This window comes from Buteo buteo, chromosome 18 (assembly GCF_964188355.1).
Source record: "Buteo buteo chromosome 18, bButBut1.hap1.1, whole genome shotgun sequence".
Lineage (NCBI taxonomy): Eukaryota > Metazoa > Chordata > Aves > Accipitriformes > Accipitridae > Buteo > Buteo buteo.
In genome coordinates, this window is record NC_134188.1 from 3,907,118 (window position 1) to 4,051,296 (window position 144,179).

At 39.9% G+C, this 144,179-nt stretch overlaps 2 protein-coding genes across 4 annotated transcripts; one reads left to right on the forward strand and one right to left on the reverse strand.

Moving 5' to 3' along the window:
• Positions 1-6,924: 6,924 nt before the first annotated feature.
• On the reverse strand, positions 6,925-83,906 carry B3GLCT (beta 3-glucosyltransferase). Of its 2 annotated transcripts, XM_075050640.1 has the most exons (16): positions 83,679-83,906; positions 75,183-75,244; positions 72,402-72,441; positions 64,559-64,668; positions 48,644-48,720; positions 44,501-44,612; positions 39,211-39,347; positions 37,966-38,029; positions 33,330-33,461; positions 32,289-32,358; positions 26,821-26,934; positions 24,701-24,800; positions 23,614-23,733; positions 21,223-21,367; positions 17,696-17,876; positions 6,925-7,158 (listed from the first exon to the last, which is right to left on the reverse strand). In XM_075050640.1, exons 1-15 carry the CDS (start codon positions 83,764-83,766, stop codon positions 17,709-17,711), a joined length of 1,539 nt encoding a protein of 512 aa, XP_074906741.1. In that variant the 5' UTR covers positions 83,767-83,906; the 3' UTR covers positions 6,925-7,158; positions 17,696-17,708. The 2 variants fall into 2 exon arrangements, with proteins under 2 accessions (XP_074906741.1, XP_074906740.1); XM_075050639.1 differs by lacking the exon at positions 6,925-7,158 and having other exon boundaries at positions 9,593-17,876.
• A 19,733-nt stretch (positions 83,907-103,639) lies between these two features.
• On the forward strand, positions 103,640-126,272 carry HSPH1 (heat shock protein family H (Hsp110) member 1). Of its 2 annotated transcripts, XM_075050637.1 has the most exons (18): positions 103,642-103,920; positions 104,765-104,822; positions 108,153-108,293; positions 109,159-109,281; positions 110,454-110,553; positions 113,401-113,534; positions 114,033-114,277; positions 115,200-115,428; positions 116,359-116,465; positions 117,801-117,934; positions 120,148-120,353; positions 121,141-121,272; positions 122,020-122,157; positions 122,577-122,702; positions 123,246-123,353; positions 123,458-123,577; positions 124,759-124,920; positions 125,401-126,272. In XM_075050637.1, exons 1-18 carry the CDS (start codon positions 103,814-103,816, stop codon positions 125,599-125,601), a joined length of 2,571 nt encoding a protein of 856 aa, XP_074906738.1. In that variant the 5' UTR covers positions 103,642-103,813; the 3' UTR covers positions 125,602-126,272. The 2 variants fall into 2 exon arrangements, with proteins under 2 accessions (XP_074906739.1, XP_074906738.1); XM_075050638.1 differs by lacking the exon at positions 121,141-121,272 and having other exon boundaries at positions 103,640-103,920.
• The last annotated feature ends 17,907 nt before the right edge of the window (positions 126,273-144,179 follow it).

Consider the following 144,179-nt stretch of genomic DNA (forward strand, 5'->3'; position numbering starts at 1 on the left):
CTGTGCCGATGTCGAGGGCACACCAGCCTAGTTGGGATGGGGGGATGACTAAGGTCCCCTCAGCCTCCCCGCTAAATCTCTGTTTGGATGGTAGGTTCGTTAGGCAAAAAAACCCCCAAGCTGTGGGGGGAAGAAAAGCATTGAGAAAGAAAGGAAGAAATAGAGAAGAGCAGGAAAGTCAAATTTAAGGCTTCATGAAAAGGATTTGCTAAGAATCTTACATGCCATGGGATTTGTTAAGCAATACCAGTTCTGAGAGCCAAGTGGAGTGAAAGTTTAAAGTGTTTTAGGAGGAACCGACAGACTTGCAATCATCCCTGCAGGACTGATGAAATGTCTAGAGCTTTGCAGCACACCTGTGAAGAAGACCCACCAGGTTAATCCACCTCGGTTGTTTTTACAGAGCGTTTTCCCATGCCTGTCTGACAGGGCTGATCTACAACCCTTGACAAATAATTAGAGAAATAAAAAATTGTCGTGTTCTTCAGCCTGCGAGGAAATCTCCTTTTTTATCTCCCTTATTCATAAAAAAAACTGATTTGAGACACTTGCCCAGCAAAGATGATGTTTGTTATTCAACAGCTTATTGCTTAAAATTCCTGCTGCTAGGAAAACCAAACTGTCCTAATTTTCTGTGCAATAACCTCTTCGAGTGAGGGATCTAAACTTAGGCTTTACCCTGGTTTTGTTTGAAATCAGACCACGGTTTTAGATGAGCTGCGGGCTAGCGCTGCCCGGGAAGGATGCTGCTGGTCGGAGGCGGTGCGGAGGGTCTGCGGCACCAGGCTTGCTCTGGGGCGTACCAGGGAGACAAGATGTCTTGCTCTGACTTTTGGTGATCTCAGGGGCAGTTCTGCTCCCAGAGATGTCAACAACGTGAGCTCACTGGTTGCTGCGAGGGCAGCGATATAGTGTTGAATAATAAAGGATTCAGGGACTGTGGTATGATTTTGTCCAGGGAGCTCTACATGCCTATGAGCACACAGCTTGTAGCGGTATGCTGAGTTCCGCGTGGGTGTTTTATACCGGCTTTGAACCTATCTTGAAAATAATTAGAAGTTCACAAAGGTATTCGAAGCTATTTGTCTCCTCCTCAATAAATTTTTAAACATATTTGATAATTTCAGTAGGAAGAGAGCTCTTATGCAACATTTGGATACGTACTTCTTGAATAATTAATTGTACCCTGAAGGGGATGACTCAGTCAACTCAAACGTGGTTTGTATTTGTCTAATGTGGGCTATTTCTGTTTGTGTAATAGTTATTCCATGACATATATTACAAAGAGCGCATTTAAAAATAAATTCTAAAAAGACAGAATTAGGATAGTCTTGCAACATTACTCACAGCGCCTGAGATATAAAAGCCCAATATCCACTAATGAACATCGCATTTATTTCTTTACTTTGGTCTCAGTTCTTGCGAGAGGGGATGTAAATGACTCTCTGCTGCAGAGAGATGCTCTACGTCCACAGCGATACGGCCAGAACTTTGCTGAACATTTCTCAGTAGGAAAGATGGGCAACTGCAGCCTTGTCGCCTGCGTGTGGACCTCATACCTTTCTTCACCTCAACAGGTCCAACCGGTAGAGAGGGAGACCTGGGATCTATACACTGCTCCTCTGGTGACAGTGACAGTGAGATGTAAACATGGGATCTTAATGGTGGTGACCGTGTAAAATCACTTCCTCGGAGCTATTAAGACTGAAGTCTGACAGAATCATGGGTCTTTGAAACAGGTCTTACAAATGTACATACGTAATATAGAAGAACATAGATCTCTACATTCTTTTTGGGCACACACTTGACGGAGACTGCTACTGGAATTTGTTTTGGTTTTTTATTTGTGGATGAGAGAGGAGAATATATCATGGTTAACTGGAAATCTGCAATTAATAACTACTTTTTTCACTATTCAGGAGGACATAATGGAGAAAAGAACACTTTTTGGAGGGTCAGGGACATTGCAGAAAACAATATTAGTATCTTACAAATTTAAACAGCTTACAATTGTCTTCTCCAAGCTATCACCCACAGGTCAGCTCCCTGAGAGCTGACTAAAAAACAGTTTTATTGCCTCTTTAAATGATTCCAGTGAAAAAACTTTGCTCTGCTCAGCCCGGCCCTTGCACCCAGCAACCAGTAATTCCCCTGAAAGCTGATACAGAGCCACGGGAAACCAACACCCACGAGCGGCTCCTTGCAAGAGGGCACCAATTCAGAGCTCGCCGGCTGGTCCTGGTGTGCTCTGCACTTAGCGGTGGGGCTGCCGTTGAGCTAATTGGCTGCTCCCGAAGGGCTTTGAAGACACAAACTGGTTCTTCAGTCCTCTTGGGGCATCGCTGAAGAAATATCTTAATTTTTTTCTCACCGTGGAAGCAATTTCTTGTGAACATTAAGGGAGATATTTGCATGCCAATCCCTTAGATGCTTTGAACCCTCTGCTCAGCCTCAGCGCCAAACACTTTTCTCCCATTCTTTGCACCGGTAGAGAGGGTCTGGCACGGAGAAGCCTCCATCTGACCCGCAAATAACCAACACAACGAATTGTGAGCTTTTACGAGCAGATCGCCTGTGTGCTGGCAGAGGGCACTTCCACACCGGCAGGGAGTTGGAAAATCACCAATCCCTTCCCCAGCACCTCCAGCGTTAAACCTCCACCGTTCAAGCAATGCAACCCCCAGGAAGGCTGCGATAAAACCCTTACGCTAGGTACTGGTAATAAGCCCTGCAAGGGGGCAAAGTGTTAATTGAGAACAGACTCTCCTTCACAAGCAGAAGATTTAAACCCAGCAGATCACAGCGGTAAGTGCCCAATTAATCTCCAGCAAGATGAAGGCAGCAGGAGGAACGCGCCACATAACTCGTCGCCGGTACTGGGGGACCGATGTGGAGATCTGGAGAGCTAGGTACAGCGGCAGGGTGGCTGGAGGCAAAACCAAGCAGGAAAGTGAGATAATAGGTGAGACGGGCTGAGCAGCGATGCGAGGTAAGCGATGCAGACAGCCTGAGCATCTTCCTACAGGGGCATGAGCTGTGGATAACCTTTCTACGTACAGGGTACTGAGGCATTGAGGAGCTCGTGTGGGTCTCCAGCTCCCAGCGCTGTGGGCACCAGCCTCGCAGGGAAAAGAAACGGGCCTCTGGGTGGAGAACTTGCTCTGCAGAGCTGTGTAGGTGGGTTGAACCCTGGGGGGGGGGGTGGGGACTCGCAGAGGTTTTGTGCTGCTGCTGACAGGAACTTTAAAATGCGGTAGCATTTAGTATAAATGTTATACTTGAATCTCTTTGACATTTTCCCCTTGGTGCTAATTATTCCCAGCAGCTTCTCACCGCGCAGCAAATGCCTGGCACTGTGACAGTTATTAAAAACGCGTAAACAGGCTCTGGAGGAAAGTGCCTGGAGTCACCTTACCAGGTTAGAGAGAACCTGTCAAAGAAGTAAAAATAAATTAGATCTGAACCCCTGTTAGGCAGCTTCAGAGACTTTTCAGAGGCAGAAACTCAGGGAAGATCTTATCAATAAGTATCTGATGAAAGCATGTAGATTAGACAGAGCCAAAGCCTCCTCAGTGGTGGGCAGTGACAGGACAAGAGGCAATGGGCACAAACCGACACACAGGGAAGTCCAATTAAACCCTTTTATACTGAGAGGACGGACAAACACTGGCACAGGTTGCCTCGAGAGGCGGTGGGGTCTCCATCCTTGGAGATATTCACGAGCCACCTGGACGTGGTCCTGGGGAGGTGGCTTTAGGTGGCCCTGCTTGAGCAGGGGGGCTGGACCAGGCGACCTCCAGAGGCACCCGGGCTATTCTGCGATTCTGAATTCCTGTGCAAAGGTGCTGTTCTCTTGAGAACCTGTGCCATCAGGTTCTGCAGTTCAGTTTTGTGCTATGGGAACACACTTGCCTGTATGTGACAAGTTTGTTGTGTACCTCTCAGTACTCAGGTTATGAGAAAGTGAAAAATCACTCCCTGTTCACCTCTCCCGTACCATTGATTAGATGGATTTCTGCCCCACTCACGCCTTTTCAAATAGATACTTCTAGCCTATTTACTCATCACCAAACAAAAACTGCTACATATTTTTACAGATCCTTATCACCCTTCACATTGTTTGTCACTATCTTTAGAAATAAAACCGAGGAAGTTCTGCAATGTTACTTTTTAATCTGAAAGGAAGATATTTCCTACTTAAACAAGTGCTGACAAGCAAACAACTCCAGGGGCCGTAAGAATCTGACTCATCTCACTGCATTTAATATTTCTGTTCAGTATCTCTTCACATGCAATACAGGCACCGACAATGCAACGAGCCAGGCCACATTATCGCTTCTTGGGATCTATTCAGTCCCGCAGCTGGACTCTTCTGTGGTACCACCTTGCCTTTTTCATCACACGGAGAGTTGTAGTGCTTGAATAGAGCTTTCCAAGAAGAGCAGTGCTTTTATTATGTTTGCCCACGGAGCCATAAGCCACGTTGGCTGTGGTGTTTAAAACTGGCTGTAATTTCAGCTATTTTGGGATCTTGCCTGCGGACAGGTGGATGTAAAGGTGGAAGTTAACCCACCCACTCAGAGTCCCAGCTCTGCAGAGGCTGGAGAACAATCGCAAATTTACACACAAGGAACCAAAGCAATGAATGGCAGCATGAGCTTGTCCATTGTTAAGGTAAATCTACAATCCTTTGTCCTAGCAGCGATGAGTACGATAGAAACTTCTCAGAAAGGTTTGCTAAGACTGACTCCGATATGGAGACCAGTATCTGAATGTATGAGCCTATGGCTGCGTGCACTAATGTGAGGACGTAAAAGCTGCACAGACTTTGGTATGTTTTTACAGCTTAATTTCAGTATCTCTTTCCTTTCCTTTCTGCATTTCTACAATCTCTAGCCTCTTCACTGTAACCCCCCGACCTTCCAGGCTATTCATTCAAGACACCAGAAATATTTTAAGAATGAAGTGGCTGAATTGCTAACAAAGGTCATGAAAACACTCATTATAAACACCACCCACGACTATACTGGGAGGGCAGCAAATATTTTATCAGTTTTTGAAAGACTGGCAGGACAATTACTGGCTTCTAAAGCAAGCATTCGTTGAAGTGTTAATTATACCACTTAGGTGAACAAGTGGCAAGACATGATAGAGGTAAGCCAGCTCTTGTAAAACAAAATCATGTCTTATTCTGATAGGACTTTTAATATTTTTCAGACATTCAAACTGCACTTGACAGAGTTCCTCACCAGAAGATAATCACCTGGTAATTACGGGATGGTTTCCCACATTTTATTTGGTTAAAAAAATGTATTTCACTGTTTATTAAGTGTAAAGTCATTCCAGAACTAGCATTTGTAAGATCAGAAGCATTCTGGTTAACATACAATCCATCAACAGGAAAATTCTCACCTTAACAAACCTTAATGGAAGGAGAAAGAACAAATTAATAACTTGGTTTGTTGGGACAAGAGACAGACCGAGAATTTCCCAGCAGAGCGAGGCGAATGGGCAGAATGAGGCCATGGGACCAGAGTGTAGGCTGAATCAAAGCACTGCGCCTGGAGCAGAGCTCCTGATCTGCTCCATGTGGAGGGCTACCTCAAATAAATATCCCTGACGAACAGAGCCATACTTGTTCCCAAACGCAAGCGAAGGGAGCTTGCAAACAGACCGTTAGATGAGTAGTCTAAGAAGTCTTTGGGAAAAAAAAGGCTGGTGAATTGGCCGACATCGCCCATCAGCACTTGTGATCGACTGTCCTTAATAAGCACAGAGCTACTAACGCCTCCTGAGCTATAACTGAGCTTGACCTGACATGGGCTATTATTTCCCCTATTTCCTTAGTGTTACATTCTGTATCACTTCTGCTACCTCGCTAGCTAGGGAACAGTTAACTTACTTGAAGCAGGACCACTGAGAGCTCTCCTTAAGACAATCAAAGAACTCACTAGGTCTTCAGTCGTACAACTTTCCCTCTTTCCTGAGGGATACATGCTGTATCTCTTGCCATTCTGCCAGGCTTTTGGGGAGCAGGTACCGGACACTATCATGCAGCACCCCTGTGAAGATGGGGTGCAGTGCTTGCCTAGCCTGTAGAACGAGGGCTAACACATGAGTTCCTGCTATGAGGACCTTGATGGGCTTCAGTATGAAGAGAGTGATTAGGCTTTCACCTGGAGGCTGTCCCAACTAGAATCCAATGAAATACCCAAATGATCCAATGTATCGTCCAAAGCTCACATGGCCCATTCCCTTCGTCTTTGACCATGGTCCACAACTGCTACATTTCAAAAGGAATTTCAAGAGTAAATGGCAAGGATGGCTGAGAACTTGAGTTGTAACATTGGCTATGGTTGGTGTTGGCTTCTTACTTCAGCATCTTTTCTTTCCATTATTTCAGTCCTTCTGAGTTAGATCTGAGTATACAGCATAAATATCAGCCCACTTCATTACTACTGTCACACGAAGAGAAGGCACCTTAACACTTTGTCCCATGGTATCAATGAGCAACTTATGTTCCTAGAAAGTCACGGTTGTTTGAAATACATGCAAGAGAAGTGGGCATAAACTAGTTGATGATGCATAATAATTTTCCCAGCTTTATTGGCTTTTTATTATGACAGTTAACAAACTGCTTACGCTCTAGATTTTTTTTTTGGTAAGTCACGTCTGTAAAATATTAACAACCTACTACTTTTTACTTTTTTTGTGCTGTTCTGTGTAATAGCTGGGTTCTTAAAGTCTTCAGACTTACAAAAACATTGCTTTAAAAATTTATTTCTCACAGGAATAGCTTAGCATTAATTTTTTTTTAGCTTGCAAAAGCAGCATGCCTATAGATTTTCCATAAAGAATGTTTCAGGATACTCCCTTGACGTTATTTCCTATCACTCCTCACCATAGCCTGCCTTCCAAACCAGTTCCTCCTTCCTTTTGACTATGAATCTTTTTAGCCTCTGTATGCATTTGCATAATGTCTACTTACCTTTTCATCTTTAAATGTATTGTGTTGCATATTTTCCCCTGGTATCCAGAACTAACCAGTATACAGACACTCCACCAAAGCTGCTTCATTCTTGCCATCCAAGTGCAGGTCCTAGTTAATCTCATGAGATTTCTTCTGCTGATTTCAATGGAGGCACTGCTGCTTCCTGACTAACAGGGCACAAATAAACAAGTATGAGTCAAGGGAATCAGCAAAAGCAGCTAGATGCAAACAGACGGTTCACCTCTCTCTTCTTCCTCTAGTCCCATGGGTCATTAGGCGCACAGGTCTCTTCCTGTAAACCACAGACTGAGATTTGAAAAGCGTGAGGAATTTTCTTCTTGGGACAGAATTTAAATCATCGAGCAGTTAGTTACATGACGGCTACCACTGTAAGACCGTGTATTAACAAAGCTAGTCTTTATACATGCACATAACATGAAACAAATTGATATAGAAAAAATAACTACCTACAAATCAATACTGCATCTCTTTTTTTGCTGAATGAAATGATTACTTAAGGATATCATCCTCAATGTGACTGGGGAGGTGAATTTATTCTATACTGACAAGGTAGGTGTGTGCACCTGGGTCGTGGGGACGGTGAAGCAACCATGCTGCTGTGACTGAGGACCCAAGAGCCAAGCTGCACCAGGCAGCATTAATGGCAGAGATTCAAGTGCTCTTGGTTTCCTCAGTAAATGTATGATGAGGTGGCATCATCAGGGAGCATTTTGCTCATTATTCTAAATTCCTCCTTTAGTTTCATATCAACAATAAGTAGAAGCCATTCCATTAAAGCAAACTCATATATTTATTATCATGGAGTCCAGCGAACAACAGCCTTCAGAGTTTTACGGTGTTGTAAAAAGCAAACCTCTTGCTACTTTTCCATGTTTTTTGGTAATGAAGTGGTATTACTGGCTTTGGAGGAGGCAGTTCACAGAAGCCTGTTATGGTAGTCCTTACCAAGTGCTGATCTCACTTTCTGGGAATCTAATGGCATGGCATCTTGGGTCTCTGGCTGAGACATATTCTAGTTCCAGCCATGATAATTAAAGTCCTAAACCATGAGAAATTAAGAAACTGAAAAGAAAGTCATTTGGACTCCTCCCTCCAGTCAGCAGTCATTAGAGCTGGTGCTAGGGCAAAGTTTTCCTGCACAAAAAGAAAGTTACCCATCTGGCAAGCTGCCTCAGACTCTCGCCCATTTTCCTTCTCACAGAGGAAGAGACAGACAAAGGTCAGGTCTTTTTGGGTCTCTCCATGCCTGGGCCATCTCCAGATGTAGGGAATAGATTCACAGTCCTCATTCGCACTTGTGATCAAATGTGGGACTCAAATACTTTTGTCACTCATCATTTACATACCCTACTATATTAAAGGCACCAGTATTTCAAGATTTTTCTTTGCTCCTGAAAGCAGATTAATCAACCAACCAAATTATCAAGAGAATTCCATGAAAAAAATATCTGAATACATGGTAATTTTTTATGTTATAAACATTAAAAACAAACCATCAGTAACGATCCCCAGATTTTCTTTTTCACACTACAGTTCTGGAATGTCCCAGAAAAAGGAACTTCAAGCAATCAACCAACTTTGCAGTCCCGTTTTAATCTGCCTGTTACAGCAATTGTGAATTCCCATTCTCTTGCTTTGCTTTAATGTTACACCATTTATAATACCCTTGATTTTCCTTAAAAACATTAGTACTGTTCAGGCTCATTAACGCTCAGTTTTGTCTTTAGGTTTCAGATTGTGACAGCCTTGCTGACTCTTCTAAAATTTAACATAGAAGGCTTCACATCTAGTTTTCAGAAACTCTCTGGGATTCTCTGCTTGAAAAAAAAAATCTTAAAATTTTTTACTTCATGGAATAAAAGGTCACTGTTGTCACACTGCTGCTAGGGTTCCACATCATTAGTTATGTCTCAAAAGTCAGTGTTTTGGGGGCAGAATACTTGAGTAAATTACTGCTTCATTGCTTTCAAAACTATGAAGATGGGAATCAGAAGTCTAATGCTTACTAATACCTCCAGAATCCTTGCCGTAAAAACCCAGAGCTAATGGCAAGAGAAAAGGTGAACTTTAAGACAGCTACTATTACATTTGTCAGACCAGAAAAGTCTGAGTAAGCAAGCAATGAATGAGTTGATGGCTCCCAATCTCTAAATTTAAAGACAGAAGCCTACAAGTGCAACACAGCATGGACCCAAAGCTAATTGTCTTTGCCTAACCTATTCTACCTCCACAGGGCCCAAGGAGATGTGAAATATGACCAGTTTGAAGTTGGAAGTGACTGGACTGTGTTGCAAGACCTCTGGACAATTTGATAATGACATTTATTTTGTGATAGTATCAAGATTCCCAAACACGAGGTGTCCATTGCAACAGCATATTTCATTTGCACAAAACTAGAGACTTGAAAATTAATCTAATCTGGGGAAGCGTGTCAGGACAGAATATGAAAAAAAAAAAGTTTAAGCTGCCTTTTGGTACAACTGACCATAGAATACTACTCAGGTGATAAAATTATGACACGGGTGCTTAAATAATCCTCTACTTGGTTTGCAAAGAGGAAGAAGGCACAAAAGGTTAAAGAAGAATGCTTTTATTCAGCTTTCAGCTCTCACAGTTCTAAACAGTAAACATAATTAACAATTCACCCATGGTACCGGAGAAGATAGTCCTGGTATCAGTAAAATGTCTACTGTTTAAGGCACTGATAGTGGGAATTAAAATGAAAAAAGACATAACATGGGTTGCTCCTATTTAATCAGAATTTGAATCTACTACGGATATGTGCTTGCTATTCAAATGCTTAAAATTCCACAAGCTATATTCACAAACAAATTTTTATACAACTTCAGCAATTACTGAAACAGGAATCAATGGCTCCCCTACTTTGACTTAAGAGCAAGTATTGCATTACTTTGGAGTGGAATCAATTTTTAACCTACTAAAGAAAACAAAACACAAATTACTTCAGCAGTATGGCTTTAAGACCCTGTATTTGGTTACAATACAGCAAGCAAAGTTAAGAAACAGCATACAAGTGCCATATACTGTCATCTTAAAAGGAGCAGTTTTACAATATAAAAATTAGTTTAGAACATACTAAAGCCAGTTTTTGTACAAACATTTTTACAAAACTGAATTACTCTGTCCTGGTTTCAGCTGGGATAGAGTTAACTGTCTTCCTAGTAGCTGGTACAGTGCTATGTTTTGAGTTCAGTATGTGAAGAATGTTGATAACACTGATGTTTTCAGTTGTTGCTCAGTAGTGTTTAGACTATAGTCAAGGATTTTTCAGCTTCTCATGCCCAGCCAGGGCACAAGAAGTTGGCACAGGACACAACCAGGGCAGCTGACCCAAATTGGCCAACGGTGTATTCCATACCATGGGACGTCCCATCTAATACAGGAACTGGGAAGTGGGGGCAGGGAATCGCCGCTCGGGGACTAGCTGGGTGTCGGTCGGCGGGTGGTAAGCAATTGCCCTGCGCATCATTTGTACATTCCAATCCTTTTATTACTACTGTTGTCATTTTATTAGTGTCATCATTATCATTATTAGTTTCTTCTTTTCTGTTCTATTAAACCGTTCTTATCTCAATCCACGAGTTTTACTTCTTTTTCCCAATTTTCTCCCCCATCCCACTGGATGGGGGGGAGTGAGTGAGCGGCTGCGTGGTGCTTAGCTGCTGGCTGGGGTTAAACCACGACAGTCCATTTTGGCGCCCAATGTGGGGCACGAAGGGTTGAGATAACGACAAACCTGACCAGAGCTTGTTAAAACAAATTTGTTCTAAGCTTTCATTATGTTGATGTACGTCGAGTTGTTGCTCTGGTTTTTAAAGCTCTGTTATGTATCACCTCGTTTGCTGTATGTAGTTCCTCTTCTGCTGCTTATCATCTGTGGGAGGTGGATTAAGGTTTTCGCTTTGATGTATGGTATAATACTGGTTTATGGTATAATAAAGTCATCGGCTGTGGGATTAATCCGGTATTTGCACTTAGCATTGTCACCTTTATACTGCGGGAGCCATCTGTGGGAAACTATTAATAATTATACCATTTACCTTTCCTCCATGGAAAACCAGTCTATGGGTGGGGTACCCTTCTTCCCCTCTCCTTTCTCCTTCAGTCCAGTTACAATGGTGTTTGAGAATTTTGAAAAATTTGAATACTCCTGGGATGTTGGGACTAGCACGGTCCTAGCCCTACTGCTAGGAATTAGCATACTTCCGAATGTGGTTCAGCTCTCGTTTAAGGTTAAACAGCTATTTAAGAAGATCACCCAGAGATGTGCCCCAAGGCTGGACAATTATGAGTGGCAGGGTGTGTGGGGTAGTATGGGCAAGTACCTAGAAAAGTGGGCACCTCCAATGTTTTGGAAAAGGTATGCTGTCACCCTGGCAGCTCCAGAGAGATACAAATCACTGCAACGTGCTGGGGCCTGTCCCATGCCTATCGAGCCCTGTTCGACACCACTCAGTACCCTCAAGGGGAAGAGAAAGTCTCTGGACCTAACAACAAAACGATGAGCACCGTGGCCACCCAAACCTCGGCAACAGGTGCTGCGGCCCCTCCAGGCCCGGCAACGAGCATTGCAGGCACCCAGACCTTGGCGACAGGCACCGTGACCCCTCCAGCCCCGGCGATGAGAACTCGGGCTACCCAAACCTCAGCAACAGGCACTGCAGCCCCTCCAGCCCCGGCAACGAACACGGCAGCTACCCAAACCTTGGCAATGGGCACTGCGGTCCCTCCAGCCCCAGCGACGAGCACTGCTGCTACCCAAACCTCGGTGACAGACACTGCGGTTATCCAAAACCCGGTGAGCGATACTGCAACTGAACCAGTGGACCAACCTGTGCCAGTATCAGTTGCCCCTGTACAGAAAAAGAAATATACAAAAAAAATCAGTTCGCTTAGCAAAGGATGAAGATGAACCAGGGCCATCATGGGAACTGGAGGAAGAGGCAGAACCAGAGGTAATAACCCGATCCCTATCCTTGAGTGAGCTGCGGGATTTGCAAAAAGACTTTGGCCGCCGTATAGGTGAGCATATTATCACCTGGCTCCTCTGATGCTGGGACAATGGGGCTAATAGCTTGGAATTAGAAGGTAGGGAAGCCAACCAGTTGGGATCGCTTGCCAGGGAAGGTGGCATTGACAAGGCAATTGGATGAGGGTCACAAGCCATCAGCCTCTGGAGGCAACTCCTGTCAAGTGTGAAGGAAAGGTACCCCTTTAAGGAAGATGTTATATGTCAATCAAGCAAGTGGACCACCATGGAAAAAGATATTCAATATCTGAGGGAATTAGCTGTGCTAGAGATGATTCATCATGATCCAGACAACCCACAACTACCCAAAGATCCAGACGAAGTCCAATGCACACGACCCATGTGGCGGAAGTTTGTACGGAGCGCACCATTGTCCTACGCCAACTCACTGGCAATAATGGCCTGGAAAGACGAAGAGGCACCGACAGTGGATGAAGTGGCTCGCCAACTCCATCAATACGAAGAAAATCTCTCCTCCTCCCTACAAGCCTGCGTTTCAGCTGTGGAGAAGCTGTCCGAGGATTTCCAGCAATTCAAAGAGGATATGTCCTACTCCACACATGCAAGGACCAATGTCTCAGCTATTAGGAGTGAGCATTCCTCTGCCCAAGAGAGAGAATATAGAAGGTACACACCGCGAGGTGCCCTGTGGTTTTACCTATGTGATCATGGAGAGGACATGAGGAAATGGGACGGAAAACCTACCTCGGTCCTAAATGCACGGGTACACGAGCTGTGAGGAAAAACCACCACAAAAGGGGATTCTACCAGGAAAAATGCCGCTCCAGTTTCCAAACAGAGTAGAAGGGCTGATTTTATTTCCGATCCTCTTGAAGGGAATTCTGAGCCAATTTACGAGAAGTGAATACTGAATACTCTGACCAGAATTAGAGGGGCCCTGCCTCCAGCCAGGTGGAGGAAAGGGATAACCGGGTCTATTGGACTGTGTGGATTCGATAGCCTGGCACGTCAGACCCACAGGAGTATAAGGCTCTAGTAGACACCGGTGCACAGTGCGCTCTAATACCATCAAGTTATAAAGGGGCAGAACCCATTTGTATTTCTGGTGTGATGGGGATCTCAAGAGTTAACTGTATTGGAAGCTGAAGTAAGCCTAACTGGAAATGAGTGGCAGAAACACCCCATTGTGACTGGTCCAGAGGCTCCGTGTATCCTTGGCATAGACTATCTCAGGAGGGGGTATTTTAAGGACCCGAAGGGGTATCGATGGGCTTTCGACATAGCTGCCTTGGAGACGGAGGGCACTGAACAGCTGTCTACCCTGCCTGGCCTCTCTCAAGACCCTTCGATTGTGGGGTTGCTCAAGGTTGAAGAACAAGTGCCAACTGCTACCACGACAGTGCACCGGCGGCAATATCGCACCAACCAAGCCTCTCTGATTCCCATCCACAAGTTGATTCACCAACTGGAGAGCCAAGGAGTGATCAGCAAAACTCGCTCACCCTTTAATAGTCCCATATGGCCAGTGCGGAAATCTAATGGGGAGTGGAGACTAACAGTTGACTATCGCGGCCTGAATGAAGTTACACCACCGCTGAGTGCTGCCGTTCCAGATATGCTAGAACTTCAATACGAACTAGAGTCAAAGGCAGCCAAGTGGTATGTCACAACTGACATTGCTAATGCATTTTTCTCAATCCCTCTGGCAGCAGAGTGTCGTCCACAATTTGCCTTTACTTGGAGGGGTGTCCAGTACACTTGGAATCGATTGCCCCAGGGGTGGAAACACAGCCCCACCATTTGCCATGGACTAATCCAGACTGCACTGGAAAAAGGTGAAGCTCCGGAACACCTGCAGTACATTGATGACATCATCGTATGGGGCAACATGGCAGAAGAAGTCTTTGAGAAAGGGAAGAAAATAATCCAAATCCTTCTGAAAGCCGGTTTTGCCATAAAAGAAAGTAAGGTCAAGGGCCCTGCACAGGAGATCCAGTTTTTGGGAATAAAATGGCAAGGCGGACGTCGTCAGATCCCAATGGATGTGATTAACAAAATAGCAGCTATGTCTCCCCCAACTAATAAAAAGGACACACAGGCCTTCTTAGGTGTTGTGGGGTTTTGGAGAATGCATATTCCAAATTACAGTTTGATTGTAAGCCCTCTCTATCAAGCGACCAGGAAGAAGAATGATTTTAAATGGAGTCCTGAACAACAAGAAGCCTTTGAACAAATTAAACAGGAGATTGTTCATGCAGTAGCCCTTGGACCAGTCCGGACAGGACAAGATGTTAAAAATGTGCTCTATACTGCAGCTGGGGAGAATGGCCCTACCTGGAGCCTCTGGCAGAAAGCACCTGGGGAGACCCGAGGCCGACCCCTGGGGTTCTGGAGTCGAGGATATCGAGGATCCGAGGCTCGCTATACTCCAACTGAAAAAGAGATATTGGCAGCATATGAAGGAGTTCGAGCCACCTCAGAAGCGCTTGGTACTGAAACACAGCTCTTCTTAGCACCCCGACTGCCAGTGCTGGGCTGGATGTTCAAAGGGAGGGTCTCCTCTACACATCACGCGACTGATGCCACGTGGAGTAAGTGGATTGCACTGATCACACAATGGGCTCGCATAGGAAACCCCAGTCGCCCAGGAATTTTAGAAGTGATCACGGACTGGCCAGAAGGCAAAGATTTTGGAATGTTGCCAGAGGAGGAGGTGGCACGTGCTGAAGAAGCCCCGCTGTATAATAAACTGCCAGAAAATGAGAGGCAATATGCCCTGTTCACTGACGGATCCTGTCGCATTGTGGGAAAGCATCGAAGGTGGAAAGCTGCTGTATGGAGTCCTACACGACAAGTTGCAGAAACTGCTGAAGGAGAAGGTGAATCAAGTCAGTTTACAGAGGTGAAAGCCATCCAGCTAGCGTTAGATATTGCTGAAAGAGAAAAGTGGCCAGTGCTCTATCTCTATACTGACTCATGGATGGTGGCAAATGCCCTGTGGGGGTGGTTACAGCAATGGAAGCAGAGCAACTGGCAGCGCAGAGGTAAACCCATTTGGGCTGCTGCACTGTGGCAAGATATTGCGTCCCGGTTAGAGAATCTGGTTGTAAAAGTACATCATGTAGATGCTCACGTACCCAAGGGTCGGGCCACTGAAGAACATCGGAACAACGAACAGGTGGATCAGGCTGCCAAGATTGAAGTGGCTCAGGTGGACCTGGACTGGCAACATAAGGGTGAGCTATTTCTGGCTCGGTGGGCCCATGATACTTCAGGCCATCAGATGCAACATATAGATGGGCTCGAGATCGAGGGGTGGACCTGACCATGGACACTATCGCACAGGTTATCCATGAATGTGAAACGTGTGCTGCAATTAAGCAAGCCAAGCGGTTAAAGCCCCTGTGGTATGGAGGGGGATGGCTGAAATATAAATTTGGGGAAGCCTGGCAGATTGACTATATCACACTCCCACAAACTCGCCAAGGCAAGCGCTATGTGCTTACAATGGTGGAAGCAACCACCGGATGGCTGGAAACATATTCTGTGCCCCATGCCACTGCCTGGAACACTATCCTGGGCCTTGAGAAGCAGGTCTTGTGGCGACATGGCACCCCAGAAAGAATTGAGTCAGACAACGGGACTCATTTCCGAAACAAACTCATAGACACCTGGGCCAAAGAGCATGGCATTGAGTGGGTGTATCATATCCCCTATCATGCACCAGCCTCTGGGAAAATTGAGTGATACAATGGACTGTTAAAGACTACATTGAAAGCAATAGGGCGTGGAACTTTCAAACATTGGGATACACATTTAGCAAAAGTCACCTGGTTAGTCAACACCAAAGGATCTGCCAATCGGAGTGGCCCTGCCCAAACAGAATTTTTACATACTGTAGAAGGGGATAAAGTCCCTGTAGTGCACATGAAAAATATGTTAGGGAAAACAGTCTGGGTTACTCCTGCCTCAGGCAAAGGTAAACCCATTCGTGGGATTGCTTTTGCTCAAGGGCCTGGGTGCACTTGGTGGGTGATGCGAAAAGATGGAGAAGTCCGATGTGTGCCTCAAGGGGATTTGATTTTAGGTGAAAATAGCCAGAATTAAACTGTATGATATTAGTTGCTATATAACCTTGCTACTGTATGTTATCATTACTATAATTGTTATATGCTATATCCATAGTACTATAGTAAGAATCACTTAGATCAAGCAAGAAAGAACTGTGATAAAACTGAGCAAAGCGCAGTAGTGATGGAACCAGAACTGACTTCAGCATGCAACAATCCAACAGTGCACACCATCCTCCTGCTGCGTCAAATGTCATCTGCTTGTCACACCGCACTGAAGCCCAATTCTGCTCTACCGACTGAGAGGACTTTGCACCATCCCTCCTGCCCAGACAGACTGGTATGACAGATGGAGCCCAGAGTCAGAAACTAAATGAACTCAACAAACATTTTATGAACATAACCCATGAACTAAAGGAATGATATCTCTGTGTGTATACATATATATATATATATATATATCATTGTTCATATGTCTCAAAGGGATGGAAAGGTGATGATGACTGATCAGGATGTAACTAATGTAACTAAAGGTATGGGAACTGAGCATGACATCAGTGGTATAGAATAAGGGGTGGATACTGAAACATCAGTGTTATCAACATTCTTCGCATACTGAACTCAAAACATAGCACTGTACCAGCTACTAGGAAGACAGTTAACTCTATCCCAGCTGAAACCAGGACATACTCAAAGAAAAAAAAAATCAAGAACATTTTAAATATGAATCACTCTTTACATGTTGTGTGCATAAAATTACTTATCTTGATGATATAAATTAGGAATACTACAAACTTTTTAAAGCTGGCATCCATATACTACTGAAATGCACACATCAGAAATACTGAAGTGTTAGTTCTGCAAAAATCCTTAAGTCACATTTATACTTGCCAAATAGATACACAGTGACTTAGGTTTCTAAAGGAGCCACAGTGACCTCCCGTGGCCACCTCAGAAATCCCTGTCCTTAACCTTTTTTTCGATTTTGAACATGATATTCCACATAAATGCTAATAAACTTAAAAGGTGTAACAGTGATTCACGCTTGGTCCCTCTATCCCAGGAAATGACAATACTTCTATTTGAAATGAGTATAAAGGAACATAGCCTTCACACGGTCTAGCTCCTGGTTGCAGAAACAAAGCCATGTCTCCTCTCTGATCTATCAAGAACCTATTCCAGAACAGTTTAGAGAACTGTCTTCTGTGGGTCAATGAGAGATGGTGTTCAACAGATATTCAACACACGTTCAATATTAGGCGCCCAAATATGTAACTTCGGCTTTTGAGAGAACAAAGGAAGGAAATGTAAATTGATGCTGTCTGACTTGAAGTCCAAACCAGAACGCAGATAAAGTGGTATGAGACATTTTAAATGTGTGTCAAGTTCATTGGTATACAAAGCCCCAAGACATCTTAAAAAGAAACCAAGTTTAACAAAAGAATCCAAAAGTCAATTAGGTGCCTTCTTCCATTGCTCTGAAGGAACGTAACGGGAACAAAACATTGTCTTCTATGTCATGAACAGATGAACAATGTGAGAACAACACAAAAATCACAGTAGTAACTGTCTCTCATCTGCAGTACATTACTCAACACTTACATTCTTCTACTGCTTATAAATCCTCTCTGTTATATCCAGCTTTCTTTCCATTAAGTGACTCTTCTGTGTTTGGTGCCAGCCATGTGAAATATACCTTCACCGGATCAATATTCCAATGCTTGTGAAACGATACTGGAATTTGATGAGAAAGGTAGCCTTTTGGGTAGTCCATTGGCCTTGCCTAAGATGGAAGAATAAACCAAACCCAGTAGTACTCAGTGATGAAGCATAATTTTAGAACAAGAAAGTATCACCGTTCAATGGCCTCTGCATGATAACGAAGCAATGTGGCATTGACAAAATATACAAGATGATAACAAAGGGGTTTTTACATCATTCTATTATATCAGTTGATAGGCATTAGTTTAGAACTTCAACTCATGCTGCAGTGATCATGCTATGAAGTACACTGATATTAAACATACCCCATTTCTCAGGATGAAATGGTCACCATCTATGAAAGCAAGTGATAAACAGTGTGGTTTGTATTGCATCTTTTTAAATATACAGTTTCTTTGGTGATGAAAAGATTTTAAGTAATACGTTCTTGCTTCTCCTCTTATTAAGAGTTGCCAGCACTGCCAGTGTGATTGTAGGATCCTTCTAAGGCCATAAGCAGCCAAAATGTATGAAGTTTTATGATGGGGAAAGGTTACCAAATGCAGGAAATACTGTGATGCTGGAAAACTGCATTGTTATTCTTTATCAGATTATATCAAAAGAGACAGAATTACATGATGCAGCTGACTTGTTAACGCACCAAGCATGTTTCATTTCCTCTGACATTTTAATGGCATGTCAGCACATCATTATATAAAAAGGCCCCACCTGTAGTGGTCCCTGGTAAAATAACTAGATTTTGCCACGAGTTTTTGCAAAGAGAAATGCATGAAAGGCACACATTTATTTTTTTTTCTAGATGTAAAACACAAGAAGAAAATTGAGTGATTTGGATACTGAATCACTGATTTGATGCCTAAGCTAGTAACTGATTTAATTGTGCATGCTTCACCCACTTATGGCCATATTAATGAATTCTATATGCTGTGTTCTTCATGCAGTTCCATATACACTCCCGTCATAAAATCAGGCAACAGAATTTGACATTAAGAAATCTGAATATGTGTTGTTGATGTGGGGGTTTTTTTGATATTTAAACCACGGAGTGCTTATTTTTAAAAATTCCACTGGAGAAATCAAGAGGGAGCCTATCTCCCTCAAGACCTTTGAAAAAAACTTTAATGAGCATTTAGGTTTCAAAAACCTGAAGAATTTAATTTGGATAGAGACAGGTTTTAGATCCAAGACTGAAGATTTTTGCTCTTTGAAAATCAATCAGCTTTTTATTGAGCTATAGAAAAAATTTTGGTGTTTTGATAATTCTAAAAAAACGAGATCTGCTCTAATAACTATCATTTTTATTACATTGCTCTCTAAGAATCATTGCTTTATAGGTGGCTGACCTTAAGATATAAATTCCCTGAATTTCTTCTTCCTTACATTTTGTGGAATCAATTATTGTAATCTTTGTGCTTTTTTTGTGCTAGAATTTGTATTTGCTATTCTACAAAAGCCAAATACTTTGCTCTTGCCCAGATTTTATATTTTAAGACCACAATCCTGGCTGCTACTCAACATGGGAAGGTTCCTGTTCTCTTTAAGAGTATCATCACATCAAAAGCCTCTGGTTTTTGAAGGTATCTACCTTAGCATGAAGCAAACAGGAAATCAGTAAGAGTGAGCGAACACTGTTACATCGTAGACACTCTAAGGATGAAGATAACTTTGCTTCTGTTTCATAATATATACTCAGTAAAATTTTGGATTCATGTACTTCAAGAAACATTGTACATCATAATATTTCAGTCAAGTCTTTAAAAAAAAATTTTCTGGTTGACAGAAAATCCAATTTTTTTTTTTTTTCAATTTAAAAATATTTGTTGCATAATAGCGGAATTTGTAGAGAAAGCACACTCAATTTTTGTTCAGTAGTTTTCACCCCGGGGTTACTTTTGGTTCAAGGTATGTTAAATTAGAATTTGTTATAAGCAACAGTAAAGATGAATTACAGTTCAAGTGTAATTTTCTGTGTGGAAAATCAAACTGCTAGGATTTCACTTTCGAAGTTGTTCAGTATATCAAATGCACACCATTAAGGATTACAAGGAGGTGGTTTGTTTTGTTGTATAAGGGCCATTCCTACAAATCTGTAAAATTAGTTCTGCTCTCCTTTAATTAGCTGTTTTGATTTTTCTAAAAAACACCTGTGCAAGCACAAATTATTCAATAACTGTTGATTTTATAAGATGCATTACTTGCTTTCTTTCTATACCGAAAGGAGTAAGCGGTGATAAACAAAACCAGAAAGTAAATAGATACAATTTTTGTATATGGACAAGAAATTGAAATATTGAAGAGTAAGTTCTCAGTCTTCCCATTTCTCTAAATAGTAAATGTAATCAGAAAGAGAATCTTAATGTAAGAAAAACTGGTAATTGAAACAGCAAACTTTTTCCCCCTACTGACAGCTGCTTTGAATTACATGGCAATTTACTAATTTTCAAGTAGCCTACTATCTTAATCTCAGTTCATACTCAGATACACAGATCTTGCCAGTTTTTGAAGCAGATAAACACCTGAAAAACATCAAACACTATACCGATTTAAATGCTGATTTTTAAAAAAGTTGTGCACTGTTTGGTAAAAATCGTAAGTGCTTCTTCTCTTTAATGCCATGGGAGGAAGGCAAAGTGTTTATTTGGTTTACGAGGCAGCCAATCTCTCTGGGACTCAATGCATTGTGTTTTCCACTGTGACACTACAGTTAGATTGTTAAATAGTCTGAAAAATAGAAATAAGATTCAAATCTACTCCAACCCGCTTCTCCGAAACTGGAGAATATACTCACAAGAAAATTATGTTTTGTGACCTCTTTTTCCATTGTGCTAGCATAGGGCAAATTATCATATTAATACCATTCTTCAGAATCCACCACAAAAGCAACAGTTCTGGGAATACTTTTACATTTTATATCTTCACTAATGAGATATTTCAGAATAGTGAACACTGAATCAATAGAAAAATTGGATAAGTAGAAAAGAGAAATTTATGGAAAAATTTCACAGTTCTCCATTACCTGAAGAAAAAAGTACTGTGTGGTGTGGGTTTTTTAAATTTTCTTAGAGGACATATCACAAATATTCAAAGCATATGGCTCCTAATTCTATTTGTTTTTCAAAGTTCCTACCTCTGACTGCATTTTTTATAAAATGCATTTTTTATAAAACATAGTCATAAGGTAACTGAAATATCTTATAAACTATTAAAGCATTGTACTAATCCATGCTTTGAGAATATTCTTATTTGCTTGATCAAACTTGTTCTGGAGAGAAATAAGGTACAGCAGCAGCGTCCTGGTTATCACTATTACACATTGATAGAGTTTGTAATATTTGTAAGTACTGTTTTACGTGTATATGTAAAAGAATGAAATACATTTTAAATACTCGTAAAAATAACTCTCTGACCTGATGGAAAAGTGGACTATGTGTGATAGGGATTCCTAAGCCACTGAAACACATCCCAAGGACCATATCATCAGGTGCGTCCATGCTGTAACACCGGCATTTACTAGCAAGTAGTTTCTGAACAGCTATTCTGCTGAAAACCATCCTGAATGAAAAAAGCAAATGAAACGTATAAGACAATAACTACTAGAGAAGCCAAATGACTGTAATTAATAAATATTGCTTATAATGAAATATATATAAAAATATAACGTGTGTGTATATATATATATAAATATAATGAAAATTAATTATGCCAATTGTTGTTAATCCAACAATTACTTAGCTAGCCACCATTTTTACCACAGCTGATAACTCCTCCTCAATTTGGCCAGGACTTTAAAGGGATATTCTCCTCTATCTTACTCAAATGTATTGTCCAGTTAGTTATCATGTAGCAATTACATGAAAAGAACTCTAAACCTGAACTGTCATTCCTTGCATCCACTGTTATACAGTTTTCTCCATAAATGAAAAATGTTCCTTGAAGCCATTGCAAGGCTCATCTGTTCATCCAAACTTTCTTGCCCATCTAAGTATCAACCGTAGCCTGGAGCTGCTAGATCATTATCACTAAAATAAGCCTTCAATAGACCAGAAACATGATGATGTCTTAAATTCAACAACTGAGGGAATATACTCTTGTTTAGTATTCCATAGCTGCCTTTTCTGAAGTTACATCATCCACCCACTCCAATCAGAATACAGGGTACTCTAGCTAAAAGTTACATAAAAAAGATTCACACTCTGAAATCGCTACATGGCTTCATGGTTCATTCACTATATGACAATCCTTTGCTTGACACTGGTACATGGCAAAACTTCTACAAATACTGAATGCTAAGGCAAAAAGATTGACCTGAGAATACTGTCAGATTAAAGTTGTAAAAGATTCCATCACTATCATTGCACCTTTGAAGACTGCATGTATTATAGAAAAAAATTGGAGAGCGCAATAGGAAGTTGTATCTCAGTGCCCAGATCAAATACAAAAGGAATGATAAGCTAGAGCCTTGGGGGTGTGTGGGGGGGAAGAGTTGGGACTTGTGACCAGCATGTGTTGCTACACAGGTGTGACAAACTGCACACATTTGGGGAATATATGTGCTAGTTCATTATCTGGACTGTGTCCCTTCAGTCATATAGAATTCTTCTCTTACAATGAACCTTCTCAAAATCAGGGTATGGAGCAAGGTGGGTGATCTGTACCTCTATCTGTTCAAACCTGAGAATGAAAATAACCCCCAAATTTTAACATCTAGATGACAGAATAGAAACTAAGAGATAAACACTAAAAAAAGATACAGAAGTATAGGACTGGTAACCAACAAATATACCAGCACCAGTAGGAGGTTTGTTTCTTAACTCGAGCATAAACCCTACTTAAGTTTGACCTTATGCAACTATGCAAAACAATGAGAATGCCAGTCAATTGATTTTTACTTACTCATGGATAGCTACGAATCTAGGAAGTTACTATAGCCACTACTTTTCACAGAGAAAGACACTAAGGACATTCAGACATCCACACTAGTTGCTTTAAACACACAAGATGGACAGATCAGAGTCTTAAGATTGTTCTTACTGCGATATGAGCCAATCTGAAAGTTCATCTACATGTTAATTTAAACCAAATTTTCCACACGATCACAGGGACCCATGTGTCTCATGCATGAGATAACCCACAATGATCTCTTTCTATGAGAAACTATTTTCCAGGACATCAACAACATCAAAATCCTTGTTCAGCCACCTCTCCATAAATCATCACATGAAGTTCAAAAACAGGAGGATCACTATCATTTTTCTCCATGCTTGGACAAAGAAAGACAACAGGAACAAGTATTTTCATTGCGGCAATTTGTATCCCCAGGTGTGCTGCTTTGGGTTCTCCTGCAAACTCCACAACAATTCAGATCACCAGGGTATTTTTTTAAGCAACTATCCCAATCGTCTCTGCTTACTACACTTCGAAGCACACTGTAAGATGGTCTCTGAGTATGCAGAATGAATTCTATCAGATGAAACAAGGCTGCATGATGTATATCAGGTGAAGACGTGGTACAGATAACTGATAACAGGCACTCACTTCACAGGAGCAGTCAAGCCGAAATAACCCCTTCTGAAATATGCGTGGTCCTCAGCACCAAGTGTTTTGCTCTACAAATCTGTTCCCAATGGGCAGCACAACTTCTTACTAGTTAGGACATTTGGGTCTTTGAGCATCGTTACATTCTAATCATATTAGGAAATATCATTGTTTCCACTGAAACTGATTTCTGTTGTAATTCAAAACTTTTGCACTCAAAGCAGGGACTGATATAGATCTCAGTAGCAGTTCAAATAAATTACCCTCCTCCACCAGTGATATAACTATATCCTCCTGTTCCCAAGCCGTAACCATAACGCTCTCCAAGAAATACTGGTTCATTTGGGTCGTAGCAGCTGAGCAATCTTCGGAGTCTGAAGATACTATAACATGAAAATCCATTAAAAAAAAAAAAAAATCATGTAGACATTAATTTTGAAACAGACATTGCTAGCCTAAATGGCATTCTAGTAAATAGCACAAAAAGATAGGAGAAATTCAGAAATTCTACAAAAATCAGAGATACAAACTGTTAAACAGAAATTTATGACAGGTCATTTACTATGAGATATGACTGCTGAATTTGGTCAAATCAATTAGTTTAAAATATTTTTGTGAAGCAGGCAAAGTTTCTCAGCAAAACTGAGCCTCATCTCAGAGAAAACGTGAAATTATTTCTTCCAAACAATGGTAAGATCTTTGCAAATGATCTTTTCTTCCCAGGAATTGAAAAACAAAAAGTTAGATTATATGAATACTGCTTTATCTACAGTTATAGCCTCTTCCAAATTCTTCTGTCACATGATTTAATATAAAGTGTTGTCTTCAACCACTTATTGTCATGTTCATGATGATGTGATCCTGCTGGTTGATCACTGTGCCTTATTTCGCTTATAATGCAGTGTCAGCATTCATGTGAATAGGATCTAATTTTTTAACAAAGGCAAGTCCCTGGACACCGTTCTGGGTGGCTCTGACTCTAGCTTATGGAACCTTTCTTCTGGTACATTTATGTGAGGAATACATCTTAGAAAGTGTATTAGCAAATGACTAAAACCAATCAGCTCAGACATACCTACACTGAAAAATCACAATGTGTAATCATATTCAGACTATATGATTACATAGTAACACTAATATGCCAAGTGTTTATCAAGTTACAAGATTACATTGTTTTTAGTATCAGTCAAGGAATGCTGAAGTAAAGTGACAATTTTTTTCCTTAAAGGAATATAAAGCTACATAACTAATAAACCAGCTGTACCTCTTAAATACAGAAGAAGAGACAAATATTGCTAGAACTCCTACTGACATTAACAGTGGTAATTCCTGAAGTATTGCAATGTATACCTTATCAATGTGTCATCATCCACTATGACTAACCAAGGAGTTCTGGGAGAGCTATGATTCAAAAACCTTTCCAAAATGGCAAAAGTTTTCCCACAGTGACCTAAAGGAAGAGAACATACAGAATATAACAGAATATGCATTTAAATAAAATGACATTTTGTAATCAACAATTATTCATGAATTAAATAAATATTTTACTGCACTATGCAAAACATTTTGGAAATGACTGGCAAAATATTTGAGATCCAAGTTTAAATTACTTCCTTTGTTGAGCTGAATGGTATTTGTACAAATTGTTCCAACGCAACCACTGCTTTCTATGCAGGAACATACTTTTGAAGGTTGTTGAAGTATGGAAATTCTTTGAATTATGGAAACCTGAAAAATAAGCTTTATTCCAGCTATCCTGTTAAGCTGTTGGTCAATACTGGGCAAACTGCTACTCTTAATTTCAAAAGCCGTAAAATGAGGAGACTATGATAGAAACATGTTCTGCAAAATACTCCAAGATATTTTCATAGGATTTAATGATCCATCAGGCAGGTCCATTGCTTTTATATAAATATTTAAATCTACATTAATCTACCATACTCATCACTGTCAACTCAGGTCCTGATAACTTCCTCTGAGGAAAGGTCTTAACATTTATCACAAGACTATAATGAAGCTGAGAGGTAAAACACCCTTTACTAGGAGTTGAGAAGTGAAACACCCTTGTTCAGAATGAGCAGGACAAGAGAAACAAGACATTTCAGACTTCTACTGAATTTTCTTTAGATCTTGGAAAAAATCTCATTGCTAACAGTCCTTATTCATCTAGATTACAGTTGATTGTCTAAAGCAATTATCGCTATCAATATTCCAATTACTGAAAAATAATTAAAAAATAAGGATAGGATACTATATTTGAAGCTTCCAGTTAAGATATTTTTTGAGAAAATGCAGTAACTCTATGCTTAAGAAATGAAGGAAGTCCTGGCTTTGCTGATTTTGTGAAACCATGAACTTAATGCAGACTGATAAATGAATGTTTGCAAAATTAAAACCAAGATTTCTATATTATATTCTGTCATGAAAGATCGACAAAAATGGTGTTAGAGGAAACTCAGCACAGTTTGTTTCGTTTAGAATGCCAGCAGCCCACAGGTCCCACTGCTCCCCACAGCAATGCTCAAAGGCCAGACTTGGAAGGTCCCTTCCCCCTGGTGTGACCAAACTACTGGGCACGGCTTCTATGGATGATCCATGCATGCCCAGCAGGTCTGCTACCTCCTGAAAACACTCACTGCTTGCACATGTCACGCTGCAGCTGTGCAAATGGAAATCCCTGCCTAGTCTCTCTCTGCCTCTAATAGACCCTGTGGGGGACAAAAAAATAGGGCAGCTGGAAAGCTGCAAATGATCCAGAGATCAGAACAACTGACCTAGTGAGCCAGATAAAGCTAATAAGCCATAGCCTGGACAGCTCTAATTCAGAAGGTGAGTAATAGCCTGTAGCAGAGACTATAAGCCTAAGAACAATAGATCAAATGAAAGAAAAAAACCGAAAATTAATAGTGTCATGGAAGCCATCATATCCATAGCCTTTTTTCTATTCAAACACAAAGTAAATTAATTTAAAACCACATTATTTGTCATAAAAAGATCTTCCAATCTTAACATTAAGGTTTTGTGCTTAAATCAAGACATACTAGGCACAAGCATGTAATATTTGAATACCATATGGCAAGTAGTTCATGCTCAGTAACCAGTTGGCACTGTCTGACGTCTTTTGAAATAAATCTATGAATTCTCCTACTGTTGATGATCTTACTCAAAATCATCAATAACTCAGGAGTTATTACTGTTACCCCGAGTAATAACACCAGTTTTTGTCTCTTGGAATATATCAGTGTACCATGTTTTCATAGTCACAGTATTTAGGTTTCTACTAAAAAGAACATTCTACCTACACAGGCGAACTGTATTCTCCATCCATTTCCTGTGCTGCACAAATATGCTACAGAAATACAGAATTTCTAAATTACGTACTACACACAAAATACACATATCATCCATAAACCTTACTGTCTTTACACAGTTATTTGTGCAAAACTTGACAACAACGGTCAATAGCTCACCTCTGTCAGTATTAGGTATGCCTAAATCTATAGTAGGGATGGAGATGTCTGCATAATCACTGTAGTATTCAATAAGGGCAGCTTCTCTTTCCCAAGTCTGCTTTACAACTGGTACTGCAAAACAATCGTTGACATTGAAACACAAGTAACTTGATTAAAATAAGTACTTGATCAAAACATTTATGCACCTTGTTAACTGACATATTCCTTTGCATGGTAATGAAAAAGCTGTTTCAAATACAGCATCATGGTTCTAAACATTCATTCTTTTTTCTTTCCTACAATATTTAGAGAGAAACAATTTTACATTTTTATGAAAGACAGTCAGGGCAGTTTTATTTATATAATAATACATTTTCTTTTAAAATATGACTACAGTTTCATTCATATTACATTGGAAACTGATGTTTACATTTATGCTAACCAAAGTATGGTATTCATTACTTTTACACTTGCTATGGTAGCCTTTATAGCACACATCAGCATGAACACTATCAGAGATCAATCATTCTTCCAGTATTGAAACTCACATTTTAAAAACAGCACATCCAACTGCACAGCGTATAAAATATTCTGAATCAGAAACAGACCAAATGCACCTTTTGAAATACTACACTTGTGTTATATACATCATATCCGACAGTAACATCATGTTAATGCACAAAAGCACCTGTCTCTGGAGACACACTCACAGAAGGACATTTATAAATATCATACAACCAATTTTGATCCCATGGAGATTCTATTCAAAGGAGGACTGCTTAATTCTTCTCTACAAAAGCAATCCTTTTCTTATTAGTTTGCCATTTCACATAAACATTTAAAACTGGTCATACAAAACTCTAATAATGATGCTATGAATGTTTAAATTATATCCAGAAGTAAATAAACTATGGGTAACACAAAAAAAGCCCAATGCCTGCAGGGTGTTTGGAAGAGAACTATCGGATTAAAATAATGATCTTTTTTCCATTTTAAAAATTAAGCAGTCAGGACTTAGATGAGCAATTACTCTGAAACAGTGTGCATTCTGCTGTCATTGTTTGTCTGCTTTATGTTCTTTGACACCATCCAGTAGGTCTCATTGCTAGCAGCTAGTTCTTTAAATGGAAGAAATATTTATATAACTTCCCTTTGCTGCTATATAACTCTGATGCTTGTGAACAACTAACTTTAGCCCCTTGCTGGAATCATCCATCGCCTAATTTGATGTTTGCTGCTGTATTGGGTTTGTGTGGCAAGGTTTTGGTAGCGGGAGGGGGCTACAGGGGTGGCTTCTGTGAGAAGCTGCTGGAAGCTTCCCCCATGTCCGACAGAGCCAATGCCAGCCGGCTCCAAAACGGACCTACCGCTGGCCGAGGCTCAGTCCATCAGTGATGGTGGTAGTGCCTCTGGGACAACAGAGTTAAGAAGGGGGAAAAAACACGCGTAACAGCAGCTGAAGAGAGACGAGAGAGAATATGTGACAGAAACAACCCTGCAGACCCCCAGGTCAGTGCAGAAGGAGGAGGAGGAGATGCTCCAGGTGCCGGAGCAGAGATTCCCCTGCAGCCCTTTGGGAAGACCACGGTGAGGCAGGCTGTCCCCCTGCGGCCCAGGGAGGTCCACGGTGGAGCAGATCTCCACCTGCAGCCCATGGAGGACCCCACGCCGGAGCAGGGGGATGCCCAAAGGAGGCTGTGACCCTGTGGGAAAGCCCATGCTGGAGCAGGCTGTGCCCGAAGGACTGCAGCCCCTGAAAGGGACCCATGCTGGAGCAGTTCGTGAAGAACTGCAGCCTGTGGGAAGGACTCGCGTTGGAGAGGTTTGTGAAGAACTGTCTCCCGTGGGAAGGACCCCATGCTGGAGCAGGGGATGAGTGAGGAGTCCTCCCCCTGAGGAGGAAGGAGCAGCAGAGACAAGGTGTGATGAACTGACCCCATCCCCCATTCCCTGTCCCCCTGCCCTACTGCGGGGAGGAGGAAGACAGAACTGGGAGCGGAGCTGAGCTGGGAAGCAAGGTGGGGTGGGGGGAAGGTGCTTTAAGATTTGGTTTTATTTCTCATTACCATACTCTGATTTGATTGGTAATAAATTAAATTAATTTTCCCTGAGTTGAGCCTGTTTTGCCCATGATGGTAATTGGTGAGTGATCTCTCCCTGCCCTCATCTCAACCCACGAGCTCTCATTATATTTTCTCTCCCCTGTCCAGCTGAGGAGTGATAGAGCGGCTTTGGTGGGCACCTGGCGTCCAGCCAGGATCAACCCACCAGTTCTTTAAATAGAGGAAATATTTTTATAACTTCCCTTTACTGCTAAGTAACTCTGATACTTGTGAACAACTAATTTCAGCCCCTTGCTGGAATCACTCATCACCTTATTTGACGTTTGCTGCCTACCTACTTGCTCACTTTCCTCTACTCTGATCACACAGCGACTTGAAGGATTTATTATTCTTGACTGACCAATAGTCAGTTTGATAACACTGAAATGAATTGCAAGGTAACTGTTAAGATGGAGTAATAAGAACTCAGTAGACTAATGGAAAGGCTTTAATATTTGATATTAATATAATTTCAATTCTGTAGCATTGTGCAATGGCCAATACTGCTTTTAAAAGTTCTTAAAGAAATGTAAAACTGCTCTCAATTTTTGCATTAAAAATCCAAAGGGAATTATGTACAAAAACTGTGATCATACAACGTTACAATAGTTTTGGAATGCAAAGCCAGGAATTTCACAATGCATTAACTCTTCCTCCTCTATGATAAAAAGTCACATTACATCATATAACATTGCACAATCAGGTATTAATTGGCAGAGAATGCCATGTAATTTTTTTTTTTTCCAACTAGAATAAGAAAACAAGTAGTCAGGAAATTATTTTCTTATTTTATGGAAATGTTCTATTTAAAAAACGTTTCTCAGAAGAACAAAACCAGGAAGCTTTCAGTAAACAAGACCCCAGTACAGAAGCATCATAGACATACAAAATGCTTCCAACCTTCACCTGACAGAAGAGACACACCTGTAAAGGCTGGTTTACCTTTCTCCAACCAAGGACCTCAACCTCAGTAGGGTGCTTTAACATACAGAACTATTTGCTATTACAGACTAAGCCTCTCAATTTCTTCGGTGGAGTCCCCTTTCTCTGTATAAATGAAAAAAAGTTCACTGAAGCAAGGACCCAAGTCTCACCTCAGTTGAATGGTTTAACAAGGGGACTACTAGTAAAGTGTCTTTCTCTTTTTCTTGCTTGTTTTGATGAAGTGTCACCATCCTGACTAATGTCTATTGTAAACTGAATTCCCACAATACTTAGTAATTTCTAACAACTCATATGTTTCAAAGAGAGAACTACTATATGAAATTTTGGACTAGCTGTTGATGCAAATACTTATCAATATGTATTAATACTTGTGATCACATGGAAGTTTTAATACTGCACTACAGAGATATTTATAGAAGGTCAGCTCTAAGCTCTTAATTATATTTTATTTGTGCTGCTTCTAGAACCTTGATGCATGTTTGCAGTCTTGAAATTTTCTTATGTGACCATATACAGTATGAGTAAGAAGGAGAGTTGTATCTGAAGTAACTTCTGAAGTAAAATTTAGCTGCTTTTGCACATCGAATTCCAAGCCTTAATGTTGCACTAATGTAGTTTTTGGCATACAATAAAAAATGACTTACCAGGTAAAAAGAGCTCTCTGAAGCTGGCATCCATTAATCTTTCAAAATCTTGAGTAAGATTATCCTCTATTGCATAACACTGGAAGCTGTGAGGAAAGTTCAAGAATTTTCCTCAGTCTTCAACAGGTGTTTCTTGAAGGATGTTTATGCTATCTTTTTGAAGCCTTATGTTCTTTTCTGACTTTCTAGGTTTGGGTTTTTTTTGGTTTTAATTTTGATGTAAGAAAATAAACATGGATCCAGAAAGGAGAACTCTTCAGTGAACTCCAATTACAGGACAGTCAATTTTGTTTTGTCAAAAGCTACTTTAAAGATAGCCTAATGCTTAGGTGATTAAAATACTAGAAATGTGCCTTCATGAAATGCACTAACATTACGAAAAAAATCCATAAATCTTATTTTGAAGAAAAAAACCAGCAACTGGCAAACAGTCTAAATTTAGAAGTGACAGAACCTACAGTTTTGGATGCATTAGCAAAGGGGGACTTAGTTAAGAAAAGACCTTTTATCTTCATCCTGTCCTCTGACAACAGGTGTGGCAACCCCCCCAAAATTTGGTACAACTACTAGCCATTACTTCATTTTCAATTTTTTTGCCAATAATAATCATTTTAAATTACACTCATGAACAAACTAAGCCTAATGGCAAAACTATTATGTACCTGGAGTATTCAAGGGCACAAATAATTCAAGTAAATTCGTGGAAATAAATCCATTCCTGAATTTCCTTATTAACAAAATGTCTACAAGTAAACTAGAATGGATTGGTAGGTGGCATCAAGTAGGTAGACTGTTTTCTATTAAATCAGTGGATTTGGAATTTTTCCTTCCAAGTTTTGTAGACATTGGATCTACCTCAACTTAGCTGAGCCTTACTTACTCTGTCTTAGCTGAAGCTGAGTGTCTCTCTGTGTCTTTATTTTCTGTGCCTCTGAGAAGGAAGTTAATACTCACTCGAGGTATCTTGTTGGGCTGCGCTAGTTTTTTTTGTTTGTTGTTTTTACCATGGATATCATGGTCATATTTTCATAGTGACTATCATTACTTGTATAACACTACAATTTCCAGATGAAACACACTACAGTGTTGCACACTTGGGAGACTCTTGATCTAAGCCATGGCTTGGACAAAGTACTACAGACGACCAGATTTCTACAAGAGACAAAATTTCCCATTCCAAGCATTATAAAACACGTGCACATCAAATTGGGTAAGGTGACAACAGATAGAAGCAATATGACAGCATAAGCTGCTCAATCTTCTACTGGAGGGGAGGGCAGGACAAAAGGAAGGAGGAGGAGAGAGACCTTTCAGCTTGTTCAAATTTCTAAATCAGCCACCATACAGCTGCACAATTGTCACTGCTAGTACAAGGAACAGAAGTGAACCAATTAACTGGGGGAAACACACTGAAGGATATTAATAGGTGCTATATTAATTAATATTGCAACAGCTCCAATTCACAACAATATAAGCTAACTTTATGCATATTTTTAATTTAGATTTTCAATTGCAAGATTTTTGCCAACCAATCACTAATGATGAAACATCATACAACCACAGCTTTTCATCATAAACATTTCACAGCACTCCTTAAGCACTCTGGATAGCAAAAAAAAATTCTACCTAAAGAATAAGCTGTTTATAATTCTGAAGCTTTCATGTTTCCCAGTGGATTTTGCAAACATTTAGCCCCAAAGAGCTACACAGACAGCATATATCAGCTTGTTTTTTAAATACTAATTTCATAAACTATATAGCATAGAGCTACTACCTTGACCAACCAACAACTTACTTCTGTCACCGTGAAATTTCCGACATGTTTTTACAGCAACAAAAACATCTTCCTTTTTCACTGGCTCTCCCTATACGAACAGAACAAAAGTTAACTTTTTAATTGTAGGCTCTGCCTGTAACATTTTATAGGATATGTATATCCATACATATAATAAAACAGAAACTACCTTTTCATTGTATAGCATATCAAGTAGAATAGTGTACCAGTAATACACCAGAAAGTACATTTTTGTCTCTTGAAAAAAGGTCACTAGTGATTTAAAATTCCTGAAATAACATTACTGAAATACTTTTTTCATTGATGTAGTATTCTAACATGAACTAAACCACCTATCATTAGGGAAAGAGAATGAGTAGTACAACTCGTTGAACTAAGAATGATTCATCTGAAAAAGAATATTTTCTTAATTTCTTTGAAATTAATCACTGTGAGAACATGTTGAACTGTATCATACTTGGAAAAAGAAGCTTAAATGCTACACACTAGAAATCTTTGAATTTCCTCAACTGTAATAAAATAATTTAACCACTTTTATTTGTTTTCCTTTTTGGCACCTAGAATTTTGCTCTCCTGGAAGGATGGAACACTTTTTGGCCTCTAGCAACACTTAACCCATAATATCATAAATGTATTCTCCTAGAAGTGGAAGAGATGGGTTTTACTTTAATGCACCAAATACTATATTGCATTTATCTTTAGCCTCAACACGTTTTAGATTCCCATGTGTAAAAAAAGATGATCTATACTTCAGTATCTCACAGAAATGTAAGGAGAACTACTGTATACAGCATGTGCTGACAAAACATTGTGGTAGAAAGACCCATTAAAGCATACACAATATTTGTTTGCCAGGAAACACCCTATGCCACAGAAGGCTGAAAGTATATCCAAAAACAGATAAATGCCAGAACAAATCTTTTTTTTTTAACTTATTGAAAAATATTTTCTTAAGGTTTGAGATTTTTAAAGTCAAATATTATGCATTTTAGTACAAGGTTTACCTTTACTAACCAAAGGTATTTAAAATACGGTACTTACACAAAGTGGCAGAAAATTACTGAATGTTGTTGCACAATGATCAACCTTATACGAGTTCACATCATCTGTGCAGAACTCAGGCACTGGAGTAAGATGTGGTCCTTCCCCCTTCTGCCAAATATACAGGGCAATCTACCAAAATAGAAAACATTTATATCAGTAATGAAACTGGATAAAAATTCTCAGAGTATACAAAGAAATCATATTACAGGGCAAACTTAACAGGAAAACTGAAAAATATGAGATGCTGTAGAAGATTTGTCCCTTAGTTGACAAACTAGCTGCATACCTTACTTCTTGCTTATGTTTCTAGAGCCAACATGTAATTTTTTTGCCATAAAAGAAATTCTAGACAGACAAGTTTTAATATGTGTTTCATAGAATTACAATTAGTTTCATATATTTAAGCATGTCAAAACAACTCAACTTTTATATGAAGTGGCAGAGCGAATATTTACATTTTCTTTTAATGTAAACAAAGATCCTTACTGTGTTGCTCTTTTAAAATTATTTTGATAATTTGGAATAGCTAGGCCTATTTCATCCTATGTGGCAATTTTCAGCTTTTCAAAATAGACCCATTCTCTGGGGACAATTTAAAAAGCTCAAAATCATAATGAATCTCTGAGAAGCTGTAAAATACAATGAAGGATCATGTAATAGATATGTTATCCTATAGTAGACTCTTGCCCATTTTAAATGCAACAACAAAACATATAAAACCGTTCAGAAACTTGTAAGAACAAAATCAAGTTCTTAAAAATCTAAAAGGCAGAAAATAGTATCTCAGTCAGTATGTGGATTCAGAGCTTCCCAGCTGCCTTGCCATACACTCTCAATTCTGAATGCTTAGTCTCTCTTGAGGATAGGCCAAAGATGTGAAAGCATCTTTGCACAAGAGCTGGTTGAGCGTATACTCAAGATGTAGGACATCTGGGTTCTAGGCTTGCTTCTGCCTGACTCGGTCAGAAGTTACAGCTTCTAGTTTTCAAAAGGGTGCCTATACCAACAAACCATAGATATTCTGGGGCAAAGATTCTCCATGCTACCTCATGAAACTGAATTACTGTGCAAAAAGTAAGATTCATGGAACCAACAGGACAGTGTAGTGAAGGGGAGCCTGAATCTGCTGCATAGGGGGAATGGGACTCCTCCAAGACAGGAAAATCCGTCTTGGGTTCTAGTTCCTGTTTCCTGTGTTATTTACACATATTCCCAATGACTCCTGCATGGAAAACAAGTTAAGTGCTTCAATGGAATAGGGGACCAGACCCAGAACACACCAAAGGCAATGAAAATGAGTCTCCTTTTCAGTGTTTTATGCTTACTTAGGAACTGTTAGCTTTGAACCCCTCCTGGCCCAGAATTCAGCTCCTCTTTTAGCAAATGTGATCATTAAGCTATTATTAAGAGGACATAATATTTCCTTCTCCGCAGTGTTCAGGAAGAACTTGGTGCAAACCAAGAGCATTAAGTATGGTCTGGACAAGCCCAAGTCACCAAACCAGTTACAGACTTATAAGTTATAAAAGATTATTTTCCTGCCCTTCTCATCTAGGTCTCAACATCCTCAGAAAACCCCAACTACCTGCACACAGACATTTCTGGAACTTAGAGGGTATAAGACAGAAGTGCCAGTTTGTTACAAGCCCTGTTAGGACTGGGGGCAGGCTTGAGAATACAATCATATTTTTTAAACTTAAGCTTCCAGATTTGAAAGATTATCCATAGGGTACAGTCACATACTAGAATACAATTAAGTGATGAGTTTTTAGCAAGTTGCTGACTTTAACTGGGTTGTCATAACTACACATGCGCTCTTAGACCACCTCAACTGCAAAGTAAAAACATTTTGTTTGATTGCACTGAAAAGAGTTTAAATTACTGTTCCTTGTAATTGAGTGGATGCAGACAACTGGGAGCTGTGAGTACAAACATGGTCACTACTACTGCTCAGCTGAGAGTGACTTGCTAAACCACTAGCTCAGCTGCAGGTTCTTTCAATGCAGTGAGTTTTGTAGTTTGCAAGGTCTAATTTATTTTAGCCTCACCATTATTAAGTGGTCTGTTTATTTGCTGTTTTAGCAATGCTTCTGAAAACACAGATGATCTTAGCATTACAGATGAGTTCAACAAAGCACTAAAGGGAAAGGCCACTCTATAGGGAAGAAAATTCCTAAGCATGAGTGGCAGTTAAGACAAATACTGTTGATAGTGCTTGGAGTAGACGAGGAGTATAGAAGTGACATGTAACACATATGCTTGTGGGTAACGAGCAACCAATAAACACACGTACGTCTCCAAGGTTATCTTTTGTCTTGTCACCACATTCACATTATGGGATGTAAGCGGTTCTTGACCCTGCCTTGTAGCTGGAAGACTACTAACAGCAAGAGATTGGATTTCTAAAGAGCTTCCAGTACATTTTAAGATTGTATTAGTTCAGAATTCAGCTATTCAGAATTAACGTCTATCACATGAACCAACAAAGAAGAAATGCTCCTGCAGCACAAAGAATATTTAACAATTGTAACATAACATGAATTATTTATGAAAGTTCATAATGCGCTAAGATTTCCCAGTGAATAATGGATTCTTCAATAGAAAGCCTTAGAATAGTGTGAAGTTATCATATTTCAGAAATGAGGTTAGAGTGCCATTTTGGGTTATAGAACAGGATGACAGGCTGTTCCTAAAACAATGGAAATGGATTTACAATAAAAAGACAAAAAATAGTCTTAGTCCTAGTTCAAATCTAACGTTAGATATACAAAAAAATCCATTTTTCACTTCAAGTTTTGAGTATCAGGGAATATGCTATATATTGTGCAGTTCCAAAAAGTCTAAAAAACAATCTACAAATGAGCAGCAGCATGATAAAAATCCTTTACCACATTTGCAAGATAGGCCTTCCAGATGGAAAGTTATATAAAAGTTGTGGATATAAGAAATAGGGACTTGGAAAGTAGTAGGGTGAAAAAACCCACCTGATACAGAGCACAATAAAATACCAAAGACTAGAGGCACATGTTATTAGGACTCTGTCAAACTAAAACACTTCTTAAAACATTTATCATCCTTCATAAATTTAAACTTTACACACAGTCATTAAAGATCACAGATTATATCCTTTGATTTGTTGTCAATCTTGATTCACACATGAAGGACGTAGAGATAAAAATGATTTAAGAAGATGGTGATTTATAAAATAAATGAGGGGGAATGGAACTGTGTCTAGGGAGACAGGAGACTGTGCAGAAAGAATAACTACAGGGCTGAAGTAGGTTATCATTGACAATAAATTTGAAATGAAACATATGCAAAGAACTGCTAACAGAATAAGAAGTGGATGGAAGTAATTTTGCCAGTCGAGTGATCAATTGTTTTTCATTAAGCAATCTGTGGCACATAAAAGAAATGTCTGCTAATGATTTTTTTTTTTTTATGACACTAAGTTTAGAGGCTTTGTCAGTGCTGAGGTAGACTGGAATATTGAGAATATATGAATGACTTTGAGGTAACTTACAAAAAGAAGATTTACAGTGTAAAGCTCAAGGTCTTACATTTAGAAAAATTAACAAGAGGAAAGAAACACAGCTTGTTGGCTTGCTTCATGTAGCAAAATGAAAGCTGAGAGGGGTCCAATTGCTTTTGAGAAATACATCAGTCAAGGTGGGGAAACTATGTGAAAGAACAGTGTTGGCACAAAACCAAATTAATTTAAATATGCTACCAATTTATACTCTATAAGTACACTGTAGATTTATGTTGGAAATGAGGAGGTTTATAACCATTACAGAATAAAGATCTAGAACAGCAGCAGTAGTTTTAAGTAAGGTGGGGTTTTTTTTCTGGGCCAGAACCACAATTTATGGCTGACTTTCAGGAGTTTAAAAAAATTAAAATGAATTCAACATCACTCATAATTTCAGGCCAAAAATCAGCAAGTTTATTCCAGATTCACCCCCCCTTCCACCCTGGTTCAGGAGTTCACTTTGGTGACAGTGCAGACATTTTGAAGGCAGAAAAATTTAAAAAGCTTCAGAAAAAGTAGCACTGATATTCTTTCAAAATCCCCCACACCTTTCTTCTCATGTTCCTTTCAGTCAACTCACTTATTCTCTGAAAGACCTAGTGGCTACCTTTTAAAACTGTTGCAAACTAGAGGCACAAAAAAATTTCCAGTCTTCCATGCTGCAAGTTGCAGAGTTGATTGGTCACACAACAGTTAGGTTCCTCAGACTATTTAATCCAAACTCCATCATATTTAGCTCTTACAGTCTGATTTAGAAAGTGAGTGAGGCTGGCTCATGTCTGAGATACTGTTCATGTCAGCTCAGGCTTCACGAATTAGAAGTCTCTCTCCTTTATAGACCAAGCCCTAGAAGATAACTTACTGTATACAACCATGTACATATTCATATATGAATGCAATTTTATTCATGAATTCTTCTATACTTGAAATATAGATTTAAAGTATTACAATATTCAAAAGGAAGGGAAAGAAATTAAACATGCCATTGCAGTCAAACTTTTTAGCAATGTCTAAGAAAAATCTGTTATTTCCATTATCATTTATCACCATTCAAATATATAGATTTCAGACATTTTTTTCTTTCATCACATCACTGCTTACCTCATGCTTTAAATCTATTGTAAAGTCTGACTTGAGTGGTTCACTTTTCAACTTCTTTGCAAGCCTATACAATTAAAAGATGAAGAAATTTACTTAAAAAAAAAAATTTTAAAAAAAATTAATCACCAGTGTATGCAGCAAACTGTGGCTGACATTATTGACCATCTTACGGGGGGTGGGGTGAGGGGGCAGGGCAGGAATCACACTTCTGTATTTATTGCCCCAAGAAGAAACTTATATTTCTTTTTCATATTTTTTTTTTCATTGGAGTACAGTGTGATGATATTAATACTACTTTTTCAGCACACATATTTTGATACATTCTTCCTGCCCAAGAAGAAAGTTCTCATCTGGAGTAGATGGAGAGTCTGGCATAACATTTTCAACAGATTAAAAGCAGCAGTGCATTTGAAGATCAATATTGATCAGCATCTCAAACTTCAGACAATATTCTCTTTTTGTGTAATCCAAAGCACAGTACTTAGGCATGTTCAATTTATGAAAACATCAATCCTTGCTACAGCATGATGCATTCAACTTCTGAAATCTATGAACTTTTCAAATCTCATTTAAAAGCATCTAATCTGAAGTAAATATCTAGGTTGTCTCTATAGCACAAGAAACACTTCTAGAAGGCAATGCAGTCACTACGATCCAGGAATAAAACTGCTGTCTGGGGAAGAACACATTTTTAAAGTGACAAGAGATGGTATTGAACTAGTTGAACGACTAGTACTGGACAACTATTAACTATCTGATGATTTTAACTTTTAGATAGGCAGAGTGAAGCAAAATAAATCACATGCACAGCAATGATACAGAAATCTATTTCTGTACCCTCGTCTACTAATAAATTCTTAAGTGTTTGTTTATAATAATTATGCTTGGAACATGTAGAATAAGGAAGAAATGGAATTTTATCAAAGGAGTATTTACTGGGTAAGTTTATAGTGAGAGCACAAGTCCATGTAGGCATACCCAGAGCTAGTTGTACATTACTGTGCCTGGTTGAATGTCTTGCTACACATCTTAGATCCTCAAACTAAAGTAGACTTACATGTACCAGCATGGATGCTAATACTATAGGTGGCAGCAGGAACACCTTCATCTTTTACAGAAAATAGTAATCCATATGAAATCATAACTCATTAAAATAATATTGATTAGCATCTAGAAAAATTGTATAAATTAAACATTCTTAATTACTATCATTAAACAAGAAGTGATTAAAAAATCAATTCTTACTTGTTAACAAGTGGAATGCTAAGTGCCCAACCAGCAGCAAAATCTGGAAATGTAAAGGCTGTAGGATTTTCAGCAAAGGCATAATGGTGAATTATTGTAGATTCTTCATCATATAATGCTTTACCTAAAAACCACTCCTGTAAAGGAATATAGGAAACAATTTTGTTCATCTACAGCATCCTTTTAGTGAAGATGACAACTGCATTCATGCTGAATAAAGCAAACCTGAAAACAAAAACAAGGGAAGCGTATTGTTCACAATAATCCGGACAAAATTTGTACTTGATAAGAAATGAAACTAAAGGCACTTCTCTGAATTCAAATACACACTGTATTGTCAGCATACACCCTGAATTCCACCTGTTGAAAAAGCACTGAATCCCGGAATCATAGAAGTGCTGAGGTTGGAAGGAGCCTCTTGAGATCATCTAGTCCAATCCCCCTGCTCAAGCAAGGTCAGCCAGAGCAGGTTGCCCAGTTTTGAATACACTCCACAACCTCTCTGGACAACCTGCTCCAGTGTTTGGCCGCCCAAACTGACTACTGACTAGACAAGACACTCAAAAGCATTGCATTCAGGAACCTTATATATATATCCATTTTGAATTTCCATCTGTCTAGCCTCTTTTACGCTAGGGAACTTAAAAAGCAAACATTTTAAATACTTTGATCTTCAAAACAGTTAAATGAAGAAGGTCTCAAGTATGCATTTGTAAAGTAAAAACTTAAGTATTATCATTATTATTATTATTATTATTAGAGTTTTAAGTAACAGTGTTTAAGAATTTACTACTGACTCTGCTGTATCTGAAAATAATTAACAGACTTAAATACTACTACTTTAACATTACTATCAGTTGTCTTAATCTTTCTGTTTAGAATGGGTATAAAACAAGTATACTCCCAATTTTTGCAGAATAAGGACTGTAATGAAGGGAAAAAAGAATATATGTATATACATATAATTTTAAAAATATATAAACTGCTTTTCAGACCTACAAGTACAAATGATGAATCAGAATTCTGAATTACCTTAATACTTATATTAAATCTTTAAAGTGTGAAGTTCTTTGTGTTATAACAGTAACCCAGGCTTTTCTTTTTCCTGACAATTTATCAATCCCTGACAATTCACCACTCAAATAGATTCAAAGTTAGGGCAACTGCTTTTTCACAAAAGATTCTTTCTCCAAACTCCCTGCCGTATTTGATTTTTCCCCTCCTTTAAAGGGGCAGCACATCAGCAACAATGAAAAATTCCTTCAAGGCATTATCACAGTTCACATGCTTCACATGTGATAAATAATTTACACAAAATTCAAGACAAAAGGGAAAATATTCAAGCAGAAGTACTGTAGAAACATCTGGCAAAAAAAAAAAAAAAGTCTAACCTCAAGAGGCTCTTGCATCTCAGTAGTCATCTAACTCCAAGCAGATGTTGCTATATAGACTGAGATAAATTTTATAGCTCCCCAGAGTCGATGAGAAGCGATGAGTGAGATTTGGCCAGGCTACGGCAGGGTCAGCAAACAGCAGAAGAGAGGTCTACATGTACCAGGAGACACCTCCAGCCAAAACCAGCTGGCTGAGCCTGGCAGAGGGTATGCAAGTGGGGCTGCCCCAGAAGACATTCAGCCTGACAATTCCCTGGGAATCCAGCCAGGACTCAACCTGGCTCCCCAAAAGGCAATAAAAGGGCAGCCCTCAGGAGCTACCACGGATTCTTGTCTTGCCGCACACATCGAGTCAAAGATACAGGATGCCACCTGTGCCAGGAACACCGACTCTCCGAGGGACTGATGCAGGTTTAACATGGTATGCATGTGTCTGTATACATGCGTAAGGTGCTGAGTGCATTTCCCATGAATTCTGTACATTTCTCCCCTCTACTTTGGCCACCTACTCTCAATAAAAGTAAGTTGAATATATCTTGTACTTGACTAGTGACTTCTTCAGATAACACAAATGCTGAAAACTTGTTTGTTCCCATAATCCCCACGTGCCTCCTGAGGCTGAAGGGTAGGTGTTCAGGAATCTGTTGAGGAAACAGCCAAAGTTAAACTGACACTACCCAACATATGGAGAAGGTAAGGGTGGAGATTTTTTCCCACTGTTTTTTTTAATCACCTTCATAGGACTTACTGCCTGGTACCTACTTACTCAGCCTTTGATTTATACCTTCAATCACAAAAGACCCTGCTTTCTCCTTCCTTTATTGGAAGGATTCAATAGTGTTCACTGGAAGGATATAAAAATCAAACAAAATATTGGGAGGTAAAGGAAAATGGGCAAACATACTAATTTTTATGCACAAAGATGATTGCCTTGAAAGAATAAAAATAATTCTTTAGAAGCATTTGTGCACGCTGTTTTTTAACTCTTTTAGGGCCTCCAGGGCTTCAAAATGTTCATAACACAAGCGCACTATTCTGTTTCAGAAATAGTTAATAAATAGTAACATTTTAATACAACAGTACCATCTGCAGACAATTTTTTTCCGGACCTCCACTTCGTTATGCTACAGAGTGGAAAAAACACTTTACTTATCCTAATTTTGCATGCTAATTTTACACCAAAACAATCTATGGATTAAAAAAACCAACCTTACTTTCCTTTCCCTATAAAACATAGAAAATTAAACCCATACATACACCCTCCTCAGGCTTTCATATAATAATATTTCTGGCAATATTAAGCCACAAATCACAGTGAAGGCATTCCAGGTTACAGCCAATACTCTCCAAGCTTATTTGGTCATAACATTGTTTATTTACTACACTGATATGCAGGGCAAATCAATCTGTGCAGGCTGGATTTACAAGATTAAATTAGTTATATACAAAGGAACTTATAAAGTAACTTAAGGAATGATGGTAATCAAATTGCATATAGGCAAAAATGTGGATTTTTAAAAAAGTGTGATTCATTGCATTAAGGGTAACTACCATCCACCGGATCATTGTGCTTCAAAAATGGCAAAATCACCTACCTTTAGTAAGAGCACTCCAAAGTCTTTAGAGCACTTTAAATAGCTGAAGGAATGTGATACCACAAAACTCAATACCAGACCTCAGGGAGGGCAGAGGTGACTTTACCTAACTTGCTAATCAAGTTGATTTTACTGACTCACATTCGTATCCACTTACTCACAAATACCAAGATAAGTGTGCTGAATTCATCTGTTCAAGACTTGTGTCTGACACGCAGGACAGGAGATTTCAGCTGTCACATCCTCACTGTGTCTTACTACATCTTATAAGTTCTTATAATTCTCAAAATCAAACTGTTGTTCAGACAGATCTTTTATACACTTCAGGTATCAACAGCTACTAAGTCATTGCTGTGCATCAGCTTGGTTTACTCATTTTGGATATCTTTGGGGCTGTAGCCTACCATCCTGTTAGGATGACAGTAAGAGGAGTGGCACATACAATTTGGTTTAACCTTGCTGCTGTCTTCCATTATGAAAGCACAGGTTGAATCAATATGCTGTTGAAACACAGAATCACAGAGGGGTTGAGGTTGGAAGGGACCTCTGGGGATCATCTGGTCTAACTTCCCCTGCAGGGCCACCTATACAGCAGGTTGCCCAGGACCATGTCCAGATGGTTTATGAGTTACCTCCAAGGATGGAGACTCCACAACCTCTTCAGGCAAGCTGTGGCAATGCTTAGTCACCCTCACAGTAAAAAAGTGTTTCCTGATGTTCAGATATAATTCACCATCTGAGTACTTGCCTTGAGGTCTTTATCAGATATTCCTCACTGTTATTTAGTTCTACTGCAGTCAATAACGTCCTTCATTATCAATGCAGGTCATTCTCTTAACATTCCTCCACAGACTCTTATGATGTTTCACATATCTGGTTTCACTCAATATTACATTCGTATCAGTCTCAATAGTTCTGTTACTAATCTCTAGATATCCAGATTGGAAAGCTGCAGATTCATCAACTATTCACATGCCCCTTGTAGACCTTTTATTGTGATTAATGTATACCAGCTTTTTATTATGCAGACTGCTGACATTTTAAAATGAATAAGCTCATTCTGGTCTAACTCATCTTAAATTTTGTGACTGATGCACTACTACTGTATATAAGGGATCAGTTATGGACTGTTACACTAAGATGATGATTGCTAGGTACAAAAGCAAAACATCTGATTTTTCTTTTAATGCAGGTTGGAACATAATTTGTTATTGTAATAGAATTTTCATGTAATGCAAAGGAGACATTAAAACTGGCATAAAGGCAGCATCTAGAACAAAAATTTTTATGTTTCTATTCTGAGAACATCAATTAGGAGTAGGTTGTTTCTGAAACAGAAATAAGCGGATATTCCAAAGGCTTGACTATATTCAGTCAGATATTTTGAAAACAGAATGTTTAAAAATGTAAGATCTCTGAATTATTATTACCATTTTAGAAAAGAATTGTGAGAAAACATGAAAAGGCCATGTGCCTGCAAAAGAAGTAAATATGCTGAAGTGAGACCTAAAGCAGAGTTCAATACTCAGTCAAGGTAACAATAAAGAAGCAAAACATATTTCGCACAGGAGACTTTGGCTTCTTTTATTCCAGGCAAAGAACAGACATCAAGCTGAATTTTTTTCCTGAACACTGAGAATTCTAAAGACTAACACCTTTCGTGTCAGTTGCATTGCCAAATTTACTTTGTTCCTTGGTGACTGCATTTTTCTTTTGTTCTGCAAGTCTTTGGTGTTGTTTCTTTTCCAGCAGATAAAGAAAACTGTCTTATCACCAAGACAGTTCAGAAACAGAACACAAATAAAATACCCTACTATATTAGATCAGAGACAGTTAGTCAAACTAACATCAGTCATTCTGTCTGATGACAATCAGAACTGATGACAATCAGAACTGATGACAGGAAAACGGGGAGAGAGGACCACACAGCAGACTATATTAATTTTTTACTGATGCTACATCATTTTCAGGCTATCCACAGAAGAAATCTTTTCTCTGCTCAATTTTAAGTTCTTCAACAGCTAGACAGGCGCTGATGATGCTTCATGTTAAATACCTTGCTCACTCTCAGCCTCAGCAACAGAAATCTATCCTCCTATTTTAAGCTGTTTGGATACCTCTTTTCCAATGTTTGGAGCATTAAGTCATCCAGGAAATCTTATAAAATTAAATTCTGGACCACAGAAATTGTTCTGTAACTAGGAATTCTAAAATTCTGTATTTATAATTTTGTACTTAAAATTATTCCACAAGTTTCAAGCACATTCAAAAGTAACTTAAATATCTAAATTTTTATTTCACCTTAGACCCGTCAAATCTTCCAAGTGTTTCTAGCAGCTTTACAACTTGTATTCTTGTATCTTCTTCACAGAAGAAAATCCATGAGGAGTTCCTACCATAGGTAACAGAGAAGCTAACAAAAGAAATTAACATTTTACTAATAAACTGGCTTATAAACAGAATGATACATTCAACCCACATTCCCCAAATGTAAGTACTTTGCAATCAATTATTCATTTACACAGAAACAGAAACTTTTACTACTAACTTAGAATTATGTATCAAAGAACTAAAGTGAATGGATAAAGATACTGCCTCTGCTGCTATCTACTTATATAGCAGCAGTTATTCCAGAAAGAAGGGAATAGTGATATATAAAAATGTCCACCCAGAAATGTATAGTTACCCCAGGTCTAATAGCCACCTGTGAATTCAGAAGTTTATAGATAGTTTAAGTTACCTTCCCCTCTGTACCTTAACTTTCTTCCAAGAAGCCCCACTGCTGGGCATCTAACACCATTGCAACAGTCATGAAAACGTCTAATGACAGGTTTTCTCACAGCTATTTGACAGTGATCATCCCCAACCTAAAAACTTCATTAGCTTTTTCAGTACAGTAAAACTACACAGATTGAACAGACTCCCCTACCTTCCTCAAAGCTAACACTAAACTCAATGCAGGGTTCCTGATTCCTTCAGAAAATTCTCATTCTTTATTTCTCTACTCCTCCCAGAAAAATTCTTCCACTACTTAACGAAACAAAGCCTTATTAATTCATGACATCCTAATGGAAAAAAACCCAATCTTTACTTGTCCAGTTTCCTTTGCATAGCTTTTACACTGATTTAATTAAACAAATCATCTGAGGATAGGTGTAAGAAAATTAGCACCTATAAAAATCACAGATTTATTCCTCTACAGCATTCTCTACTGATAAAATCAGCAATGAAAATAAACAGCAGAAATGTAAGTCAGAAAAAAAAAGTAAAAAAGGATGGTAGGATCATTTATGTTTTAGGGAACGGTATTTGCCAAAAAAACCCCCCAAAATAAAAAAAACCCAACAAACCCCAAAACCCAAACCCACTATCTGAGAAATCTTTATGCTAGAACATGTGATACCTGCCTCTGCAGGTCTTTTAATTACATGGTAGAAGCACCAGATGGTTGCCAGGTGCTAAACTAGTTCAGTCTTTTTTCATCTGGGACAAATCATTTGCTGGTTTGGGCTGGGATACAGTTAATTTTCTTCGTAGGAGCTGGTACGGGGCTGTGTTTTGGATTTGTGCTGGAAACAGTGTTGATAACATAGGGATGTTTTTATTACTGTGCAGTGCTCACACAGAGTCAAGGGCTTTTCTGCTTCTCACCCCACCCCACCAGCGAGCAGGCTGGGGGGGCACAAGGAGTTGGAGGGGACACAGCTGGGAAAGCTGACCCCAACTGACCCAAGGGATATTCCAGACCATAGGACGTTGTGCTCAGCATATAAAGCTGGGGGAAGAAGGAGGAAGGGGGGATGCTCAGAGTGATGTCATTTGTCTTCCCAAGTCCCCGTTAGCCTGCTTTTCCTGGAGATGGCTGAACACCTGCCTGCCCATGGGGAGTGGTGAATGAATTCCTTGTTTCGCTTTGCTTGTGTGCGCGGCTTTTGCTTTACCTATTAAACTGTCTTTATCTCAACCCACGAGTTTTCTCACTTTTACCCTCACTTTTACTCCCACTGCAGGGGAGTGAGCGAGTGGCTGTGTGGGACTTAGTTGCCAGCTGGGGTTAAACCATGACAGTCATCTTCCTATAAAGCTGCCCTTCCTCTCTGTCTTGCAATGGTATTTGATTATTCACTGCTTTCTGCTTATGATACTTATTCTGCTAAACTATAATAGCCAGAAGAACTCACAATCCATTCATCCTTTAGTTCAGAAAAGCATATTCTTGTTGCCTACTCAACACTGAAATCTGGGCAACTCTTTGCCATTCAGGCAAGCAAACAAGATACAATGAGCTAGGAAAGACACTTCCTAGCTGTTCCTTCTAAAACTTGCCAAACAAGCACGAAAAGGGTATCAGATACCCTCATGTTTTTAAACATGTACAGTATTCAATGACCTGCAAAGACTGAAGGCTTTTCTCTCACACTCTAGTGCTCAGCTAGAACTTTAGGAGAGAAATATCTGGCTTTACAGGAAAGCAGGTAGGTGAAGGGCAAGGAGAAAATGCTAGAATGACCCCAACAAAAAGAATTACTGCAACTTGTGAATACAGCACATACAAGTTCACAAAAAGAATGATCTGTTCATCTAGCTATTGATGGACAAACAGAATGATTTTCAAGGCTAAGTATTTAAAGCCTGCAGAGAGTCTTACGTAGGCCTCATAGCACACAAATTTGGAGGTCAGATTGCCAGGAGCCATTGGAGATACTCAGGTAAGATCCAGTTTTGGGGTAGTAATTTAAAAAAGGGATTTCTTCTCTACTTAATGAACATGGTTACTGAGCAGAAATGTAGTGGACCTTCTGGAGGCAGTAAGGGTACTGTGTCATAAGACATCCATTGATGTCTTACGATTACATCTTCTGAAATGAAGAAGTATTTTGTCCAAGTTAAGCTGTGCTCAAGAACTAAAAATTAAGAGTTGTCATAACTGTTTAGAAGCCTCCTTAAAAATGCTGACAACTGAGGAAAGCCATTGTTTTCAAAGCAGTTTTCAGATAAGAATGCATCTTATATCACAATTTCAAGCATCATCAGCTGCTGCAGAATGGGCTCATCTCCCTTCCTCCCCTTCTGTCCATTGAGAAAACTAAACAGCACAAGCCTCCCAACATCGACATACTTATAAACTATTCCATGTCTTCATTCTGCCAAAAGTGGTGAAACAGTAGACACAAGGAAATTCATATTCTAGAATTCTCAAGATAGAAATCCTCTACTTAAGAGTCTTCTTCTGATTTCTGAAGAATTTTCTTCTGCTTTGTCACACAAATGAGCATTTGTGTTTTTGCTTCTGGGTTTTGCTATCTCGTAAGAGCTGTATCTGTAAACCCTGTCACCGAGACATAAATAATTCAGAAGAGGAACCATTTGGTCATTGAAACAGGAGCTAAGAAGGAAAAACAAAGATGATCGATAGTTGGAACATCACCTCTGAGTTTTTCAATTTACTTTGATTCTCGTTTTACTTCTTTTTACAGTTTACATGTATCTCAAAGATAGCTACTACACAAGCACTATTTTCATGTTTCTACACACAGAGAAAGCAATGGAAAGCAGAAGGAAAAGCAACCTGTCCTGCAACCACTCTGATGCAAAAACCTCAAACCAAACCAAAAACATCCTTCTGAGTAACTCTAATAAATTATATTAACTAAATTAAACCTCAAGAGGCTGCAGAGCCTCTGGCACCAATTTCAAGTGCAAGTTTTAGGGAAAGGACAGCCTTCAGCACCATGGAGCTTTTACGACTTTCTGAAACAAGAATCACTGTTTCCTGACAGTTTGCAACATACTACCATGTAAATGCAGCATGTCTTCCTTGGAACCATCTGCATAAGCTAAGAAGAAAAGGTATTTGAGATTACCTGTCTTTGCTGACCATACTAAGATGAAAAGTGGCCATATAATCTTCTAAAAAGATGTTGAAACCTACACCTTTTTACTATAGAGGCATACCACCTCTTAGAAACACTGTAAGCAATAAAAGACAGAAACTCCAAACAGGAATTATTATCTCTTTTTTAAAAATTATTTATCCACTTCATTCAGCCAAGTAATCTGAAAGGTCAAAAGTTCTGAAATACCTCACAACTTATACTGTGAGAACTAGGGACCAAATAGGAAAACACACATTTAAAAATGGTATTTCTTCTGACTGGTTTACTTCCCTAACAATTTAAAAACCCACAATGATTTGAAAAAGGTAGTTGTTCAGCTACATTATATTATTGTTGTTCTTTTATTTAAAATAGCTTTCCCTGATTTAATGAAATTTAACAGAAAATTGCTTTGGGAAACCAAAAAGAAGTAGAGTAAGAAAGTGAAAAGATAAGGTTACAACTCTCATTCAAAAACTTTGCTTCTGAAAAAAGAGGTCTGAGTAATTAATACTTATATTCTTGGTTACAACAAATTCTGAAAATAACTAGCATTCATTACACTTACTCTCTCATTAACGGTAATATTGTCCATGCACCTTCATGCCCGTCCATCTGATGAATAAGCAGAACCGTAGGTAATTCCTTTAAGAAAAACAAAAATATTCCCATTAAACTTGAATTATATGCACTTTTTTTCCTAAACACCAGCTAATCTTAAAAAAATTACACTGGAATGACTATTTAGTTCTTCATTGTTTTATACCAGCAAGTAGCCCTGCAGAATAGATGACTTAGGATGGTATGAAACAAGGTGATCTGCAATTTAGGGAAAGTGCTTCTTCCAACACATGATTTCTTAATTCCCTATTAGATATAAAGCTAATACACTTCAAGTTAAATGTTTTGTATAGGTCCTATGTAATCAATTAAGCAATATATCATACTCATTTCTGTACCATATCATAAAATCCCACACTATAAAGGAAGACTTATAAATAATGTAGAGTATTCTACAAAGGCTTCCACTGGATAATCAAACATGTCACACAAAGCTTATGTGAGCTTTCTAACACTCTTTACTTTGCCGAGTTCAGCTTTGACCTATCACACTAGCACAACGACAAAAACCCATAGGTTTATGCAAAAATCAAAATGAGGAGTTAGGGGTTTTTTTTTCCTGAAAAATCAAAGCAGCTTCCTACAAAGGAAAATCTTTTCATAAGTTTCTTTGCTCTTTTGTCACTTGAAATCTCTTTGATGTGGCAGATCCTGATGTCTAGCAGACAAGCTATCATTCTGGGGTAGTTTCCAAGAAAACACCCTTTAAACATGGCCCTCTGATATACCAAAGTGCATAATTTATTCATTAGTTCACACATGTAAAAAGTGGGAGAGAGATATATATACCTTAATATATAGGCAGTATCTTCCTCCATTGATTTACTACATTTACAAGCACAATTCTCTTTCGCAGCATCATTAGGGTGTCAACCACCTCACAAATGTCTAAATCCTTTGGGTTAGGTAATTGTACTAGTACTGAAACAAAAATCTTCCTGCCAGAAGAGCCTAACCTCCCAGTTTAAACTTCCTCACCGTCTAAGTACACCCCATTACAGCAATTAACCTAACAAAGCAATGGTGGTGTTAATGTACTTTAAGACAAATGACTTAATACTAGCAGGTAAATGATCCCACCTTTCCATTATACAAACTGTTATGTGATTAAAAGCTCATCACCATAACCACAAAGCAGCACAGAGGAACAGAAACAGGGTAGGAACCCCAAAAATGTAACTGGAGAAAACTGAGCACCCTGACCCAACTCCCCCCAGGGCTGTCCCAGGGGAGCCATCAGCCTGTCCAGGTATTGACACTCACCAGCTGAAGAGAAGGGAAAGGCTCCCTGCTCACCTTACACTCTCACAGGGGGTTACCGCCTACAGGGGCATGGCACTCATTAAGGGATTCAGGGCACGAGCAGTTTGGGATGGCACAAAACTTGTTGTGAGATGCTTAGGGAAGACAAAAGGCCAGGCAAAGATCGAGCAGGGTGGTTTGAGGAGGAATAACCATTGGTAAACACAGGGGGAAAAAAAAGGGGTTGGTCACTTGAAACAGATTGCTGGTCAGGAGGCTTGTCTGTCCATGCCCTGCACTGATCACTGCAGTCTCTCCTGTCTTCTCCTTAAATTCCATTTCCAACTCCTGGGCAGGAGGCTCTGTGTGTATTTGGAGGTCTGAGCGCCTGCAACTGGAGAGGAGACCGTGAGTCATAGGGATGCACATGTCCGTGCTGCCAGAAACCGGGGAGAGTGAGTGCATGCACGTGTGGGTGTGTGTTTCAGTGTGTGTAATTGCTCATGAGCATCAAGCTGGACTAGAAGAGGCTTGGGAGCCAGGTATCAGAGCAGCCAAAAGTCTGAGGCAGACACTGGGGGGACCAAGGGGCCTAACAGTTGGTTACTGGAGGAAACAGGAGGTCCCAGCTACAGGAGGGCCTCTGGGGCGCAAGGGTCAGCTACTGGTGGGGTTATAAGTCTCCACCAGGTACCAGAAAGACCCATTTCTACGTGTGTGTCTGTGCATGAGGCAACAGGGAGGGCAGGGGTCAACTACTGGATATACTGAGCGTCTACAGCTACTGGGAGGATCCATAGTGCATGCACGTGTGCGTGTGGGTGTGCAGGAGCAGGGTTGAGCATCAGCAACTGGAATGGGGCTGCAAACCACACAGCAAGGCTCACATGCCCACGTGCTGGCAACTGCAGAGACCGGGGATGCAAGACCTGTGACTGCACAGACTGAGTGTCAAAGACCAGCTACTGGAGGTATCCATGTTGCAGATATATATATTTACGTATACATATTCCACAAACAGGCTTTCATCCTGACCAGCCAGAAATGTGAAACAAGGTCAGGCCATTGGTACACTTTGTGAGAGTGCTGCAGTTTCTGTGTTGATCTACATGGATGATCACGTATGTATGAACACGTAGCGTGTGTATGTGTGCACATGTGCCTACTGGAAAGACACGCTCAGCCTCGCCTCTGTCAGGCTAGCGGATTCAGCAGCTCCCAAGACAAACCATCTTGATCTCTCAAGGGCCTAATTCCTTTCCACTGACACTATGCATATGCCAAACATTTTTGTTTGATGAATGATTCTCAGGAATATAAACCAATTCCGTTAACATAAAATTCACATTTAAACAGAAAAATAACTTATTCTCTAGGAAAAGCTGTAAGATGAAGTTCACACTGCTTGCTGACTCTGTCAAGTTTACTTTAAATCCTTTTTAAGGGCAGTTAAGCATAGCACCTAGAAATACATAAAACCTCCAAACTTCATTCACTAAAGAAAACGTCTCTACCACTCTAAAGAATAACTGTGTCTCTCAGAAATGCATTAATCCTATCAAAAAATAACAATCTACTGTTTTAAAAAATACTTATGCTATTGTGAATAACCCAAATTGAAAAGAAACAATGCCAAAACTCTAATTTGGAACAGGATAATAACGTGCATCTAAAATATCAGCAGTTCTGATTTATGGTTCTAGTTCAAGCCAATCTATCAAATGTGTTCCTGGTTAGTTTCAATTTATTGCAAAACCAAGGAATTCCAGAGGTTTTTAGTGGAAGTGGCAAATATTAGTAACAGTATGCTCAACATCTGGTATTTCACTAAAATGTAACCACTTCATGGTAAAACCATAAAAATATGTTTGCTTGTGGGATTGCAGATAGGAAGATAAAAGGGCAAACCTCTGTCTTTACAAGAGCATTTGTTTTTACAAGGATATAAACCCTGCAGTTATGCTAGTATTTGTATGTGGCCATATATTTCATGTACAATAGGAGCCAGACAGAGATAAAAGTAGTTAATATATTCAGTGTCTGTATCACAGTAAAGGCTGAAGTTTTATTCATTTTAGATACTAACAACATTTGCCCATGCAAAAGGTATGAAGTAAATTACATCATCTAAGTAGCTGTACCATATACTCAGTTATCTCTTCTTTAACAAAAAAACCCCAACTCTTTCCTTTGTGCAGATCAAAGGAGTGATGATAAAGAAAAAACACTCTTTCTTGAGCTGGTCTGATACTTTTGCAAGGTATCTTTTCTTTTTGACATTCTCATAAGCCTGCTCCCTTTTCTTTACCCAACTTCCTCTAAAATATGAAAATAACACGTCCTGCACATACCTTTCCTTCCACTCATCTCTAACAATTCATCAATTCCGATTTAATAAAGGATGCTTAAAAAACACTGTACAGGTGAAACAGCCTCTTCCAAAAATACAGGAGGATCTCTGTTGCTTTTCCTTTCTCATTTTATGTATTTTCACTCTGAATCTAGTGGAACTGGGCTGACCCATTCATTTTATTTATTCTACCTTCAGTAGAAGGACAGAAAAAAGGCAAAAATTACTTGATGTCAGCTCTGGGGAGTGAAAGGGCATGTGCAGGCTAGCTCATCAGGGGATGGCTAGATAGTCAAGGTAGTGATAAGTAACTTACACACTGTGTCTGTGTATCTTGTAGAACTCTCATACAAATGCATCCATACCCTGTAATGCATTCACTGGTTATTTATCTTGAAACTATTGTTTCAACAGCTACAGAGCCCATATGCCTTCACAGATACTAACACTTTACATATGACAAGTCAAATTTAATCTAAATAAAATAATTTAATCAATTCTGAAGACCAAGAAACCAACCTCCCCACTTTCACAATTGAGCTGACTTTAAAAGGACAAAACAAAAAAACAAAATCACTTGTGAAATACAGTATAAGACATTTTTACCCCAAATACCAACTACTGTATCAGTACAGTGAGAGCAGTAATACCTGCCACAGATTACAATTGCAGACTCTACACAAAAAAACCTGAAGTGTGCATAAAGGGGTTAGATGCACATCTTCACTTCAAAACACTTTGACACAGCCTCATACGCACCTTTAAAATAATGTAGTATTATTTATGCAAGTTGAAGTGCAAACATGCTAGTGAGACTGCTCAATTTCACAGCAAACCATCAAGAGAACTGAAATCAAACTCTGGTTCTTGAATCTAAACATTAAAAGACTTCTTCATTAACATGTGAAAAACCTTGGGGGAACAGCATATCCAATGAGGGAAGAGATCATTCAGAATAAAAGAATTTTTAAGAAATAATTAAGAGAATTGCTAACCTGAAACAAATATCTGAAATCTTTCTGTACTACATGCAGTTTCATATTAATCTACCAAAACCTATATGAGAAACGCACAACTTCTAGAGAACAAAACAGTATGGTGTAAAAACAAAGAAAAGGGTTAAGATTTCATAGACTACAAGGTGCTCTGTAAGCACCCAGGATAGCAGAGATCATGCCCAGCTAAAATGGGATTTCCAGAACCTGACCTAAGTCACATCCTCTAAGACCCCCTAGCAGACCTGTGCTTGCTTTGTTTTCCTGCAGAATGGAGTCCACTGAATTTCATCTAAGCATAACTAAACCTTGCCCTAACTGTATGCTTTAGTGAGAACATGTTTTTTAGAACATAGTTCAAACTGAATGTTGGTCACCACTATCTATTATATGCCCTATGTGATATAATATTGTAAGTACTACACATAAACAGATACAGAACTGCAGTGAAATGCAAAACATGACAGTAATATGTTTATTGTTCTATTACTGAGTCACCTGACCAGAGCAATTAGCAAACTTATAACACATTATAGAAAAATACAGTAGTGTATAGGAATCTGCTCTTAATGAGTCCAGTACACTGGTATCTGCAGTGTCTTGCATATATCCCCATGCTTTATAAGTTTATTAAACTGCCTAATTAAACCCAGAGCAGGGGTGAAGGAAGGGGGATCCTAAACCCTAGAGACTGTTGCTGAATCGCACAGTTCCAGAATTAGAAACATTTTCCTAGTTTTTGCTCCACATGCTCTACAAGCACTTAACAACATTTTCCCTACTCTTATCTTTTCAGAAATTAATCCTAAGACACATTCAGAGCTAGCCTATATACCCTCTTCTCAGCTCTCCCTTGGGAGGCTAAATAAGCCAAGCTCTTCCAGTCATCCATTATGACTACTTTGACAAAGTAGAGCTGTGGAATACACACTGAAGTCTCCCTACAGCTTTATTTTCACAAACATGTCACTTCTGTAGACACCCTGAAGGATTTCTAAAATGACAGAAAGTAAGAGCAAATGTCCTACCTCTAAACCCAGTGGGCCAGTCAATAGGAATTGCCACTGTCAAATACTACACCATACACTACATTTTCTCCATATTCTAACAATTCACTTAAACATTGAAAACCACAATACACATTTCAAGTATTTTTCAGGTTTTAAAGACATAAGTATCAATATTTATCAGAGCATCAAGTCCAAGAATCCAGGGCAAAACATTATTTCAAGATACCCCTTCAATAAAAGCCACAAATGATTTAAAGTAAAATTTAACAATACAACTGTAACAAAAGTAATTTGCTTCTGTTTAACAAGTCAGTTATTTGGGAGCATCTCCAAGATGGTCATGACCTTTTTAACCTTTGCTCTATTTCTCCCTAGATGATTAGAGAATCACGGAATAGTTTGGGATGGAAGGGACCTTTAAAGGTCACCTAGTCCAACCCCCCTGCAATGAGCAGGGACATCTTCAACCAGATCAGGTTTCTCAGAGCCCCGTCCAACCTGACCTTGAACGTTTCCAGGGATGGGGCATCTGCCACCCCTCTGGGCAACCTGTTCCGGTGTTTCACCACGCTCATCCTAAAAAATTCTTCCTTATGTCTAGCCTGAATCTACCCTCTTTTAGTTTAACACCATTACCCCTTGTCCAATTGCTACAGGCCCTACTAAAAAGTCTGTCCCCATCTATCTTTTAGGCCCCCTTTAAGTATTGAAAGGCCGCAATAAGGTTTAAAAAATCGGTGTTGCTAATAAAGCATAATATCCAATAAACAGACATTTTGTAGTGTTTTGCTCCTCAGGAAGCCTAAAGTAATAAAGTATAATCTTCCATTTTCCATTAGATAGAATCTCTACTTCTGTTCTACTCTCAGGTGCCTGGTTATAATTTTTAAAAAGAACTGAGTTTTTGTAATTTATTATAGGCAGTTTCAAAGGGTTCAAGGAAAGGCCATAGCAGTACCCTGCTTTCATAAATCAAGAGCAAGATGCTGTGTGTAAGTCTGTCATCAAATGATCTTACATTAAAGAAAAGATGGAAGCATTTACCCAATCATATGAAGGTAATAACTGCAAGTTAACAAAGCGATTTGAAGTGTTCCTGACTATAACTTCAGATAAGAGGCAAAAAAAAAGGAAGAGTTTTAATGAAGAGGAAGTAATTTTATTCCTTTTTCCTACTGCACATTATATTGAAATCCTCAGAACACAACTTAGCTGCCAGAAAATATACTTGAATGCATAACCAAAGCACTGACTCCTGAGTGCTTCCACACTAGATCCAGCAACTCATTGACTGGGAAAATAGCTACAGTAAGTATTTGTATCTGAAGCAACTTTTCAGGCAGTTAGCTGGAATATTAATCCTTATACACTAACTTACTTCATCATCAAAAAGAAAGCTTCTACTGCAATGTATTTCTGTCTCAAAAACCTATAATTATTATTGATGTAAATTTTCATGTAGGAAAGATGCTGGTAGCTAGTCATTTTTTATTTTACTGGGTTGTTCTTCAGCAATAGTGGGAGTAAATTTCAGCATGCATATTACAATGTTCCCAATTGCTAATCTAAAGTTCCCACAATTAGAAAATCAGTAAAAGGTCCAGTAAGGTTTTAGTGACCCAGAAATAATTCACCTGTGGTCAGCAGATAATTTGGTTTGCATTACGTTGATGTGACACCAGGAGATTTTCCTCAACTACTGGTACAAACAAGTGTCCTGCAGCAAATTGAAAAACAGTCATACAAAGAACTTATAAATGTGCCTATGTTTTCCATTATCAGGAGCAGAAAATGTGTTGACATTAACACCATTGCCTCCAATCTTGTAGATAAAAACCTGAATAGATTGTAATTCAGATGACCAGGACGTGAGAAAACTCAAGAAACTACTAAATTGGAAAAAAAAAAATTTTTTTTTTCAAAATATATGTTCATCAACAAATGAATAATGTGCCCCCCCAATTAGTCAAAAAACATAAAATATTTCTAATTTCATCTGTTTTAAGCTAGATTGGGCTACATATTTCAAAGATCAAAATGAAGTCTGGAGTCTTCAATTAGTGCTTGCTGACATAGTTGTCAAATCCTGACTTTTCAAACTGACCAATGTAAAAAAATAACTAATTTAATTCTTGCAATTACTAAGATGTGAACAACATTCAGAGGTATGGACCCATTTCAAAGTGATTATCATAAATCTTAATACCTGGAAAAAAAGACTTACTAAATGAAGTTCAAACCTAATTGCAAGATTGAGACCTAGACCCAAAGCAGCTCTTACTGCTTCCTAACACTGCCTCATAGTCCATTTTTGTGCATTTTTTCCTACTCACTGCACTATCTTGCATCATAGAGTGCACAAACTGTATTCCTTTGGGATGAAACTAAGCCAAAGGATGTGCTGCAACTGCTAATGGATCTCCAGTTCATAGAACCAAAGCAGAACTAGGCCAAAATAAAACCCTGTGAAATGTCATGTAACACGAGCTAGCTCCTCAGCAACAACTGCATGGCTCTACATGTTGGCTCCTATTGCACCACACTACTTGCTAATGTAAAAATAGTCCAGAAAAGCAGTATGGCACATCTGCCATACTTCCGGTTAACCAGGACTTAATAAAATAATAATAAAATAATCACATGGATTTTAAGTCAGTCTAATATTTAGTTTGAGCAGCAATCTGAATTTTGAAATCTAAGACATTGAACTTGCTAATTAAAAAGTGTAGCTTTGAAGGAAGAAACTTAATCAATATAAAAGTTCTCACCAATTCACTCTGCTTTTAATTTTCTTTCTCCTCCCTTAGAATTCCCTGTCTTCCCCTTAGATATATCCTATCTTCCCTGTTCTGTTCTTTTGAGAGTTAGTGATCACCAACATCTCAAAGTAAGTCTTATTTTGTAACAAGACAAAAAAAGATGTGGAAAAATCTGGAAAAATTTTGAGTGCTTATTATAATAAATGCTACCAGATTTACATATAATGAGGCAGTAGCCTAGAATGACAACAATGTATTGCAGTAAAGTGCCATTTGTTTGCTTATCACTTGTGTGGATAAAAAGCAGTGAGGAATACTGTCTTCACTGCTCACAATCTTACAGAATTCTAAATAAAGACAATCATACCGAAGACAGACGTGGTATACAGTACACAGCTATTATGCATGAAAGTAAATATTAATGCTGAACCGTAATAATTATGTTGCCAACTGATCTGAATAAGATACTTCATTTAGAATGTGTTTAAGATAGGATTTTAGTATTGTGGCTGATAATATTAGTGTGTAAGGTATGTTTTTAAGTAAAAACTCACTTTTCTCAATCAGAACTAATACATCTCTGTGAGGTGACAGGTTCTATTTTCTGCATAAAAAAAGCCAATGCAGTTACCACACATTTGACTGGGAAAAGCAGCTGTATAAAAACAGTGTATGATGTGTAAGGCAGGGCTGAGAGGAGCCCATTCATCACTACTAACACATTTAAAAGATATCATTAGTGCAGAATTATCCAACTTCTACAAATTCCTTCAAATCTACTGAATATCTATTATGGGAAGATGATCATATTCACCTTCTAGCATTACAGTATAGGTAACTTTTACAGTTTCAATAGTTAAGGGCTAGACATCAATTTTGCTGATAATAAAGCCTAGTAATTGTCAAAAGGATTCTGGTAGCTTTGCAGAATGAGAAGCAAGGGCCTATCAGAAAGTCAGATATCAAACAATTAAAACAAAAAAAGCCAAGAGAAAAGCTGGAGGAAAGCAAAGGTAAAACAGAATTCAGGCTAATCTGTAAAGTCCTGCAAGATGACCTGGAAGAAAAGAGATTCAAGACAACTCTGAAATACATTTTCAAAACTAAATAGTAATTTTGTACACCTTTCCTGAAACACTTTCAAAAGGTTTTATTTTCAGAACTTAGAGGCACCTCTTCAACAGATCGGAGTTCAGAAGCATTTCAGAAGTTGAACACCCAAATATTGAGGCCCTAAAATGAGCAGTTGCATTTTAAAATGCAAATCCTAAAAGAAATTACGCATTATGAAGACAAACTATGGACTCAACAGGAAAGAAAGTTACCAAGAACATGCTGATATCAGACAATGTAGGTAAGTAGAATAAGTAATACATCAGAAAACAAACAAATGCAGATGTTAATATGGTTAAGGAAGGAGAAATACGAATGTCATACACTGACCACTTAAATGCACACACTTATTAGAGAGAAGGTTTTTATACTGCAAGATCTACCCACATAAGAGAAGTGAAGTTTTATGGACAGATTTGGAAGATAAGTATAAATAAGAAAGTTTTGGATGATGTTACAAATAGAAGTCAGGCAAAACAAAAGCAAAGGGGAGAGAAGAAAGGCTGGATAAAATGAAGGTCCAATTAAACTTTATAGAGGAATCTGAAAATGAGGGCAAGTCTGAAATATTAAATTAATCCATCAATTTTTTTTTCTGTCTTTTAAACAAGAAATCTAAATTATGCAAGATACAAATATGCAAGTTTAGGAGAAAATTCAACTAGTATGGCAACATTTAGGTGTTCATTCTCTAAATGCAAAATACTGTTTAAAGTGGGGGGGCAGGGGGAAGAAAAAGACAAAGAAATTTTGTTTCCAGAGGTTTCTATTCATGAACCAGAGATGATACAGGGCTTTTAGTAGTTACTGGTACTATAATCTGACTCAAGCACTACAGACAGAAAAAAGCATCAAAATAGCAACACATACTGGGTACTATGATACTCAAAACTTTTGGACAAGGATTTGTGTGGTTTCAGGAGGCCACCGATAATGGCTGGAACTTTTTCCTCCCTCTCACTGCAGTACAATGTTCCCTAATTAATTTTTTGAGGCTATGAGGGACCCCCTGCAGTGACTTTACTTCTTTGAGAAAGTAAGAGTGCAGATGCTCCAGGTACCCCATCAGCATCTCTACCCTCACCAGAGAAGTGCAGGACTTGTCATCTCAGCAAGATACCTTCACACAGTCTATTGCCAGTCATGTGCCAGACTGATCATTTTGCTGTGGAAAGAGTCCTGCTGATCAGTCAAAGACTAGCTAGACCTGGGCCAAGTAGAATGGCACAAAAGATTAACATCACAGGTGATGTGACAGGATCTTCCCCAACAGCTCTGGTATAGACTGGCATCTGATCTTTGTTCTACAGAGAGGGAAAAATGATGGAAAGCTAATGGCGAAGGTATGCCAAAGAACCTTGTTTTTCATAAATAAAGTCAAAAAAACCTGTCCGCTGCCCGGCAAGATAAACTCTTACATTTTAAGGAATAAGCATTTTAAGAACTAGGGAGATAAGCACATTTCATGAGGCTACAGGATTTATTTGACATGAATAAATCCTTGCAGAAGAAAAGAAAGCTGTTGCTAGGGAAGGAAACAGATTGCACACTAACATTTTACCAAAAAAAAAAAAACCAACCAAAAAAACTAGATCTAGTAACACTGGGAAATAAAATAATTTAAAGTCATCCATAAAACATACCTGTTCTAATTTAAAAAATAGGGTTGATCTTGATACTGTGGAAAACCTTGCCATAAAGACAAACTGTTGTAGACATGGAGATGGAAGGGCAGGACAGAATGTAGCCCAACACTTCACTTAAATATAATCAGTTAAACCTTGTTAAAACTGCAAGATCCAAAAATGAATCATCTGATTAGTCTCAGCTGGAAAGCAGCTTCCATGGCATGGGAAGCCATTATAGGAAGGAGAGGAGGAAATAGGGTTTCAAGACTAGAATCTAGAATTTGAGCAAGTAATCTGAAAGTGGAAGCAACAGATATATTATGGATTGCATTGCATTTATGGTATTAATTTTGAAAGGTCTCAAGCAAATTAAGTCTATGACTATTTCATCTAAATATACAGATCAGTTTAAAAATAACTCAGTTGCAGTGAATGAGCAATCCTTCCGCTAAATTTTATAACCACAACATTACTAACATGCATGTGAGCTTTACAGCAAGGGAAACTTCAAACCTCCTCCAGGAACTGTTGGAAAATTTTAGCTATAGAGCTTGCTGTAGGTGAGGAAGAGGAATGTATACCTGTTCATTTGTGGAATACATCTAACAAGGAATAAAATGAGGAAAACACTACTACAGCCCAAGAAAAACCTAGACACATTTTCAGAGTTGTTTCCATCATAGCCTGATAGTATTTAAAAATCTCTTTCAGGTGAGATATGGATGTCAGAATTCATCATGGGAATAGTATCAAACAATAACAGAGGAATACTTAAAGAGGCTTTTGGACAGCTAGCTTCATTCCAGCATCTGAAATCAGTGTGGAAGTAGAGCTAGGAAGAACTTCAGAAAACATTAATTCACCCAGAAAAGGAATGCATGTCCCACTGGCAAATTAAGAAAAAAAAGATACAGTCTACAAATCCCCTGAAAGTAGTCTTTCACAGATGGCCAAAACATGAGCAGGAACAATTTGGAGACAGATCATTTCGGATAGGAATATGGTGACGGCTTAACATACATACATTAGAATTCAAACAAACTAATTATACTTCTAGTTCCCTCTCCAACACTTTAACAAAGAAATCTTCCACATTATTGAAATAGTGCAACGCTGCCCTCAGAACAGCCTAGGCAATTAAAAATAACAGATTTTTAAAGCACATATGCCAAGCTCAACAACAATTGGCACTTCGGCAACAGATATCTAATGACCTAATAAAATAAAGCTGAGATAGGCACCAAGAGGCTTTTCAAACTTATAGATGCAGCAGCTAGTATACTGCATTACAGTCCATTTGTGTTGGAAGCAGAAAAATAGAACCTTCTGTAGGCATGATCCTGTAAAATAACAGAGAGACTGAACTTCTGAGGCACAGACCACTGGTATAGGCCAGGTGGGCTTCTGACCATTTTTATTCCTGCTTCACTTCAGGAAACAGGATTTTGCAAAATTGTTTTAAATAAGAACACAACTATAGGATGCTCCTAACATTTGTCACCTATTTACATATTACCCAAACTGGAAATTGGGAGATTGACAAAGAAACAGTATTATTAAAATTTAATAAAGATGTTAACTAAAGCAAGTATTTACTCAAGCAACATAATATGGAGGTTTTCTATGTACAGTTCCATACTTTTGATTGTACTTGTTTTGTTTAAACTGATGTTAATAATCACTACAGTAATAGCCCTTAAACTCGCAAATGAGCAATACTCCCCTTTATATGTGGGGATAGTTTAAATCTGTGAAACTTCATTTCTATGAGATGCTACAAAATACAAGATTTTGCTCAAAACAAAGTAAGCCTAATAGTAAAAATATTGCAAATTATAGTTACAACACTTCTATAAAACAGAGGTCATACTTCACATCATCTGTTATTCATATGGAAGTATGTGATACTCATTTCCATTTTCCAATACTCCATGGTATCAGTCTTAAAATCTTATTCTTACATTCTTGTTTGCTTTTTTTTTTTAACTCCATAATGAATAGTACTAATTTGCTATATTTCTTCTGGCTAATACACATAAGATACCATTTAATCTCTAGGCTTTTCAGGAAAAATATAAGGTTTTTGAACATAATGAATTGGCTGGGTGTGTTCAAGATAAGAACCCTCAAGGAAAACAAACCAAACAAACAACAAACGGTATTTACTCTACCAGACCAGTTCTCATAAAGAAATACAGACCTCTGTCTTCAAAACAGTGCCACAACCCCAGGCAATTAAATAGCATTAACTGTATCTAAAACAGTATTTCAGACAGTATCTATCATTTTTCAAAAACTGTATTTTACCTGTTTTCTAGTCTTAAATGTAATAGTCAAAAAAGTAACCCTGGTTTTCAATTTTTTAAGAAGACAGAAAGGGAACAGTCCCAAATATTATCATTTCACACTGTCACAGCTTCCTTATTCTTATCTGGTGTTTCTTAGGAAGGCCTAGTTTACAGAGCTTCTTAAATGCAGAAATCTTAGAAAATTAAGAAAATTGGTAAAAATCTTACAGAATTTTCGTCATTGCTATGTTCTAGCTGTTGTTTAATACACTTGAGAGTTTTGGTTAATATTCAATATATCGCTATGGAATATACTTTTAAGCATGAACCCAATACTGACATCTCCTGGTGACCAGAATTACAGATTACTTTCACAGGTAAAAAATGTTTTAAGTACACAAAGACAATAAATGGACAAATTACTTGTAAAGACTAATGTAAAGTAAATATGAATGTCAGTGATTTAATCCATTTTAAAGCAATGCAGATATTCTAGTTACATTAAATAACACAAATCTAACAGCTGGCTTCTACTTCTCATTTTAAAACAGGAAAATAGTAACTAATGAATCCTTATGGACTAAATATCTATTGTTTGGTCCTGTGACAACAAGCAAGTAAACCTGGTGATTCAGTTGAATCAGTCCTTTGTTTCTATACAGCAGCTGTCCTTTAAAACACAAGAATTTAACTTCCTTTGCCTGAAAGTAGTAATTTCATATGAATTCCTTTTAATGAAAAATGTGAACTTCAAATGTTGATGTGCAGGATTTCAGAGATCTTCTGTCCCTTCTCCATAATTGGTATTATTGGGTCATGCCTCACAGTGGCCTACAGTGGAATTGCGAGTTGACAAAAACAAGACATACCAAGTACATGCTGGCTATCCTCATTTTTTTCCTGTACATTGACGGCTTTCCCCTTTTCCCAGATTTCAGGTATGATATTTTTGGTGTGATGTATTTCCATCACTGCTTCTTTAAGATGCCACGAATGCTGTTTAACAGGTACCTCTTAATATTGGAAAAGCATCACCATTTCAGCATTCTTATAAAGGAATCTCCTTAATTAGAAAATAAAGTTATTTAAAAGCCAGTTCAGTTTTCTCAAGGCAGAAGTACTCACAGGTACAACTCTTTGATTACGAACAAGATTTTACCTCTCTCCCATAAAACACGCCCATATTCCTCCCTCACTGAAACTATTTATACTTCCACTTACTGATCTTTTCATCATTCATATTCTGCAACATTACAGAACACAATTAAAATCCTTGTTTTTAATAGCTGAAGCCATAACCGTCTCTGCACACATTGTATCTGAACACTCGTCTCAATCCCAAAGAGGACTCCAAAAGAGCAGAACACTGCAGGACAAAAGCAGTTCACATGACTGATTTCATTAAGGGATTAAAAATTGCATTTAAATGGATTTAGTTACAACAGGTTTGATAAGCTTGGATAAATGAAGCCTAAAACATCCAGAAATCTGATTTAGGCACTCCAAGGCCAAGATACCTATGACAATCTAAATCAGATTTCTTTTTCCTTTACAATAAAGAACCTCAAATTGAAAAACAGGTCCAATAACCTCACAGCAAGCTATTACGTATCAGGGGATGTACGCCCCTAGCTTTTTCTTATTTTTATTAAGAAAAAGAAAATAAAGCATTGTTTATGTATGCTTAACTTTCAGTTAAGTCTCTTAAAAACCTCTTCTCTCTAGGTCCAAACTTTACAAGTAAAATTTCACATTAGAGCGTTAAGCCAAAACCAGACTTGTACAACACGCAGCTCCCAGGCCAGCACGGCCCACCAGCAGGCAAGAGGCAGAGCGCTCCATCTGCAGTGGGGTGGCAGAGGAACCAGGAGCAGTCAGGGAAGGTACTGCACCAGGGAGGGAGCTAATACCGCCATGGGCAAGAGAGGTGTGGATGACTACTGCTTTAGGAAGTAGGGAATCCTGTGTTAGGATTTTAATGTCCACACGCATTGCTACTCTACTGCCACAATGCTACGGTTGTGCAGTGAAAGTCTGACAAAATCTACATTATAGCACCTTCATCGGCTCTAATGAAATAAAGTAGTCACCTAAAATTATTCTAACTATTACTTAAATGATTATGTTTTTCACTTCATAAAGAAAGCATCTTTTTTTTTTTAAACTACACTACAGTCATATTGGAAAACTGTATTCTTCAAAGCCTTTCTTGTTATCACTTTTGCATTGAATGCCATCTAAACAAAAACAGCTGTTATACAAAAAGGTAGATAGTTCAAATTACAATTATTTAGTGATAAATCACAGCATACAATCAGTAAATACCCACTGAAACAGTTGTCTTATAAGCACACAGAAGACAATCAACAAAAGAAATAAAATGGATTTGAAAAAAAGGCACAATAGAAAACAGTATTTTTAGTAAAATGCAGTAAAAGCATACGTAACAAGGTGCAATCTGTATTATCTAAACATACCTTTCCAAGATCTGCAGCCTGTTTTAAAATATCTCTTTTTAGATCTTCTGCTCTCTTGGAATGAAAAGAATTACTTTGACTCTGGATGATAAATACAATTTCTTTTAATTCTGTGAACCAGAAAATAAGAAGATTTAAAGACAAAAGAAGTTATTTTCACTTTTACTCCAAACCTAGTGAGAACCCGGCAGAGGGGGACGGAACCTATTACATAGCAAGCTACTTCTTTAGTTATACAAACATTTCATGAAATAATAAAAAGATATAATTTAACATACAAAAAAATTCCAAAACAGTCCTTTTAAGGATTAACATATAAAAAGCATGACATGACTAGTAGATCTGCAGCAACAAAGAAACTTATGCCCGCAGTTAACAGTAGCCACATTCATGAAGTTGCTTTTTCTCCAATACACTAGCTCTCCTTATTACCAGAGTTAAAAAGTGTTAGTCAGAGACCAGCATCTCCCCTGACTAGGCAATGCATGAACATGAAATAAAGAAGATGCTTCCTCAATAACGAGCTTAAAACCCTACCCAGAAACATCAGATGGAGAGACATGCACATGAGAACAATCAGGTAATACTCTCATCTAACAGGAAAGCATCAACACCTCACATGTGTCTTCAAAGTGTTTAAAGGCACCATATGTAAGAACATTCAATGGGAGAGGAGACTGTGAGAAATTTAGAAGAAAATAATGAAGAAGCTTTGCAAACATTTATGGATAGATAATAGTGCTTATTAAAAAATACAAGTAGGTGATGAAGTAGATAGCCATATTTTCTTAATGATAGCAGACAGAATAACCCCTCAACACTTTGAAAGCTAAGAAAACCAAGGATGTTTGATCCTGTTCAGAAGCAGAACACAGCAGAGGACACAGAGGATGAGAAGGTGAAAGGAAGAAGAGAGGACAGATGCCCTTTCCAAGAAATTCTTAACAAGTTTGACCTATGCTGTATAACCCAACCCAAGACCATAACTAAGTAGCAATCAACGTATAAGATGAGGAGAACCGCACAATATTGCAGTTTCTGTTTGTTTGGCCAGAAAAGGCTGAACTTTACAGATACTATGCAGAAAGTGTGCAGATGAGGAAACTCAGAATATAACAACTTAAGAGATTCAAGTCAATGACCGACCAATTAATGCTTAAGGAACAAAAAAGTTGCCCAGTGTTCAACAAGATAAGTAAAGGACTTCTGGGGATTGGGGGGGATTGAGAACTGCATTTAAATTCTGTCACTCGAGGTGAGTCAGGTCAAGCATAAGAGATAACAGATTCTAGTTAATTCAACGAGGAGACAGCACAGAAAATGCTGCTGAGTTAATGTTTACAGATGACATCACTCCAAGACAAGACAGTGCCAAAAGGAAAGAAATTAAAGTCCCATGGGATCTGCACAGAATGTCCAAAAATGTAGAGAAGGAACAAAGTGCACACCAAAAAAATTATATAGGTAACAAATAAGATGTAGGAGCCAAACTTCAGAAAAGCAGAACTTAAAAACCACCATCATTAGCAACATTAGGAAAGCTGACAGGGAAAATAAAGGTATAAAACCTCTAGGAGAGCTTCCTAAGAACACTTTCTGGTATTCCACTGAAACCAAACTTTCAGTGAGATACAGGAGATTTCAAATTAAAGACAGTTGAGGATGAAAGTTCACTAGAGAACTAGAGAATCATGGCTGACTGAAAGCTGCCAGATTTTACTACAAGCAATGTCTGTGAAGACAAACATCCCAAGGATAGAGTACCTCAGAGGAAGCATGTGAAGCTTCTTGTCAGGCAGCAAAGTATTTCAACACTTTTAATCTGCAGTTTCACTGCAGTATAAATTCAAGTTTTACATCATGCAATATTTATTTTTAAAGTGTATGTTCTTGCACTGTAGATCAAGTCAACCTAAAAGATCCTAGTGTCATATCAAGATCTTGACCTATAGGTTAAAAATGCTAACTTGGCAGAGTAGAATGAGTGAAGAACAGTGGAACAAAGATGGAGAATAAATTTCTGAAGCAAGCAAGAAGTAGTCTCCATGAAAAAGAGTAAAACTGAGCACATGAAGAAGGATCACATGAAAAACAGTGGCAACAAAAAGAGCATTAACCCCAAATATCTTCACTAAGATTATGAAATTACGATGTCCAAGAACTGAGGATCAATTACATTCCTTTGTTCCTCTTAACAGTTACTTGTTATTTTAGACCTATGACAGCTCAAAATCGGAGTTAAATGTTTCTACTTTACCCCTGATATTCTTTTCCCTCAATTTATTAGCTTATTCACCAAGACAAGCTCTGAAAATGTCAAATTGTGTGAGGTTTCTGGTGATAAAAATGCAGAGATGGCATAAGCACTGACATAGATATCAGTTCTGATTTCACATTTTTCCCACGCAGTGTTCCTTCATGCTCTGACCCACCAAACAAACTGCTTAAAAAAAAGCATGCACAATAAAAACTTCTGAATAGCAGCTCTTTGCTATCTAGCAGGATATTTGCTACATTTCCTGTGCAAAAATTAAAATTAGTGCAAAATTAAAATTATACTTCATTGATGCTAGTGAGAGTCAAAGGGCTAAATCTACATACACAGCACTGAAAATAACCCTAGAGATAAAAAGCAAAAACTATATCGCTTTATATAATTACTGTTTTAGAATCAGCACATTTACAAATATGCAAGCATCTGAATTACACTCAGTTTCATTTACAGTACATTTAACAACAGCTGTGATATCCCACAACAGAACACTTTCCAGGAGTAATCTAAGACTTACTTTGGTGTTACTGCTTTAATCCAATGGAAATAGTTTCCTTTGCTATAGGCACTTTAAAATAGTTCATAAAAAGAAATATTCACTGTATTAAAATGTCAACAGAAAATAGGTATAATTTTAAATGCTTAAATTGTTTCTAAAGTTGAGAAATAGTCGACAGCAAGACAAAAATTCGAGTCTTTTGGAAGATTACTATCCAGAAGAGCTACTGATATGTGGATACTTTATTTCTCTTGTTGTCTTCTTTTCTCTTTTATTTCCCTAGGACATTTACATACCTGGAAAATACCTTCAACAACCTCAAATACTCATTGATTGGAAAGATACTGCAAGTGCACATTAAAAAAAAATTAAAAAAAAAATAAAATTGGGAAACAGGAATGCTGAAACTTCCCAAGTCTTACCACAACCATTGCTCATTGCTAAAGAGAATGGAACCTTAATCAATTTTTAAGAAGTCCTTAACAGTAATGTGGGTTTTAGCAAGTATATGATTACCCTATGCAAAATACTCCTCCTTAGGAATTATCACTAAATCAGTTCAAAAGATGGCAATGGGGAAATATTGCTGTTTGGAAGATAATCATTTGCAGAATAACAACAAGCATGAATAAACTACCTGTATGATTTTTTTTTTTCCCCAAAGTTTATTTACCACAAAAGGCTGTTTTAGTCAACTGAAAGCTACTGAAAAAAATTAAAACAAACATTTCAGGCAAGAATAAGGAGGAAAAAAGCTCCTAGAAGAACATATGATGATGATGATGCCTGCTAGCCAGAGGTTAAAGCATTCACCTAGGATGCAAGAAACCCAAATTCTCATCTGTGAGGCAGTTTGGGCCTGAATGTAGGTCTCTGGTGTTCCAAGTCAGTCTCTCAATTTCCAGGCTGCAAGTATATTCTGAGGTGGGTTTTCCTCATTCCCTTCTATTGTTCTAGAACTGGAGAAGAGTGAAAGTGAATCCTGAGCTTCCCAATTACCTAACTCTCCTGAGACAGTGGGAATCTAGAACCATGTCTCTGACTCGCTGAATGTTTAAACACATCATTAAAAAGGTAGAACAGGCATCAACAGAAAAGACAGAATTCCATGATGATTTATATACTTCCCTGGAGTATGTGTAACATGGTCCAAACCCCTTCCGCAAAAATTATGACTTTAAAACAACTAGGATGCAGTCTAACCACTGGCCTTTAATAGGTAAAAGAATGCCACTGACATCTTTGTGGCTCTGTCAATGGTGCTTAAATCTAGCTCCTCTTTTATTTGGGTTTTTCTTTCCTAAGAAATTATGGAAATAAAATTTATTTCTTTAAGGCTAAATGGAATATTTGAACAATGAAAAGCCAGTGAGAAAGTACAAAATGTATCATTATTTATTCAGACAAAACCTAAACTGCAGAAGCACTGGTGCTTTAACTCACAAACCAGAGATTCCACTCTGTAGGTCAGAAAACTCAGCTTCCAATTTGAGTTTAAAAAATTAGGCCACTTGCATATTCTGTAAGCCTTCCCCTACTTTTATGCTAACTCTAAGATTAACCTGAAACTCCAGATCAGGATCTCTTAGTTCTTATATTTTGAGCAGATTATTGCAGCTTAGTATAAAGCTTCCACAGTTAAAAGTAGAGACAAGTCTTTTCTCACACTAAGAACAATAATTTTTAAATGTGTTTATATGAAGTTATTGGGATCTTTCTGGATTAAAGGCAGTGTATGAATATATATAGAGATAGACAGATATAGAGAAACACAATCTCATCTGTGTGAGTGCTTATTTATTTATCATATATGCCATCAACATCCTAATGATCGATTTATCTGTTTATGGCCTACAGCATGAGAACTGAAAGCCATCTTAACTTCAAACACTCTCTCAACAGTTTGAGTATTTCTGATATTCCTATTTCCTGAATTTTACTAAAATACTTGCCTTAGTACTATCCAAAAAACCCCTTTAAAATAAATTCCAAAGCCACCACATTTTTAGTACACTTGTTTACTTCTTGAAATTAGAAATAATAGTATCTGGTTGTTCTTCAAACTGCACACCTTTTCCTAGTTTTGTAAGACATAAAGTATGTTGCTTACCACTTTAGAACTCATAATGTGTCTTAACACTTACTTAACAACAACAACAACAGAAAGAGTTCATCACCTACACATTTGCTGTTACTAATGAAAAAAACTTAAACCTTGCATGTCATTCTCACCTTTCCAACCAAACTTCCCTCACTAATTCCTAGAGAGCCTAGATAAAATACAGAACTAGGCCAGACAGAATATTAAAAAGATATAACTGCAAAAAATACTTTTGATCCTTTCAGAATATTGCAGGTATTTGCAGATCAGAGGAAGTGTAACATCACCATATTTTCAAGAATCAAATCAAAGAAAAAAAGCCTCAAGACTACTTCATTCTTCTTCTCTCATTTAACATACACATTAAAAAAAGAAAAAAAAAAAACCCAAACCAAACACCCCCTCATCACACAGCAAAAAGCTAGTAGATACTCTTGTGGTGAAGGAATGACTCAACCTACCTTGGATCTCAGTCACCCTCTGGAAGTGCCCTCTCTTTCCACATATTGCAGAAGGAATCCAGAGACCTCACACTCCAAAGCTCAATGTTTCCTTGAGTTTCCAAGGAAGGCAAAATCATTGTACACTAGCCTGAAATAGCCAGTGCCTCACTTCAAGGAGAGATTTTCTTTTGTTATTCAAATATTCTAAAAGCTGAAAACACTGTTGGTCAGCAATATAGCCTACCATTTGGGGACAAATACAACCACCAATAGAGTACCTGTACGTGCACCTGAAGGGCAAGACTTTTTGCCATGGCATGGCAATGACAATGACAATCCAACACTGGTAAGTCACATCACTTATCTTTTGGCTGAACAATAACATATCCATGCATGAAACACTTTGCACACCACTGAGTCCAGAAAGCTACATCATATTCTAGGTAGACAAAGCAACCACAGGAACACGAAGTTTTCTCTCTACTATACTTGTCTTCCCAATGACTAGGATATCACGTTGCTGATACCTGTTTTCAAAGGCTTGACTAAGGACACTTAAAAAGATGTCTTAAAACTTTGAAAGGAAAACTACAGATGGTAACTTTGCTTCCTTGGTACAAAGGTACAGCTTATCTATAAAGGAGAAAGAATTTTCTTATATAACAGTTTGAAACAGAAGAATGAAGCATCACAGGAACTAAGAACCATCAAGAACTTCACTCTGTTTCAAGTCCTTCCTTGATTTTACCCACAGAAATGGGTTAAAAGAGAAAAAAAATTTATTTCTTAAGGAGAGGCAGAATCCTGTTTAAAGAAAGACCGAGAACACAAGAAATGACATATTACATCAGACCAATGGTCCACCTAGTACAGTATATTGTCTTTAACAGTAGCAATAGGAAACACTATTTGGGGACACCACAAGACCTTCACTTTCTCCAGTACTCCTCATACTCTAACAGCATCTACCACTATTATGTTAGAAAATGCCAGAAGATACATTACTGTCTATTTATCTTACCATATACTTATGGAGTTGTCCCCTTTTGAAACTGCTGGTATGGTCTGCTTCTACAATCTCCTGCAGCAGCAAGATTCTAAGTTTTTCTACCTGCTGCATAGAATACTTTTGTTTGTCTGCTTTAAAGAGATCTACTGAAACAAACAATAGATGACAGATGGTACTTGCATCACTAATGTACCATTGTAACGTTCCTAAATATAACTTTCCTAAGTAATGAGATTCTATTAAAACTTATGAAAACAGAGCACTGTCAAAAGCTAAAAAAAAAAAAGCCTGTCAATGCCTCCCTGCGTGTTTTATGAAGTGAGACACAGCAGATCTGCTGGGGGTGATAAAAGCAGCAACCAGCACCTGGCTGTGCTATGAGATTGCACAGAAAGAGATGAAAGAACACAAAGAGGAAACGGACTTTGTTTGACACCAGATAAGGATGGGTGAACAGGGAAACAGAATAATAAAGCTTCTATAAACAGGTCCTGACCTTTCAATGGTAAAATGGGAGATAAATGGGACAAGGGACATAATTATTTTCCACAAAAGTGGTATCAGGGCTAGGGACAGAGCTTGCAACTAAGTCCAAAAAAAGCCAACAAACAAAGAAAAACCAGATCTTCTCAGCACCATTCAGAGTTCTGTTAGTAACTCCACGAAAAGCACGCTAAGTCTTCCCGGTGTTCAGCTTTGATGTCAGAATGAACTCACAACTACTCAGAAACTGCTACAACAGAGACATGTGTAAGCTGGCTCTTTTTAGGACAAGCAGACCCAAGTGCTCAGGGTTTAGAAGAGTGAGAAGTACCATAACGATCCAAGCTGCTTTAAGAATTGAACTGCTATAGTATAGCAGAGACAGCACTTGGTTACAGTGCAGAGGTTGCAGGTCCTCATCTCAGGTCTGTAAACTTTTTGCTGGAAGAACATCAGACTTGTTTTCAGAAAAGGCAGAAGCTGGCAGAATTTTTGTTTCCATAATTTATCTCACATGTCCAGTAACAAATTATTTTACCACTCAGTATCCTATTAATGTTTGACATGTTTCTTAAATACTTGCTTCTAGATATTACAAAGTTATTACAAATAATTTATAATAACCCTCGTTATTTAGGGTACCATATAATACCATGAGAGCCTAGCAGAATGGTAAAATTCAGTTTCATGTTAAATTTTTACAAGAACAGCTACTAAGTGTGATGAAATTTTATTTTAAAATATTGTGTACTACAAAAAGCAATGCATCAATTTCATAGTGCAAGTGCACATTTTCAGAAAAACACTTAACTACAAGAATTGCAAATAAAAACAAAGATCGAGAAGCTTCTGTTTGATGAGACTACATGAGAAAAGCAAAAAAAACCCAAAGTATCTGGGAATCGGCAATTAACTAACAATGCTGTTAAGCATTTAGGCACTGTTCCTACAGTAACTTTTCAAAGCATAACCGTATTTTATTTATACTAAAAAGGCAGCTACAAGTGAAAACAAATACAGACTATACAGTACTCACCTCTGCTTATTTTACTAATTGTTCCACTTTTTTGAGACTTCTAGAAGAAAGGAAAAAAAGCAAAATAAGGATACACACAAAACCTCAAATATTTCTATAGAGAGACACAGGGAGTCAAAGCATTCATCAGGTTGTAAATGCATACATAGAGGTTTTAACTCAACAACTAATAAAAAAACTAAAGTAAAAAGTTTTTCATCATCAAGCATTGAAACATATTCTACATGTTTGTATACTAGTACTTAGACAATACAGTAAAAGAAAAAAAAAAAGAGAGAGAATGCTTTTCCATGACTCAATTTATACCAGAGCTCTTCAAGTTAATACTAACAATGTCTTTTTTTTTTTTTTTTTTTTTTATTTAATATGTATCTCCTGAGCACAAAGTTTGGAATATGGAACTCTAAAATACAAACACACCTATTCAGTGTGTTAAGAAAAGCCCAACACACCCTTATTCATTTGATCCACTATCAAGCATCTACTGAAACACAATTCTTAAAGAAAGACTCAAAAGCAATTTATATCAAGACAAATTAATATGAAAAGGCTGCTGTACATAACATGACTTCACTGGCATTTACTCAGGTATCACATACATTTGTGATGGAATTTTAATGGAGAGCTGCTGCAGAACAGACAACAGTGACATTGCATTTGCATCGTTAACCAGGAAACCAAGAAACACACATAAAAATATCTTAGGAGCAAATTTAATTGCTTCTAAATAACAGAGGTTGAGTGGAAAGGTGTTGTTTAAGAACTGTTGACTAGTAGAGAGATAGGACTGGAGAAACAGCTCTCCACTTCCTACAAAAACTGTAGGAAGGAAAATGGACCCTTCATTTATTGCACAATTTCTCCCTGGTAACAGCACCTCAAGTGCTTTGGTTTCTCCACATGAAAAATCAAGATCATCTTAACTAACTGCATAAGGATGTTGTAGGATTTATCTTTGTTCAAGTGTTTTAAGACCTTCAAGTAGAAATGCCATACAAGGCACTTCTCAGTAATAAGCTTGTATATAGTTTTCCTAGCCTTGTGAATTAATTCCTAAACACAATTTTTTTCTCCCCCCTTTATTAAAAAAAATACCGTATCCATCTAATCCTTTTAGTCCTACTTGCATCAGATGATCACTCCCTCTGCCCAGGTCTGACTTTTACACTGAAATACATAAGCTCCAACTTCCTTGGTAGCCATCTGTAAAACCTTTTCAAGAATGACTGTGTTGCATCCATGCTTATGACCCTTTTTTGGTGTCTGGGTCAATAAAGTTTAAAAAAATTCTTGTCAGACTAAGTTATTTTGGTGACTGTACACAGTACTGCCACCATCTTACAGCGTAATATACATCACGTTTTAAGTTAACCTATATCATAAACAACATGGGAAGATTAATTTTCTAAGCAAAGAAAAAGTATGTTTTGTGGTACACAGTGTGATGAACAAGCCATATTCTACAATTGGCTTTATTAAAACAGAAAACAAACCAATTGTTGCCCGTTATGTGCCTGTTAATGTTAAAAAAAAAAAAAAAAAAGAAAAAAAGATTTTGGCTTTAAGAGTTCTAGGATGCACCTCTGACTTCATCTGAGGGAAGGTTTTGAAACTCTAAAATAGTAGGAAAGCCTTCATAAATTATATCTTATATAAGAATGATAACATTAAACAGCTGGATTGAAACAGTAATGGAATTTGACAAACAGCAGCTTACATTACCTAGTCTCCCAGACACTGCAGCAGATCAGCAGTTTGCAATAGGGATCTTTTTCATTTATGAAAAACACTGTAGGTATAGCAGTCATCATCAAAAACAAAAAACTATTTAGAAACACTTCTTCGACCATACTTCTATTGCATTTGATGCGAGATTACTAGATCTAAATGGCAGTTGTAGATTCTAACTCTTGATTCATTCCAGTACTTTTTTTTCATTTTCCTTCCTTAAATCTCTTTTATATGTACACAAATATCTGTTACAAATATTTACATATTAAAAAATCAGTAGACAGAAGTCTGTTAAAGGACATACATGCATACACACCTAACACCTGTTTAACAGTAGGGCTAGCTCTGACCGTTAGTTCTTCTAATCTGTTAATTGGAAATTTCATACGCAAGCTTTACTTAAGCCATGACTTGGGTAGCAATATGTAATAATGCTTATTTAGTGGAGAGGCAGCCACTTCCCTCTCAATGTATTATATATTTAACAAAACCAAGAAGAAAGCAAAACCTGTCTCTGAACTAATAAAGGCTATATACTCAAAACCTATTCTTAACAGCAATAACACTATCAACTTGTAGAAGCTAGGCAAAATTGCCAAGTTTTTTTTTTACTGTAATTTTCTGATGCACTCTTCAGCTAATGCTGGAAAAAAGTAAATAAATTGTTTCCTAAATTATAATTTTGTTCCAAAACAAAACCCCCAAAATCTAATTCTCTTAATACAAATGTCAATGTAAGTCAGAAAAAACAGCATAAGAAAGAAATCAAAAGTGCCAAGTGTAAGTTTATTCTTATAATTCTAAGAATCCATAGGATGAAATTAAGATCCCAGTAACACCAGAAGAGTAGAGCTACACGTAACTTGTGTGCCATTAAAGGTCTCTTATATGCCACACAGAACAGAAAGACATTATATGACATTTAGTACCACTGAAGTCAGTGATCAAACTAATCAATGTCACAGATGTTAGGCTTTCTGCTCTGGTCTCTTCTGAATGATTTTATAATGTCTGTAAAATGTTCCTGCTCTGGCAATTAAAATTTATTACCTGCAGCACTGGTAGTTCAGTCTTATCTTCTGCACCTTCAGGAACTACACTTACAGCAAAAGCTGAAAGAAAAAGCAGACTTTTTTTCATATTATAGGAGCTCATTTTCACACTTGACAAAGTTCTGCAGCAAAAGAAAAAAATATTTACGTAGATTTTCACATTAAATGATACTATATTGGTAATAATCTTTATGAACACGAGACAGTCCGTTCTTAGGGAATTTAAACATTTGCTGCCTGACAATTCTATTCCCGTACATCGCTGAAAAGATCACTCTCTGATGTGAAGCCAATTTATCTTGGCTTCAAGGCAAATAAATCCCATTGGAAAAAAAATAATTCAAATCTGTTCAGTCCAGTAGTTCACTTGACAACAATATAAAGTGCTATGACATGGGAGATCTGCATTCCACTCTATCTTTAGGTTAAAATTTGGATTACCAAAGCTTCACTTGGAATCACAGGAACTGACAGCAGCTGATGGAAATTTCTATCAAACTTGAAGATCGCTGTCATACGCTTTGAATGCTGTCTTTGAACAACAGTCAAAATTCTTAATATGTAGGAGACCCAAATAAACACTTACAAAAAGAACAGAGACCCGTAATAGCTAATTTGCACAGACCTAGCATTATCTCAAACATTTTATACTGACACCACCCTATGCATACACTTCTGGTTTGTATTAGAAAAATAATCATAATAAAGGGTTCTGGTTTGGTTTTGGATATTTTTTTTTTTCCATGTTGATGTAGTCATCTAATCAATCTGTCTCAGCTTGCTTGTTTGTAAAAGTAGTTCCATTTAACATAAGAAAGCTTTGCTAAGATTCTTCATAAGGAGTCTTTTTCTTAAAGGTACTAAAGAAATGCAAATGAAAGCAAATTGCTATAATTTGGAAGAAACTCAAGATACTACTCATCATGGTCAAATAGACGGTTTTCTTAAAAACTGGGGCAGAAAAAAAGTATCAGCAGATTCAAGTGGAGTGTCTCACTGTAAGTTTAAATTACTTATTCCTTGAAATTGATTTCAAAGTGAATTGCTAGCAAACATCAATTCCTTTGACACGCTAGAAACCTGGAATGTAGGAAAACAAGAAGACAAGATTATCCAAAGCCTGTGGTGCTCCATCTCTGACTACTGATACCCCTATGCTCTCTCAACTGGAGACCAAATTTCATCAAGTGTCTGAGTTGAGTTTCACAGTGACATCGCAGGTCTTGACTAACTTGAATCTCAACTCACACCATTAGATACAAACCACCCCCAATCATTCTAACGCAGTAGAACTCATGTTGACCATAGCCACATTTCAATAAGGCGTTTAGCCAGGAAGAAGAAAACAGAGCGCAAGTAGGAGTGTCCCCCCCAATGCTGTCCTCAAGAAAATGTTTTGCACTTCTAGTTCAAAAGTGCACAGAGAATACCTCAATCTGCCTATTATACCCCTTGCTGACAGCATGTTCTGATCATTTTCCTCCTTCTCTTCCAACATAACAGTACTTACAGCTCCAGATAAGGAATATCTTCCCCTACACAAACCAGATCCACCTCTTCTACTTGACATGATCCTAATTACAAGATCAACACAAACCACCCTTATTCTGGGAAATGTATGAATTACATAGTATTAACCTGAAGAAGTATCACCTCATAAATTTGGTTTATTCACAAAACTGAATGCAAGCAGAATTTTCAGGACTTTCAGTTTTTAATACGCAGTTGAGGAACAGCACACAAGACCTGCAACAACTGTGATTGACAAGAGATGCTGCCTCTCTCTCCATAATATTCAATAACCCATGCCACACTGCTTCCAAGATTTATAAAATATTAATGCACATGATCCTTGAAACAAATGAAACAATACTCAGATAACCTGGGAAAAAAAGACCTGTTTCATACTATGTCTTTGAGAGCACAGATAAAGCTCTTCAGGGAATTATTTTAACAACCTACTTCATCTTCATATTACAGAACCACAGAAACGTTGAGGTTGGAAAGGATCCGTGAAGATCATCTAGTCCAACACCCCCAGAGCAAGATGCTCAGGATGTTGTTTAGGCAAGTTTTGAGTATTTCCTAGAACAGAGACTCCGCAAACTCTCAGAGCAACCTCTTCCAGTGTTCAATCACTCTTAGGAGTAAAAAAAAAAAACCAAAAATTATTTCTTATGTATAAATGGAATTTCCTGTATTTCAGCTTGTGCCAATTACCTCATGTCCCGTTAGGCACCACAGAGTCTGGCTCTGTCTTCTTTACTGCCCCCCATCAGGTATTTACATGTTGGCAAGATCCTCCCTGAACCTTCTCTTCTCCAGGCTGAACAGCCCCAGCTCCTCCAGCCTCTCCTCATACATCAGGCACTCCAATCTATTAATAATCTTCATGGTCCTTTGATGGGCTCACTCCGGTATGTCCATGTCTCTCTTGTAGTATGGAGCCCAGATCTAGACACAGCACTGCAGGTGTGTCTCACCAGTGCTGAGCGGAGAGGAAGGATCACCTCCCTTGACCTGCTGGAAACACTCTTCCTAATGGAGCCCAGGAGGCTACTAGCCATCTTTGCCACAATGGCACACCGCTGGTACACGGTCAGTTTGTTGCCCGCCAGGACCCTCACGTCCTTCTCCGCAAAGCTGCTTTCCAGGCAGTGTGTCCCCAGTGTGCACTGGTGCATGGGGTGACTCCTCACCAGGGGCAGCACTTGGCATTCCCCTTAGTTGAATTTGGTTTTTCAAGTTTCCCATTTGCCCATTTCTCCAGTGTCCTGAGGTCCCTCTGAATGGCAGCACAACCACCTGGTGCGTCAACCCCTCCTGCTCATTTTGCATCCTCTGCAAACTTGCTCAGGGTGCACTTTGTCCCATTGTCCAAGTCATTAATGAAGAAGCTAAACACTACTGGAGCCATTATCAACCCCTGGAGTGCACCATGCCACTGATCAGAGCCCGTGAGCCCAGCAAGTCAGACAGTTTTTATCCACCTCACTGTCCACATATCTACTATTACTTCATCAGTTTGTGTATGACATTGTGAGAGACAGCATTGAACTCCTCGCTAAAGTTGAGATAAACAACATCCACTGCTTTCCCCACATTCATGAAGGCAGTCGTCTCATCACAGAAGTCTTTTGGGTTGGTCAAGCATGATGGCTTCTTCAAAAAACCACACTGACTTCTCCAAATCACTTTCTGGTCCTTCGTATATTTGCCTTGTCCTTCCTTGTCTGGCAGTGGTATCCAGGATTAGTTGCTCCACCACCTTCCCAGGGACTGAGGTGACACTGGCCAACCAATAGTTTCTGCAGATTCTCTTCCTTGCCCTCCTTGAAGACAGGGGTGACATTTGGTCTCTTCTAGTCTTCAGGAATCTCCCCCAGTCACCATGACCTTTCAAAGATTATCAAAAGTGGCCTTGCATTGACATCGTCAAGCTCTGTCAGCGCTTGTGGGTGCCTCCCATCAGGTCCTGTGGACTTCTGTATGTTCAGTTTGCTTAAATGTTCCCTAGTCCTCCTCCAGGGAGAGTAACTCTTCCTTGCTCCAGACTTTCCCATGAGTTTCAGGGGCCTGGGATTGCTGAAGGTGGGTCTTACCAGTACAGACCAAGGCAAAGAAGGTTTTTTGTTCCTCACCCTCTTCCATGTCCTCCTTTTAGCCAAGTCCCTCCCCCCATTCAGAAGCAGGCCCATGTTTTCCCTAGTCTCCCCTTTTGCTGCTGATACACCTGTAGAAGCCCTTTTTCTTGCCTTTCAAAAGTTGAATCCCTTGCCAGATTCGACTCCAGGTAGACTGTGGCTTTCCTAACAGCATACCTGCACTCTCAGATGGTGTCTCCATATTGTCTTGGGGTGACCTGACCCTGTTTCTGTCTCTTGTGTGCTTCCTTTTTATGTCTGAGTTTTGTCAGCAGCTCCTCGTTCATGCATGTGGGCCTCCTGACATCTTTGCTTGCCTTCCTGCATGTGGGGAAGGACCATTCTTGAGCTTGTAGGAGGTGAACCTTGAAAATCAACCAGCTCTCCCGCACCATCTCCCATATTAATCTTTCTGTATTGCTGAGGACAGCGGTAGACTGAATATGCCTGGCTAAAAATGACTTTTGTTGCAGCTGCCCTGACATACAGTGCAACTTTGACACTCACACACATCATTTATTAAACAAACCAGTACCTGTGATGAATGCTAAAGTCTCTCTATACCATTATTCTTATTCCCAGCGATTTCAGTCATGCAGTCTCCCCTTCTTTTCCAACAAATAAACATATTAAAATGACTTGGTATCTTTTACATTTAATATTCCAGGAAGACTTTTCCCAGCTAATACATTTTAATGATAAGACAAGAACTGTTCAGACTATTTTTGAACTACTGAAGAACCATTCACTGAACAGACTAGCAGACCCCTGAAGACACCACAAAAAAGCCTCAAGAGTCTTCACCCAATAATAACGAAGCTTTTCACTCAGGCAGACTGTATGAATTAATTTTAGCAACAAATATGCCATGGCCCCCGTACTACCTTATTAGCAAATCTGTTAGGCGCACATAATTTGATACAAGTAAAGCAGTCTTCAGAAGTAAACTGGGATGCATTTGTGGGGTAAATTCAAGTCTTAACTAACACATCGCAAGACTGTTCTGGCTAAGCAACCTGATCTCTCAGCCTGGAAATAAATATCCTCTTCCAAGCATTTACTGGGGAAAGGGTGGCATGAGAAGAACGTGGTACGTCTAGCTGACATATGACTTATCAACAAAGGGGCCACAGGGTAGGTGGGAACTACAGTGCCTGGGTGCAAGTGGACATCCCTAGGATTAATTCATCCACCCACAACTCACTCCCAAGAGATTTCTGAAAAGGTGTGCCCAGGACTGGACCACAGATAGAAAAATTCTAAGTAAACGTGCAGCTCATGACCAGATCAGTTGTAGAAACTGTAAACTCCCTGTGGCAATGGTATCTTTTTGTTGTGTGTAAAGTACACATGCACAAAGAAGGATGACCTGTATCGGGGAGCTATCAAATGCTACTATAACAAAACTAACTTTTCATGTCCAAACATCATTACTAATTCAGACAACTGCAACAGATTTCTTTCAGTCCAGAACTCCCCAAGACACATATCAATCTCTGGAGATAGAGGTACCTTTGCTAAACCCAGAATTTCCTCCAGTCCCTTTGAGTTTCTTGATGCAACACAAGCATACTTCAGGTGGACCACTGACTTAGCACAGAGCACAGAGAAAATACACTGCAAGAAGAAACCATTTAGCTGGTAAGAGTTCAAACTGTGGAGGCACCACTGTAACCAAAAAGACTAGGGTGATTAACTGTATGATTTCCCACAAACAAAGCTATCTAAAGCAGAAAAAAACAGCAAGGCACTGTCTTAAATGTAACCCATAATTTTGTATTTGTCACTTCATTACTTAATGCGTTATGTACTTTGAAGTAGCTATTCACATCACTTGGCACAAGCAGACAGAAGCTGAATGTGTCAATTGCCAGTCCTCCCCTCCTTTTGCTAAATGCTCAAGAACTGAGGATAAGTAAGAAAAGGAAAGAAATTTTAGAAAGACTTTAAAGCTCTTTATTTTCATCACTTATCTTTATTTCTTTTGAAGGCAGGACTAAAATCCACTGAAAAAGCTAGACAACATTTTTGGATCCATTCAAAACCTGGAAATTTAATCAGAGAATGTAATATAAGCAGCTTCAATTCCTTTAAATTATTTTTCTCAAGTGTTCCATTATTTCCATTAAAATTTTGGTGAGTAAATAGACTTGCTTATAACACTAGAAACTAAAACTCAGTCATTTACTGTCATTGTTCAGCAGCTGAACTGCAGGAGTACGTGCCAACAAACTATTAGGAAAATGGATGCAAGTACTGTAGTACTAAAATACAAGATACTGTATAAATATATATAATGATATAATGCCACATTATAAATGTAGAAGTAACTCCTTCTTCAGTACTACCTTTTTGAGTGTAAACAACTTCCAAACACTTACAATTATATGTCCTTTAAGTGCAAAGGATGTTAAAAACTGAGGAGTTAATTCTTTTGCTTTCACAGACAAAATCCTTTTGAGGCAGAAAGGCAACACTTCTGTTATCTTCCTCTTTTACAGTCTGATTCAAGGTTGACTGACCCCCAAGTCATTCCAATCACCTCACTGGGCTGTGGGTCAGTTTCAATGAGCTACAAAAAAGTTATGATTCTATGACTTATGTATGGCAAAACCATGACTAATAATAACCACTTCAAATAATGAAAGCCATTGATTACATTGTACACAGCAGACAAAATACTTAAAACAGAATTTCTTTATACTTCCAATTATAATTTAATGAAAGGCCTAATTTTGTTTTGGTTGGGGGTTGGTTGGGTTTCCTCCCCCTCCCAGGTTTTCAAAGAACATAATATTCTATGGATTGACACAATTCCAGAGAAAATCTGCACCGATGCTGTCAGTCAAAGAGACAGCATGGAAGATCATGGAAGATAATGAAACAGCCTGGGAGCACTAGCAAGCAAAATAAATTAGTTTCATGTATTTACATGTAAGCTTTTATAATATTTCTTCATTGTTGCTACCTTAGCAGCATCAAAGACCCCGGTCTAGCCAGGTAAGAATGAAGACTTACAGATTTATCAACCCAAAATGGGGAGAGAGCAAGAGGGAGGAGGAAGAGGAAGGGATGATGCAAGCAAATTTCCAGCATCTGAAGCTTTTCATAAAATAAAAGCAACTCATTTTATTTCTTTACTAAATTTCTTTAAGCTAATGGCACATATGGGAAGAAGGCAGCTGAAATCACCACTGTGAACCACTGAAATGTCTAAATGAGTGCTGTGCACACCAGTACCTTTATAAAAAGCGAGCAAAGAAAAACAGTAGAGGAAAAAGCATCATCATTATCCCTTCTGATTTTCTAGAAGTTAGACCAAACAAAATAATCCGAATATGTTTTCCCATTCCGCAAGCTGCCACCTGAAAGCTGGAATTTATGAAATGACTTAACTACCAACAGACAAGCTGTTTTCTTCTGTAAAATGCAATCCAAATTATTTCTGTTTTCCAAGACAAAGCTGATTTGTTTTACAAACTTACTACCTTGGCCATCTCAAAAGCATGGGGTATTTATGAAAGAAAGGACTTTAATATAAAAGGATATTTTAAAAACTACAAGAAAGCCATGATACTGCAATAAGCTTCAGGTGAAAAAATTCTATACAAGCTTAATCGAGACCTACTAAACAAGAGGTAATTGCACAAGCAAGAACCCAAGTTCTTCCATTTTTGCCTTCTACCTGTATGTACAATAAATACACATACACACATGAGGCAAACTGAAGCTGCTATTCTCGGACTGTGATTACAATCTGTTTGAGGTTACAAGTGCTATAGTACCTTGCTGAAGCACTGGAGCAAAACTACTCATCCCAGAAAGAATGAAATACATATTCAGGAAGAGCGGTAGAGTGTTAGGACTCCTTCGAAAACCAAGCTGTGTAGGTGAAATAAAAAGTGTTTTACAAGAGAAAAATCAAAATATCACAGTTTTACTTTGCTAAAAACAGGATTTATTTGTACTAGGTTTCCCCTGCCGGATTTTGATCCACAAGCCACAGCAGCAGGAGAGAATCAAATCCAAAGGCTCGGAACAAACTGACAAGCCTATGCTGACAGAGATGGAAACATTCAGAAACAGAAATAGTGAGAAACAGAGCAGATGTAAACATTTATTTCTGCCTCTTACACACACTGCAACAGCCCCTAACTCCAAGAGCCTGTAGCGATCCAACTGCTGGCACGTTACTAACCCTTCTCTTTTAATCATCTCGCACCTGCCTAGACGCATTAAAAGCGTCTCTAAAATACAGCAGTGAGATTTTTTTATCTTTCCTCTATGCTGACATTTTAACCGGGCGGTATTACCTCTCCACCTCCCCCCAGCAACACCCGGTCAGTAAGGCGCTATTTCAAACACCAGCACGAGTGGCTTCGCGGTGGGTTTTAGCTAGCTGTTTAACGAAGATTGCCTTGACCCGAGCGGCTGGCCCCACCAGGACCGGTTTACCTCAGCGGGGGCTTTCCCCAGAGGCCCGTCCCCACACACCGCCGTCCGCGGGGGCCGGAGGGCGGGAAACGGTCCCGGCGCCGGCCGCCACCGGCACCTCAGAGCCGGGGCCGCTGAGGGGAGCCCGCGCTGCCCCGTCCGCGCTCCAGCCCAACCCGCCAACAAACTTCGGGGGAAGGGGAACCTCCCGCCTCCCCGACCGCTGCCCCTCACGGGGCGGGACAGAGGGGTGAGGAAGCGGCGGCGGCTCCGGCACCCCCCCACACACCCCCCAAAGCTCTCCAGCTCTGTCCCGTGCCCTCCTCCCCCTCAGCACCTCCGCGGAGGGGCCGAGCGTCCCGGCTCTCCTCCCTTCACCGCGCCATGGCGTCCCGGCCCGGCCCCCGGCCACTCACCCCGGGTGCGAAGCGGCGGGAGAAGGAAGAAGAGATGGGCGCACGCAGCGAAAAGCAGCCAGCGGTTGCAGCCGGGCTCCCGAGACATCTTGGCGAGGGCCGCCGAGCCGCACGGTGCGGGCGGGTGGTGTGGGGGGGAAGGAGGACGAGGAGAGGGGCACGGCGCTCCCGGCTGCCCGCCTCTGCCGCAGGAGCGCGGGCGAGCGGCCTCCGGCTGGTGGCGGTGCCGCCGCCGCCAGCCCGCCCTCCTTCCCTTCCTTCCCTTCCCGTCCCTTCCCTCCGCCCCGCCAGGGCCCGGCAGGACCGGCCGCCAGCGCCGGGAGGAAGGGGAAGGCGGAGCGGCCACCGCGGCGCCCTCTGGCGGGCGGCAGCGGGGCAGGCGCCTCCCCGCCGGCTCCGGCCTCCCGCCGCGCCCCGGAGCCCGCGGCAGGCGGCCGCTCTGCGGGCCCCGGCCCTCCCGGGGGCAGCCGGAGCTCCTGCAGCCCTGTACGTGGTTTTGGACTAAATAGCCAACCCGAAGTAATCCTCGTTCGGCGTAGCTCTCTGTAGCCGTTATTGATCAGCCGGCATCGGCTACCCAAAACAATAATGTCTTTAAGTCTCAGTGCTGGATTATTAACTCCACGGAGAGTCCTCCATTTAGGTTTGTAGGTTGTCCAATTTAGACAAAATAGGGTTTTTTCTGTTATTAGCTTCATCCTTTCTCCTCTCACAAACAAATTTATGTATTGTCAGTCAAGTGATACCCAGCACTCTGGCAGGAACCTGCTCCACAATAACAAGTGGCCTAGTCATCTCTAAAACAACCCTCACAAACTGTTACCCCAAAAAAGTACATTACGCCTCCAGACAGCCACTTCAAAACTACCCGTGTGACCAGGAGCGGAGACGTGGGGTGCAGCACAGAGCATGGACACACGACACGAGTGGGCACAACCTCGGCACTGGAGACTCCGCAGCGACAAACAACTCGCCCGTAGTTGGTTAAAGAAATGCAGCAGGTTAAAGGAGCCACTGGTTTTAGCGATCACACAGAGAACAAAGTGATACCTAACATGCATAAATGTCACGATATAGACAGTAAATTTGGACGTAACAGAGCTGCAGACCAACGAAGAATGATTGGGAGTGTAAAACCTTCTTAGCAAACAAACAATGACCCCACAGGGATCCTGGAGCAAGGAAGAAGAAACCACACACACGAACGTCAGGTTTGTCCCAGTGGAGCGCTCCACGTGCTGACAACTTGCTGTGACACCCCCATACACCCCAGAATGAACCTGCCAACCTTCCGACCCAGGGGAGCCACAGAAGGGTGAGCAGGAAAAGCACCAGAAACCCAGCAGTGTGTATAACATTTTCACTGCACTGCCATTCTTTCTTTTTCTGTAGCAGTTAGATCTGTATTAATAATTATTAGATTCTTCACATTTCAACTCTAGTAACAAGAAATTCTTCCATTTACTTACATATAAAGCGTGCTTCCTCTTTGCCCTTAAACACGATTTTGAGCATAACACCTGGTGCCCCACGGCAACTATTCCTTACACGTTGAGTACGCGTAGACATGAGTTCCAGCCAGGTCTATATGTACTCATTTTCTCATCAAACACTTTCCATAGAGCCTCTCCTACAAAGCCAACCATTCAGTATGCACAGATCTCACTGGAGACAAATGGTGCAATGTCCAGTTTGTGCCATAAACTTCCCACATTTTTAATCCAGTAAGGCCAAAAGCATGCAACCCAACTTGGACATTTCCTCAAAACTCTGCAGCTTTTAGATCTACTCCATTCTTTTCCTGGCAGATCTAGTGGTTACAATAGGGTACCTTAAGTATGCCAGAGAGGTGATTTTGAAGATGAATGGAAATCTTTTCACAGTGATAAACGCTCACTCTCACTGCAAGTTCAAGCAAGAACATCTATATCACTGTAACTTGGTAGCAGACTTCACACTTTTCTTTAAAACTATCTCAGTAGAAATACATTAGCCAGACTTCCTTGGGGTATTAGACTTGCTTTATGTGTTTGCTACCCCCCTTATATTGCAGGGGGTTGGAGAGAGAGGGGAAATGGGACACAGGTGTTGGCAACCACAGCTTATTTGCCTTACAGAACAACTGCTTGTTGCTGACATTCTGATTCACTAAGTTACTGGCCTCAAGAATAATAATTCTGATGCAAATTAAATAGAAACCTTCATACTACATTTCTCTCTCTCATTCTATGTGTGTGCTCATTAGCAGGAAAAAAAAGAAGCGTTAAGTTTTCCTTCCATTTCCATATCTATAACAATATAAAAGGCATGGAACCCTCTGATTAACACATGTATCTGCATTTGCTTGTTTTTCCTTATAAGTTTCAGCAGCGTTTCCTGCCCTTTCTCCCATTTCTCTGTTCTGTGCTGGTTTCCATAAGTATTCATGTCACAAAGACCATGCCCACAACAGCTGGGATAGACGTAAGACTTTTCACTTTCAAAATGGTTAAGATATACCCATGTTCAAATGTTTCCCCACGCAGCAAGTCAGTAAGGAAAAAAAACCAACAACCTTTTGCCGAGATGTAATCAATGTTTTGGTTTCTCACAAATAGAAGAGAAATTTCATTGTAAAAACCTCCCTAGAAATATGGAACTCTAACATGAAACCTAATGTTCTCCAACCGTTAAGAAAAATAGCACCTAAGTGTTTTAAATCTTATATTCGAGGCTGGGAGGAAGAAGGAGGAAATAAATCTTTTTCTTGAATTCTACTCTACATACAAACTCAGATTGTGTTTGCTTGTTGTTCTAACCACCCCACTGAGAATTTCCATCTCAGGAAGGATGAAAATATTGCACTTTCTGGTAAGGAACACAGATGTTCAGAACACCACCAAGCTTCCTTTCCTTACAGTATTACATATATCTTATATTTATAATTAATACAAATGTAGCACTGTTGTTGTCTCACCTCTCAGATTAACAAGGCAGGCTGCAAATACAAAGAAATCCTGTTAGATATATGTACATAAAATTATGCATACCAAATTTATTTTGTCCCGGTAGGCTATCTTTTACAAATATTAAACACAATTAAACATTTAAAATTAATTATTCATCACAGGTGAGATTTTTAGGAAAAAAAAACAGCAAAAAAACCCAGCATTTTTTTCCAGAATGAAAAGTAAACCTGGACTTTCTGGAAAAAGAGTAATTAAAATCATAAAGCAAATGAGTATGTCCTTTGAAATATTTATAATCGCATGTATGTTACAGCAATTTTGCATCCAATTTACTACATTTTATTTAATAACATTTAGTATTGTATTATAAATTGTGGGATTATGAGGCCTGTAGAATTTCTGAGGTTGTTTTTTCTTATGGATTTGTGGAAGCTTTGCTGATTTACTTCAGCTTGACAATCTGATGCGAGAGACAAAGCAACGTTTCGTCAACTGAAAATTGTCAGTAACTGGAATGGGGACAACTTTTTCACCTACGATTTTGGTCATAGTTAAGAGATCAACAGGACCATTCACATGGTAACTTTAAGTCCTTACACCTTTTCATAGACTCAGTGTCACTATTTTAACCTTTTTCATTAAAGTGGCTAGAAGAAGTCAAAGAATCTGGAGTCCCAATGGAGAAATAAGCTTGAAGTTATGGCAAGTGTTTGTATTTTACCAAGCATAAACTTCCACCATATATACAAACCCTACTTGTATTCCAGCTGTGCCATTTGGGCTAATGTGTTATTCACCCATCCCTTTACACAAACCAAGGGACAGCCAGCCATTCTAGCTCAGAACAAAATGCTCAGATTGCCATGTCAGAGAAAAAGGGAACAGTGGGAGAAGTTCAGAGATGGATGGCAACAGCATCCACTTGAGACTGGCCAGGCTAGCACGTGGTTCAAGGGTGGTTTGCCCTTGTGCGCAGGCAACCCAGCAGCAATTCAGGATACTCCGATGGCTCTGTCATCTGTTGCTATACAAGGACGATAATATGGGAGAAAAGAGAAATTATGAAGCAGACACAATGGCAATTACTGAGTTAGAGAACTTGACTGGAACTACTTTCTTATATTAGCCATCTGAAAAATGTTTAACCAATTCAAGAATGACAGTGTACTGGTATGGCTTCTTGCAATGGATGAGGCAGAAAGGCCTTTTTGGCAGAGACAGGCCTGTTAATTACATGAGCTCTGCTCCAGCTCTTCCTTAGGCTGCTGCAGTTTGACCTCTCTGTCCTACTCAGCAAGCTACATAAGCAGGGGCCTAACTTTAAGCTATGACTAATCCTGCGGAAATCAGCAAAACCAATCCAAATGAGTTCAGAATCCCACGATTACTTTTTGAATCACAACATGCATCTGGAAACAGTTTCTCAGCTTGCAGCTACTCAAGACAGTAATTCAAGGATGGTTCCATTCCATTAACATCACAATGTCCAGCTAATGCCCTGGGAGTACTTCAATATTTGTCGAATGCTAGGCAGTGAGCTTGAGCATGGGAGCTCTGATAGTCTGCGTTGCTCAGCTCTTAATTACACTCCCTTGTCCCATGTGGACCACTCTAAATTGCTCTCCCCAGGAGAAACGTGCAGTAGCGGGGAAAGCCCTGGGTGCTGTAGACATGACTCGGTCAGTGACACGTGGCCTGGGACTTGCCCCATCTGGTTCAGAAGAATTGATAAAGTTGCAGTATCAGAGCACACAGATGCTGTAAAAGCCTGACAACCAAACCACTGATGGAGATCAGCGCTCCAGTCAACCCTTGGGGTAGCCCACAGTGTAGTCTGAGTTTAGTCTCTCTCCTTCCTGGGTTAATGTGGAAAGCAGTTGCTCTTAATTAAAATTTGAGGACTCCATTTTGAGGTAAGTCTTAGGGCATTCAATCAAAGCTTTACAGAAAATTGGCCTGGGGCTAGCAGAGAGTCCCGGGGACAGAGTTCAACCAAGCAATTTCTCATGATAGGCACTGCTGTTACTAGATTACACATTCTTTAGAAAGGACCTGGAAAAACACTGAGCATGAAGTGATCAGTCACAGATTCTTAGAAAATTGTAAAGATGGATCAAAGACAATTCCTTTCCTATGGGGCAAATAATGCCTGCTTAACAGCTCCTCTCTGTCATCTGGCACAGAAATACTGAAAATACCTTACATGGCATATTTTCTGGAGTTCATGATAGGATTGTCCAAGAGGCAGAGTACATACACTCAGAGGAGGGGCAAGCTCACAGGTATTTCACCATCTTTGACTAAGCCATGGAAATCTATCAAACTGTGGAACTTGACACAGATCCCCAGAGTGCCTTAAAAGAGCCACTTCGATGTCAGTGCTTCAATCTCCCTTATAGACCACAGCTTGAAATTTCTGATCCAATCATTCTTGTAGGCATCACTGAAAATCTGTTGCCTCCAGACTGCCAGATTTCAGGTGTAGCTTACCTTCTGAAATGCATAATCTCAAAGAAACAGCATGAAGGAAACCTAAAACGGTTATGCTTGTTATTCAGGTAGCATAAAGAATATAACCTAGAGGTGCAGCTTTGTGAAGTTCATATTTCTTAAATTTGTGGTTTAAAACACACAGAAGTAGTAAATCAACAGGTCTGTGGGGGAGATGCAAGCCTGGAATCTGGAATCCTTTGGAAGGTGAACCTAGGAACTAAATTCCCTCCCTCTCCCCGACCCTGCCTGAAACCTTTCCCACTTCTTTTCCTCCAGTCAGTAACTTGGCTATCCCTCCTTCCCACAGGATCATAGTTTAGTTGCAGAATCTGATTCTTCTTCTTTCTTGCCATATTGGTTCAGACATTAAATTTCACCGACGAGATCTTAGAACATTCTCAGATGTTCTCTACAGCTCTTTATTCTCCCCACAAAGTCACCATGTTGGCTTTAGTCATTCTGCACTTCTAAACTTCTACCTCCTCTTTGGCTTTGTTCCAACTACAGTATATCTAATCTGTCAAAAAACGCTACTACAAGATTATCCAGTCTACCTGAAAATTACTATACTAACCTATCATATCAGGGAAGGAATTCAGCATGTCAGAGTCCTGTGGAAAGGACCTTATTATCCCCAAGTTAGTATTAATATTTTGTAACATTCAATTATGTGCAATTACAAAGTTTTCCTTTCCTACTTTTGGAAGCTCAGTGTTGTCTCCAGTTTTACTTTATCAGATTACTTTTAAAATTAAATAATTTGATTGGAAATTTATCTAGGTTCAGAACTGACTTGAAATTATTTAATCCCATATGATATTGACAGGAAGATTCAGTTATGAATTATTTTTAGTACAACATTCCTGAAAAGCTATAGTATAAACTCTTTTCAGAATTGTATCTGCAGACAAATAGCTGCCACGTTAAAACCAAGGGGAAAATGCATTATTTTGATTTCTTGCAACTGTTGGGTGATAAGCAGAAGATGATTTACGCTCCCATCTTTGTACTACACACAGTCAAGGAGAAACAAGGGTAATACTTCCACAGGCAGATGTAGAGGACTGAAGCTTTTCAGTCTCAATTATAAGCCAAAGGCATATTGCCCACTCCTTTGGTCAAATGAACAGCTTGCCTAAAAGAACTGTCAGACTTGATACTCTCTCCTGTTTTGTCTCCTGCTGCTTCCATCTGACACAGAACTGCCTCTACCAAGCATATCTGAGCTCTTCATATTTTCCCTGCTGGAGTGCAGCTGTTTGAAAATACAAAACATTAGTCCTAAACTACCTGATAGTGTCTTTTTATCCATGAAAATATTACCTTGTCAACTGAGAGTCAAAGTATAGATGAACAGCAAGGGATTTAATCGAGCAAAACCATGTGGGAACAGAATGCTTCCATGTATTTTAAAGAGCTTAGTGGCCATATTGACTACTTTCCCCTGCTTCTATTCCTACAGGAAAAGAAATAGCGGTATAAAGAATCACCACCTCTTCTCCACTGTGTACTAAGTCATGGTGGCAGGGAAAAAAACCAAGTTGAACTGCTCAAGGAACACTGGAGTGGATCGTCAAATACTGTCCTCTGACTTTGTCTTGTAACTTTTCTGCTGTTTTCATGGGCTGTAAATAATGTGATCACTCAAGCATTGACTAACCTGCATCAGCTGTTGGGATTACTGCCTCAAAATGTCCCATATCTCACAAATGGCTTCCACATATTTTATTTTACCTTATTACAGCTGCACTGTAAACTATGACAGTTCAGGAACCAACTCAAAAATTGTCACGACATCCCAATTTGGCAGGAATAAAAAAAAAATCCTTGGGAGTAGAAGAGACAACTAGTCACAGGAACATCCAGAGATGTTCAAACAGCGTGCAACATCTGAACTAGGTTTTAGACCCTGGAAAAATCCATCCTGTAAGATGGTGACACCAAAGACTTTGGGGTATGTCTCTCTTACAGCTTGTAATGCCAGTAATCCCAAGAAGTGCAGGAGGTTATAATTAGATAAGAACACTCTAAGCAAAGGCAGGAACATAACAGCCAGTTTCTTTAGCTGAAGTAGCTCTCCTGTGAACCAACTCAGGTGTGCACAATAATCATGTCCCTGGACAAGCAGGGTTAGAAAATCCCCACTAGCTGGTAGACCTCTGCATTTTATTTTAGTATAACTAGATTGGGCATAGTTTTCTCATTTTGTCATCTGTGTCTCCATAAACCTTTGTAGCTATGTTATGTATGATAAATACTTTGTTCTTATCTTAATGACACTTGAGAGAAATCTCATGTCTGGTTGAGGTATTAGAAATGCCAATGCCATTGCTATAGGAGTAGCTTTCAAACATGGATACTCACAGCATCCCAGCACATAGGGTGTCAAAAAGCTAGTAAGTTGCATGGACTGATTAACAGAGGGCCAGTACATTGACAAATCATCTTCTCATGGTTATCATCAGCCAGGAACATTTCCTGGTGTAGAGCAGGAAAACAGGAGCAAGTCCAAACCTCATAGGCCCCCAAAAAGCTTCTGACAATGATGTCATAGTGTTATGTTCTGCCCTCATATCTGAAGCTACCTGATAGTGATAAAATACAGCAGTTGCCTTCACACCAACAACTGCAGACTATACAGGCAGCTGCTGGCCTTTTTTACCCCTGTCCCAAACAATTCCTGGATGGCACACTTCAGCACATTTGCAGATGACACCAAGCTATCAGGGAACAGTCAAAACCCTGGAGGGCAGGGCTGCCCTTCAAAAGGCCCCAATAAGCTTTAAAAATGGGCTGATAGAAACCTTAGATTGTTCGACAAAAACAAATGTAAAATTCTGCACCTGGGTCAGAATAACTTCATATAATACCAACAGGCTGGGGAATGACTGGCTAGGAAGCAGCTTTGCTGGAAAAGGCCTGGGAGTTCTGGTGGTCAAGCTGAGTGTGAGAAAGCAGTGCCCTTTTGTGATAATGAAGGTCAACTATACAACAGTGCTACAGTCAGCAGAACAAAAAAAGTGATTAATATCCTCTCCTTGTTATTTGGAGGCAGGACTTGGAGTACTCTGTACAATTTTGGGCCCACCAGCACAAAAGAGACTGCCAAACTGGAGCAAATACAACAGACAGCCACTAAGCTGGTTAAGGGCTTGGAACATGTTGCGTACCAGGCAGGTCTGAAGTAACAGATTGTTCAAGACAGATGGAAAAAAGACTAAAGGGGAATCTAATAGCTGTCAGCAATTACCTAGAGAGGGAAAGCTACAAAGTTCTTCTCAGTAAGTGCAGAGCACGAGAATAAGTGTTGACAAGTTGCAGTAAGGGAAATTCTAAATTAATATAACAAAAAAGTCACAGAGATTAGACACTGAGACAAGTTTGCCCAGAGAGGCTGAAGAATCTCCATCCTTGGAGACATTCAGAACTTACTGGACAGGACCCGTAGCAACTTCAGAGGTAGCCCTGCTTTGAGCTGGGCATTGGACCGGATGGCCTCAAGAGGTCCTTCCCAGCCTAAATTATTCTCTTATTCTGAGATGATAGGAAGAAGAATAGAAAATGACATGACACCTATCTGGCACATACCTACAGACAAAAATCAATCTATAATTTTGGGTCTGTAAACTACCTTCAAGCATAGCAGCCAAGATGGTGCTATCCTTCCCTCCAGCTGAGCAAGAAGTTGGGAGGGGACACAGCTAGGACCCAAACTGGCCAAAGGCATATTCCATACCATATAAAGTTATGCTCAGCAATAAAAGCTGGAAGAAGAATGTGGGGGGGGTGAGTTCCAAGGTGGCTGTTGCTTAAAGACTGTCTGGACTTTGCTCTGCTTTGAGAGGTGGTGAGCAATTGGCATCACTTGGGTCTCTCCCCCTCTCTTTCCTTTGCTTACTAAACTGTCTGCATCTCAACCCACAAGTCTTCTTGCTTTTGCTCTTCCTTTATGCACTGTCATGCTGGGGGAGGGGGGAGAGTGCGCAAGTAGCTGTGCAAGTGCTCAGCTGTTGTCGAGGGTCAACCCACAATGGTTGGTAATGGTCTTGTCTGAATCAGTAAAAATTTTGTCTTTTCATCACCATTATTTGGCAGTGAATTTACTGTAACAGATCAGGGACCTTGGTCTGAATAATAAGTTTGAAAGACAAATTATTGTTTCCAGCAGATTAATCTACTACAGAATGTACAATATTAAAATCATGGGGTGAGATGGGACAGGACTTAGAAGAAACCTCAAGTGGTCATTTCAATCATATCTGCTCACAGCAGGACCCAGGCTGCCTCTCAAACCATGGAGACACCTGAAATCAAAAGTATCTTTCAGCTGTGCAAGGCATTGACTCCCAGTTCCTGGCTGACACTGAGCTCCAAACCCTGTGGGAGCCAAAAGGTACAGTATCAGCTGAGCAGCCCCTATGGAAAGAAAAATACAATCCAGCACATCACTTCTTCAACCAGTTGCTAGTCCTCCTCTATCTTCTCCTTCCCAGTTCCAGCCAGAAGACACAATGAACTGGGTCTAAACCATTTTGACAGTTGTTTGAAAGCCGCATCATTAGAAGCTGCTATGCAAAAGCCTCCCTCAGTATTTACTTCTCATGACTAGAATGCTTCTTTGTCATGTCCGACTTATATCTTTCTTGTTTTAATTTTAGGGCATTACTTCTCATCATATCCTTCATGGGCCTACAGAAAGTCCTTACCTAATTTTTCAGTACTTGAGAAATAGTATGATGTTTCTTTTCAATTTCTTTTTCCACTATAAGGAATAAAAATGTAGGATTCTTCTAATGTTAAATCACTGATCCTCACTGGTTCTCATAGCATATTTCAGCTCTGAAACTGGATCATCTGTTACCCCAAGTTTACTTATGAGGCTCTAAACATCTGAAGAATGAAAGACCTTGAACTTGCAGAGCTGCACTGCAATCAGTTCTACAGCAGTATAAACAAATAGAGCTGGTCAGATTATGCATTACAGAGAGATAATCCAAGAAAATTATTTTAATAATCTGTTCTTGAATTTTGTAGTTGGTTCAGATTCTAGCAAATGCATTCCTTACAGGGCTTAACAGTGTAAACTTTGCAGATAGCAGGTTCATAAGCAGTTTATAGCAGATACTACTGATACATGATCTGTTAGTGTTTCTGATAACTCAACTGGATGGCAACATTTTCAAAGAATAAGAAATACTTTCGTGCAGATTTCTGTTTATGCTAAAATTGTGGTATCTTTAGGTTGAACAGCCAACATACATGCAAATGGGGGTGGGGGGCTGGGAGGAGTTAATCCAAAAAAATCACTGTTATTCTTTCAGCTTTCATCAGAATGTTTTCCCTCAGCTAAGTCAGTCCTAACACTGATCTATATAACTGTGACATTGCTCTGCTATGAGACTTTATGAAACAACTGCAAAACTTAATTCTGCACTTTTGCCTCAAATACAGCCATAAACTAAAAATTAACCCAAATACTGAATTCCCTTCTGCTGGCTCATTCTGTTCCACAGTAGTAAATACTAAGTGGTCAGTCAATTTTCAAAATGCAGTCTCTGACAGTTTAATTAATCTAATAGCAAAATGCTATTAGTTATCTACTGTTACCTACTATATGAGTATTTTGCTCTGTACAAAAAATTTAATGAAGCCCAGAAAAAAAAAAGAATTATACCAGTAGCTAAAAGAGGTATTTGTCATATGCTTTTATACCAGTAATACATTAAATTCGAAAGCGGCATACATACGAATGTCTCCTGATCTGGAACAAACTTTGTACTTGCCAGCAAGGAGAACAAGATCCAATTACAAAGACCTAAATACATCTTAAAAGTAAACTTAGAAGAGATCTTGCACTTACAGAAACATATAATGGTATCCAATATGTCAGCCATGTCACTGACGCAAATCAGCTCTTACTTAAAAAATCATTTTACACTGAAGTTTTTTTAAAGACAATAAAACACCCAGGTGCTATTCCTGCTTTTTACATTAGTGCACAGCTTCACAACAGGCTGGCTGGGACACACACACACACAAAAGCAGACTGGCTGTAGTATCTTTCTAGTTCAGTCAAGAGCTTCACAGAAGATCTGTAGATCAGCACTTGAAATCAAACAACAGTTCCTTAAACTAAGCAAGATCAGTTCTTGGTCAAAACTCCATTACCATTTAAAGCAAGATGATTACTTAAAATCAAGCTAAAAAAAGAAAAGAAAGGCAGCTACTAGTTCTGCTTTTTGACTTGCCTTATATTGTTCTGCTAAAGTAAAAAAGGGAGCTGAGCCAACACTGTAAAACTTTAACTAGAAGGCATCTATCTGGTGGCTTACATGAGGCGATGGTGCCACCCAATGTCCGGAAGTTATACATAAGCTTGTTTTTCTTTATTGCTCAAAGAGCAAGCAAAAAAACCCCAAAACCCAACAAACCTTATTGCTTATTAGTAATCATATCTGTATGCCAAGGCTTGGCTAAGACATATGATTAACAGATGTGGTAAATTTCAAAATAGGCAAATGTTGCGTATTTCTTTTGTTTCAGCTTGAATTCTCTGTAAAATGGATATTACCATAGCCCAGGTAAATCCAGACAAGCTGTCAAAAGACATTTACCAGCATTTTCCTAAGGTCCTCATTATTTTAGTTTCTTACTTTTTTGGCCCACCCAGCTGGGGCCTCTCACAGGGATCGGTCTTCAGCATGCTCTAAGCAGAGCATGGACTTTACTACGACAGTACTAAAATCAAGTCTCTCGCACAACAATCCAGTTTTCATCCACAGAGCCCTGAATCTAGCCCGTGTTCACAGGACAGTAAGTAACTTTTTTGAAAGGCAACTGTCCATAACTATAGGAATTCAAACAAGTTTATCCTATTGGAAAAGTTTACCAGAAGATCATTTCTGACAGTCACTGTTAAAAGCGTACATCTCGTTTTTGTTTTGAATTTTGCTCTCATCCTTCTACTAGAGGAACATTACATGACTATGTCTAAAATAAAAAAATGCTCTGATAAGCATATACCTCTTTCTATGTAAGTAATTCTAAGTCTATAAGTAAATCTAAACAATGGATTGTTTATACCACCTTGCAGAACACACTTTCTATGCTATAAAGCATGCTACCAGCTCTTTGAGCTATCTTCAACTCTTCCAAATCATCTATAAATGTAAATATAAGAAACCACACACAGGAAGCCACACTTACATTTATAAAAGCATCCACATCACAGAAAGTTGTCTTGTGTTAAGATCTATATCCCTGTAGTAGAATGTTCTAATAGTTTTTAAAATATTACTTATTTCATCCCGCTTGTTAGTCCTTTATACAACTATGGGTTTGTGCTGCCTTACTTTCACGATTCGTAACTGAATCTTATGGTTACCTAACAAATAAATAACCTCCCTTCATAGGCCCTTAATTTCCAGAGTACACATAATATTTCTTAGTCAAGCATATTCAATTTTTTTTTCTTCAGAAGAATCATTTCCATAGTTTTATGTGTACCACCTTTGAGATATTTCTTGAGGAGAAGGGAGCAATTTGAGCTGCTAATTACTCAGCCTGTCAATTTTTAACTTTCAGTATTTGGTATTCTATCCAACAGATTTTTGTAGCTTTCATATGAAGACAGTTGGAAGTTTTAAATTCTCAAAATACATTTTATTAACAGATTTCTGTGGCAGCATGTTTAAGATAGAATAAATTAGCTATTCTAAATGTATGACTAAGTATAGCTATAGACATGCTATAAACACTCAAAGGAAACTTCTGTAGTGCTCCATTTGTGGCAATTGTTGACTTTGTGACAATGCAAACAGAGAAATAACATACCTACCTTCCTTTTTTAGAAAAAAATATACAAGTGTTGGATTTGTGTATGCATAGGCACAGTACCATGCATACACACTTTTAAAAGATGTTTTATAACATGCTCTTTCATAGCATGCTTACTGTAACCTGTAGTGTAGATATATCAATCTAGTTAGTTATCTTTTCATACTGTTCAGGCCTAACTGCTTAGCCAGTATATTTTCAGTAAGTGAAAAAGAGAAAGAAATTAATTTCTTAGTGTCTGTACAGAAGATAGTGACACTATATTTTGGGGGGGGTGGGTTTTACATAAGTCAAAATTTGAACAGTCTTTGAAGTGCTTGGGATATTTTCTAGTGAAAAATGGCTTGGATTACTGTCAGAAATTCATAACAAGTACATGTCATACTAATATTACAAGTGTTATTTTTAAAACAGTGTACCAATGTTGAAAGCACAAGGAGTCTGCATAATCCGTGCACATCTAATTAGCACTGAGTCATATAAATGATACAGAATGATTTGGCAGCATATTGCCAGATGGTTTGCTATCAGATCAAATAGTAGTAACTTAGCTTCTTTTTCTCCATTCCCTACCTCCCGATTTTCATTTATATCCATTTTCATTTCTCTACTTAAAAATAACATTCAGTTCCTTTGATTTTATATACACAAACCAGTGAAAAAATACTGATTTTTTTTTTTAATCCAGACTGCCTCCTTGCTTTGCAATCTTTTTGCTTTTACAAGTGCATTTATTTCATTAATTGCACTTAGGCATCACAGAGTTCATGCAATCTAATTCCATATTTACTTAAAAACTGTACAACTCTTCACTACTTCCAATTAGTGATGTGCAGCTGGTCACCTACATTAAATTTGTTTTGCACCATAATCCTATTGTCTGATTTCCTTATTCAAAACACTTCTTGTGTCTAAGCAACAGGGGGAAAAAAAAGGTTATAAGGAAATTCTCAACACATAATCACTCAAGTTAAAATATTTGAGATTCATGAACACTTAAGGTTTAGTATTATTTGAATGTTCCTGAACTCCATCACTTTGTATCTTAAAGCATTTATGGTACACTTACCTGACTGTACTAAGTTTATTAAATACAAAGTAAATAAAGTCTAAGTGTTCATTTTCCTAAAATTTCATATTTTCCATTAGGACAATCCAGTTGTTTAAGTGAAAGGATGAAAACATCTATACACCTAAGTGAACAGAACTAAGAAGTCTACAATAACCTTAGCACTATAACTCTTAATTTACTTTCTTCACCTTTGCATTATTTAGTTTCAGTCTTAGTTTTGTGTTTTTCTAAATCCAAAGCATACTTAATCAACATCAGACAGTAATGGTAGTTTCCCAGCAATCAAAGCAAACTTTCCCAATTACTATTTTTGAGGAATTCACGTTAACCTCAAAAGCCAAGCCTGCTCCCTTTTCATTCATGTTTTATAAGCACACAGATCTATTAATAGGTGTGGAAATTTAAAAAAAAAAGAAAAAAAATCACAGAAAAAGGACATCCTTGTATTCGGATTAAAAAGTTACTTTTGGGTTAAGAGCCTTATTCAGAGTGTCAGGAAAATAAAGCATCACCCCCTTGGTTGCTCTGGGATTTGGATCCATGCTATGCTGTGTGTTAAAGTAAGCTGGTACATGGGCAGAGCCGTGAAGAGTCACATTAGAATTTGCCAAGTGCTGAGGCTTTTGTCAGGAAGCATGCAAGAATCTATTATGTGAAGTTTATTTGCCTTACCTAAGAGGCTGTGCACGTTGTTTGAAGTGGGTATTCCCCACAGTAGGGATGCTCTGAACAGTACAGCTCGGATTTCAAACCTTTAGAAAGCAGTACCCTTTGGTTGCTATGCTTCAGACGGCTTACACTACTGCATTGGTGACATATCCTCTTCATTCTTTCTTTCTTTCTCCAGGATAAGTATATGGACCAAGGTATTAACAAACAGAATAATATAGAACATTATCATCAACAGTTCCTATACAGAAAAGACAAAAAAAAGGCCAAATGAAAATAGGTAACTATTTTACAAGCATAATATGTTAGCTATTGCTTCATATAGTTGAATAAACATTTGGCATTTCATACTACTTTCTTTATTACTATCCTCGTTTTCACTCGATTTACAAAATGTTTATATACATAATAATAATAAATGTCATACAGTGGTAACATAGTGGTATGAAAATCAGTGTAAAAAAAGAGCTGCAGTACAGCACTGTACAGCAAGGGTGAGACTACTGGAGCTATCTATTGAATTAATTCATATTTCCAGAGAACCATGACTTGATAGGAACATCAGTCTTTCTTTGGAGTAAGCAATGATCTCAAACACCCTTTAAAACTTAGCCTGGAACCCAAGAACAAATGAACCCTAATCGCATTAGGTTTGCATTAAAGGCCTTCTCAAACAATGAGAGGCAGAAATGGTGCAGAAGCTTAGATTGACCAGCATGTCTACCATGCACTATCATAAGAGCCACCTGCAGTAAAGCTGGCATAGGCAACCTCCAAATAGATTAGAATGATAGCATGGGCTGGAATGCAGCTCAACCCACAAATGGAAAGTGAGAACATAAATAAACTCCCCAGAGAAATGATGCAGAGACCTATTTAGTGCAATGCAATGTTTAGACGTTGCCTGCTTATGCCAGGATGGGCTTTCCTGTTTCCTGTTTTAAATAAAATGTGAAGACTATGTACAAAGAACGCTGCCTCTAGTGTCCTAGTAAACCTCCTGTACATCTCTGTTTGGGCCCCTGGCAACATAGCAGAAATCCTAAGTACTCAACAGATTCCTACATTATGTTCTCTGATGTGCGGCCTTCCACAGGGACATTAGCTTTAGGTCACTTAGGTCATGTTTTATAATGGTAATATTACCTGTGTAGACACTAATGTCATTCTACCTCCACACCCCATGACACTTTACCAACATTAGGACTGGTATAACAGATGAGGTAACTCCTGTTCCTATGTCAAATTCAGTTTCTTAACACCCTTATTAATGCTCTGGTAGAGGCCACAGTGTAGAACATCCAGTACTAAATGTGAAAATAATTCTTTAAAGGCCTAACCAGCTACCTTTTTAAAGCATCACCTGCATTGATGAAGGCCAGATTCCTCTTTTCTCCAAGTCAGAATGTGGACATGTTTAAAGAAGCCCTTAACTGTCACAGACAATAAGAGCACCTACATAGCTCAATACCTTGCACATGCTGAGGAATAAATGAAAATCCACAACAGATACTTTTTTGTCACCAAACCCTCTCCTTATTTACAATAAGCTAAACACCTAAGTAGATAGGATATTTGGGTAGACTGAGCAACACTCACACTAACTGTGCAATGCCACCTTAAAAAGTTGAAAAACATGAATCAATCATTATATTCTGGTAAGAAGCTGCAATAGTTGGTGCATTGCAAAAACACAAAGGTTGAAAAAGAGCATCCCTGTGTAAGAATCCAACATCCCACTGAACAATGAGAAAGCAGGAACAGCAGAACCTTCCTCTTCCCTTTCCAGCAGCATTAAGATCCCAGACTACCTGACAGGTACCAAGGAGAACGTTAACAGAAATTCTGCAACAGGCCAGCATGTCTATCCACACGGCCATCCACTGAAGGCTGGCGTGACAACCAAAGGGGAGGGCAGCACAGCGGTTATTCTCAGTTCCTAAAGTCACAAGCTTTCCAACACAAGTAAACCACAGCAGAAGTTACTTACAGTGTGTCCCTGCCCCCCCCACCCCAGACAGTTAACTGTCCTTATGTAAACCTTCCTATCTCTAGTTCAGGAAGGAGAGGCACCCAGAGTCTTTACATCATTGGAAGAAAGAACCAAGTGTTTTAATGGGGGTTTTCTTGACTTTTAAAATAACGTTTATCATCTCATCTCTACAGCCCTTGGTAAATCACAGTTTCAGTGATACCAATCCTGCTGGCTCTATCCAGAGCATCAGTGTAGCCAGACAGATGTGAGTCTTCTCACTGTCAGGCCTCACCAGCATGTCAACCTTAGCTGATCTTAGTCATATCATTTCTTGATGGCTCCTTGATCTTGTATTTGTTGGCTTTCATCAGTGATGAAAAACAGGGGGTTATTATTCATGTCATAAGCGTCAAATTTGTTCCTCCACAGAGCACTTCCTGGTGGTACGTGGGCTTCGTCCACCACCACAGGGTTTCCAGCCTACAGAATGCTGGCAACACGCAGCACCGGCTACCCTTTGAGAATGGCCCTCACCCCTGTTTCAGCTGCCCCAGGCCCAGCCTTAGGGACCATCTTGAGCAAGCATCTTACCACTACTACTTTCCTCAGCCATTCTTATCTTCCCCCTACTCCTCCCAACACCACTTACAGTTCCACAGTGGGAATTCACCTCACAGATAGCAAGTCACTATCACAATGCACTTCTGTTCTAGGCCAAGTAAGAAAAACTTCATTCCTATACTGGGATCCCAGTTCACGGAAGCCATAGCTCAACCACTGCACTGCACAACACTGTACTGCACCATCAGGCAGATGGTGCCAGCAGAGTAACTTCCAAATTCACTGCTGAGCATAACAGTTTTCTCCCTTTAGAGCCCAGCTGCAAATCTGAGCAAACAGTCAAGTTTTTCTTATTTCTATTCAAGGATAAACAATTTACAACAAAGGAGAAAAAGCAAAAGGGCTGTTTGGTATCTACTTTTATCATCTACAGTGACACTTAAACTAGCAGGTATGCTGTATGTTCATCATTTGCCACAACAGAATTTTCTAAACAATCACTGAAAATACTAGGCACCCAGCTTCTTGTCAGATAGGGCGATGGCTGACATGCAAATGAACTGGTAATAAAGGGAATGGATTTCCACCTTCAAGCTTTAGAGAAGTATTACCCAGGATGCAAGGACTTTGGACGCTCATGAAGGTGGCAGAAGTATTTTGAGCATTTCTGTATCACCCAAGAGAAAGCAGGATATTTAAGCACCTAAATACTTTGAAGAAGTCTACCTCCTCATTTAAAATTGGAAGTGCATTATCAGGAATATTTACCACGTCAAGTAGGGACAGGAAACTTCATCAACGCACACCTTAAGTGTTTGGCCAACTTGTCAGCTTATTCTGAAGATAAAAGTTGCATCCTCAGCTAGTCACGCAACGGTCTCAATGGATTTTTCAGCTATGTGGCTCCTCTGGAACCCACAAGCATTATTTTAGGGGACCAGTTCCTCCCCATATATACTCAGGAGGAGTCAAGATCCAACACAGAGCTGAATGTTACTCAACTCTGACGCGAAGCTTTAGCAGAGGAAAGATTGCTGCAGCACAGTATCTAGAAAGGGAATAGGGGAAAAATACTGACATTTTTGCCTCTTCCACACAGGGACACTCAGGACTCTGAACGCTACCATCTCTCCACACCCTTCACAACAGCCTGGACCAGAAGGGCAGCATCTAACAGATGTACCCGTCAACCAAAATCAAGATCTGTGTAACTGCCATGCCTCCATATGGAATGCAGGAGGCTAAGGCCGGCCTGTAGAAAGGGATGGGGTCCTGAACAAACAGCTAGATTAATATTATAGTGGATTATGGCACTGGACACAAAAGTTCTCTTATGAAGAGCAAGTGATCCGTTACATTAATATATTTAACCTGTGCTGTTACTTTTTGCTAGCCCTAAGAGCACCCCAACAGCATAGCTGGGAGACACCTGCACAACATGATAGCCGACTCTACAGAGAGGTTTCCCAGTTTATTAGAGTGAGGATATTGTCACAGATAGCCACTTGTCTCCCATTCTCCCCCCCCCACAGGCTCAGCAAAATACAAAGTTCCCTGAGCAGCAGAGCCGAGTCACACACTGGGACAGCCGAGCACCGCTGCACTTCACCTGCACCCCAACAGTTTCCTCACACAGCCCCCACCGCCGTGCTCGCTCCGTGGCCGGCAGGCCCAGCGCCTCCCGAGCCGATCCACCCAGGCCTCCACGGCTGGCAGCCCTTCCTCCCTCCACCACCTCCGGCTAAACCCGGGCAAAACCAAAGGCCAGCAGAAGCGGACCGCCATTTGCAGCGCTTATAAACCACCGGGCTGCCCGCACCGCCCGGCTCCCGCGACCGCTCCCGGGCAAGCCGAACCGAGGAACGAAGGGGAGGCGGCGAGGAGAAGGGGCTGGGAAGGGAAAAGGGAAGGGAAAAGGCGAGGGGACGCGGGGAGAGCGCTGAGGGGACGCGGGGAGAGCGCTGAGGGGACGCGGGGAGAGCGCTGAGGGGACGCGGGGAGAGCGCTGAGGGGACGCGGGGAGAGCGCTGAGGGGACGCGGGGAGAGCGCTGAGGGGACGGCCCCAGGGCCCGCTGCCCGCCGCGCGCGCGCAGAAGCCGTTTAACGGCCGCCAACCGCCCGCCCGCCCGCCCGCGCGCGCGAGACGCCGCCCACCCTCCCACCGCACTTCCCCGCTCGGCCCCGCCCCTTCCCGCCTGGCCCCGCCCCGCGCCTCCCCGCCCCGCCTTCTTCCCCTTTCGCGAGTGTTGCGGCGGCGTCCGCCGTCGCCATGAGAACGGCCCGCCCACCCGCCGCGTCACCGCTCCTCGGCGCCGCCGATTGGTAGGAATTGTTCGAGAACGCCACCGAAGGCGGAAGCGGAAGCCGCACGTGGAGCCGGTGAGTGGTTGCCGCAGTTTCTGGAAACTTCGTCTCATTGTCATATTTAAAGCGGCGGCGCCGGCTCCCCTCCCTTCCCGCCTGCGCACCGAGCCGCCGCGGGCGCGGTACCGGGGCCGGCGGCCGCAGCGCCGGGATCGTTAGCCGGGGTAGGGTGGGAGCCTTCCCTTCCCCCCCCGCTCTCCCCGTTGCGGCGGGATCATGGCCGTGGTGGGGTTTGACCTGGGCTTCCAGAGCTGCTACATCGCCGTGGCGCGGGCCGGCGGCATCGAGACCGTCGCCAACGAGTTCAGCGACCGGTGCACGCCGTGAGTGAGGAGAACGGAGGCGGCGGGGGGGGGGGGGGCGGCGGGGTCCCTCCCGGGCCGTGGAGGGCAGGTAGGAGCCGGGCAGTGGCCGGCGGAGGGCCCGAGCTGAAAAGTGCTGGAAGGCTCTGGGGGGGGGGGGAAGGGGGTGTCCGCTGTGGGGGGCCGGTCGGGGACCCCCGGAGAGGCTGCGGGGAGGGCGGGCACGGCGGCGTGTGTGTGTGTGTGTGTCCCCTCCTCCGTCCCCCCTGTCGTGTCCCCCCCGTCCCCGAGACCGAGGGTCCTGAGCGGGTCCTGCGGTCACCGAGATGGAAACGGAGGCCAGCCCGCGGTGGGGGGGCTGCTCGGCTAATTGGGCGACAGGCTGGGAAAGCCGGCAGCTGCCAGACGGGGCAGGCCGGTTTAAATGGGACACACACACGCACGCTCTCTTATTTATTTTTTTTTTCTCTCTCTCTCTGGGGTCGGGCGGACTCTTAAAACTGCCCCAGAACGGTTCTCCTTTAGCCTGAGGTCAGGTGTAGAAAGGTTCAGGCTCAAAGCGGGAGTTAGTTGTAAAGTTAACGAGCAGCCGAACGCGGACGGGTAGGGTGCAGTCGGGAATGGGAGCTCTTAATTGCCATCATCGTGTTTAACTGGATGAACCGTTGTGAAAAGTCCTGGATTCGAGCCAAGCCCTTAAGACGGATAAGAGCCGTCTTACAGTGTTTTACCACAAGCTGGAAGAGTGCCACTTCAACAGAAAGACTTGGGGTGTTTTATTTGCAATGGTAGAAAACGTATCTGTGACGGTCCTCGGTCGCGTTTATTGTCAGTACTGAGTTAATTAGCCTGTTGGTTCTTTCAGATCGGTGGTTTCGTTTGGATCCAAAAACAGAGCTATTGGTGTCTCGGCTAAAAACCAGGTAGGTCGGGTAGGTCGTTTCCTGGCATTTGTGCGTAACAGTAAATCGGCCAGTGCAAACCGTTCAGGTCCCAGTGGGTGTAAAGAGAGTTGGCTCGCTGTAGTTAAAATGAAACAACTTCATTTTCCTTGTCAAGCCTTTTATTTTAGAAATGCTGCACTATTCTGCTATGCTTTCTTCAGAGAAATACAGGATGTTATTGCTAGAATGTTACTGCTCTCTCTTTCATTAATGGTAATATTTTCCAGTTGAACGTGTTCCTTTTCTGACAACTCACGGCCATCAGGCTTCTTTTCCTAATGGTTGTATGTAGGGTTTTCCTTGCACTTATTGGAAAACCTTTTAAATGCTGTGTATAGTTTCTTAAAATTAGATGCAAAGGGAGAGTCTCAGCTCAGATTCTTGAAGCTATTTAGGCACCTTGCTACCTTTGGTTTCACTGAACGGTAAATGCCTGTGGTTTTGAAGGTGTAAGTCCTCAGTTTGGTTTTTTTGATTGAGGTGCTCTGAAAGATCGAATGTTTTCTTCATCCAAGTAGTATTTTCAATTTAGGAGAGCTTAATTCTGACAAATCTTAGAATAACTAAACGTAATGGTTAAATAAATCCTTAGGTATTGCATTGTAGGTTGTTACATAACTGCTGCTGGTGGAGACCAAGCGTGCAGCCTCTGCTGGCCTGTGCAGAAGATCTCTGGTGTAGTAAAAGGACTGCAGTGGGTTTCCATGGAGAGAGGAATAAAGGAGAGTTTTTCCCCCACTGTAATAGCTTCTCTCTTAATTTTGAACAACCAAGGAAATACGAATAGGTTACATGTTCATAAGCACACATACACTTTCAGTTACAGGTTAACATTTGGAGTAATAAAGTAAATATATGTGTGTTTGTGGTTTTTCCTTAAATCTCATTTTAGCATTGCTTTTGTTTATTTGACTGCTTCTACTGTGTCAAGTTGGGGAACTAGTATGATTCATCAGTGTGCAGAAATGAGTTGTTATTCAAAACAGCAAGTGATATGAATCCCATGTACTCTCAAGTGTGTTTCAGTATTGTTGGATTATTCCAGTAAACGATGTGAAGCAAGCTAAAAGTGAAGTAGATTTTGTCTCTTGAATTGCGTTAAAAAGCATGTATTTGCAGTGATGAACACCTGTGACTTCAGTTGCCTTCAGACTTACTATAGTGAGTCTTTCATGCTTGGTTGTCCTAGCAGTTGAAACTAGATATTTTTGCCAAAAGAAAAAAAAAAAGGAACGTGGTACTTAAAATGATAAAAGATGTCAAGAGCATTAATTTCTCTTGCTGTAAGTGGTCTAGTGTGGCTGACCACCTGAGATGTAAAATGTCTTTCTTTTGTAAATGGGCAAGTTTCTTGACACAGACAACTGAGAGTTATATTTTCAGTGTCCTGGGGTGTAGTAGCTACTTAAGGAGTAAAATGATCCCTTTCATTTGAATGAGTTTCTTAGTTTAAAAAAAGCAAAACAGAAACCTACCACACCAACAAAATAACTCCAAAACAAGAAGGGGGGGAGAACACAACAGTTTTTGACTGATGACTTCAACAATGTGTTTATGTGTGAGAGAGCTTGTAATACTCAGAGGTGCTCTCTTACTTTAACACTTGAGGAGCTGCTGTTGGAGTGAATTTTCAGAGAATTTCTGTTTCCTTTAGTTAAGTCTGGTAGCATTGGAGATGAGAACAGTATGCTACTTAACAGACCATAATTCTCACCGTTCTTAATTGTGACTAAGCAGGAAGATATTAAAACATGCTACAGACCTAATGGCATACAATTACTCTAAAAATATCTTAAGATTATTCTCTTAGAAAAGGCTCTGAGGTTAATTCTAAATTAGGCTGTAAAAGCTACCAGAGTGTTTGTGCTTCTCTGCCTGCTGCATGGTAATAATTTTTGCTTCTATGTTCTTCACCAATAGAGCTGTGAATTACGTAGCATTCAAGTACTCTGAAGTTATGGCTATACAAATAACTGAAACCATCCTGGAAAACTGTCTTGAACACAGAACCTAAATACTCTCTTGCATTAAAGTACTGGAATAGTTCCTGGTCTGATTTTTGGCCTGTACTAACTCATGCTCTTACTAATAACCTCTGAGCACTGTTTGGTGGTTAGAATAAACCAAGGATGAATCCTGGTAGGGAATTCAGGTGTGACATCTCTTTCTCCACATAGAGAGATTTCTGAAAGTTACTGTTTAATACTACGGGTATGGCCTGCTGCTTTGTAAGGGAGCTTTTCTGTTGGAGAACTGTCATACTTGCATAGCTTTCTAATATAAGATGTAGCTCAGATTCTTCAATTCCATGATGGAAAATTTTGCAGGCAATAAGAAACTGATGCTTTCCCTTTGAGGGAAGTGAATGCTAGAAAACTTCCTCGGCATGCTTGTCATTTGAGTTGTTAACATACAATATGTTGGTGCCTGCCTAAATCTCTTCTGGAGAGAACAATGCGCTTTTATAGTTTCTCTCCAATAGAATAGGATTCATTCTACCCCGAGATACTTGCCGTATATCTCTTAGGCTGGTCTAGTTGTCTAATTCCTGTTCTGCATTGCGTTGCTGATAAAGAATGCTTTTCTTGGTCAGTTGGTTCTGTGGGGAGCTTGCTCTGTAGTTGAGCATATACTTTAAGCTGACATCGTTACCACAAGAGAGTCTCATGTTTCCTGCTGTTGTCTGTGCACTCCTGTCCTTCTTTAGTCTGGTGCAAGAATTTGAATGGCTGTTAGGTGAACATGAACAGGGAAATGAAGTGGTTTAAAAGTATCTCAGAGGAAAAAAAAATTATCGAAGTGTGTGGGGAGACTTATCAGCATGAAGCTTAGTCACTGCAGGAACAGTTGTTTGCACTTAATGTACTGGGGTTTAAAGTGAACAGCTGAAGGTGAGGTGGCTGGGATTGGAGGGCCAGTTTACAAGCAGTGCAGCTACTTGTTGTGAAGCTGGCTCCTATCTTTAATTGTTTGAATTCTGTCCAAATTGGGTGACTAAAGTAGTAGGTGCTATAGATCCTGTTACTGCTCACCTGATTGCTTCAAGTTTTTAGAGATACTTGTATAATCCTTATAATACTTAACGTATAATGGTCTGTAAGTATCTATGTCACTGACTCATATAATCTTCTGTAGTAATGAGCTAATAGAAAGTACCAGATAGCAATTACAGGTGTTACAGAAAGAGATGTGACAAGTGAGTGAGCAGTTGTCTTAAAACTTGACTGATGCTTGGGGGCACACAGAACAGCACCGAACATTGCAGGTCAATCAAGAGTGGATTTCTAAATATCCTGTATTTCTTTACAGCAAATTACTCATGCCCACAACACAGTATCTAACTTCAAGAGATTCCATGGCCGTGCATTTAATGATCCTTTTGTTCAGAAGGAAAAAGAAAAGTTGAGCTATGATTTGGTTCCTATGAAGAATGGTGGAGTTGGAGTAAAGGTAAATTTGCAGTGTATCTTTTTGGGTTTTAGAGCTACATTTAAAAGTTTACATTTCAGCACGTAGTCATGAAAATATGGGTTTCATTTAATTACCCTAAAGGTTTTCTTTAACCTTTCTGTTAAAGAGCTCTGTATGAATAGACAGCTTCATCTTTAAATAGTGGATATTAACTATCAAATTAAGGTTTATTTGTGAATAATTGCTGAAATATGAGCTTCCCTGTTGGCAAATTACACATCCAGCTCAAATGTCCTGGCAGAAAAACTGCTAAGATAATTATGAGGTCATATGGTTTTACTGCAAAGTGTTAACCTTTTTGCCACTCTTGTGTGGAACGCATTGCAACAGTCTAATTATGTGGTCACAAATTCCTTGTAAAGTAGTAGGGAATTCTTCTTTAGAATAATTGCTATAAATGTGACATGTTTGTCTTTAGTGGACTGCCTGATACAAGTTAATTGAAACAGATGTTCAAAACCAGTTTGTACCACATTGCAGGTTTGACTCTTGCTTACATTTCAAGGAGTTTGCTAATACAATGTCAGCTTTTCCTACAATAGATGCAGTTAATAACATTGTGTTCATTTTCAGAAGTATATAAAAATACTGATAATGAAGCCTTGCTGGTGTAGCAAACAATGCTGCTTCACTAATGAAGACCCTAGCTTAGGGCTGTGCATTTGGTTTGCTGCTTTTCTCCATACCTTGAACTGGTGCCTTAGTGAGTCCTGTAATGAAATAATTAAGCATGTCATGATTGATGAAGTATTATTAGTCAGCAGTATATCAAAAATCATTGAATGTAAGTAATTTTTCCTCCCGTTGAAATAATGTAATTATTTTATGTATTTCTTCTATCCAGGTCATGTACATGGATGAGGAGCATATCTTCAGTGTAGAACAGATTTCAGCTATGTTATTGACTAAATTAAAGGAGACTGCAGAGAGTAACCTGAAAAAGCCAGTAACAGACTGTGTTATTTCTGTAAGTAATTGTAGTGTACAGGAACATTATGTCTTTAACTTCAACTATTGAGGGCATTTTGTTTCTATTCATGTAGAGTGAAAAAGAACACTGCATAAGCACTTACAAAAGGATTAATCCTAACTAGCTTGAGAGCTTCTGACTTAAAGAAATCCCAGGGCTGCTTCTGTATTCTAGACCCTGACCCTATTCATGAATTCATTCTCTTGGAGATATCTGAACTTTTGGACCCAGAACACTTCTGGGATCTGATTTATACCCTTCTGCAGCTTGTTTCTATGACTAGGCGCACTAATTACTCATTAAAGGTGCCTTTGTTTATCAAAGTTTGCCCTCTGGCAGCTGAAAACTTTAGTTTCTGTCCTGTTTATGTTCATCCTCTCAGTAAGTTAATTTTTTTTTTCAATTTATGACTGCACAGAAAATGACCTCAGATGAAGAACAGTCATTCCATTGCAAAGCCTGAGTATAAAATAACATCTGCCTCTGTGTACTCAATGACTCTTTGAACAAGTCTGTCTCATGTTGTATCTAGGAATATTTAGTTCTGTTATTAGAAGAATTTGTTCTCCAGTTGATACTTGCAAAGTTAGTGTCTTCTAATGATGTAGTTTCTGTCCCTGAGGACGTCAGAGGTCACTGTCCAATGCCAATGCTAGAGATGTGTAGCAAATTTTCAACAATATATTCCTTCAGTATTTCTTACCACTTCTTGCCCAAAGTAATTTTGGCCAAAACAAATTCTCTTTATTCGTTATCCCTTATTTCTTTGCATCTCTCATCTGTAATATTGCTGTACTTCTCCCCCCTGCCCTTTACTTTCTTGGACAGGAGTATATATACTAATTCTGATTAAGATTATTCCATGTCTCTGTCTCAATAATACCCAGTTTCATATCTTGCACCAGTAAGTAAGGTTCCTAGCATTTGTATACAACTAACTCATTTGTTTGATGCTAGCGTGTGCTCATTTAATTCCAGCTCAGTGTGATTGAATAGGATATTTGAAGTCTTGATTCAGTACAGTAGTTGCATATTAAGAGACTTGCAGTGAGCAAGTGTGTTCCTCAAAGAGGAGGGACAGATACAATTTTTAAATGAATATTTTCAAATAAACAATGTGATATCTCATTTTCTGGAATTAACTTTCCATTCTCACCTGTTTTCTTCAGGTTCCATCATTTTTCACAGATGCTGAAAGGAGGTCCCTTCTGGATGCAGCTCAGATCGTTGGATTAAATTGTCTTAGATTAATGAATGATATGACAGCAGGTAAGTAGAGTAAAATAGCAATTTCTGCAAATGAAAGGTGTGATAGAGGGTGCATTTAGTTACTCTAAGAAAGAAGGCTGACTTGAAAAATCAGAAATGAGACACGTTCTAAAAATTTGTTGCTCTTCTCTTGATTTACAGTCTCATTTTAATGTCTTCTGTGTGAAGGGGTAGAAGAGATGAAGCTTTAGTGATAGTTATCTCCCTGAGTACGTACTTAGGAGTCATGTGCCTAGACTACTTGTCCATTTAGTTTACTGTCCAGATTTCATGGAAGAAACCTCATGATGCAGTTGTGGGATTTAGGCACTCTTAAAGGAAGTTTCTTGATTAAGCATCAAACACTTTGTGATTTCCAAGGCTTTTGTCAGTGTAACTGCGGTTTTGAAACACACACACACAAAAGGCAATTAATCTCCTTTGCTAATCTGTTTGGAACTCTAAAAACACATTGGCAGAATGAGGAGTTTATTTGGTCTTTCTTAAAACAAGCATTCTTAACCTGTCTTCCTGCATTTTTCTGTTTGTGTTTTGTGAGAGAGCATTTGTTGCATGTTTTTAAATGGCATAATGACTAGCACTTGTTTCCTGGGAAAAGAATTGGGAAGTGGAGTTCTGTACAAGAAGACAATTACTTTTCTGTTCCTACTGCCCACATTAGTTAGATAAGTAAGGAAGAGTTCACTTTGGGAGAATGTTCCATGCAAGCAAGTTTGGTGCACACCAGCTGGATTCATGCTTTTGAATTTTATATTTTATTTTATATTTTTTAAGGAGTAAAGCAATCTTAAGTACGCACTGATGGAGTGGTATCTTAAAATGTTTTTCCAGAATCGGTTTTGGATGAGTATTTACATGGTAATGCATAGAATTTCTAGTAAACACAGTTGTTTCATCAGTATTATGCTCTTTACATTGAATGCTATATATTTGCACCTAACGAAGAGCAAGTCTGACAGGATCATTGCAAAAGCCATAGGTGCATGTTTTTGTCGTCTAGCTTTAGCTTAATTCTTTGTTTATATAGCAAAGAGAGCCACAGAGAGTGTGTGGCAGCATGAATTCTTGAGCTGGGTAAGTGTGGACCCCACAGTAGGTACACTTTGTCCCACATGCCTGGCTTCTTGAGTTACAGGGCTTGTACATCTCTAGGGTGACTGTGGAGAGAGGAGGAGGAAGTACAAATATCCAGCCCTCTATTTTTAACCTTCAAATTCCATTTTCAAAATGTTTGTGAAGAAACTTTGTATTCATAAAGGAAAAAAAAGTTGGCTTAGTACTCTTAAAAAAAAAAAAAAAAAAAAAGGGCGAGAGGGGGAGTGTTTTCCAACCTTACCAGTCAAAACAGTACCTTTCCAACCCCTTTCTGTATTGAAGCAAAAGTAATCCTTCACACCTGATTCAGAGATGACCTCTCACGATGGGGTGTTATAAGCCAACTAAAGGCTTTGTCACTTCCTTTTTGTTTGTTTGGCAGAACAGCTCAGGCCAGTCTTTGGCCCTGCAAGAACCTTGATTGCTTTTCAGGACTTTTTAGCCAGGGTCTTTGGAAGCTTTGCCATTGGGATGAACAGTCCCTGGAAAAGCAGGTAGCTCTTTCATCCCCTTGATCGCACCAGCAGCCCTTCTTTACGGTGTAGCACATAGCATTTCTAATTTTCCTTACCTTGCAAGGCTAATGAGTACTGTCCAAGTTTTTCTGATATTTTAAATGTAAGAATCTTTGATTGTATCTTTGGGGTAGGGGTCCTGAGGTATAGTAGGGCAGAAAAGAAAAATTGTTTGTGGTTTTGTTTGGGGCTTTTTTGTTTGTTTGGGTTTTTTGGGGCAGGGGGTTGGTTTTTTGTTTTTTGTTTTCTTTGTTAAGAAAAGGCAGATTCTGCTGTGACTTTCATAAAGTTTCACAAGTTCTGTTCATAAATTTATTTTTAGCTTGGAAACAAGGGCAATGTGTTCAGTCTGCTCAGAAATAGGAATGTTATGTGAATGAACAAACTAAAACACAATTTCAGTCAAATCTAGATCTTGGGGCTATAACAGATACATGTTGTGAAATAGAGTTCCTGTTTTTAATTAACCACCTCTTAATAACTGCTTGTGGGAGGGATTAATGACTGCTGATATTGTGTTTTCACAGACCCCAAAGAATCCACACAGATGAGAATGAGTGTACCAACTGCAGGGGAACTTTATTAGATACTAGAATCCATAAATTTCAAGTCTCTGATCAGTGGGAAACTTGGCTGTCCTTGTTCCAGATGGTCTGGAACTACTGCTTTTGATGTGAGAGAGGGAGTCAGTGTCTGTTTCTCCTAAAGTGAGAGAATGTTGGTGTGACTATAAAACATTGCTCTTCAGAGCACGTGAACTGTCCCTGCCTGATACTCTGTATAGGCTGAGATTCTTCCCTTCTGCAGCCTCTGCTGACCATTTTTACTATTCTCGGGCAAAACCTTCATGCCTGGGAGATACTCCTTATAAATACAAAACTGGGTTTGGGTTTTGTTGTAAAGATGGTCTGTGTTTTTGATAACTATGCAAAGCAAAAAAAAAAAGTTGTTAATAAAGAGATTAGAGTAGAAAACCCCCAAACAGGGTTGTTGCTTCTTAGTTTTGCATGCTTCGACACATAGAGAGAATGACCGAGGGAGGTTGTTTTTCTTCTCAGGTCCTACAACATGTATTAATGGAATAAAGCTTCCCCGTAGGTAAGACCTTGCATAGGTGTATGTCTGGATTTGTCTTGCTGCTCTTCAATCGATAGCTTAATATTCACAGGGATGTGGTGGCATGTAATTGGAGACTTACTAGAGATTGCATTAGTAATATCTGACACTTGTTTTGCAGTGGCTCTGAATTATGGGATTTATAAACAAGACCTTCCAGCTCCTGAAGAGAAGCCACGGATAGTTGTGTTTGTTGATATGGGACATTCTGCATTTCAAGTATCAGCCTGTGCATTCAACAAGAGTAAACTGAAGGTAGTAAGATGAAATGAAAATAAAAGGGTTTATGAGACATTAGAATCACATAGACTATAAACCTGCCTTGTTTTTAAAATTCTGAAATAACTTAATGTATGGGAGATGGCAGTGAGTCAAAAAGTGAAGATTCTTATCAGTGTCCTTCATTTCATTAGGATGGTTTCAAATGGAGGCTGTAAATTCATTGCAATACACCAATGTAAGATTTACAACTGCTGTCATTTAGTTTGTTTTATCTAAATGAACATGTGTGTGGATTAAAATTGTGAATGTTTAGGATTGTCACAGAGTTATTTAGTCTTATCTCCACTGTAAAAGTGAAGAGCAATTTTTGGCTGATGTGGTTGGTTGAAGTACTTAAGCCTGTGCATTGGAAAATAGGCTGACTTGTCCCCAACCTTTTTTGAAGCAAAGGCTTGCTGGTATTGGAAGGCTGCTATTCCATTTGATTTTTACTTAAGTGTAAGATTAAATAATTGTGTTCTTTCAAACCAGGTACTTGGCACAGCATTTGACCCTTTCCTAGGTGGAAGAAACTTTGATGGAAAGCTAGTAGATTACTTTTGTGCAGAAATAAAATCAAAGTATAAGCTGGATCCGAAAGCAAAAGTTCGAGCTCTTCTTCGTCTGTATCAGGAATGTGAGAAACTGAAGAAACTAATGAGTTCAAATAGCACAGACATTCCCCTAAATATTGAGTGTTTCATGAATGATACTGATGTATCTGGAAAAATGAACAGGTGAGTGCTGTACAAGACAGGCAGTTGCTTTGGTGGCCATATTTCTTAAACAAGTGTTTCTTTCCATATTTGAAAGAAACTTACTGGGCTAAAATTAAGCGTGAGTGCTGAATAGCTATGGCATTTTTGTAATACTAAAATAACTAAGGCTGTGAAATGTAATGTTCAGCTACCTGAGCAATGTTTCAGTGTAATAATGCATGCATAAGAAGCTTGGATTCTTTTTGTAGAATGACACGGTCTTAAAACCATGGATTGATGCATGCAAACCAGACCCAGGGGGGTTGGCTGCATATGTAGGTCTCCTGCGTATTTTAGGCAACCTAAATCCCATACTGCTCTTAAGATAGCAACAATTGAAGCTTTGTTCCTTTTTTTTCTGTTCTTACTGTACTCTGGATATTGGCAGAGAAATGGAGGACAGATATGGTGCTTATGGGGGATGACTTGATTATGGCCCAAGTCGAAATGAAGTCTGTGTGTGTCTGTCTCTCTTTTGCACACATTCACAGGCACAACTTAATTTGTAGTCACTGTTAGTCCTGTAACTACTGCTAAGAGTGGTGGGGTTTTTTTCTTCCCTCCAGTATTTAGGCAACAGTTTTTCATTGTAAAGGAAATATTAGTGTTTTCTTGTATTCTTATCTGTAACCTCTGCTGTAGGGAAATAATATAGCACCTGCCCAAACAATACTTTTATCTTATTTAACTACATTGATAGCAGCATAGGAAAATCGGTAAGCAGCTGTTCATGTACTACCTTATGTATGGTTGTCGCTTCAGCCTACTCACAGGGGTTTAGCTTTAAGTCTCCTTGCAGTGTAGTTAACAAGCCTGGTCAGCATCAGTTTGGAAACAGGAATACCAGGAAGTCTTAGTGGTGGGACAGGCATTCTTTGGTTAATTCCATTTCCTTCCTTAGGTCACAATTTGAAGAATTGTGTGCTGACCTGCTGCAAAGGATAGAGATGCCTCTGCTTTCATTAATGGAACAAACACAACTGAAAGTGGAAGACGTAACTGCTGTAGAGATTGTGGGAGGAGCAACCCGCATTCCTGCTGTCAAAGAGAGGATTGCTAAATTCTTTGGCAAGGATGTCAGTACAACGCTGAATGCAGATGAAGCTATAGCTAGGGGCTGTGCTCTGCAGGTATAGTTCTGGCAACGCTTGATAAACTTAAAAGTTAAATTTCTTGAGAGTACTTATGTGAAGAATTAGCCAAGCAGTTATGAGAAATGGCAGAAGTGGTCCATTTTTAAGTATGCAAAGGAACATGCATGTTCACCGGGTCTTTCTATGGGACAATGCTATTTTAAAAAGTCCAGAGCACTCCTTTGTGGTGCAGTACTTTACTGAAGGTGCTGATGCTGGGTGTATTCTGTAAGCAGTCCACTCTTCAAAAGAAACAGGATCTAGGGATCTTTAATGAGAAAAATTTAAGTTGCTGTCAAGCTGAGGGAAGAGACATTTTTAATCAGCAAAGTTAATGAGAAGTACGCCCAAAACACTGTAAGCTTGCATTTTCTGGTATCCAATTTTCCATCAATGTGAAACAGACTTTTATTCTATTTCCCCCCAATTTTTACAGTTTCCAACTACTGAACTATATTTTACAAGCAAACAACTCATTCTCCCTTCTTCCTTTTCTCCTTTACTTATTCTCTTATCTTGCCCTCTCTTCTTTGACTTGTTTCTTTACCCCATCTCTCTAATTGCTTTCCATCACTAGCAATCAGTTGTCTCCAGGGAAGGAAGCAGGATTTGTAAGATAAACACCACTTCTTTTAGGACTAAGTAATGCAGCACTGCCATTCTTTACATTCCTGGTTTAGACTGTTACCTTTTTTCACAAGCTACAGTAAGAATAAGGCCAAAAGTGCTGCTAACTGAAAGAGTATAAACACTTCTGTATGAAACTTCTGTTTTCTTACTATACTCCATTGAAATCAAGTGATTTGCCTAGCTCTGTTTTAGTAAAGTAATACAGTTCTCTTTCTTGTTTAAAGATGTTTAGCTGTCTTGGGGGCAGGTGGAGTAGAGCAGTTAACCACCTTTAATGCATGTCTCTTTTTTGTTTAGTGTGCAATTCTTTCTCCAGCTTTTAAAGTTAGAGAATTCTCTGTGACAGATGCTACACCATTCCCAATATCTCTGTTGTGGAACACAGAAGCAGAGGACACTGAAGGGTAGGTAGCTCAAACTACATTTTTGTGAAGCTTTTGGCCTTCATAATTCAAGCATAATGTTCTTGGTTGCATTTAAATTAAGATCTTGGCATTCTGATGCAGAAAACCTGTAGGCCATGTACCAGAGATGGCTGATAGTGGAGACTGTGTAAAGGCATGCATTGAAATTTTAACTGTAACTCCTCATATGTTAAAATAATGATTAAAAAAAATTGTGATTGAATGAGCTACCAACCAGTATCTTGTGTTGCATTGCCCTTACTGGTTGTCAGGTTTTGGAATACAAAAGGAACTAGAATAACTACTGGATCCTGATCCCACTTTCCTTTCTGGCTTTTTTTTACTCAGGGTGTTCCTAACACCTATCTGGATTCTTGTTTTAGTAGGAACATTATGCATTATGCTAATATTGTGAGCTTACATGGATGCTGTTTGGCTGAAAACAGAAGCAAGGATTCAATTCTTAGGGTTTTGTAAGAAATTTCTTGCAGTTGCAGTGTCTTAAGACTCTGACCTTTCTGCTATTAACTATGCCATGCCTGTGGGAAATGCAGTTGCTGTCTAGGATGTAAAGAGGTCTGAGTTTAGCTTTTGGAAAGTTTAGAGTTTGAGGGACCTGTTCATACCTTTCTCATGTTCTTTGTAATTCAGCCTTTCCTTTTTTGTCTGTCTTGTGTGGAGATGCAGAACTTAATTGTTCTGTCACATACTTCTGAGGGCAACCTGCAGGTTCACATTCTAGGTGAAGCTCTTATTTTTTTACATTTAGGTTATTAGATGAGATCCTTCCATAGTTAGGAGACAAAACTTAGATGGAAATTAGAATCAGACTGGCATAACAGCGGACAGACCCTGGAGGAAGAACATAAAATAAAGCTGGTTGTCTTTCTGTCATATCAAGGAATGAATAATAATCTGGTGTCAGGGTTCTCAACTGAGCCACAGAAAGTAAATGATAAAGGAATTAACAGGACTATAATTAGCCTTTTGAGACTAACCGAGGAACGGTGCAAATTATGATTTAAATTATGCTATTCCAAGCTCAGAATAATGTCTTTGCAGGAAACAAATTTTGGAGTTCTGCTGATAGTCTGTCACTGAATTGCCACCTACATCTAAACTTATTTGCTTTTGAGACTCAAAAATTAGTGGAATAGGACAATTTCCCATTACAGTACACAATAATTTTTTTCCTTACGGTACACTAGTGAAGTATCTTTCTTGGAATTGCTCAGAAGGGCAAATGTGTCAAAACATGGTGATGTTTCTCTGAAGATTTCTGACCCTAGATCAAAGCCTTTCTGCTAAAAGTGGTATTTTTCTCTTTAATTCTAGGGTTCATGAGGTCTTCAGCAGAAATCATGCAGCACCTTTCTCTAAGGTTCTTACATTCTACAGAAAAGGTCCATTTGAGTTAGAAGCTTTTTATTCTGATCCTAATGGAGTCCCATATCCTGAGTCAAAAATTGGTAAGTCATTGTCCTGGAAATAGTGTTGTCTCACACGGTTCGGTTTTAAATTGGTTCTGTAACTGTGGTGTGTTACAGTATGGTTATATGATGTATACATTTAGGTTTTTGTGTCTGAAGGACTCAATTTTAATTTCTCCCATTCCATAGGTAACTGAATTTGGATCTTCTATTTTTCTAGTTTCTAAAGTTGCTTCAGTCTTTTGAAGAAATTAGGGGAAACTGTAGCTGAATGCCCAGGGCTAGAATGGGACTCTCACTGTAAAAGATAACTTCTTAACTTTTTTTAATCTTCTTTTCTGCTTATCACTAAAGCAAGCTAGGAATACTTGAGAAATATCTCCTGCATATAAAAAACTTCAACGTGTCTTGAGTAACTAGTTGTTGTTTTTTCCTATACTTTCGGGGTTTGACATAGTGCTGAATAAGTTTTAATCAAGGCAGCCTGAAATAATGGCAGCTACAAGACTACAGTATTGATTGCAATTGTCTAGGTGACATTTTTAATCAGTTCTTTCATCCTTTTTGACAAATTACAGCATTGACAGTGTTGACACAAAGAGTTTACAATGTGGTTAGAAAAAGATTGTGATTGTAAAGACAGACCAATTAAATAATTGCTCTTGAGTTCTAAGCATGCAATTAAATGTTGTATGTTTGCATGTAAAATTAAGATAAAGCTATTACTAGCTGTCAAGTAATTGCTTGGTTTTGTTAGAAAACTCAACTTTTTTCCAGAGTGGTAGAAGAAACGACTAATCTTGGTTAACTATTTGACAATACAGCTGTCCTGTTAGTTAACAATGCACTTAAAATACAGTATCACCAGAACTGTAGTGTTAAAGATAAGCTTTATAAATATTCTTGAAATGGGTGGGAGAATATATAGAGCAAAAACATCTCCCATCTGATTTACCAATATTTCAGCTAATACCTAAGGCACTACAAAGTTACCAAAAACTATTAGCCCAATAGGAAACATCAGTTATTTTCTCTACTTTGAAGCAAATTATATGTTGTTTCACTGAAAGTCACAAAGTGCAAATACTGTATGTCTTGGAAACCAGCACATTATTTTGTAGTTACAGGAACAGCAGACTTCCTTTCATGTTAGCTCTTACCATAAAGACTGATAGTGGGATCTGTGAGTGTTCAATTTGTATGGCTTGAACAAATAAGATGTTTAACTGCTGTTCCGTAAACTGGTAAGAACAGAACTGAAAATCAGACTGGTTTCAACGCACTCACTGATTAACTCTGCTCAGAACAGAATTGTTAGTAGTCCTAATGGGTGAGTAAGTAGTTCTGATGTGACCTGTCCTCTCTTCTGGTAGTCTCAGCTCTAGCATTATTGGATAAGAGAGGGGGGATTACATTCTTTAGCCTGTGAAGTAAGTAGGTAAAAGCTTGTATGCATGTGGTTTAGATCTATTAATGAAGGAATGGCGTGCGTGTGTGTGTGTGTGTATCCAGCCTGTGATGAAATCGGTGAACTTGTACTTTGCAGCTATACAAGTGTCATAATCTCCAGGTCACCGTTCTGGTGATTTACATATAATCATGTAGTAGGCAGGAAAAATACGTCTGCTTTTAATGTCAGGGAGATCTGATTCTTCATTCACTGCTAAACTAGTTGTCTGTCTGTTTCTTAGTTTCACAATGCTTGTTTCAGGTACTACAGGAGTTAGAAAACAATTGCATTCTGTCCTAGAGTAAAAGGTAATGGCAGACTTAGACTTACATGGATGTCACAAGCTGAAAAGAAGACTTCTAGGAATAGTGTTTCTATGTTGGGCAGTAACTTTATTAAAAAGACATACTACTTAACATTGGCCTTAGACTAAGTCTTTGTGTAGTTTTCTTTCATCCCACTATAGCATCACAGATAGCACAAGTAAGGGGAAGTGAGCTTTCGCTTTTTGTATTTACTCTGTATTACTAGCAGCAGGAGAACCTACCCTAGATGACAAAAGTAAACATTCTTCCTTTTTGTAAGGTAAAGTTGGCTGAAAAGCAGCATGGTGCTGTTTTTTTGTGGTGGTTTTGTTGGTTTTTTTGGTATTCATTTCATTTTGGGGACCATGAGATGAGCACAGAGGCTTCACCAAATATTTAGAAAATGTGTCCCCTATGAAAAAGGGAGGTGTTTTCCTGGCTCTGTAATGTTACCTATTTAATTCCACTGTGTGAGTATTGATTCTTTTGGTTTTTAGGTAGGTATATTATCCAGAATGTGGCAGCCCAGAAAGATGGAGAGAAGTCTAAAGTTAAAGTGAAAGTCCGTGTTAATACTCACGGCATTTTCAGTGTGTCCACTGCGTCCATGGTAGAACCAGTTAAAAGTGAAGAGAGTGAAGATGTCAATGTTGAGACTGAAGTGGAATCTCAGGACCAGAGGCCTATTGAAAACTCAAGTGATGTAAGTTGACCTTTCTTATGTGTGAATGTCCTTTACTGAGGAAAGTGTTTTGCTGTTACATGCTCTGGAAGAAAAGGAAGACAGCAAAGTGAGGTTAATTTTGAGATGTGCATAGCTGTCAGGAAATATGTCTTCATAAGAACAGGAGAAAATTTGTGGTAGCTTGAAAGTGTGTGGATTTCAAAATCAATTATTGAGCAAAGTGCCAAATAGCAGCAGGTGGGTTTCTTGAGGGTGGGGTTGCTTACAGCTGCCATAGTTATCAGACTGTTCCAAATAGCAAAACTTGGTTTGGATTATTAGTCATCCATGCTCTCTGTGTAAAAGGATTTGCGTGTAATCTTTCATATTAGTAAAGTTTTTTCAAACTTTTTGTGAAAAGGAAAGCTGGATTGTTTTCTACAGCATTGAAGGGGAGGGGAACACGGGAATAATGCAGCACTTACGGTGTATTTGATGTTCTAATAGTTTTCTGAGGGGGAAAAAACTTAAGCTATGACTCAATAGCTTAAAAGCCACTTCTTGTGAGAGAAGGTGGTAGCGTGCACACACATGCACATGAGTATTATGCTGCAAGCCTGGCACTGGTAGCATTTTCACAAGTCCTTCTGAACTTGCACTAGTCTGTATCTCCGTTAGTTAAAGCGTGTGTGTTTCTGCGTGTGCACAGAATGCTTTGTAGGGCACTCTGTACAGTATGTGCATCAGAAGTGAAGTGCCCTATAACTATTACTAAATACAAGTGCACATGCCTTCTACATCCTTTGTGCCTGGGCTTTCATTACAGAAAAATATCCAGCAAGAGAACAGTGAGGCTGGAACACAGTCCCAGGTACAAACTGATGGTCAGCAAACATCACAGCCTCCCCCTTCATCAGAACCTCCCTCTGAAGAAAACAAAATCCCAGATGTCAAGAAAGTGAGTGACCCTTTAACTATGTTGAAAATGTTATGCTCTATAATGGTGGCTTTTTAAATGGTAACATATTCCAGGAAAAAGTAAGGAACTTGGTGCTCGGAACCTTTTCATTTTTATACCTTTTCTATTGTGAAAAATAATGCGTATGTCTCGATTTTCATACGGAGTTTGCAAAAGAATTCATGCAAGAAGTCTCTCTTTACCACTGCTCTGTCTTTATGCAGTGTTGTACAGCTAATTTGTTCGGGTTGCAGACATTTCAATTTTTTAACAGCTGTTAGAGGCTAAGCTTATTAGGCCTGCTGAGAGAAGTTGGGATCAGGAATTCACGAACATAATAGGAAATAATCTTTGTGAAAAACATATGCCTACCCGATATTGCTAGTAGTGTGCTCTTTCATCTGTATAAGATGAGAAGTGGTTTAGGTTAAAATCTTACCACTGTCAGCATCACTGGTGAAGTGCTAAGCTGTAGATGGGCACTTCTGGAAAACCTGCAAATACAACATATATCTGAGAAATGTCCTCCCTGTAGCTCAGTACTTACTTTCCATCAATTAGACTGTAAGGAGACTAGGATAAGAGGTGGAATCCCTGAAAGGAAAGTGCCTCAATTATATATTGAAGATTCTGAAAGAACAGATAAAATCTCTGCATGTTCTTCCTGTGAATGTTTCTTTCATTATAGTGCTACTTCATCAGAAGGCAGTCAGGAAAATTATCCTGTTTTTCTTTTCTCCAACTCAGACAAATGAGAAGAAAGGTGATCAGCCCCCAGAAGCTAAAAAACCCAAGATAAAAGTGAAGAACGTGGACCTACCTATTGAAGCTAACTTGGTTTGGGAGTTAGGAAAAGAACTCCTCAATATGTATATTGAAACAGAGGTGAGTTAATGTGGTTTAGACTGCTGTCTTGATTGCAGTTATTAACCATTCATCTGCTTTTTTAAGGCAACCTTTGACCTTTTACTGTAACCCTGGAATGTGGACTCAAATAATTTACAGTGAGCTAATGTACAGTCCAACTTTAACACATAATTGACAAATGTTAATAAGAAAGATTGAAGTCTTGTTTATAGCAATAGTATCAGAGCACTGATCCATGGAGTGACATCAGAGATTTGTTTAAGCTGTTGTAATCTAGAGAAGTGCAACCCATTTCTTCAGGTGCGTAGCAATGAGAATTCCAACAGTTACGTTAACCAAGGCCTCTGGGAGATTACTGTGTTTACAGGAGCTGTGCTTTGTAGAATGCTGTTTGAACATAGGTATTTTTTAATTCAAATATTTCTATGGTTATACAGGGAAAGATGATTATGCAAGATAAACTGGAGAAAGAAAGAAATGATGCCAAGAATGCAGTGGAGGAGTATGTGTATGAGTTCAGGGACAAGTTGTCTGGACCATATGAAAAGTTTGTTTGTGAAAAGGTAGGTTGTGGTTTCAGGAGCTTCTCTGAAAATGCTGATACCAAGTATCTATTTTGTATTCCTTGGTCAAGCTTTCTCATAGCCACCCTGGAAATAGCTGAAAACCGTAACTCATTTGAATAATGGCTGGGACTGATCTGGAATTAGGTTCAGGCTTAGCAAATAGTATATATCCCTGAAAATAAATTTTGTCACAAACGGAGTAAAGATTTGTTTCAAAATGAAGTTGGTGACTAGAAAGGGAAGCTGTGTTGCTGCATCCATAACCAAAAACATGAATTAAAGCTGCACCCCAAGCATTGGCCTAATCAAGGATGAAAGGCTGTAAATGCTGCTGGTGTTGTAGATGTGTGTGTTTCTCAGCTCAGAAGCTGGTGTGGTTTAAGTGACTTAATTAAGCAAAAGCTGTAGTAGAAAAGTAATTTTTATGTAGGAGACTAAGAATTAATGTATGTATTTACCAGTGTCCTGTTACTGCAAGACCAACATAGTCAATTGGTGTGTATTTTGATGTTTCACATGTTGAATTATATTGACACATAGGATCTGCAGGGATTCTCTGCACTTCTAACGGAGACAGAAGGCTGGCTGTATGAAGAGGGTGAGGATGAAGCTAAGCAGGTGTATGTAGACAAATTAGAGGATTTAAAGGTAGGTCTGTTCGTATGCCCAAAATGCAAAATTTCTAGACTACCACACAACAGTGTTAATGAATGTTAGTGAATCACATAACACACAGGAAATGCTTTTTCTAGAAATTAGGTACTCCAATTGAAACGCGCTATCAAGAAGCAGAAGAACGACCAAAACTGTTAGAAGAATTGGGACACAGGCTCCAGTATTATGCTACAATAGCTGGGGAATTCAGGAATAAAGTAAGTGGCCTTGAAGTACGTTTCTTTTTACCACATAGTGTTTCACTGAGGCTCACCAGCTGGCAGAGGCTTCAAATTGACTCTCAGATGAGCTGCAATCTACTGATATATAGGTCACAAATTTAGCACCGCAAATGTTTCCCAGTACTCAAAAAACCTTGCACAGTGTGTCATATCTTCAGTCACTTGATACTTCTGGATGTTTTCAGGCCAAAAAGAACATTCTTATAAAGAGTGAGGGTTAGAGTGTGGTCTGATTCTTGACCTTTTAAAGGCCAATCTGACTTTTTTTAGAAGTGTGCTGCTCTTCCGGTTCTTTTGGGAACAAGAACTGTGCCATGGTGAGAAGCATTAATGTAAAGCTACTCAGGATAAACTAAAACATCCAGCTTTATTATATATGGATGTTTGGGTTGGGGTTTTTTTGTCACTGGTATTTGAAGATTACTTTCTTAATAAGAATTCCTGCTTTTGAAACTCAAGTGGTAAATTTTCAGCTTAATGACTTTTAATAGGGAAACTCACAACACTCAAGCTAATTCAGTTTTGAGATTGAGACTTGCGTCAGAAACAATTATGTCTTAACAGCTATAGATCACAAAATTGTCATTAAGGGAAGTTATTCAGTAGTATTACACAGTCTTGAAATTATTAGCATCATTGGAAATAGTGCATTTAAGACTTGAATCCGTATTTAGAATTCTTGACTAAAATCATGGCTTGTGTTGCTGGGTAGGTCCTGCTCCTGATATCAGTTGATTGTGTAACTGTGGCATTGTAGGGAATGCTCCTAACAACTCTGATCCTTTCCCTGTCTTTGTACAGCAGAATCACAGTCTAAACTACCTTGAGCCCATGTAAGACCCTCCAGAAGGAAGGGGATGGGTTTTTTTATTAGACCTGTTAAGAATGTTATATTTTTTGTGACCTGTTTGTGAAGCCTCTGTTCCCTCTGTGAACTAGATTTCTTGTTTAATTATTGGGCAAAAGAAGCTTTATTTTGATATCTGTATTTATTGTTGTCTCTTGCTGTAACAGATCTGGCTTGTTGCCAACTTCTATTTATTTTGAAAATCAGTAAAGGTTATAAGTTGTAAATAATTGGGGTAGTCTTTTTGGCATAACTTGATGACAGAAAATTTGACATTATTAACTAATACAAAACATTTGTATTTGGGCAGGATGAGAAATACATCCATATTGATGAAATGGAAATGATGAAAGTAGAGAAGTGTGTTAGTGAAGTGGTAGAGTGGATGAATAATGCTGTGAGTGCACAGGCTAAGAAGAGCTTAGATCAGGATCCGGCTGTGCATTCCAGTGAAATTAAGGCAAAGCTACAGGTAAGTACCATAAGAAACTAATTTTAGAGGCTGGTGCTAAAGCTAGACTGATATCTGTCCCCCTCTCTCTCCCCTAATTTCATCCTGCTGCTCCAGTGTTCTTAAAAGGTAGTTAGAAAGTATGGACAGGAAGAGATTCAGTAGAAAGCAGAGGAGCTGTACTATACTGTATACAATTCTGTGGAGCTTATTGACATTTTATGTCTTTCAGTCTTTTGGTGTTACTTGTAGGCACAAAATAGTCTTGGAAAAAACCCCATGTGAAATCGAAAATATTAAGTTGAAGAACTTTGCCCACAGAACTTCAGAAAGTAGCCCAATTAATTTATTTCAGAGTACAATAAGTACTTGTCAGTTTGGACTTGGGAAACAAATACAGAAGCAAGTTTCAAACAGTCTTTTTGGCATAGGACTCTTCACACTAGTGAAGCTGGTGGTCCTTAATATAGACTCTGACCACATCTTTTCCCTTTCTTTTAGGAGCTAAACAATGTCTGTGAGCCTGTTGTGACACAACCAAAACCAAAAGTTGACTCTCCTAAGGAAGAAAACCCATTAAATGAACGGAGTGATTTTAAACCTGAAGACATGGGAGAAGACGAGAAAAATTCTGAAATGCCTCAACAAAATGGCGAATGTCATCCAAGTGATCAAAACACCATTAGCATGGACTTGGACTAAACCACTGCACTTGCAGCAAGTTATTTCATCCCATGACAGAAGATATTTTTGCCGTTGTATGTGATGGGGGGGTGGGAATGCATTGTTCTGGGAACTATTTATATTTTTTTCTTAAGACTTGTCTGGGATATGTTGTGTTATGGGAGGAAGAATAGTAATAGTGTTGGTCATGACTATCCTAAAAGGAAAATTGCCTTGGTAACTTTCAGATTCCTGTGGAATTGTGAGTTCATACTAAGCTTCTGTGCAGTATTTAACCATTTGCATCACTAAAGATGAAAAGAAGCCCTTGCTCTGAAATATACTGCTCCTTCAAAAGGTTGTAATCAAAACCTTCGTAGGCATTTGTAGATTCCAAGGTAGTTTTCTTTTGTCTGGACATCTATTGGGTATGTCAGTAAAAAGCCAGTGTCTGTCCCGTTCATAAGGACTTTCCAGAAGAAATCCGTCTGTTCTAAGGTTTTTGATTATTGCAGTACAAAGCACTTATCAGATAATAAGATGGTGAAATGTGTTAGTAGCATGCAGAAACGCTTACGTTTCATCTCTTGCTAAACAATACATTTTTCATGTGGGGTACATAAAATGAAGGAAATGCTAATTCTGTTAGTGTTATTGTGAAGCTTTTTAATGAGCTTTAAAATAAAGTTCATTTTACTGGTATCTCCTGACTTGTTGGGTTTACCTGTTTTCTGTATTTCTGGTGTAAGTGTTGCCCTCTTTCACAGTTTGTGACAGGCCATTGCTTTGTGTTCCTGTGCACAAGAGTCATAAAAAGGCTTAAAACTCTCACTTAGCACAGAACAGTTGTGCAGTGAGTTGAAAGTAACTCAGCTGCTTAATGAGTTACACCTCTTTCTTTTCTATGCCCCAAGGGTTGTACACACCTGAGAACCTGGAAACTTCACAGATTTAAAGCATAGGACAAGATTTGTAACATACAGGACCCTATAGCTTAGATACTGAGTTCTGCAGTTCAGAATAAGATGTTAAAACCCAATTGAATGCTTAGGCCAGGCTCTGCTGCCTTTTGTTGCAGAGACTAAACAGAAATGGTAAAATGAGATTTCAGCCTGTTCTGCTGAGCCAGTGGCTCTGCTTACACCTCAGTAAAGGTATTAAAAATTAAGAATTCCTCTAAAGTAAATCTCTGTAGCCTATTGAAGAAGCTTATTTTTAGGTACTTGGAGCAGGGGAGAATGCTGAACAATTGTTTGTATCCTTTGCTTTGGACATCAAATTATACTAGGGAATCAGACACCTGAAGTACTGAGGGAAGGGTTTTTCTTGGAAGCATATTGCAAAGGGTGTTATATCTACTGATGGATTGGAGCATAGACCCCTGTATATAAGCATGTGACACAGGTGCTGGAAGATCAGTGTCACTTAATGCAGAGTGTTGGTTTTTTTAAAAAGAGTTAGTGTGTCTCCAGCAGTATTTTGTCTGCAGCAACAAAACCAAAAGGAGAAAAGAGAAATTAGTCCCACTGGTGCTACTGAAGAGGGATTACAGGTGAGAGGACTGGTGCTTTCTAGGGCTAACTAATCCTACTCATGGCAAGTGTTTTTCTTCTAGTTGGTGCTTTTAGCAGCACCCTAAGTCTTCTCACAGCCAGGGGCAAGGAGCAATACTAGAGTGTGTGCAGCTTCCCACAGTAGTGCTCAGTTTTCTGCATTGACTGTAAGCAACTGGATTACTGTTACTGGCTGCTTTTGAGCTGCCTGTTCTCTACCATTAGAGAGTTGTGTACAGGAGGGAACACTCGGAATACTTTGATTTCTTGCCATCCTTTTCCTAGAGCCAAAGAATAGGAAGTTAGACCAGACTTCAAAAAATTACTGTTCTAGCACCATAAAAGATACAAACTTACATTGCAAAATCGGTAGGATGCCGTAGGAGGAAGCTTAGCCTGAAGAGAGGAAAACTCTGTAAAGACATTTGAAGCAGAGTTCTGTCGGAACATCTAGTCCTGGATCTACAAAAAAGCAGCTCTGCTGGCCCTGGAGTGATGGATGTGTTCAGTTACCTCTATAAAAGGTACTGCTCTAATTTTTCTCTAATGAACCTTCAAAAAAGAAGTCTGCATGGAGAACAGACAAATCTGGAGTTTTGTGGGGTTGGGTTTTTTCCAGATTTCTGGAACATTAACTATTTCATAGCAGCTAATGGTGTGGTAAGTGACTGATGCCTTATGATTAAGTGGCTTATTTAAATTCTTACAGTGCTTGTGCTTCAACCTGGGAGGGGGGAAATGAAAGCAGAAATCAGTGGTTCAACTTTTCCTCTTCTCCCTTCCCCTCAATTTAATTAATTTCTTGCTTTCTAATTTACCTGTTACCAGATACATGAAAATCATGTGTGTTTCCCCTTTGATCAGCATCAGTCATAGGTGAGGATGTTCAGGATGGCAGTTTCCTTCATGCTGCCCCCCACCAGCCCACCCAGCAGTGGAAGGCGTAGATTGCTGGCCTGGTTAATCTTACTGGCACGGGGGTGTAGTCGCCTTACTGTGTTACTGACTAAATATTGCACAAAGGTTTGAACCTTTTTTCTTTTTTCTTCCAAAAGAAAACAACTTGATTACTCTAAAACAAGCTTTTGAAATACTTTTGATGGAGTATTTTGGATGGCGTGTGTTAAGTTGTTACATTTACTTACAATGCGCTGCTTTAAGTTCCCAATTTTACCTGTCTTTACAACTGTTTTGCTACAGCGGCATTATTAATAGGGAGAATTTACATCAGCATTCAATGTATTTTTATTTTTGAGGTATGGTTTTCTTAAGCTGTGTTCTGAGACTCTTTGGACTCCGCTTCTTTCTAAGATCCTAGAAAAGCCTCTAATAAATAGAAACATTTATTTCTTATCCAGAAATCTATGTGAAGTATACAAGGAGGTCAAATCCCCACTAAAAATGTTTAAGGATGTGAGTGGAAAATGCTCAAAAAGCACTTCCTCAGACTGCCTTATTGGGTCATTATTAACCTTAGTTACACATATAAACATTCCTTAACTGCCTTTATTTTCCCAACATGAGACTTGTGAATTAACTCTCTCTTTAAGATAAAGTTTACAAGCTCACAACACATCAAATTGCCTGAAATTCAATCTTTCCGCAGTTCTGAATCTTAGATGATTCAAACTTATGTAAAATGCAGGGGACTTACCAGAACTGTTCTATTTTACTTTGCCATTACGGGTTGGTTTTTTTTTTTTTTTGAAAGGTTTAGTGGAACTAAAAGTTATGAAATTATGCACAGTCTGAGAAATTCTTTTTTTAAATCAAATTTGGAAGTGTTTTGAGCCACTAAGAGCTTAGAACCACAAAAGGATAAGGACAAAATAAATAATAGAAAAGGTAAAATCTCAAATTTACTTTTATCTACTGTATAACCTCTCTCACAAAGGTTTGATCTAGAATGTTTTGATGGACTAACAGTGCATAGGCTGACTAAAGTTCAAACTGTGCATTTTAGCATTTGGTCAGGTATCATGTTCCTTAGTGAAATGTTCCTTTTATTATTTACAGCTTCTCCCATTTTTGCGATAGGTTTTACTTTCTTCGTGGAAAGAAAGTGATGAAAATGTGATGAAAATGATGGAGCCAAAATAAGATAATCTCTCTGGAATACCAAATACATTTGCTGCATATATAATGAAGTTTTCATTTAGCAGAAGGTAGTCTAATCCATCTCATGCTGAATTTCATCCTTTTGTTCCTTAGCCTGTTGTAGGAAATGCAAAGACATGTCCTAAGTGCACCATCTTGTTTCCTTTTTTTTTTTTTTTTTTTTTTTTTTTTTTTTTTTTTTTTAACTGGAGGAGGTCCAGTGCAGGCACTGGGGACCTTGCCCGTTGCACAAAGAAAAGCTGCTGCCTGTCCACAAACCTCAGGCACAGGCTTCCCCCGAGCTTTGGGTTGCTGGTCTGAGTTGAGGACTTGCAGGACAAGATCCTCCTTCTAGCGCTGGGTGAACGGGTGGGTTTTGGGGTTTTTTTTTAACAGTATATCATAGGGAACCCAGGGGTGTTCCCAGGAGGCAGGAGTGGGAACTGGCCAAAGGGTCCAGGAGGGGTGGCAACCCTCTGAAGAGGTGCAGAAGGAGGACTCATGTCAAATCTCGGGGTGATACTAGCTGTAAACTGGTAGGAAGTCTTTGGTGAACTTGTGGGGAGAGGAGGAGCAGAAAGCAGGATCACAACGTACACATAACAAAGCTCAAACAGAACAAAGTGTCACTGGTTTAAATAAGCTATAAGGAAGAAGGGACTTTGGAAGCATTGCTATGACTGCTCTGGCTCTCTATTCATGTGAATGAGGACGACTGGTTCTCTTAATTCTGTAGATGAGGATACTGGACTGCCAGGTGAGTTACTAAACTTGAGTGGAGGTTTTAACTTCTCTGTTACAGCTGAGCACCTCATTACCATGGTATCTACTGCTCTGGTACAGATGATGTTTGTGTCCTATGCATATATTTCTGTATTTTGTATCTCCCCATGATAAGCCACAGCACAGCTCTTGGAAAAATATTCCAAAATTACATGTTTATGTAACCTTCCAAGTGAGACGTTATTTATTCCATGGACCTTGATCAGTCCCCCAAACTGGTATTGATTTCAGTGGGTGTTAATGCAGATAGTTTTCAGCTGACTTTCAAAGTGGTGAAGGAGACAAAACTGCATAGAAGAAAATAAGATTTAAGCATAAAATTTCCACAGTCGTTTTTATTCATTAAAAAAAGCATAACAGGCATAATAAAACCTTTTAACATCTGCATTTTCAGATATTGAAGTGTCTTGAAAGCTGGTCTCTAGTTCTTCTGGCTGAAGGCAGTCAATTTTAAATATTGTTTGACCATGTTCTTCCTCCTTGGAACCTAGGATACATATGGGAAAATAGAAGAAGCCCGAAGGCATTCCCTGTGGAATGAAGAAACTCCATCCTGTCACTCAAACGTAGCCCCTAGTGATTTAAAATAGAGATGAAGATGCAAGGCAGGAAAATATAGTTCTAAATACTAAATGCAGTCCATGACTCTATGCCGTAGGGGCTCACCCACCCATGGCTCCAGCGGCAGGGTAATTGGGAAAGGCCACGTTGGCTTCCCGCGGGCAGAGAGGAGGAGAAGGATCCCCCAAAGAGAGGTTGAGAAAGGGAATTGAGGAATTGGGCTACAGGGGAGCCAGGAGCACCAGCCTTCTTCAACCGAGGAGCAATGACCGCACGTAGGGTACCGGTGCCCAGTGCTGATGCTGTAACCCAGCCCCTCGTTTTGAGAAACTGAGGCTCCAGGGAGGATCAGACACGTCCAAATGATGCTGAAGTAGAAATGGCACCACGAAATGGCATTTAGCACGATTGGAGAAGTGATCGCTGCTGGTGACCTCTGGACCGTGTGGAAGGCAGAGCTGAGGTTTCCCCTTCTGCTGGGAGGATGGTAATTAAGTAACCTAATCACGTTGCCATTGAAAAGCAGCTGGCTATAGGTCTGTGTGCTTTGTGGATATTTCCACAGCCCAGACTGAGCTGCGTAAGACCATACTCACCACTGTACGTGATGCATATCTACAGCAAAGATATGAATAATTTCATATTAAAGAAAATAAAGAATAATTCCGTAATATCCCATACAATTCACAGTAATACAGGTATAGGTCAACAGCAAAGACGTGTCACTAAATAACATTGCAAAGAGGCCACGCTTTGTGCAAGGCCAAGCATAAAGCCTACATGAAAACGAAGCACGTGCCTTGGTAATGCTGTTTCAATGCAACAAAATGTTAAAACAGTTTTCATGCAGGGTGCGAAACAGACCCGTGTGGGTAAACAGCTCCCACTAAACTGCAAGGATTGAGTGTCGCAGGATGCTGTGCTATGAGATGTTGCTCAGCCCTTACCTCCTACTGAATTCAAAGTAGGTTTGTCAGCATTTAGCCAATGGGCCATTAAATTGTTTTACTTGAAATGCTACACAGGGGCAAACTTAGCTGTGCTGAAAACAAGCCACTGCAAAACCAAGGACAGATTTATGAGAACGTACAAGAGGAGAAAAGAGATTAACGCAGGGGAGGAGAGGGGATTTTGATTTGTTTGGTTTGGGTTTGGTTTGTTTTTTTTTTAATACAGTCACAAATCATAGCCAGGGCTTTGCTCGTTTAAATCTTTATTTTCTCTTATCGTGTTTGCTCAGATGCACGCACATACGTACAACCCCTCAAACAGTTTATCTAGGTGGCAACAATCCGTATCACGTATGTCGTGGCCATAACCCCTGGTGGTGCCAGCATGCCCGCACCCAGCGCCGTGCTCCAGACCGAGATGGACATCCAGGCCGGTTTTGTCATTAACCGGTAATTTACAGTCTGTGGTAATACAGCACGGGCTGTTTTAATGGCTGTACGCTGCGTCGCATGGGGGGCATCTAACAAACCCAGCGAGGGGACGCGCGTCGGCGAGAACGTGGTTTTCCTCCCTCCTCTTCGCCCGCCGTTTCGCCGAAGGGGAGAGCTCGGCTCTGCGTGGTACGGGTGCGAAGCCAAGCAGGGCTCCACGAGTAGAAAGAACCCTCAGAAAAACAAACGGTGATGGCAAAACCAATTCTGGGTGACGGTGGAATGTGAGTGTTGGGGGAGGAGGACACAGGGGATGACATTGCAGTTGGAGACAGCGATCCCAAACCTTCCTCCACCGAGCATCTTTTGCCTGCAAGGTATTTATTTACCAGTGCTCTGTAACACAGCGGCTTTCTCATTTTTATTATTCACCTCAAGTATTCTCTGGGTATTTGTCTTCTGAGCAAATGATTACTTTCATTCAAAACTACAACATAAAGAAAGGAAGGAATCGATAAAATATCCACTTTTAATGAAAAAAACCCCCTAACAACCCCAAAACAGTTTAAAAAGATTAGAGCAAGTCCTGCTATCAGGGAAAATCAGAGCTCTCCCACAGGATGGATCACCATGTCGTACCAGGGCCAGAGGTCCTGCAGAATTTACCCCACAGGAGAGGCACGTTGTGCCATCACCAGTTTAAGGGATTTGTTTTAAGGTGCTGAAAAATCAGTATTCTGCATCTACATGCTCACGGATTAAAAGCAGAGGGAGAGGGAAGATTAGTTACGACTACAAACTGAGAAACAACTGTCACAAATAAGATTTAGTTACATGGCTTTGGGTTAGCAGCAATTTAGGATTTATTAATATTTTTGAGATAGATCACAAGATTAGGTTGTATAATTTTAACAGGACTTAATCATCAGCCAATTTAACAGAGTGATTCAATGGAATTTGTTAACATCAAATTTGCGACTTAGTTAAAGATTTGAAAATGGCAAGGATCACCTGAAACTTCCAGCAGGGTTGCACACACAGATGGAGGTTCAGTCAAATCACACACACACACAGAGAAAACAGTTTTGAACCAAATTTTACACGCCCACACCCCCACACCCAGAGGTTAACCTATGCTTAAAATTTCCCTTTTGTGAGTTTCGTGAATTTTACTTGCCTTTATGTGCCGGCATTCAACAGCTGGTCAGCGAACCTCCCGAAATCAGGCCTTTATGTCCTCACAAAACTGTCCATGGACGATCTCTCAATCCTCATGAAATCCACCCAAAAAGTGTCCGTCCCAGCTCAGGGGGAGACGCTGGGTCACACATCCCACTGCAATCCCAGACAATTCCAAAGGTCTCCCCTTGGATCGCTGTTTATAGGGTCTCGAGACGATTGGCTTTGGTTGTTATTTTACGTTCTGGCCACGATTCGTGCCGAGTCATTCTGATAGACAATTCAGGCAGCAGATGGCAAGGTGTGGCTGAAGAGTCCCTGATGCCCCAAATTCACTGTACCTGTAATCAAGGTAACAGCACAAAGGCAGGTTTTCCCAAATCGTGCATGGCTTGTCCTGAGACCTCAGAGTAGCCTGGGGAGGGCTGCACCTCCACCACTAGTTCACTGTTTTCCAAAAACACCTAAGCATAGTCTTTTTTTTAAAAAAACAACATTGTTCAGGTCATTTAAAAAAAAAAAAACCAAACCTGTACAGCACAGAGCTGTGACACATGCTGGGATGTGGGTGATGTCCCAGTGCTAATTCCTGCCTCGAGCCCCACTGGGAATGAGAGTTGCTGCTCCAGATCCCAGCCCAGCCACGCGAGCCTGCAGAAATACCGCTCGGGTACCGCTTGTGGCTGCAGCTTGGAAAGCAAAAGGGAGAAAAATGTTTGTACCTTAGCTGTAACCCAGCTTAAACACCAAAGAATTTAAGAATTACTTAAATTACACAATTCAGAATTACTTTTCTGTAATGAATGAAGTTAAATGAATAAAATACATCATGTTGACACAGCGGGATGCCCCCCTGTTGCTGTGTTGAAATTATAGTAATAAATCCCCCACCTTTGCCTTTTTCTGAAGCGGTTCTAATGTACTGATAGACATTTATAGGAGCTGCCTCTCCACAGCCTCACAAGGCTGCTGTTGGTATCAGGTATCACCACTGGCGGCTTTCAGCACAGCTAGTCAAAGAAAGATGGAAACATTTTACACTGGAAAACTTGAGTCTGCTGAAATGCAAAGCAGGCTGCTGAATGACGGCTTTTACTAAGGTTTCACTTTGGGGCGACACCTTAGTAACGTCGTCCAGCAAGTCTCTGAAAGAGGCTGTTTCAGCATTTTCGGAACAAAAGCAGTTTTGTTTTCCTTTAGAAAAACCCTTCAAATTATGTTTATAACCTGGGGCAGAAGTAACCCCATAAAAGTCAAAGCCAACCATTTCAATCTATCTTAACACCACACAGGAAATCTTCTTTGTAGCCACGGGGATGGGTGGAAGCAGAGAAAAGCCGCGAAAGAAAAAGCGTTCATTCACCCTTCCCTTTCATTCAGCAGGTTCTTCGGCTTTGTCAGACCGTCCCCATAAGCCCGACCCTGCCGCAAGCTTGGTGGCACCCGCTTTCCACCTCCCCCCTCAGTTCACAGCCACGCAGCCTGGCTCTCCTCAAGTTCAAATTATTTCTGTCTCTGACTTCTCCTCCTAGACCCTATGAAAACTGGTGACCGAGGACTATGCGATGCTAAGATTGAATTAACAGTTTAACATGAAAATCTCATTTACCTGAATTAAATCAGGACCAACTATTTACCTGTTGTGCCGTGCTGACTTACACTATACCATAATTTACTGCTCTCATTAAATAATGTATTTGAAACATGGACTCAAGGTGGATCCTTATTATGTCATCCTGCCAAAGGGCTGAGCTTTCTGAGCACGATGGAGCTCATCCACCAAGTCCTGGACCGAGGAGACCGACAAGGGAGAGGCTGGTTTGGCCACTGCTAGAAGAAATTTGTCCTCCTTGACCCGACACATGCTCCCTGCTCGGGGGACGGGAAGGTCAGCGCTATGCGGGCTACACGGCCCTACTGGCAAAAAGAGCCGGCCAGAAAATGGGAAATCCACTTCACTGATGGTAAAGAAGTTTCTGACTCTTTTTTTTCCCCAATGTTGGATAAAATGAGCTACTTTTCCTTTTAAAGAGGAAGCAAGCAAGAAGAGTGTCCCAGAATAGCCAGCAAATAATTACAAGCTTTTTCTTTCCCATTCCCAACATTGCCCAGTTTGCTGAAGCCATTTGGTTCCAACAAATTGTTATCTAAGCAAGTAGAGGGTTAAAAATTTATGAAGAATTTAGTGAAGTTAGATGTTGCACAGACTAAAAAACCCAAATACGTACACAATGTCTGGGATCAGGATGACTGTCCTTGAAGTTGTTAGAAGCGATGAGTTAGAGAACTTCTAATCAGGAGCTGACTGTCCTTGAAGGAGAAACAGCCTGGAAAATATGTCAACTAACTAACATAATTATCATGTTTATACTTAATTTTGGATAGTTAGCTGAACTGCGTCCTTCAGCAAATACCCTCATTATAATACTAAAAATCACACCCACTGGGCAGGAGACCCTGGCCCAGGCAGAGACCCTTACTCATAGAGCATGAGTAATAAGAACAGAGATACTGTAATCATATGCAAATTACCAACCAATTGGTAGCAGAGGGAACTCTGCAGAAACCTACCAACTGATAATAATGTATATAAAAGGAACTCTGGAGAATACTGAGGTGTGCTAGCTTTGCGGAGTTACCACCTAGCACCCAAACTTGAGCAACTTTGTAATGAACAACATCTTGTCTCCGTGTGTGAGATTGGCTCATTGCATACCAGGTACCGAAACCCACTTTTGGGACAACAAAATGACCATTTTATGATGATGATGAAACCCTCTTTTGTGGGAAGATGTCACTGGTGCTTCCTGGGGGCTCCAAAGGGAATCCTGGACCTTGTAAGGAAAGAGCAGATCCTTCAGGTCAGCAGAAGTAACAAACATGCTTCCTCTCTACATTTTAAATCCAACCTTGACCATTGCCACCACCATTTGGCTACCCAAAAAAAGGCAGCTGCATGCTTCTCTGATCACTGGCAAATGCAGCTTTACACATTTTTTATTAATTTTTTTTCCCAACAAACACTCCAAGACTGTGTTCGGAGGATGATAAAACTTCGTGGTGCTTCTCCAAAGAAGTACAGACATATCTGACTCTCTGCTTAGTCAAGCTGAACTCTGCGAAATTGCTCCCACTTCCCAAAGTCAGCCCACAGCCAAGCAACTAGGGGCTTTTCCAGGAGGGCAGAGGGGGTGGCCAGCTAGTGTAACACCACTTTCCCTGTGGAAAGATCCCCAAGGATTTGTGTATCTTGGGCAAGTCTTGGTTTCAAGCCCAGACAGCAATTTCTAGTGGTGGCAAAGTGATTTTTGCTCTGTTTTATTTTTTTACCAAGATCTAAACACTGACTTTGGGTTTTCTTTTAAAACAATATCCTATTATTTTATCCTAATAGATCATCTCTTTTAGATGCAGTCTTTCTACTTACAAAAGACACATTTATTCTTCCGTCCCACCTGACAGCCACAGTATACCTAGAAGAACATTCAGGACACTGCTCAGGTTGTCTTTGATGTATCAACACACTTTTCCAAAATTAGAAGGAGATGTGGTATTTACACAGGGTTAGTTCAATGGGGAAATTTACCCACTGGTCTCCAAAAGGGTGGAATAGCAATAATTTTCCGTTCTGGAATGACTATTCCTCTTGGAAACCACAGAACCTTTCATCAACGCACTTGGTCCTACGCTTAGCGCAATAGACTCTGGCTTGTGTGTGACGCTGTATTACAAATAGCACCGGTGTGTTGTCTGGTATAGCAGAGCAAGGGCACAGATAAATTCTTTTTTAGAGCACCATCCGACTTGCACACGCTCTGTGGATGTGCAGACCCAGCTGTGGACAACCTGAGCCTGCTTGGCCAGGCTGGGCAACTCCATCTGCGTGCACTACAGCACTACTTGGGTTTATTTTTGTTCTTTTCTTCCCAGTAGCTGTAGTAGGGGTTTCTTTCAAAGGCATACGAATCTGATTAATCCCTCAGGAATGCCTCATGGGAGGAACTTCCCCCAGAAAAGCGCAGTTACTTGCAGCATAAACTCCCACCCAATGCATCTGGCCCTGGGACAAAGCTCACGCAATATCAGGGAACACCTTACTTGCTCCTGTTCACCTCCTCGTAGGTGCGGTTGCAGATCTCATCACACTTTCCTTCTGCAGGGGAAAAAAAAGCTCAATCCACTCTCATTTACGTCCTTTAAATGTTTTCCAGTCTTCTGCAAATTTGCAGACCGCTTACCCTTCTTCAGAGCACTCAGACAATGTCTGATGTTGTAACTCCCTATCTTCTGGCATCCATCTCTATCTCTTGTAGCCAGCCCAGCACAGGACTGAGAAGCAGCATTTGCTGCTGCAGGCACCAGCAATAATGCTTACAGAGATATAATCGATATAAAAAAGAAACATAGCTTCTTCCACTGCTCTCAAAAGTCAAACAGGTGATTGCTGCCTCTCTGTGAGCATCGGTGAACTCAGCTGCTTTCCCATTTCAAAATCCCACACTTCAGCTGCTTTTAAAGGAGAACAAACAAACAAAAAAGACAAAGGAGGTTTGAACTCCAAAAAATAGCTCAAATTTTCCCCTTAAATTCCCGCTCCTCATCCCGACCTTTGTGCCCCAACTTTCTTTTCTGTTGAACAGCATGGAAAAGGCATGTCCCTGGCTCACCTTTACTGAGCTCTCCAGTATCTCACAATGGGGGCCAGAGGATGAGTTCGGGTGGGTTTTTGTACTTCAAGTCCCTTGGAACAAACTTGGATCTGGGTGTCTAGAGGCTGCATTTAAGCAGCCACTGCTAGGTGGGCACCCAGCTGCCCGGGTCCAGGCTGCGTCCCCCTGCACACTGGTGCGAGTCCCAGGAGAAGACACCCACCGCCTCGTTCGCAGGACCTGCCCCGTGCCCGTGCTCAGAGCACATCCCACCCTCTCCGAATGAGGGATGGAGACGGTAGCGCTGCCAGCTCACCGATATCCAGTGACCACCTACAGTCCCTCTTCCAGAAGCCGCTCCTGATTTTTGCGGGAGATGCTCAGATGCTTCAGGGGAGGGCTGGAAGTCAAGTGCTCTCAGGGCAAGGGGCTTAGCCCACCCCGCAGGGACGGGAGAGCCCAGGGAGCGGCGTGCCAAGCCCTGGTACTGGTCTACCTTACTGGTTGCCCTCCAGGGTTAATCTAGTGGAAACTGCTGGGGCAGTATCCAGCACAGCTCCTGGATCTTGTTGCCACTTGAGTCATTCACCCAAGGGAAAACCCATCACGGGCTCTGGACCCACGCGGCGTGATGGGAGCGGGAGCGGCATAAACAACAAAGTCGTGTTCCTGGGGGCAGCTGCTGAGAAGACGACCGGGATGTGCAGCTACGTACCGAGTAGAGAGTGGGGTGTTAATACAAGGCTGTGCAAGCCCCAGGGAAGGCAGGAACACGCGGAGCTGCTCCGCATCGGTCTCCTGATACATCAGCCACACAGGGGAAAGACAGACGTGGGGCTTAAGAAGCTCTGAAAACTAAGGTAAGGAGAACGAGGCTTTTAGTCTGAGCTGTGGTCTCACGGACATCGCACCCGCCCGACCACAGGCTTCGGGAAGAAAACCACAATGAAAAACACCCTCTCTCACCCCAGCTGCCCCTTTCCTCAATTTTAGGTAGAGGAGGGCAAGCGTATCTGCAGTAACATAAAGGGGTTGCATGCCGGGTACATAGAGGCAAGCAGAGAGCTCACCCCTGGTTTGTCCTCAGGCAAGCCAAAAGCCAGCAGCTCTGGTCCTCAGCATCCCAAATCCACAGGGAAAAGAGAAGGAAGAAAAGCTCAGCCTGCCTGGGGAGGGCGGTGGGAAGCCGAGCAAGAAGTGCTTTGCTTCTTCGGAGTGTTTCACTGCAAGGACCCAAGGTACGACTACAGAGATAGCTTCAACTCTGGCATTTCCCAGTTCTTGAGTATTTGACCTCAGATTTGTAAATGTTCTTCTAATGCCAGCAAAGGGCACGTGCTTATTTTGCATAGATTATGAGTGACACGTTCAGAAATTAGACAATTTCAGGAAATTTGTGTAGAAAGAATCAGAGTATGGTATCCGTAGCTTCTACAGACCTCAACAGTGGACATCATAGAAAATATTTTAGCACCTTCTTCAGTTATGTGAAGGTAAAAGATTGGTGCTCTGTAGCTTCTGAGTATGCATGTGTATTGGCTGAAATTTAGATAAGAACAGCTCCATGTTAAGCAGTTTCCATCTGTGAATTTCTTATTATGCCAAGTCAAAACGTAATGGGCCCAAATCTATTAACGCTTGTGTTTTGGAGAGCGAAGTTGTGCGAATTTTCTCAGGAAGGTTTAGCCAGCAACAGCAACCCTACGCTGAACGGAAGGCAGAGGTGTTTGCCTGAAGAAAGCAGCTTTGACTGCTAGTTAGTGTTGCTCCATGGCTTCCCTGGGCCCCATCTCTGCCTGCTGCCGTCTCCCCTGCAAACTCTTCAGTCAGCTGGGCTCCTGGCATCCCCTCTCCGAGCAGTGCCCGGCAGATTTGCAAGTAGGTTTGCAAGAGCCTCGTTGGCGTGGCAGGACCCTGCGCAGAGCCGAAAGCCCTGCTCATCTGTTTGGGCATCTGTTTGGGCAGAAACCGCTGTGAGATTGAAAGTTTAGGGAGGAGGAAGAGCTCCAGCCAAGCTCCCATTGCCAACAGTTTGTGTTTCTGCGAAGCATTTATTTACAAAAGTGATTTTCCTCTGGGGTCTCTAAGAGCAAAGGGTTCGCAGTATTAAGAGCAACTTTTTGCTCCCTCGTGGACCCTGAACGCCGTCCGGTCCCCTCCGGCTCTCCTCGGAGGAGCTCCCACATCCAGCCGCCCTCCTTCCCCTCGAGGTTTCCCCCTGCCCCTTTTTTTCTCCTCCGGCCCCAGCTCAATAGGAGTAGCACCAGCGGTGCGCCCTGGAAAAACACGGAAACCTCCCTCAGCTGGAAGGGCTCCAAGCCCCTGCAGTGCCAACCGCTTTTCGTGAATTCGGCATTATGATCCTGAGACAGTACATTTTCCTCTTTTTTTTTTTTAATTTTAGGAGTAGTTAACTCCTCTCCTTTTTATCATCTCGATGCATTCCTCCTCCCATACCCATAAAATTTCCTAATCCTTGATGACAGTTAGTTTCCCACTAACTGACACAGAGTTAATTGCTCTTCCCTAAGAGGTGAACACAACCCCAGCTGGCCGGCTATTTTTTCACCTTTCCTTGAACTTCTCCCAGTTTGTCAGCAACCCTTTTCCTAAGGAGCAGGGTGGACTGACCGCAGCTTTGCCAGCGTTTCTGCCCTCTGGTGCGGCTGTGATCTGCTGCTACTGAGAGAATCCCATAAAACGCTGCCACAGAGTTTCAAAGCAGAATAATTGTCTATTACGAGCTTTCTAACCTTGAATTAAGCACATTCTCTGCTTACGATCTGCGCAGGAAAAATGGACTTTGAGACCGATAAGCGATGTGCGTTTACAGTCAGATCATGAAAAGCGTAGCTGTGGTTGTGTCACTGTCCGCTCTTTTGGATAACTTTATGTCTGCCTGCTCTCTGGTGAAAGGAAAGCATAGATAATGTGATATCAGCCTTGTCTGCTGTTACCACATTTAGGCTGGGAAAAAACCCCCACAACACCTTCTCGACATTTATTGTGTCTGCAGTGTAGATGGGCCATTAACCTTGTGCACATTCTTCATACTACACTGATAAAATATTTGACTAACTCCCAGTGTTGTGTTAAGTAACAATTGTACTTTGCATTGAGGTTTCTGGAAAGACGGTGCTATTCTCGCATATTATTACAAGAAGTGATTTGGGGTAACAAAAAGCACCATTTTTTCTTCTAAGTGCCCAGGGACAGAATGATATAGGGGTCTGAATCGGGAAGGGAAAGGCTGAACTCCAGAGGTTTCAGGTTTTCAATGTTCCTAGTGAAAAAGATGATTTTTAAGAGTCATTGCTCATGTGGTTAGGCAGCAATAGAGGATCTCTAAGTAACCGAAACAAAAGAACAGTAGCCTCAACATAACTGTTGTTCTGGATGACAGTAAAGGATCGCTTAAGGGGGAAAAAAATAAGAAATATTGCACCAGCAGTTAATTTGCACTATTTTCAACCATTCAGCTAAGCCTAGAGAAAACAAATATATGGGTTAAAGATGGTTGCTATAGAAACCAGAAGATATTTTATAGTTGCTTATGAGAGTAAAGGAGGTTCTGATTGATAAGACAATCGCATTCAAATAGTCACTATGGAAACCCAAGGTGACCTGGAGGAGACACGACTCCTCCGCTCTGCTCCCATGGGCAGATGAAGACAGCCGGGGAGGGGGAAGGTCTGGGCTGGGTGATGAAGCCAGGCAGCACAGGGCTCGCTGCGATGCCAGAGATGCTCGGCATTTCACCTTTCAAAGCTGTGCCAGCACTGGTCTCTGTATCGGTGAAATACATTTATTTACTTACCCTTGGAAGAGGGGTTTTCTCGCACTGAAATCCATAGGAGCTCTGCAGTTGACTTCTTTGGGAGCAAAGCAGGTTTTAGAGACCTTTCTCTGCCTTCACTCCATCAAAGCAAGGAAGCACATTTGCATGTCTCCCGCCGAGCTCCGGGTTTGGCAGCTGCCTGCGCTTCGCAGAAATGGGGCTGCGGAGCTGCTGAGCACTTTTCGCCTTCAGTAACAAGACCTATGCTTGCACCGTGGTCCCAGAAATAGGACAGAAAGTGCACTGAATATGCAAGCCTTTTTCTTGTAGATTGGTTATTTAAGGACCAAAGTTAGCCAGCCTGCACATGACATACCCCCCAAATTAAGTAGCTTGGTAATACCTCAGTAACCACCTGACATTTGTTTTCAATAGCCATTTTTTAAGTTATTGATAGAAAGTTAGATTAAAAGGCAGGTGCTCAGCACTGCTGGACACAGCTGAAAAATAAAAAGTTATTCCATATGTCTATTTTATTATCTTGATTAATGCAAAGTGTTAATGCCATGGATATCAGCTCCAAGTACGTGAAATAAAGTAATTCCCCAGTAAGGGTTCAAACTGGGCCAGACCCCCCAGGCCCAGGCCCCCCCCAATTCCTCTGCCAAGCCTAGACACACTCTTCTCCTATATTATTTAGAAAATCTTTGATTCACACTACCCACATACGATCAACTCATACAGATATTAATCATCAGAGATTTTTATCTTGCATAATTTCCCCTGAGATAAAAAGAACTAGTTGGCAGTCTCAGGAAAACACTGATATTTTTGAGATTTCACCAAGTTTCCAGTGTAAACATGCAGGTAGGAAGAAACAATGTCGCCTGCAGAAAATCTGAGGATGCGAGTCCGGACTGCAGGGGTAGAGTACGAAGCAGCACGGGTTCCTCGCAACCCTCGCTCCCCTGGGTTAGCTGCCAAAACTGCTAAGAGTGGCTGGGAAATTAGTCCAGCCCAGTTGCAAGGCTGCTGCCTTTTCTAACCAGCCTTGATGGGTTTAGAAATTGCCCTCCCATGTAGAAAACCTAGCTGTGCTTGTACACCGGGTAATCCAAACCGAAGAAAAGAACCCCCCAAGAAAATACTGCTTCTGCTTCCATCATCAGAGGAAAAGTTTAAACCTCAAGCTCCTCCTAGAAATGCAGGTAGCACTGATGCTGTGGTGGGACTGGAAGCAGGGAGAGCTGGTTGGACACACATTATCTTGAAAGAAATTCCTACTGGTTTTAAAGATAAGCAAAATTGTTACCTATTACCAAAGCTGTCCACTCATGGCTGGAGGTAGAAATCACGGCCGTAATGGAGTCATAATAATTCAGCTACCAAGAATGAGAGAAAGAGAATAATATTGAATAAAAGATGTGCTTACAGGAAGGCGCAGTCTGCTGTCCCAGTTTCTGGGTTTTTTTGTCTGTAGAAAGAAAATACATAGGTAAAGAAATAAGAACAAGTTAAGCTCTTTGCATGGGAGTACAGTGTAATGTGTAGCTGAGTCTTTTATCTTCAGCACACTGCTGCTCACGCTCTCCATCACCAAATGACAGAGCAGCTCTGATATATTTTTTTATTATTTATTTTTTTAAAATCTGTGTAACCCAGTCTCTGTGCACCTTCCAGCAGATATAAGTCACACTAGGAGAGAGAACAGTCTCTTACAGGCTCCTTCTGCAGGCTCCACTTTGAAACCTGTCCAAGGAGATGGTACAACTTGCTCTCCTCCTCCCACCATCCAATTTTAAAGAAAAAAAAACCCCCAAATTATTATGATGGCAGCAAAGCAGCATTTTGAGAAAACAGTCCATGAAAACAACCAAACTCGTAGGGGTTTGAAAGCCTTAAAGCTCTCAACACTGTGGGATGTGTTTTGCTTTCAGAGCCCAATCCTTCAGCTCTCTGAAAAGTGACAAGCAGCTGGGAGCCTTATAGCTGTTCCCTGGTAAATACCATAAATAAACTAGCAGATAGTGTAGGGTTTCTCGGAGAAGTGTGTAAAGGCAGTAAGCACCATCTACTGGCTTCAGCATGAAAAAAGGAAACCAGGTATTTTTCATCCGGTTGCATGTCTCTTCGGCTCTTCTGCCTCCAGTTTTAGGGCAAACTCAGAGAAACTGGTGAAACAGCATCAAAACAGAGCAACTGGGATGAGTATTCCTGACTAGAGCTAGACTGTCTGGGGAACATCAGTTATCCTGCAGACCGACCAAGATAATATCGGACAAAAAGAAGAAAGTTAAATGCAGTGAAAATTCACAATAACTTTGTCAGCATTCAAACTGAGCATCGTTAAGGACCTTCCTTTCTCACCTGGTTTTGCATTATATTTGCAACATAAATGCTTACCTCTGCAGAGGACATGAGCCAAATATTGACACAGCCTTAAAAAAAAGAAACAGCCAAGAAATGTTTTGCAAAAAAACTGTACTCACAGACTCGTTTTCCGCCCTCAGTCCCCGATCTCAAATAAGGATGTGGGGATTTGGCACAAATACAGCAGGGCAGTGTTCTGCAGATGGCTAATTCATGTTGTAGACGTCGGTTACCAAAGGACCGGTGATTAAGCCAGCGAGAGCCA

Excerpts from the sequence above, each read along its gene's own strand:
- HSPH1 (XM_075050637.1), top strand. The coding sequence starts at position 103,814 with ATGGCCGTGGTGGGGTTTGACCTGGGCTTCCAGAGCTGCTACATCGCC. Across the intron at positions 116,466-117,800 it reads GAAGCAGAGGACACTGAAGG|GGTTCATGAGGTCTTCAGCA; the intron begins GTAGGTAGCTCA and ends CTTTAATTCTAG. Across the intron at positions 117,935-120,147 it reads ATATCCTGAGTCAAAAATTG|GTAGGTATATTATCCAGAAT; the intron begins GTAAGTCATTGT and ends TTTGGTTTTTAG.
- B3GLCT (XM_075050640.1), bottom strand. The coding sequence starts at position 83,766 with ATGTCTCGGGAGCCCGGCTGCAACCGCTGGCTGCTTTTCGCTGCGTGC. Across the intron at positions 64,669-72,401 it reads AATTAGTAAAATAAGCAGAG|AATTAAAAGAAATTGTATTT; the intron begins GTGAGTACTGTA and ends TCTGGTTCACAG. Across the intron at positions 32,359-33,329 it reads GTAATTTTCTGCCACTTTGT|GGAGAGCCAGTGAAAAAGGA; the intron begins GTAAGTACCGTA and ends CTGTTCGTATAG.